Genomic DNA, 137,084 nt, shown 5'->3' with positions numbered 1-137,084 from the left:
CGTATACATACAGTTGTCAGATACTGACCTCTCATACACTTATAGATGTACACCTGCAACATTCTGTTGTTAACTATATACCATAAAACCAAGTTAAAATATAGATACTTCTAGTCATAGAAATCATACATAAACATACATTAATAAAAAGTGCCTTGAGCTATATTTTTCTGCGATAAAAATTCTCTATTTTTTTTCTTATATCAGTTATCTCAATTAATCATAATAGGTTGGTGTAAATCACATTTTACCTCTAACATCAAACCACATCGTGAAAAGAAAATTATTATGTGAAAAAACCCCATTAACATCAAGTTGACCAAGACTGTAAGTTAAACTTCAAGAGTAATTTTCTGTTTTCCACGCTTCTAATTACAATTCTCAAATGGAGCTTGGCTGTTCCAGTCGGTTCGACCTACTAATGGAACACCTAGATGGAATTTGAAATTGGATTCGGTTCCATTCTACGTATAGAAAACTCTCATTACCAAGCCACAAGGAGAGGTCTGCACGTGGGTAATTAGCGATTTCATTCCAGCTTCCGCTATCTCGTGGAATCAATTAAGAGAGTTCCAACGTGTGACATTTCAAAATATTGGTGATATTTTGCAATCAAATTAATGATGTCTGCCGACGAAGGAAGGTCTTTTTCCCGCGTGAAATAGATTACCTTTGGCTGTATGTCATTGCGCTGATATCGACTCCCAGCTAAATGTTTAATTAAGATGGGATACAAACCAAGCTTAGATCATTTCATGTTTTACTCTTTCTGTAAGCTGGTTTATCGCTTGTTTTTTAATTAAGACCACAATTTAACGAGTATCAAACTTTCGTATGTAGAACCAACCCACGGCATTGTTGTCAAGCTTCCAAATGAGCATTTTTGCGCCACGTTATTTTTAATTTTATTTAGGGGAAAAAAAGAAAACCCGATCAATTTCATTAAATTAACAAATTTGAAATAACGGACTTTTGTTTATATATAAATGGCCCTGCATTGAATGAGACACTAATATGAAAGAACTGAAAGAACAAGAACGACAGACAATTACGTTTTGATATATCAGTTCAAATATAGGTTCTGTTTCAATCCAAGCTGTTGCTACGACTTAGATTTGAAGATTTAAAAAGGTTTGAAATTCCAATACAGTTGTATAACGATTCCGTGGTATAAGCAGGAAGGAAGCCCTATTTCCCTGCTGGTGCTGAGCGTTAATACTGTGATTTAACAGCGGGGCTTCGGTGATACAAAATCCTGACATGAAACAAAAATCCATTCTACGTATAGAAAACTCTCATTACCAAGCCACAAGGAGAGGTCTGCACGTGGGTAATTAGCGATTTCATTCCAGCTTCCGCTATCTCGTGGAATCAATTAAGAGAGTTCCAACGTGTGACATTTCAAAATATTGGTGATATTTTGCAATCAAATTAATGATGTCTGCCGACGAAGGAAGGTCTTTTTCCCGCGTGAAATAGATTACCTTTGGCTGTATGTCATTGCGCTGATATCGACTCCCAGCTAAATGTTTAATTAAGATGGGATACAAACCAAGCTTAGATCATTTCATGTTTTACTCTTTCTGTAAGCTGGTTTATCGCTTGTTTTTTAATTAAGACCACAATTTAACGAGTATCAAACTTTCGTATGTAGAACCAACCCACGGCATTGTTGTCAAGCTTCCAAATGAGCATTTTTGCGCCACGTTATTTTTAATTTTATTTAGGGGAAAAAAAGAAAACCCGATCAATTTCATTAAATTAACAAATTTAAAATCAACGCAACTTTTGTTTATAATATCAACGGCCTGCATTGAATGAGACACTAACAAGATATATGTACAGATTACACAGAACGACAGACAATTACGTTTTTAGATATATCAGTCTTCACAATATAGCTTTCTGTTTCCTCACATCCAAGCTCGATCTGCCAGATTAGATTTGAAGATTTAAGAAAAGGTCTTTAGACAATCCAACATTCCGTTGTACCAATATCCCGTGTACGGGTACCCACAGTGGATATCCGAAGTCTGTATCCCAAACCTCTATTCCCTTCAACCTGAGAAATGCACTAGTCAGCGTCGTCGTGAAAGTTTTAAAGACAAGACCTGGCGGAATTCTTCATTTTTGGTAATTCATAAAAGACATATGTGACATATTTTTCAGTTTGAAAGTATCATATGAAAATCACTCATGCTTTCGAGGAAGTGTCAGTCGTCCATGTTCACAGATCTATACCTATAACTCTTTCACATGTTCATTTGTATATATTTATATTTTCACTGCACTTCCACTATGTAACCTTACCAAGAGCAGATGGCAGTCATACAGACTATGAACTTCAATCGCTTATCATGACGTCATTATCATTGTGACGTCACAATTGTCGTACCAGTGATCAAGGAAAACGGCTGTTTAAATGGATGTTCTATCTATTAGCTCGCTTCATGGAATTTACCTTTGTCCAGTTGGCATTTATATTTGGCTATGAATGCCAACTGAAAAATGTTCAATGCTTAAGTATATTTTATTTACTGGTAACAAGCCCGTCGGATTAAACAAAATAATGAAGAAAAAGTGATTGGAAGATATTAAAGCAATTTTGTTTATGTAGTCAACCGATTTTGTTAATGTTTCGGATGATAAGAATAATTTGATATCAGGGTGGTCAGGACTGAACGAACGATAACTTTTATAATTGTATATTTTCTTTCTGATAAAATAATTTGAACCTGGTTTAGCAATGCGAATAATAACGTGAATTTGTGAAATACAGTAGCCCACTGGTGTTTATTCACGGTACCTAACTTGATGTTATTTAGGCAACATATTGTTTTAAGAACCTACATTTCATTGCTTTTTATAAAACAGATGTTCATTTTATATTACCATGGTAACGCGTTATTTCGACACTTTACACCAAACACATGTCTATGGACGTGTGAAAATATTCTTCTTCTCACCCTGCGCGATACTTATGATCGTGGAAAGCAGGAGAGCCCAATCTTATCATGGCTATAGCAATGTTAACGCTACTATAATACACTCAAGTGTTCGTCCTGTTGTGTTTAATCAATTGATGTACAGCACCGCTACATGGGGCTGATCTCTCTATTTTCCGCACATTTAATCCGTTTTATTACGTTTTTAATAATGCAACTAAAAGCTAATTTAACAGAGATCCTGTTATGTAAAGATTTTTAGTGTAATTCCCGAGGTTCATTTCATTATTGATATCAAACCGTTGAGACATGGACATAATCGTAATTCATCATCTTTTCTTCAACAAAACATTTTTTTTTCAAATTGAAAAAATATTAAGCATATATTAAAACATTAACTTAATCGCCCCTGAAAGCAACCGTCCCGTCATGGTGGGTCGTTATATAGGACAGAAATACGGTTAGGTACCCGTCCCTGTCATGGTGTGACGTTATAGGACAGAATACGTTAGGTACCCGTCCCTGTCATGGTGTGACGTTATAGGACAGAATACGTTAGGTACCCGTCCCTGTCATGGTGTGACGTTATAGGACAGAATACGTTAGGTACCCGTCCCTGTCATGGTGTGTCGTTATAGGACAGAATACGTTAGGTACCCGTCCCTGTCATGGTGTGACGTTATAGGACAGAATACGTTAGGTACCCGTCCCTGTCATGGTGTGTCGTTATAGGACAGAATACGTTAGGTACCCGTCCCTGTCATGGTGTGTCGTTATAGGACAGAATACGTTAGGTACCCGTCCCTGTCATGGTGTGACGTTATAGGACAGAATACGTTAGGTACCCGTCCCTGTCATGGTGTGACGTTATAGGACAGAATACGTTAGGTACCCGTCCCTGTCATGGTGTGTCGTTATAGGACAGAATACGTTAGGTACCCATCCCTGTCATGGTGTGTCGTTATAGGACAGAATACGTTAGGTACCCGTCCCTGTCATGGTGTGTCGTTATAGGACAGAATACGTTAGGTACCCGTCCCTGTCATGGTGTGTGTCGTTATAGGACAGAATACGTTAGGTACCCGTCCCTGTCATGGTGTGTCGTTATAGGACAGAATACGTTAGGTACCCGTCCCTGTCATGGTGTGTCGTTATAGGACAGAATACGTTAGGTACCCGTCCCTGTCATGGTGTGTCGTTATAGGACAGAATACGTTAGGTACCCGTCCCTGTCATGGTGTGTGTCGTTATAGGACAGAATACGTTAGGTACCCGTCCCTGTCATGGTGTGTCGTTATAGGACAGAATACGTTAGGTACCCGTCCCTGTCATGGTGTGTCGTTATAGGACAGAACACGTTAGGTACCCGTCCCTGTCATGGTGTGACGTTATAGGACAGAATACGTTAGGTACCCGTCCCTGTCATGGTGTGTCGTTATAGGACAGAATACGTTAGGTACCCGTCCCTGTCATGGTGTGACGTTATAGGACAGAATACGTTAGGTACCCGTCCCTGTCATGGTGTGACGTTATAGGACAGAATACGTTAGGTACCCGTCCCTGTCATGGTGTGTCGTTATAGGACAGAATACGTTAGGTACCCGTCCCTGTCATGGTGTGACGTTATAGGACACAATACGTTAGGTACCCGTCCCTGTCATGGTGTGTCGTTATAGGACAGAATACGTTAGGTACCCGTCCCTGTCATGGTGTGTGTCGTTATAGGACAGAATACGTTAGGTACCCGTCCCTGTCATGGTGTGTCGTTATAGGACAGAATACGTTAGGTACCCGTCCCTGTCATGGTGTGTCGTTATAGGACAGAATACGTTAGGTACCCGTCCCTGTCATGGTGTGTCGTTATAGGACAGAATACGTTAGGTACCCGTCCCTGTCATGGTGTGACGTTATAGGACAGAATACGTTAGGTACCCGTCCCTGTCATGGTGTGTCGTTATAGGACAGAATACGTTAGGTACCCGTCCCTGTCATGGTTGTGGGGCGTCTATAGGACAGAATTACGTTAGGTACCCGTCCCGGTCATGGTGTGTTCGTTATAGGACAGAATACGTTAGGTACCCGTCCCCTGTCATGGTGTGACGTTATAGGACAGAATACGTTAGGTACCCGTCCCTGTCATGGGTGTGTCGTTATAGGACAGAATACGTTAGGTACCCGTCCCTGTCATGGTGTGACGTTATAGGACAGAATACGTTAGGTACCCGTCCCTGTCATGGTGTGTCGTTATAGGACAGAATACGTTAGGTACCCGTCCCTGTCATGGTGTGTCGTTATAGGACAGAATACGTTAGGTACCCGTCCCTGTCATGGTGTGTCGTTATAGGACAGAATACGTTAGGTACCCGTCCCTGTCATGGTGTGTCGTTATAGGACAGAATACGTTAGGTACCCGTCCCTGTCATGGTGTGTCGTTATAGGACAGAATACGTTAGGTACCCGTCCCTGTCATATAGCACAATACGTTTGGTGTCCCTGTCACGGTGTTCGTTATAGGACAGAATACGTTAGGTACCCGTCCCTGTCATGGTGTGTCGTTATAGGACAGAATACGTTAGGTACCCGTCCCTGTCATGGTGTGGGTGACGTTATAGGACAGAATACGTTAGGTACCCCCGTCCCTGTCATGGTGTGACGTTATCATAGGGTGTGTCAGAGAATACGTAGGTACCCGTCCCTGTCATGGTGTGTCTGTTATAGGACAGAATACGTTAGGTACCCGTCCCTGTCATGGTGTGACGTTATAGGACAGAATACGTTAGGTACCCGTCCCTGTCATGGTGTGTCGTTATAGGACAGAATACGTTAGGTACCCGTCCCTGTCATGGTGTGACGTTATAGGACAGAATAGTTAGGTACCCGTCCCTGTCCCATGGTGGGTGTACGTTAGGACAGATACGTTAGGTACCCGTCCCTGTCATGGTGTGACGTTATAGGACAGAATACGTTAGGTACCCGTTCCCTGTCATGGTGTGTCGTTATAGGACAGAATACGTTAGGTACCCGTCCCTGTCATGGTGTGACGTTATAGGACAGAATACGTTAGGTACCGTCCCTGTCATGGTGTGTCGTTATAGATGACAGAATACGTGTAGGTACGTTATAGGTGTGACGTTATAGAATACGTTAGGTACCCGTCCCTGTCATGGTGTGTCGTTATAGGACAGCAAATACGTTAGGTACCCGTCCCTGTCATGGTTGTGTCGTTATAGGACAGAATACTTTAGGTACCCGTTCCTGTCATGGTGTGTCGTATTGGACAAGAATTACCTTAGGTCCCGTGTCATGGTGTGTCGTTATAGGACAGAATACGTTAGGTACCCGTCCCTGTCATGGTGTGACGTTATAGGACAGAATACGTTAGGTACCCGTCCCTGTCATGGTGTGTGACGTGTATCGTGTACGTTAGTATAGGACAGAATACGTTAGGTACCCGTCCCCCTGTCATGGTGTGACGTTATAGGACCGAATACGTTAGGTACCCGTCCCTGTCATGGTGTGACGTTATAGGACAGAATACGTTAGGTACCCGTCCCTGTCATGGTGTGTCGTTATAGGACAGAATACGTTAGGTACCCGTCCCTGTCATGGTGTGTGACGTTATAGGACAGAATACGTTAGGTACCCGTCCCTGTCATGGTGTGACGTTATAGGACAGAATACGTTAGGTACCCGTCCCTGTCATGGTGTGTCGTTATAGGACAGAATACGTTAGGTACCCGTCCTGTCATGGTGTGACGTTATAGGACAGAATACGTTAGGTACCCCGTCCCTGTCATGGTGTGACGTTATAGGACAGAATACGTTAGGTACCCGTCCTGTTCATGGTGTGTCGTTATAACAGAATACGTTAGTTATGGTGTGAGTTATAGGACAGAATACGTTAGGTACCCGTCCCTGTCATGGTGTGACGTTATAGGACAGAATACGTTAGGTACCCGTCCCTGTCATGGTGTGACGTTATAGGACAGAATACGTTAGGTACCCGTCCCTGTCATGGTGTGTGTCGTTATAGGACAGAATACGTTAGGTACCCGTCCCTGTCATGGTGTGACGTTATAGGACAGAATACGTTAGGTACCCGTCCCTGTCATGGTGTGACGTTATAGGACAGAATACGTTAGGTACCCGTCCCTGTCATGGTGTGTCGTTATAGGACAGAATACGTTAGGTACCCGTCCCTGTCATGGTGTGACGTTATAGGACAGAATACGTTAGGTACCCGTCCCTGTCATGGTGTGTCGTTATAGGACAGAATACGTTAGGTACCCGTCCCTGTCATGGTGTGACGTTATAGGACAGAATACGTTAGGTACCCGTCCCTGTCATGGTGTGACGTTATAGGACAGAATACGTTAGGTACCCGTCCCTGTCATGGTGTGTCGTTATAGGACAGAATACGTTAGGTACCCGTCCCTGTCATGGTGTGGACGTTATAGGACAGAATACGTTAGGTACCCGTCCCTGTCATGGTGTGACGTTATAGGACAGGAATACGTTAGGTACCCGTCCATGTCATGGTGTGACGTTATAGGACAGAAATACGTTAGGTACCCGTCCCTGTCATGGTGTGTCGTTATAGGACAGAATACGTTAGGTACCCGTCCCTGTCATGGTGTGTCGTTATAGGACAGAATACGTTAGGTACCCGTCCCTGTCATGGTGTGTCGTTATTAGGGACAGAATACGTTAGGTACCCGTCCCTGTCATGGTGTGTCGTTTATAGGACAGAATACGTTAGGTACCCGTCCCTGTCATGGGTGTGTCGTTATAGGGACAGAATACGTTAGGTACCCGTCCCTGTCATGGTGTGTCGTTATAGGACAGAATACGTTAGGTACCCGTCCCTTCATGTCATAGGTGTGTCCCGTGTCATGTGTGACGTTACTAGGACAGAATACGTTAGGTACCCGTCCCTGTCATGGTGTGTCGTTATAGGACAGAATACGTTAGGTACCCGTCCCTGTCATGGTGTGTCGTTATAGGACAGAATACGTTAGGTACCCGTCCCTGTCATGGTGTGTCGTTATAGGACAGAATACGTTAGGTTACCCGTCCCTGTCATGGTGTGTCGTTATAGGAACCCGTCCCTGTCATGGGCGAGTGGTCAGACAGAATATCGTTAGGTACCCGTCCCTGTCATGGTGTGTTGTGGACGTTATAGGACAGAATACGTTAGGTACCCGTCCCTGTTCATGGTGTGTCGTTTATAGGTCCGTCCCTGTCATGGTGAGGTTATAGGACAGAATACGTTAGGTACCCGTCCCTGTCATGGTGTGTCGTTATAGGACAGAATACGTTAGGTACCCGTCCCTGTCATGGTGTGACGTTATAGGACAGAATACGTTAGGTACCCGTCCCTGTCATGGTGTGTCGTTATAGGACAGAATACGTTAGGTACCCGTCCCTGTCATGGTGTGTCGTTATAGGACAGAATACGTTAGGTACCCGTCCCTGTCATGGTGTGTCGTTATAGGACAGAATACGTTAGGTACCCGTCCCTGTCATGGTGTGTCGTTATAGGACAGAATACGTTAGGTACCCGTCCCTGTCATGGTGTGACGTTATAGGACAGAATACGTTAGGTACCCGTCCCTGTCATGGTGTGACGTTATAGGACAGAATACGTTAGGTACCCGTCCCTGTCATGGTGTGACGTTATAGGACAGAATACGTTAGGTACCCGTCCCTGTCATGGTGTGACGTTATAGGACAGAATACGTTAGGTACCCGTCCCTGTCATGGTGTGTCGTTATAGGACAGAATACGTTAGGTACCCGTCCCTGTCATGGTGTGTCGTTATAGGACAGAATACGTTAGGTACCCGTCCCTGTCATGGTGTGTCGTTATAGGACAGAATACGTTAGGTTACCCGTCCCTGTCATGGTGTGACGTTATAGGACAGAATACGTTAGGTACCCGTCCCTGTCATGGTGTGACGTTATAGGACAGAATACGTTAGGTACCCGTCCCTGTCATGGTGTGTCGTTATAGGACAGAATACGTTAGGTACCCGTCCCTGTCATGGTGTGACGTTATAGGACAGAATACGTTAGGTACCCGTCCCTGTCATGGTGTGTCGTTATAGGACAGAATACGTTAGGTACCCGTCCCTGTCATGTGTGTGACGTTATAGGACAGAATACGTTAGGTACCCGTCCCTGTCATGGTGTGACGTTATAGGACAGAATACGTTAGGTACCCGTCCCTGTCATGGTGTGACGTTATAGGACAGAATACGTTAGGTACCCGTCCCTGTCATGTGTGTCGTTATAGGACAGAATACGTTAGGTACCCGTCCCTGTCATGGTGTGACGTTATAGGACAGAATACGTTAGGTACCCGTCCCTGTCATGGTGTGACGTTATAGGACAGAATACGTTAGGTACCCGTCCCTGTCATGGTGTGACGTTATAGGACAGAATACGTTAGGTACCCGTCCCTGTCATGGTGTGACGTTATAGGACAGAATACGTTAGGTACCCGTCCCTGTCATGGTGTGTCGTTATAGGACAGAATACGTTAGGTACCCGTCCCTGTCATGGTGTGTCGTTATAGGACAGAATACGTTAGGTACCCGTCCCTGTCATGGTGTGTCGTTATAGGACAGAATACGTTAGGTACCCGTCCCTGTCCATGTCATGGTGTGTCGTTATAGGACAGAATACGTTAGGTACCCGTCCCTGTCATGGTGTGTCGTTATAGGACAGAATACGTTAGGTACCCGTCCCTGTCATGGTGTGTCGTTATAGGACAGAATACGTTAGGTACCCGTCCCTGTCATGGTGTGACGTTATAGGACAGAATACGTTAGGTACCCGTCCCTGTCATGGTGTGTCGTTATAGGACAGAATACGTTAGGTACCCGTCCCTGTCATGGTGTGTCGTTATAGGACAGAATACGTTAGGTACCCGTCCCTGTCATGGTGTGTCGTTATAGGACAGAATACGTTAGGTACCCGTCCCTGTCATGGTGTGACGTTATAGGACAGAATACGTTAGGTACCCGTCCCTGTCATGGTGTGTGACGTTATAGGACAGAATACGTTAGGTACCCGTCCCTGTCATGGTGTGACGTTATAGGACAGAATACGTTAGGTACCCGTCCCTGTCATGGTGTGTCGTTATAGGACAGAATACGTTAGGTACCCGTCCCTGTCATGGTGTGTCGTTATAGGACAGAATACGTTAGGTACCCGTCCCTGTCATGGTGTGTCGTTATAGGACAGAATACGTTAGGTACCCGTCCCTGTCATGGTGTGTCGTTATAGGACAAGAATACGTTAGGTACCCGTCCCTGTCATGGTGTGTCGTTATAGGACAGAATACGTTAGGTTACCCGTCCCTGTCATGGTGTGTCGTTATAGGACAGAATACGTTAGGTACCCGTCCCTGTCATGGTGTGTCGTTATAGGACAGAATACGTTAGGTACCCGTCCCTGTCATGGTGTGACGTTATAGGACAGAATACGTTAGGTACCCGTCCCTGTCATGGTGTGTCGTTATAGGACAGAATACGTTAGGTACCCGTCCCTGTCATGGTGTGTCGTTATAGGACAGAATACGTTAGGTACCCGTCCCTGTCATGGTGTGTCGTTATAGGACAGAATACGTTAGGTACCCGTCCCTGTCATGGTGTGTCGTTATAGGACAGAATACGTTAGGTACCCGTCCCTGTCATGGTGTGACGTTATAGGACACAATACGTTAGGTACCCGTCCCTGTCATGGTGTGACGTTATAGGAAGAATACGTTAGGTACCCGTCCTGTCATGGTGTGTCGTTATAGGACAGAATACGTTAGTACCCGTCCCTGTCATGGTGTGTCGTTATAGGACAGAATACGTTAGGTACCCGTCCCTGTCATGGTGTGTCGTTATAGGACAGAATACGTTAGGTACCCGTCCCTGTCATGGTGTGTCGTTATAGGACAGAATACGTTAGGTACCCGTCCCTGTCATGGTACGTTAGGTACCCGTCCCTGTCATGGTGGTGTCGTTATAGGACAGAATACGTTAGGTACCCGTCCCTGTCATGGTGTGTCGTTATAGGACAGAATACGTTAGGTACCCGTCCCTGTCATGGTGTGTCGTTATAGGACAGAATACGTTAGGTACCCGTCCCTGTCATGGTGTGTCGTTATAGGACAGAATACGTTAGGTACCCGTCCCTGTCATGGTGTGTCGTTATAGGACAGAATACGTTAGGTACCCGTCCCTGTCATGGTGTGTCGTTATAGGACAGAATACGTTAGGTACCCGTCCCTGTCATGGTGTGTCGTTATAGGACAGAATACGTTAGGTACCCGTCCCTGTCATGGTGTGTCGTTATAGGACAGAATACGTTAGGTACCCGTCCCTGTCATGGTGTGTCGTTATAGGACAGAATACGTTAGGTACCCGTCCCTGTCATGGTGTGTCGTTATAGGACAGAATACGTTAGGTACCCGTCCCTGTCATGGTGTGTCGTTATAGGACAGAATACGTTAGGTACCCGTCCCTGTCATGGTGTGTCGTTATAGGACAGAATACGTTAGGTACCCGTCCCTGTCATGGTGGTCGTTATAGTGTCGTTATAGGACAGAATACGTTAGGTACCCGTCCCTGTCATGGTGTGACGTTATAGGACAGAATACGTTAGGTACCCGTCCCTGTCATGGTGTGACGTTATAGGACAGAATACGTTAGGTACCCGTCCCTGTCATGGTGTGACGTTATAGGACAGAATACGTTAGGTACCCGTCCCTGTCATGGTGTGACGTTATAGGACAGAATACGTTAGGTACCCGTCCCTGTCATGGTGTGTCGTTATAGGACAGAATACGTTAGGTACCCGTCCCTGTCATGGTGTGTCGTTATAGGACAGAATACGTTAGGTACCCGTCCCTGTCATGGTGTGACGTTATAGGACAGAATACGTTAGGTACCCGTCCCTGTCATGGTGTGTCGTTATAGGACAGAATACGTTAGGTACCCGTCCCTGTCATGGTGTGTCGTTATAGGACAGAATACGTTAGGTACCCGTCCCTGTCATGGTGTGTCGTTATAGGACAGAATACGTTAGGTACCCGTCCCTGTCATGGTGTGTCGTTATAGGACAGAATACGTTAGGTACCCGTCCCTGTCATGGTGTGTCGTTATAGGACAGAATACGTTAGGTACCCGTCCCTGTCATGGTGTGTCGTTATAGGACAGAATACGTTAGGTACCCGTCCCTGTCATGGTGTGACGTTATAGGACAGAATACGTTAGGTACCCGTCCCTGTCATGGTGTGTCGTTATAGGACAGAATACGTTAGGTACCCGTCCCTGTCATGGTGTGTGTCGTTATAGGACAGAATACGTTAGGTACCCGTCCCTGTCATGGTGTGTCGTTATAGGACAGAATACGTTAGGTACCCGTCCTTGTCATGGTGTGTCGTTATAGGACAGAATACGTTAGGTACCCGTCCCTGTCATGGTGTGTCGTTATAGGACAGAATACGTTAGGTACCCGTCCCTGTCATGGTGTGACGTTATAGGACAGAATACGTTAGGTACCCGTCCCTGTCATGGTGTGACGTTATAGGACAGAATACGTTAGGTACCCGTCCCTGTCATGGTGTGACGTTATAGGACAGAATACGTTAGGTACCCGTCCCTGTCATGGTGTGTCGTTATAGGACAGAATACGTTAGGTACCCGTCCCTGTCATGGTGTGTCGTTATAGGACAGAATACGTTAGGTACCCGTCCCTGTCATGGTGTGTCGTTATAGGACAGAATACGTTAGGTACCCGTCCCTGTCATGGTGTGTCGTTATAGGACAGAATACGTTAGGTACCCGTCCCTGTCATGGTGTGTCGTTATAGGACAGAATACGTTAGGTACCCGTCCCTGTCATGGTGTGTGTCGTTATAGGACAGAATACGTTAGGTACCCGTCCATGTCATGGTGTGTCGTTATAGGACAGAATACGTTAGGTACCCGTCCCTGTCATGGTGTGTCGTTATAGGACAGAATACGTTAGGTACCCGTCCCTGTCATGGTGTGACGTTATAGGACAGAATACGTTAGGTACCCGTCCCTGTCATGGTGTGACGTTATAGGACAGAATACGTTAGGTACCCGTCCCTGTCATGGTGTGTCGTTATAGGACAGAATACGTTAGGTACCCGTCCCTGTCATGGTGTGTCGTTATAGGACAGAATACGTTAGGTACCCGTCCCTGTCATGGTGTGTCGTTATAGGACAGAATACGTTAGGTACCCGTCCCTGTCATGGTGTGACGTTATAGGACAGAATACGTTAGGTACCCGTCCCTGTCATGGTGTGTCGTTATAGGACAGAATACGTTAGGTACCCGTCCCTGTCATGGTGTGTCGTTATAGGACAGAATACGTTAGGTACCCGTCCCTGTCATGGTGTGACGTTATAGGACAGAATACGTTAGGTACCCGTCCCTGTCATGGTGTGACGTTATAGGACAGAATACGTTAGGTACCCGTCCCTGTCATGGTGTGTCGTTATAGGACAGAATACGTTAGGTACCCGTCCCTGTCATGGTGTGACGTTATAGGACAGAATACGTTAGGTACCCGTCCCTGTCATGGTGTGTCGTTATAGGACAGAATACGTTAGGTACCCGTCCCTGTCATGGTGTGTCGTTATAGGACAGAATACGTTAGGTACCCGTCCCTGTCATGGTGTGACGTTATAGGACAGAATACGTTAGGTACCCGTCCCTGTCATGGTGTGACGTTATAGGACAGAATACGTTAGGTACCCGTCCCTGTCATGGTGTGTCGTTATAGGACAGAATACGTTAGGTACCCGTCCCTGTCATGGTGTGACGTTATAGGACAGAATACGTTAGGTACCCGTCCCTGTCATGGTGTGACGTTATAGGACAGAATACGTTAGGTACCCGTCCCTGTCATGGTGTGTCGTTATAGGACAGAATACGTTAGGTACCCGTCCCTGTCATGGTGTGTCGTTATAGGACAGAATACGTTAGGTACCCGTCCCTGTCATGGTGTGTCGTTATAGGACAGAATACGTTAGGTACCCGTCCCTGTCATGGTGTGACGTTATAGGACAGAATACATTAGGTACCCGTCCCTGTCATGGTGTGACGTTATAGGACAGAATACGTTAGGTACCCGTCCCTGTCATGGTGTGTCGTTATAGGACAGAATACGTTAGGTACCCGTCCCTGTCATGGTGTGTCGTTATAGGACAGAATACGTTAGGTACCCGTCCCTGTCATGGTGTGTCGTTATAGGACAGAATACGTTAGGTACCCGTCCCTGTCATGGTGTGACGTTATAGGACAGAATACGTTAGGTACCCGTCCCTGTCATGGTGTGTCGTTATAGGACAGAATACGTTAGGTACCCGTCCCTGTCATGGTGTGTCGTTATAGGACAGAATACGTTAGGTACCCGTCCCTGTCATGGTGTGTCGTTATAGGACAGAATACGTTAGGTACCCGTCCCTGTCATGGTGTGTCGTTATAGGACAGAATACGTTAGGTACCCGTCCCTGTCATGGTGTGACGTTATAGGACAGAATACGTTAGGTACCCGTCCCTGTCATGGTGTGTCGTTATAGGACAGAATACGTTAGGTACCCGTCCCTGTCATGGTGTGACGTTATAGGACAGAATACGTTAGGTACCCGTCCCTGTCATGGTGTGTCGTTATAGGACAGAATACGTTAGGTACCCGTCCCTGTCATGGTGTGACGTTATAGGACAGAATACGTTAGGTACCCGTCCCTGTCATGGTGTGTCGTTATAGGACAGAATACGTTAGGTACCCGTCCCTGTCATGGTGTGTCGTTATAGGACAGAATACGTTAGGTACCCGTCCCTGTCATGGTGTGACGTTATAGGACAGAATACGTTAGGTACCCGTCCCTGTCATGGTGTGTCGTTATAGGACAGAATACGTTAGGTACCCGTCCCTGTCTGGTGTGTCGTTAGGACCAGAATACGTTAGGTACCCGTCCCTGTCATGGTGTGTCGTTATAGGACAGAATACGTTAGGTACCCGTCCCTGTCATGGTGTGTCGTTATAGGACAGAATACGTTAGGTACCCGTCCCTGTCATGGTGTGACGTTATAGGACAGAATACGTTAGGTACCCGTCCCTGTCATGGTGTGTGTTATAGGACGAATTTAGGTAGTCCCTGACATGGTGTGCGTTATAGGACAGAATACGTTAGGTACCCGTCCCTGTCATGGTGTGTCGTTATAGGACAGAATACGTTAGGTACCCGTCCCTGTCATGGTGTGTCGTTATAGGACAGAATACGTTAGGTACCCGTCCCTGTCATGGTGTGTCGTTTATAGGACAGAATACGTTAGGTACCCGTCCCTGTCATGGTGTGTCGTTATAGGACAGAATACGTTAGGTACCCGTCCCTGTCATGGTGTGTCGTTATAGGACAGAATACGTTAGGTACCCGTCCCTGTCATGGTGTGTCGTTATAGGACAGAATACGTTAGGTACCCGTCCCTGTCATGGTGTGACGTTATAGGACAGAATACGTTAGGTACCCGTCCCTGTCATGGTGTGTCGTTATAGGACAGAATACGTTAGGTACCCGTCCCTGTCATGGTGTGACGTTATAGGACAGAATACGTTAGGTACCCGTCCCTGTCATGGTGTGACGTTATAGGACAGAATACGTTAGGTACCCGTCCCTGTCATGGTGTGACGTTATAGGACAGAATACGTTAGGTACCCGTCCCTGTCATGGTGTGTCGTTATAGGACAGAATACGTTAGGTACCCGTCCCTGTCATGGTGTGACGTTATAGGACAGAATACGTTAGGTACCGTCCCTGTCATGGTGTGTGTCGTTATAGGACAGAATACGTTACGTCCCTAGGTACCCGTCCCGTCCCTGTCATGGTGTGACGTTATAGGACAGAATACGTTAGGTACCCGTCCCTGTCATGGTGTGTCGTTATAGGACAGAATACGTTAGGTACCCGTCCCTGTCATGGTGTGTCGTTATAGGACAGAATACGTTAGGTACCCGTCCCTGTCATGGTGTGTCGTTATAGGACAGAATACGTTAGGTACCCGTCCCTGTCATGGTGTGTCGTTATAGGACAGAATACGTTAGGTACCCGTCCCTGTCATGGTGTGACGTTATAGGACAGAATACGTTAGGTACCCGTCCCTGTCATGGTGTGTCGTTATAGGACAGAATACGTTAGGTACCCGTCCCTGTCATGGTGTGTCGTTATAGGACAGAATACGTTAGGTACCCGTCCCTGTCATGGTGTGTCGTTATAGGACAGAATACGTTAGGTACCCGTCCCTGTCATGGTGTGTCGTTATAGGACAGAATACGTTAGGTACCCGTCCCTGTCATGGTGTGTCGTTATAGGACAGAATACGTTAGGTACCCGTCCCTGTCATGGTGTGTCGTTATAGGACAGAATACGTTAGGTACCCGTCCCTGTCATGGTGTGACGTTATAGGACAGAATACGTTAGGTACCCGTCCCTGTCATGGTGTGTCGTTATAGGACAGAATACGTTAGGTACCCGTCCCTGTCATGGTGTGTCGTTATAGGACAGAATACGTTAGGTACCCGTCCCTGTCATGGTGTGTTGTCGTTATAGGACAGAATACGTTAGGTACCCGTCCCTGTCATGGTGTGTCGTTATAGGACAGAATACGTTAGGTACCCGTCCCTGTCATGGTGTGACGTTATAGGACAGAATACGTTAGGTACCCGTCCCTGTCATGGTGTGTCGTTATAGGACAGAATACGTTAGGTGTGACGTTACCCGTCCCGTCCCTGTCATGGTGTGTCGTTATAGGACAGAAATACGTTAGGTACCCGTCCCTGTCATGGTGTGTGTCGTTATAGGACAGAATACGTTAGGTACCCGTCCCTGTCATGGTGTGTCGTTATAGGACAGAATACGTTAGGTACCCGTCCCTGTCATGGTGTGTCGTTATAGGACAGAATACGTTAGGTACCCGTCCCTGTCATGGTGTGTCGTTATAGGACAGAATACGTTAGGTACCCGTCCCTGTCATGGTGTGTCGTTATAGGACAGAATACGTTAGGTACCCGTCCCTGTCATGGTGTGTCGTTATAGGACAGAATACGTTAGGTACCCGTCCCTGTCATGGTGTGACGTTATAGGACAGAATACGTTAGGTACCCGTCCCTGTCATGGTGTGTCGTTATAGGACAGAATACGTTAGGTACCCGTCCCTGTCATGGTGTGTCGTTATAGGACAGAATACGTTAGGTACCCGTCCCTGTCATGGTGTGTCGTTATAGGACAGAATACGTTAGGTACCTGTCCCTGTCATGGTGTGTCGTTATAGGACAGAATACGTTAGGTACCCGTCCCTGTCATGGTGTGACGTTATAGGACAGAATCACGTTATACCCGTTCCCTGTCACGTTAGGTACCCGTCCCTGTCATGGTGTGTGACGTTTATAGGACAGACAGAATACGTACGTTTTAGGTACAGAATACGTTAGGTACCAGTCCCTGTCATGGTGTGGTCGTTATAGGACAGAATACGTTATTATACCCAGTACGTTAGGTACCCCGTCCCTGTCATGGTGTGTCGTTATAGGACAGAATACGTTAGGTACCCGTCCCTGTCATGGTGTGACGTTATAGGACAGAATACGTTTAGTACCCGTCCCTGTCATGGTGTGTCGTTATAGGACAGAATACGTTAGGAGTACCCGTCCCCTGGTGTCATAGGTGGTGACGGTCCCGTTCCCTGTCATGGTGTTACGTTATAGGACAGAATACGTTAGGTACCCGTCCCCCTGTCATGGTGTGTTCCCCGTTATAAGGACAGAATACGTGAATATGGTGTGTCGTTTTATAGGACAGTATACCCGTCCCCCTGTCATGGTGTGACGTTATAGGACACGAATAAGTTAGGTACCCCGTCCCCTGTCCATGGTTGACTTTATAAGAACAGAACACGGTAGTTACCCTGTCCCGTGTCAATGTGTGACGTTATAGGACAGAATATCGTTATGTACCCGTCCCCAGTCATGTGTGACTTTAATTTAGATACAGTTGCGTCCCTTGTTTAAGAGCGATGAGGCCCTGACCTTTGTATCCTCGTTTACTTTCATTTAGTTTTCGTGAATTAATCCTGATTTCATTGGTTTTTTTTCGTAAAACAGCCCTTGCGTTTTATATTTCTGATATAGTTTTCCTCATCTGTACATGTATAACTCCAAACAGCTATTAATTCGGCAATACAAATATACACATGGATATGTTACACTCAGCGACTTTTTTATCAGAAGGTTACACAAGTATGTCTGTACCTATTTACATATATCATCTTGTAAGTCTTTTGTTACAGTGAAAACATGCTTTGTCATTTTTACATTGCGCATGTTCAAGTTCTAGGATGTCGGTCGCGTACTATTGAATTCTTAGCTCCAAGAAAAAACTACCTTTTTTGAACATATTACACGATGTTGTGCTTCTACAGTGAATATACTATTTATGTGTTATTTGTAAATAAAGTTTCTTGTTGTGTATGGCTTCTTTTTATCTTATTCAAATACACAATTTTAAAATTAAAACCCAACACGGGGTGGGCGTGTCGCCTTTGATCCTAAAACCATAAATGTTTCCGATTGGTCATTGATAGGTTTCGCATTTGAAATCAGATCCATCGTTAATTTCGACAACAGGTGTAAAGGATATCTGACTACAAATTGGACGTTTTTGAAAAAAAAGAGAATAATTTGTAGTAGCGCGATAAGCTTACAGAGCACGCGATAGACTGTATTCGTGGGTTAGTTTTATCACGACCAAACACACCTGGTCACATTCATATTATCGGCTGGGTCAATTAAAGGTATACATGATGTTGATATATCGCCACGTGCACCCGGTTACAAAACGTATTGCCGCAATTTAAGAATATTGAAGTGTTTCAGCTGACACAAACTTCATTACGGTTTCATAGCCTCCACATACATGCTCCGACTCGTTTAGTATTTTTTATTTTGTTTAATGACTTTTCTTTGAATTAATGCCTAATGTTTGTGTTCAATTTGGTAAAGGAATGGAATATATTTTAGCTGATTACTAAAGCCATGTTGTCTACACTCTTAACGTGTACATTGTAGTTTTCTTGTTGCTATGATATTATTTACAAAAAAATGTCAAGTCCTATAAAGCGAGCCGTAGCAATATTCATTCTAAAATATCTAGACATTTCTCGAGAAAAGTTGCGTCTGTCAAGTACTGCAAAAATTTTCAAAATTAATGTAAAAATCCGCTTGGCTATTCTACAAATTTGCATTGACAGTCCTGTACTTTTAATTGTAGTATATTTTTATGAACGCAAAAGTAAAAACACATTTCAAAGAGAAATAACACGGAGATCATAACCAATCGCACATTTTACTGATTTCAGGAGCTCTCAATATTTCCTTGGTGTATAACCAATTCTACTACTTTGATATAAGTGTTCTGTATCCAATATATTTCATTATCAATTCCATGAAAATGACAACATTATGTAAATTAATCGTCGGGGTAATACCATCATTACTAACCAGCACCATAGCTATATGAACATTAAAAACCAATTCACATATCTCAAATAGGTTTCTGCCAAGTCGAGCTCGCAATCTTGCATAATGTTCGGGTTCGCTGCAACTTCGACCGTTCATAAACTGTAAATTTGATATTTGATTCACGCGGATTAATCTTATTCCTTTTAAGACTGTAAATGGTGCTAAATAATATGCCAAAATGCTGAGTATTATATTTGTCTGTACCAGTCGCTACAACGAGTGATACAAATGTTTAAAAACTTGAGTGGTTTTGTATTAGGAGCCATTTGTATACACGAACGGGTAAAGCAACGGTAACATATTGGATGCAATGCTATTTTTCATCCCTTATCTTGTATTGATAGAATATTTACTGTTTTAATAAAAGATTGTTCTGACGCTTTTTCCATGAAGTCCATTCTACCTCCACAAGCATCAGACGAATTGCTAACAAGCGAGAATCGAAATTGAATATACATTAAACAGTCCGCGGTGAATGCAACACAAAGAGTTGATTGGTACCTTCATGTAAGCCTCGATTTCGCTTCAATTGGACTGACTATTCAGTAACACTGTCCTCAAAGTACTCAATTCTCACTTTCTTTACATTTTTTCTGAAATTAAACCCCTCCGTCGCGACACTCATGTTTTTATTCTCGCTGGAAGATACCTTACAAGGGCGGGGGGCGTGTCCCTAGTGCGCATAAAATTGGATTATATCAAAAGAGATAGCTTCGTATTTACTTTGAATATGTTAAGTGTGAATGTTACCAGGAATATACGTATTAATCCGCGGGTAGGCCCATAGTCCCACCGGCCACAGAATGGCCGTGAGTCGGTATTGAAACAGACCACTCCAAACTAATTGGATGTCACTGCCTTACATAAGTATTACTCAGCTTTCTCTACTCAAATAAATCACAATTTAATTTCATTTTTACCGTTTTAATGAATACATATTTGTTTCATCTCAATATCGTGTTTTAAATTATATAATAACAAAAGTGAAGAAATCTTTTATAAGCCAATGAAAGAATATACCTAGCGATATTTCATTTAAAATCAAAAGATGAAAAGAATTGCTCCTTAACAAATCAAGCAAAATATGTTTACAACCAAAGGAATTTAAATCTATTCTCAATAAGAAATTGTTTTCTTTCCTTGATAAATGCTACTCTGTTATACACAGGGGGTGAAGAGTGATATTGGTTTAAAATGTTCGCAAAGTCCCTGTGATTCCATCATTGTTATGGATGATGGAAAAGTTCCATGTTTTTAAGTGATATCATTGTCTATATTTTAAGTTGTTTTACAATCATTGAAGCGAAGATGATTTGATGTAGTCGCGGGTAACGATGAGGCTTGCACCCTTTATCCAACGGCCTCCTCTGTGTGCTATGTTAAGTATGTGTGATTGTCTATGTTTTGGGAGGCTGCGGTATATTGGTATTGTTTCTCCGTACCTGCAAAAGGGGCGGATTTTTTTGTTCCTTTTTTGTATCCAAAGTGGTCAGTGTGTTTTATTGTTTTGCTAAAAAAAGGGGCTCGTGTGTCTTAGTTCACTTTGGTGTCTCCTTTTCTACAACATCCGATAATGGTGTTACTTGACCTTTTGACCTGACCTTTACCCTTTCATATGGAGTGACACGTTTTCATGTGTCTATCTGGTGTGTTTGTCACGTGTAGGCGTCGGACGGAATATTTATGACAGATGTTCTTCGTCAGAGTTGATAGTATTACAAATCATCGGGCAATGAATATGATGCAATTAGTTAATATTATGTATAATTATGCAATTAAAATTGTCATAATTAAATATTTGTATATGCATTAGTAATATCCTTGCCAACCATAAAATCTAGATACAAATAATTACGTAAGTTTCATAGTGGCACTACTTGGACATGTCTCGATGGGTCACAAATCCCCGACATCAGAAATATGGACTGCCTGCCTGTATCATGATGAAAAGATTTCTGAGGTTTGATGAGCCCTTCAGTGATCCAATATGGACAATTTAACTTTGTGAAGAAATAATTTATCTAGTGATATATCGAGTGGAATCTTGATACGTTTTCCTTGAATAGGGATATATATATATATATATATAAGAAATAAAAACAATAACGACTGACTAGTGAGCGCTTTCGCCCCATTCAAGGGAGCTCTTCAGACTGTTTATTAACAGATCAATTTCTATTATAGATATCTATATTGATGTAAGTTTAAACTATTACTTTTGCCACCATTGGAGAGAATTTATATAGGCTTTGCCTGTTATTAATCCATTTGACTTGTAACATCTTTGTCAATAAAATTTGTTGAAATGAAATGAAAAAAAAATATTAACAGATCTTTCAGTAGGTTCGAATTTGTCTCTTGTAATTAGTGTTAAGGAAACATTTTCAGTAACAAGATGTCAAATAGACATTGAAGTGCCTTGTATCATTAAACAATATTTGTTTGTCCTGGTGGGTTTACAGTTTATAATTTGATTTGACGGAAGCCATCAGAGCCTTGCATTAAATATGTGTTATTGCAGACAAAGTATTACTGTACGTACTAGTAGATATATACCTATGAATCAATGAATCACGTCATCGACTGTTGACCTGTCATGTGGGTCTCGTTCTAAGAGTTATCAAAGCTGATTGGCCATATATAATTCAGTCACGTGACATAAACGTTTAATAGTGAAATCATTAGTGGTAACCTGTGATCCAATTGTTACATGCTGATGAACCGAGCTGTACAGACGATAACGCTCCCCCACTTTGTTTGATCGTTAGCCGATGCGCTATCTGCATCCTGGAATTAAAGACATCGGAAGATTCGCCGGAAATCGCGTCTTTTGCATCGCCTAGCAACTCGCTGTTTCTAAGGAAGTCTGCTGGTTGACGTGCGTGATTTTACGCGAAACTATACGAGATTTTCTCATGGTTCTACGATCACACGGGATCGACTGTCAGACTCGGGGCGAACAACTAGACAATTGAGATGACACCCACCGACTTTAGTTCCGTTAGATCATTAAATATTTAATGTTATGTTCTCAATATCACTCGAGTTCTGACACATTCACTAACTTACAGTGATGTATGAAGACATTGCCATGAAATCTCTGTGACAGATCTCCACTGAGGCCAGATTCTGTGTAATATGATATTATATAGACAATGAAACATTCCATCCAATAATGTTTTAAATATTATATGAATTTAGGAAACATGGCATCACGCTTTAATACTATTTGAAATGTAGCGTAATTTTTCTTTGAGTTTGTGTATTTCATAGTTCCATCGTGGGATATAGAATAAAGCTAAGCTTAAGCTGAACGTTTTAATTGAACATAATGGAGCATGTCAATGTTTCTTTCAATACACCAATTGCATATAAGTTTTCTGCCTTACAATGTAGCTTATGTCATCAAACACAGTCATTCAACATTGAAAACATACACCGAACCTTATTTGCACGTCAAAATTTCATACGATATATGTAGGAGAGTTCAACTGAGTTTGGAATTCCTATATTAAAACAACCCAGATATTCGCTAATCGTAAAGTATTTTCTCTGTTGCTATTGATTTCACTGCAATGAAAACACCTTAACTTCAAAAGAACCGCAATGTATTAATAAATCATTTCTGTGAGGAGAAAAACGAGCTCTAGTCATGCTCGGATGTCGTTAGAACAGCAGAGGATTTAACACAGAGTGATGATGAAGTGATCCTGGTACAGTATCATGTCACGAGAAAACGTCCTCATACCGGGTACTGCTGCTCGACATGCGATTTTGTACTGTATGTATCCAAAATTAAATGAAAGGGCTGAACAGATCGAAGAATTCAGATAAGTAACGTAGATCTACGATCTATCTTTGTAGTTACTTATACATTTAAGCGCTCTGTTAAATAACATATACGAAATGGCAGCATTAGTACGTGATTAGGGTATCTTGAGATATGTTTTTCCACTCTCTGGTCACAAGTTCGGGCCAAAGTCTTGGACAGTTGTGATGTGTTTGGTTGTAGATTCTTTTTGTGTGGAACTCTAGCTCTTCTTCACCATAACATAGAACACTTTCTTAAACTATTACATTAAATGTCAATACGATCAACTTTGTCCCAATTTTCAAAATTTCAAAAATGCAATGGTACAGAATAGGAAAATGCCAAATACGATTAAATGTTACCTTTTGGATGTATTCAAGAAAGGAAAGCAAAAACAGGATAGAAGGCCTATCGAATTCCAACACATATTGCATGGCAAAACCAAAGGGACGCTTTTTAATTTTGTTCAGGTGTCAGACGTATTCTTAGCTTCATCTTCAATATACAAAACAGGAACAATGGTTATCTAGGGTATTTTTTAACGTCCAAGAACAAACCATCAAAGATAAATAACATGCCATTTATATCATGAAACTATTAGTACTGGATGAAGTGTGAAAGGAAGGTTACCGTCTTTCAATTCTAGAAGGACCAGCGAACTCTGGGTATTTTGAGTTGTAAGCTAGCTTACAAAAATGTATAAACAAACGGATAATGATTTTAAAATAGTTGATTCGGCATGAATTTTGTATTTTGGTTTAAGAACAAAAGGACAAATTTTGGACGGATTGTCTTTTGCATCATGCACTGCATTTGTTTGTTCTTAGTTAAAGTAATATATGGCAAATCACTTCGAAATATTTGTGTGCAGAGAAAGTCTAAATCAGTTCGACAAAAAGAAATATCGCCGTGTTCTCACCTAAATGACCCGGGTGGCGTTCTAGTGATATCATGGCGAACATCTTCAATCGTCAGGATAAGGAAGGTTTGCATGATAACATGCGATGTAAGATATATACAGAGACACACCTGCATTACGTACCTACCTACCACACGTAAGGAAGGCCAACCACACACCGAACAATATCAGAACTATCAAATCCTCACACGGATAGACGCTCAACAAAGACACAGGAATTAGATAATTACAGTTTTTATTTGAACTTGTCTTGACACCTACAAGCCATTTTAGACGTTTGGGGTCCAAATGAAGATAGTGTTTTCTATTTATATCTCCACGTGTTTTTGCATTTGAATCTGGATGGCAAGGTCGCCCTGACGAAATATCTACTTCTAGGTTGTTTTGGTCGAGTCGTAAACATATTTAAGTCGATTCACAAGAGTATGGGTACACAAAACGTTAAAATGATACATTCAGGCGAACAGATGAATGTATCCATTGCCATAGATTCCTTTGATCCTGACAGCAAATTGTAACATTACATTTTGACAAATAGATATTAGGTTGCATTGTTCGGAACTCCTTTGTTCATGACACAATGTAAACAGTCCCAGTAGGAACAGTTACCTATCGGAAGGTCAAGGTCAAATGTAATTCAGACTACCAGACAATCTGAATAAAATTCAGATTTTTTTTCACAATACAAATATTTCATTAATCCATATTCTTATTCCATTCCGCTATACATGGATACTTAACCATAACTTAGATTTCTGATAACCTTGACCTTTGCACCTTCTGTACCTCACACATTTTGGTGATGTCACGACCCTTAATGACCGTTGTTGTCGATGGATCAAAACAATCAATCAAACAAACAAATAAGCTATGTAACATTAAGACGGGAAACTTATTGACTTTTCTGCAGACCCCAAAATTCACTCACAGGTAGTAATAATATTTGATTGGCCAGTCAAATGTCATTAACAAAAAATTGATCTTACTTCTTATTGGTGTACAACGTGTGTGAAAAAGGATATTAAGTTTAATCAGGATGAGATCCAAAGATTCCAATGTTGATTATAGCGAAAAGCAATATGATATTGACATCATGAAAATATGGAAAGTAAAATGAAAAATAAAGTCTTTTATGAGACAGATGAAACTGTACAACTTGTTCAGACATCAAATTTCTTTCCTGAAGGACTCTATAAAAAACATTCAACTGGAACATATCTGAGTCTAAGATCATATGGACATCTGAACAGAAATAATACACATATAATACTATTGTTATTTTTGAAACACACACATACATATCATAACAATACAATTATGTTATTAATTAATATCTAGCCGTAAAATTATGAAACTAACTTTTATCAATTCATTTTCTTAAAATTTACTAAAAATTGACAACACCGTTTTTATAGTATAAATTGACAACTAGGGATGGGGAGACAGGGACAGCAATGGTAGAACACACATTAGGTGTATTCAATGTCGAGTCATTCCTATTGAATAAAATAGGTGCTGGAAGAACAAATACCCTACCGATGGACAATAAACGGCAATAAATAAAACGTTATCACAACAAATGGCTACTTCTTATATTACAAACAACTGCAGCACCCGTCACGTGACTAGCCGTCGACTTGTTAGCTTAATTGTTCGAGTGTTGACTCTATTTTTGATGCCACCGTTTGGACAGGTATCTACATTGATTTGATAATGACTTATTATCGAATCGAGAACATGAAGATAAACTGCTATTATGTCAATAAATTATTATTAAAGGAACTTTTGCTTTTCTTTTTCCGAGAACGTTAAGATGACTGCTTTCAAATTATAATTACGGTGATATTTGAAATGAGTGTAACTATATGCACATAATTTTGTCGTAAACATGAAAACTGTCCAAACATTTGACAGTCGGGTAGGGAGTGTGTGGCTACATCACACATTGTCCTGTTTACGTATGCACATAAAAAATATCGCTAATTTGCTACAAAGCATATTAGTTTCTGTGTACAAAGCGGAGTCTAATGTTTGTCCGGTTTTTATTTTAGACTAATGTAGCCCAGCATTGCACATATCTGTAATATGGTGTCCATTTAGTTTGATGTATTTGCTTTATCAGTGGAAAAATCAAACATTTGAAAATTCGTTAAATGAATTTTTACATTTTAATTTCCGGGAACAGGTGATGTTGACACGCTGCTGTTTTAATTAAAATCGTGACGAAACTTAAAATACCAACACAATACACAACCACCTGATCACTCTGTTACATCCGGTAGCTTTATGATCATCCAATAAGAAGGCTTCAAAAGATTGTAAAAGATGATCCACCGCTGACAGAGCATAAATGATGTTCATTAGTTGAACAATAATTGGTGTTTGATCATGTATATATATATCTAATTAACACAAAAAATGATATAAAATACTTTATTTCGCCTTTGGTGCATGCGCAATCAGTTCTTCATTCCAAATAGGACCAATAGGAATTTTTTCGGGATGCAATTAATGATTTTTCATATTTTTAACTTGAAGTAAAATTAGAAGCTCTAACTTTTCAATGTTGGTAATGGTGTAAAGTAAGTATTTTTTGTAACTGAAGAAAAATACTAAAACGTCTGCTCCTGTTTTTGATAGTGAAAAAATACCATTTGTCGGCGGTAAAGCATCTTTAAAATGATTTTTTCTCAATAAACTTGTATATATGATTTTATCAGAGTTCATATTGATTTTGTAAATGCAAGATTTTACTGGAAAAAAAACCACGTTTGTTTCCGTTTTTACGAGTATTCTCTTCGGTTTGGCGGATTTTGCTTGGCGGTTAAAATAGTTTGACCATTGCTTTGTCGGTAATTTATTTCGCACATGATTTTATTTAGATCGCCAATCTATACTTTCAAATCTATACTTTTATTTTGTTCAGGTGTACCCTACAAACTATTATAAACAAATCATATCTGTTACATGCATTGAATTTTGGCACCTAAATAACGGCCAAAACAACGTCACCATTGTTCTGTGGCTATATGTCGACACTTTCACACACAAAATGAACACAAAATCGTTACATAACGAGAATCAACATCAGTTCATCGAGTATGATAAATGATAATGATATATCATAGAGTTTGGGTTTATGTTTGAAATAACGATACGGCCGCCACGTTTCCCAACATTCCGTGTATCTCGTGGCTTCGGGGCCAGCATCCGTGTACATTGCTACCATTGTTTCATATTGACGTAAAAACTATTCCGAGTCAAACAGATATTAACCTTTTCTCAGTCGTCCCACAGTCTAATTACAGACGCAATTAGTTCTAATTCACACGTCACCCATAATTACCATGTCTACAGCATGATAAGGTCGGGGTTCAAATTAAAAGCATTTTAAAACAGACATTATACACAAGCCGTTGTCAGGGAGAGCCGTAATAGTGAGGGTGAGAAAGAAATAATGACAGCTCCCAAACTGTGTGAAATGTTACACCGTTATCAGGCGTTTTAAATCGTTCTAATATCGTTATAATTTACTTAGATATGTATAACCTATATCAACAGTATTGTAAGTGCCTGTGAAATGATAGTTTCCATGTCAATAGCGAGTGCACCAAATAAACCGCTGTGGATTTCCAAGTGCACTAACATATTCCATGGAATTTATTGCTTTTTAAATGTGAAACATATTTTCATTAAACTGACATATTTCAACTCCGCCTGCCAAAATGACATAAAAATTTCAACCCGAGTTTCCTCTCATTCTGACACCAGATTTAAACATTTTATCGAAGTGGTGTGTATAGCAATAGCAAACCAAAACAACCCGATATACATACGTAGGTATGCCATCCTCGACACTCCAGGGACCACGTCAGTGATAGTAACCACTGGAGTATCGAGGATGAGTAAATGTACGATAGACAAATACGTGTCTAAGTAATACTAAAGTAGTTGGAAATCGAGACCAAAAATAATTTCAAACAAGCTTGATTCCAAAGTTGCATTATCTAAACAAGTCCCCTTATTCAGGGTAAAGTAAAAAGTTATCACAAACAGCAATGTGATCTGGGTTTGAGGTGCGAGAGACTCGTATAACACTGAAGTGGCGGACACTTGGAAGTCTCATACCTCCCAATGATATCTCGCCAGATCGTTATTTTAAAAACGGAACTCTTTTATATGTGTGGCGGTAATAAAACCGGGTGTCTTTCTTCTAATCATTAGCTGAAGTAACAAGGGCCTTTTACGATCTAACAGGTACTTATAGGACATAAATGAGAAGGCAATTCTCCTTTTAAAGAAGGGGTACTTATTGAAATCTGTCGACACTTAAAGGGAGAAAAATACAAAGTGATGCGGGACCCCAATTAAATATCAATCAAAGCGCCTAAACGACAAGGTTATGGGGTCGACGTCTCTGAGACGCAATAAAATGCAAACCACGTGACCACAACGTTGATATTTGAGAACACCTGCAAAAGGTAAGGTAATATAGTATATACCTGGGGAACCTTTAATTAGCTTTTACGTAAAATTCTTTGAGTATGATAGTTTTTGTCACTTTTTACGGTGTCATTTTTCAAATTGTATTGGTCTACAAAAAAACGAAAAAATTTGTGGTTATTGAATTCGATGATAAATGTTGCACATTTTTATTAAACGAAATTTGATTTGAGTTTGTCCATCCCGGTTGATGTTGTTTTATTTCTTTTACCACATTTACCGTTACATGTGCGATTGTGGAAAAAAAAAACAATGGTCTGTATCTTCACATGAAAGGAAGTATGATTGGCGAAACATGAAATACATATTAAAGTCTACTGTAGCTACATCATGTACAAACGTGTTTCCGCACCGTCGTAGATGAATACGGCCAACTTGTATCATTAAAAACGCTTCACCGCTGACCAGAAGTATTTTTCTCTACCAAAAACAGGAGCAGACGAATAAGCATTTTTCTTCAGTAACACATCTTACATCACTACGATCATCGAAAAGTTTGAGCTTCTCATTTTACTTAAGATAAAGATATTAAAAAGTATTAATTGCGTTTCGAAAAAGTCCACGGCACTATGTACTATATGGAATAAAGGACTGATTCCACATTCACCAAAAGCAAAATGAATAATATTATATAATTCTTTGAGTTAATGAGACATACATTTACGTGAGTAGACACCTATTATGCTCTGTCGACGGTGGAGCATCATGCAAGCCTCGCCCCGATTTTACATTTTCCTCATTACCGATCTTCACCGCCAGCCGTTACTACACGGATGTTACTTGTCCCTCTTTGTTTATGTTTACCACTTTTCTAATTCTCTTTGATGGGAGGAAGATTTTCAATTTCCCTGGGTCACACATACCGTGTGAAAAATATACCAACTGACACTTAGTTAAACATTTTTATAAGCTACAATTACATCGGAAGCAGTCTGAGAGGGAGCGAGAAGGCGTTTTACTAAGGTTTCATACAAGATGTAAAACTCGTCGGAATTTAAATTGAAACCTCACAAGCCTGGTAATTACATTGGAACGGGATAAGGTTTAGGTTTGTATGTTAAATTTGACATAAATCAAGAACTTGGAGTTGAATCACATGTCGCGGTCTTTAAGCCTTCCACCTGTCTGCTCTGCCTTGATCACCAACACGTTTGCTTTCTCTATATATATACATCCCTGGTATTCAAACAAAACAAAGATATTGATTTTCAAAAGTGAGTAATAGACCACCAATATATATACATGTATCCACGGGACGTATGGCGTAATTTTGGGTAAAAAAGTATTTTAAACAACTATAAGACGCCTGTCTACACTTTAGCGCTAGTTGTAATCCAGGAAGACGCTTTGATGCGCAGATGTGCAGACAAACGTCCGATGATTTCCAAACCGGAAGCGGAAGTTACTTTTTATCCATGACTGCATGATTAAAACGTAAATCAGTACTGAGACCCAAGTACAATATGTATAACGTACGAGTGCATAGCAACACGTAGGGTGTTTACCAAAGGGATATTTTATACGTAGGGGTATTCGGACTGTACTACGAATGAAACAGCAGAGCCGTCTTTTTAAGGGTCATACATATTTCATCTGCATCCATTGATAAAAACGGAGAAGAGATTCAAGGTGGCCAACAATAACAACCATTTTGAATTTTAGTTGACACGGACGCTTGAAATACATCTCGGAACAGAACCATTAGTAGCCGTAGCTATAATAGATCTAGAAGTGATGTAGTCAATGATTAATGTTGAATAATGACAATGGCAACATTAGAACAAGAAACAAGGGAACGTTCGTTATTTTGCTCAATTTCGCTTTTTCTTTGTTTAACTGAAAAAAAGAACGCGAGACAGCAAGAGATAGAAAGGAAATATCACATTTTCTTGACTCAGAAATATAAAATGTTAAAGTTTTTAAGTTACGTGCCCCTTACTTTATTATCTATACCACAGGTGTCGTTGTTTTACTCACTTCCGCCCTTGATTCAAGTGCTTTGACGTCACACACAGCATATAATGGCATTACCTTTAGATGATGGAAGTCATTAGACGATTTTTCTGCTTTTATTTCTTTAAAGATGAAAGATTTCCAAAGCGTTCACACTTTATTACATGTACATAACTTAACCAACACCGACAGGTGAGGAGGGCGGCGTGCGGTAACAGACGCTTCAGTTAAATCAAAACGATATGTAACTTGTACATTACATATGTCGGCATGAAGTAGAATCACTGTGCTTCCTTGTAAAACATGCCATACGACTTACATACGGTTCTCATATTTCCATTACTAACAGCGGTTAACAAGAATTAATTATCGCCTTCAAAAGACTACAGCTGACTTCACCAACAGCCAACATCTTGAGATGAAAATTAATGTATAAGTTTGAATTCTTACAATAATCGTAATGAAAAAATGAAAATTAGTATACTTATAGTGTGTATTGGTGAACAACTAACATGGTCCTCATATAGACGTTTTACCTTTTGCTTGAAAGTAATGCTTAAAACCAGTGTTAGATCTCCATTTAACATGAAATCAACGTCGAGTGTCACAAAGTCTGCCACGAAGGGCACATATATAGTAGATAGAAAACATTAGAATTTCTTTCGCAATGGCCATGTACGTCATGAATGTCTTGGAGCATACTCGATACTCCAGGAATTACTTTCACAGTCGTGCATATAACGACAGTGAAATTAGCCCCTGGAGTATCGAGGAAGGTTATGGGGCTGTGATTGCACAAGCTCTAGATCTTAAACCACGTGTGGCATTAACTTACTGTTCTCTTGTTTTCTTCGGATACTCTGACTTTCCCCTACCTAACATTATTTCAGTAAGAGACCGTTCTAGTTTATAGTCTCCTTCGATAATAATGGAAGATTGCCAAATCCAAAAGTCACAAACACAACAGCCTAGACCAGCACGTTGCTCAGTTAGTGCCAGTGTAAAACCGATACATAGAAATTAGCTCGGTCATCATACTTACAGAATATTATTGTGTGTATAATAGGTCGTTTTTTATAGTATAACGCGTCATTGTAATCGGTACGTTGTGTACAAGTGATAATGAATAATACTTGGCATGTCCGATTTTTAATTGTAACTTGGATGTACGTTTAAACCCCATATAACTAATTTATGGAACAATTTAGTGTTTATTGTTATATAGAAATGATATCAAAATTACTTTGTTGATCCGTCAACACTACCGCTTCCAAAGATAAAATCAACGTTACACCTTACAGTGAGAAAGTTGGCCGACCAATTAGTTTCTGCCGAGATATCATCAAGGCAACATTCAATATGGTGGTAGACTTGGCCTAACCCTTCTCACCTTTCTCGCGCATGACTGCGCATGCACTGTAAAGTCGTCAAATTTATACGACAAATAATTACAAAAACACGAAGAAGGTTCAGCGATTTTTATATCCCTCAACTTGATGTAAGAATCGAATTTCTTACCAGACGAGACCTTTGGAACATTGAAATTTGATATCAACTGCGAATTTGATCAGGTAGAATGCACGAAGCATTATATAACAACAAAAGACTTGATTCAAGTGGGGCTCCCTTCACACACTTCTCTATAATATATACGAGCGGGGGCCTCTTTGGAAATGATCGCGTCAATTGAAAAAATGGAAATCAGTTTGGAAGCAGAAAGCGTAAAATCATCAACCTTGTTTGTTACACAGCGTGATAGTGGCTGGCCGTCAAAGACACCTTAGAGGTATTCAGAATAACACGTCAATATATACAGTAAATGTCTATACCAAGGAAATGCTGTGACACATTGAGAAGTCTATGTATAACGACTATATATACAATTAATTAGAGAATGCAAATAAAAAAATCAACGCGGCAGTATTTTTATAAAACAATATATACGCTTAGTTTTTTTTAACCCATCTAAATATTAAAAGACTCTTTCATGTGTGGATATGAAGGATAGGGATATTCTACCCGAGGGTCACAAAATGTAGTAAAAGCCGAGGCTTGACGAGGGTTTTGAAACATTTTGTGATCCCGAGGGTAGAATATCCCTATCCTTTATATCCACTTATGAAAGAGTATTTTCTTTCATACCTACAACTATGATATCAAGCCATTATGATATAAATTCGAAGAAATACACGGCTAAAAGTAAAATTTTTCATTATGTGATATTTTCAACAAAAATTCCATTGTTTGCATCTTAATAGTAAAACCCAGTTTGTGAGAAAAAATGTTAAAATTCTACCGAGGAAATAGAAATTTTGTTGACGCCGTGACGTCACCTGGCTTTATTGCATGGTAGCCATGCAATACAGCCTCAGTATTACACCCATAGGTATGAAAGAATTTTTTTATGTCACAACACAGATTTATGCGCAGCTTGTAAAAATTATCACTTTTGGAAATTTTCTCTCGTAAGTCCTTAATGACTATGATAACAGGTCTATCAATTATCATAACCGATTTATATTTCAATATTTTAGAAATTTATCATGGTCGTGTCATTTTGAAAGCTTGAAAACAAAGGACTCTACTCGAACTCATGTTCAATAAATGGAAGACCAGCGGTGTAACATACTGACAGACAAATACGGTACCATCTCAGCTTTAACAAATCATTATCAATACAAGGGAGGCAACCTATACTCGCAAAAAATATCAGTAATTTTGTGAATAATAAAATGTAATATAAATGGAGAAAATTTTAAAAATAATCACATTCGGTTGTCTTTTGATATATAGTATAGGAAAGAGACGATTTGAAGCAGAACTTATCTTTAAAATATTGGAAATCGAATTCACTCTGACTGTAGCTATAGTCTGTCGGAGATGTATTCAACGGTATGCATGTTATTTGTGTCTCGCCTTTAACTTCCCGTATTACATAGTGTAAATATTTCAAGAGAAAAAGTCGGTAAAATATACGTTTTAGCCCTACTGTAGACATAGCAATGGCCGATTCTGCGTCCCCTAATACCCACGTGAGACATGACACAATCTGATTTGCTATTCTATCTCGCGTGTATTTCTCAGACCTATTCATCAGCTTGTTGCTATACAGCCTTGATCTCTCCTGCCACGATCTCTCCCACTGCTCCTTTGTCTCTGTCTACTGAAGACAAAAATCTATTTTCTTGTGAAATTTTTTTTCTCAAAATGTAAAATTGGCACCAGTTGATTTGACTGACAGCACAGTACCATCCCCTAAATTCGTTTGTCTAGAATGTTCCACTCCAAACAATAGATTGTCGTGTATAGAAACAGTTTCAGTAGCGACTTACTGTTCACTCATGGTAGGATTAGTGACTTTGTTATATAACCATGTATTACCATCAAACAGAATAAAAATGATGCATAACAAAATGTAATGAATGCAAAATGAATATATATTAATATTTTTATTTATCTACATATTTATTTTCATTGATTTTAATGATATTTAAAGTTAAATACACGAAGACAAAAATGGCCCGTGTCTGTGTAAGGAATTCAGACATAACAAACATACTCTGAAGATTGAAAGTAAACATACATAATCTGCACACAAATCAAAACCACAAAATATCCTAGAAAAAAATAGATCAGAAGATTTGTTTATGTTTAAATTACTCTAAAAAAGAGTCTAGAAAAGGGATATTAATGGGCTTCCGTCGTTTTCTGATAGCCCGTATATAGTTACGGAAATGTATTTCTGACATTTCGTTTGTTATTACTTCCATGTTTTGTTACATTATGATTTGGGCTGCTAGACTTCCATGTTTTGTTACATTATGATTTGGGCTGCTAGACTTCCATGTTTTGTTACATTATGATTTGGGCTGCTAGACTTCCATGTTTTGTTACATTATGATTTGGGCTGCTAGACTTCCATGTTTTGTTACATTATGATTTGGGCTGCTAGACTTCCATGTTTTGTTACATTATGATTTGGGCTGCTAGACTTCCATGTTTTGTTACATTATGATTTGGGCTGCTAGACTTCCATGTTTTGTTACATTATGATTTGGGCTGCTAGACTTCCATGTTTTGTTACATTATGATTTGGGCTGCTAGACTTCCATGTTTTGTTACATTATGATTTGGGCTGCTAGACTTCCATGTTTTGTTACATTATGATTTGCGCTGCTAGACTTCCAGTTTTGTTACATTATGATTGGGCTGCTAGACTTCCATGTTTTGTTACATTATGATTTGGGCTGCTAGACTTCCATGTTTTGTTACATTATGATTTGGGCTGCTAGACTTCCATGTTTTGTTACATTATGATTTGGGCTGCTAGACTTCCATGTTTTGTTACATTATGATTTGCGCTGCTAGACTTCCATGTTTTGTTCCATTATGATTTGGGCTGCTAGACTTCCATCGTTTTGTTTGGCCACAGTTGTTTCTTAACACAATTTTTGACGTTTTGATTGCTGTTGCCTATAGGTTCCATTATTTTTCTGACAATTTTGTAATATTTTGACTTTTTCTTGGCTTCCATTGTTTTGTGATAATATTGCTGTTATTTCTAGGCCTCCGTAGTTTTGTGAGGTTGTGGCTGCTATTGCTAGTCCTCCGTAGTTATGTGAGGTTGTGGCTGTTATTGCTAGTCCTCCGTAGTTTTGTGAGGTTGTGGCTGTTATTGCTAGTCCTCGTACCGTAGTTTTGTGAGGTTGTGGCTGCTATTGCTAGTCCTCCGTAGTTTTGTGAGGTTGTGGCTGCTATTGCTAGTCCTCCGTAGTTTTGTGAGGTTGTGGCTGTTATTGCAAGTCCTCCCTAGTTTTGTGAGTTTGTGGCTGTTATTGCTAGTCCTCCGTAGTTTTGTGAGTTTGTGGCTGTTATTGCAAGTCCTCCGTAGTTTTGTGAGTTTGTGGCTGTTATTGCTAGTCCTCCGTAGTTATGTGAGGTTGTGGCTGCTATTGCTAGTCCTCCGTAGTTTTGTGAGGTTGTGACTGTTATTGCTAGTCCTCCGTAGTATTGTGAGGTTGTGGCTGCTATTGCTAGTCCTCTGTAATTTTGTGAGGTTGTGGCTGCTGTTGCTAGTCCTCCGTAGTATTGTGAGGTTGTGGCTGCCATTGCTAGTCCTCCATAGTTTTTTAAGGTTGTGGCTGCTATTGCTAGTCCTCCGTAGTTTTGTGAGGTTGTGACTGCTATTGCCAGGCCTTCGTAGTTTTGGTGAGTTTGTGACTGTTATTGCCAGGCCTCCGTAGTTTTGTGTGGTTGTGACTGCTATTGTCAGGCCTCCGTAGTTTTGTGAGGTCGTGACTGTTATTGCCAGGCCTCCATAGTTTTGTGAGGTTGTGGCTGCTATTGCTAGTCCTCCGTAGTTTTGTGAGGTTGTGGCTGTTATTGCTAGGCCTCCGTAGTTTTGTGAGGTTGTGGCTGCTATTGCTAGACCTCCGTAGTTTTGTGAGGTTGTGGCTGCTATTGCTAGTCCTCCGTAGTTTTGTGAGGTTGTGGCTGCTATTGCTAGTCCTCCGTAGTTTTGTGAGGTTGTGACTGTTATTGCTAGTCCTCCGTAGTTTTGTGAGGTTGTGGCTGCTATTGCTAGTCCTCCGTAGTTTTGTGAGGTTGTGGCTGCTATTGCTAGTCCTCCGTAGTTTTGTGAGGTTGTGGCTGCTATTGCTAGTCCTCCGTAGTTTTGTGAGGTTGTGACTGTTATTGCTAGTCCTCCGTAGTTTTGTGTGGTTGTGGCTGCTATTGCTAGTCCTCCGTAGTTTTGTGTGGTTTTGGCTGCTATTGCCAGGCCTCCGTAGTTTTGTGAGGTTGTGGCTGCTATTGCTAGTCCTCCGTAGTTTTTTGAGGTTGTGGCTGCTATTGCAAGTCCTCCGTAGTTTTGTGAGATTGTGACTGTTATTGTTAGTCCTCGTTAGTTTTGTGTGGTTGTGGCTGCTATTGCCAGGCCTCCGTAGTTTTGTGAGGTTGTGGCTGCTATTGCTAGTCCTCCGTAGTTTTGTGATGTTGTGACTGTTATTGCTAGTCCTCCGTAGTTTTGTGTGGTTGTGGCTCCTATTGCCAGGCCTCCGTAGTTTTGTGAGGTTGTGGCTGCTATTGCTAGTCCTCCGTAGTTTTGTGAGGTTGTGGCTGCTATTGCTAGTCCTCCGTAGTTTTGTGTGGTTGTTGCTCTTATTGCCAGGCCTCCGTAGTTTTGTGTGGTTGTGGCCGTTATTGCTATTCCTCCGTTGTTTTGTGTGGTTGTTGCTCTTATTGCCAGGCCTCCGTAGTTTTGTGTGGTTGTGACTGTTATTGCTAGGCCTCCGTAGTTTTGTGTGGTTGTGACTCTTATGCTAGGTCTCCGTAGTTTTGTGTGGTTGTGACTGTTATTGCTATTCCTCCGTTGTTTTGTGTGGTGCTAGGTCTCCGTAGTTTTGTGTGGTTGTGACTGTTATTGCTAGGCCTCCGTAGTTTTGTGAGTTTGTGACTGTTATTACTAGGTCTCCGTAGTTTTGTGAGGTTGTGACTGTTATTGCTAGGTCTCCGTAGTTTTGTAAGTTTGTGGCTGTTAGTGCCAGGCCTCCGTAGTTTTGTGTGGTTGTTGCTCTTATTGCCAGGCCTCCGTAGTTTTGTGTGGTTGTGACTGTTATTGCTATTCCTCCGTAGTTTTGTGTGGTTGTTGCTCTTATTGCCAGGCCTCCGTAGTTTTGTGTGGTTGTGACTGTTATTGCTAGGTCTCCGTAGTTTTGTGAGTTTGTGACTGTTATTGCTATTCCTCCGTTGCTTTGTGTGGCGCTAGGCCTCCGTAGTTTTGTGAGGTTGTGACTGTTATTTCTTGGCCTCCGTAGTTTTGTGGCTGCCTTTGTTGCGTGTGTTGAGGGTTTTCCAGGACATGACAATCTGTGGATTCCCTGGAATATCATCAGTCCTGTAAATAACAATGTGTTCGGGACGGGAGAAGGGGCGATGGAAACACAGGCTAGATAATTTGCACTAGCGAGCGCAGCTCCATACGGCGCTTAGGACGAAATGGCGACGCCATGGCATTCGAAATTGCTAGGGCCAACATTTCAGGAATATTTTCTCCGACACCCTTCAAATGCAAAAACAATATTTTATGGATTTTTTGGTCCACATATAAAGCACAATCAGCAGATCACACGAGAAGTGTTTTAATGAACATATAACACATATTTGTATCACTCAAATAAAGGAAGATTACAATGAATTATCAAAAATGAACTACATTAATAATTTGTTTTCGAAATTTGAAAATGTGTCTTTTTCGATGAATAAATTATACCTGGTTCTCAGAATGTCTTAATATTCTCGTTTTCAGCCTTTTTTTATTTTTAATTTACAATGAACCTTAATCATCCCATCCAACCAAAGTGATTTTACACCAATGTGGTCAATGTTGTACTTGATGCTCGACTATGTCAATGTCATTGCTCGCGTGTCATTTCCTTTCTCTCTTAACGAAAAAGATAACTATGCATCTGCAGTCTTCGGTTTTCCTGAATTCAAACCGAGATTTACAAATAACTATTTGAATTTCGCATAGACTAGATACCTCAGTACTAATTCTCTCTGCTAGGCAACGATCATAAATATCTGAAGCCCAGCGTAGAGTACGGGGAAAACAGCAGACATTCCCGTACACATTTCGCAATTTGTCAATTTAAAAGTTGGGACTGAAGGAAATCTCAACCGAAAGTTGGGACTAAAGGAACTCTCTCCAAACAGTTTGGACAATTTCTCCCAGGGTTCATTGCAGTCCCTACGATTTCAATCTCTCCCAGGGTTCATTGCAGTCCCTAAAATTTCAAAGTGAAATTGTAGGGACTGCAATGAACACTGGGAGAGAGTGTCCAAACTGAGAGTTCCTTTAGTCCCAACTTTCGGTGATTGTGACGTCATACTTATAAAAATATGACATCGCCATGACCGGAGAATGTGATTAGTCATACCCAAAAGTCGTTATTTTACATTTTGTTTTACAATTGCTGTATTACGTCGTCGTGCCAGTCCTTGATAATCTGATGTCCATTTCCTTTTTATCATGCACCAAATAATGGGGAATCTGCAAAACCGGGGGAAAAGGCCTGGGCATACAGTCTAATCGATTGAATGAGGGTAAATGCCAACAAACGTATCCGCCATTATTCTTTGACAATTTAACATATATGACAAACTAGGACAAAATCGAATGGTTTTTTTTCCAAATTGACAGAGACAACACTTAACGTCAAGTATACATGATAGATATAAATACATCTTTTCATATGGTATATGTTGGGGCGGACATCACGCGCAGTGGAAACGCTTGCTTGATTGGCCGATTGTCGCTGGGACCCGTAATCAATTTCCCGGGTATCACTTGGTGACACGATTTGGCAGAACTTAAGACGCGAAAATATGTCACGGTATTTAATGACAAGATATAACCCGTCGGGCCATCCATCATGGCGACACCGAACCCGCGTAGGGGGAGTAACTTGGTGAACATCAGCCGATTTCGGGTCCGGTAAAATTACACATCTGTATGTTATTTATACTAGAGGGTTAGAAAAGTCTACACAAAAATGGCTGCCTGACGGTATTGTTTAAAGTGGTATCATTTCGGCGTCAAATAGCACTTCCGGTTCCGTTTCCAAACCATAGCAAAAGGCGAACGTATCGCAGAGGTTTCACAATATTACGTCACACCTTTTTTACTATACATGACGCCAAGCTACAATTTGATTCGTTGTAGAGAACGAGATGTATATAAATATTCAGTCATCGTGTTGATTTTAAAATTATCCACCTTTTCAGCAACAGCTCACTTTTTTGTACACTCATTACAATTTTTTTTAAATCGAAAAATAGGAAGAGAAATGTTTTCATCTTTCTATGATATAAAGCTAACTCAATGTAGAACTTATCTTTTTTACCTCATTTAAATCTAGACTCCATAGGCGTCCGAAAATGAACCAATGGCATTAGGATACGTCCCAATACAATACAAATGTGTTGGTAAACTGCAACTGTTTTCCGAAGTAGCGTATCTGACAATTGTTTTCAAATCAATTTTCTATCAATTTTATTTTGTACAACACGAGTTAGTTTGAACAGCGGCACCTAAACCTCAATTTTGGCTGATTCTAAGCTATAGCGCTTTACTTTGGTAACTCTACGTGTACAAGGAGGCCTGTGACTCACGTCCCTAGCATCAGCACCAATTCTGACACACAGAATGACAAATGAAGGATTAATGGCGGCCATGCTTTGACGTTCTCTCCATATTTGGAATGTAGATTGTGTAGGAGAGTGTCTCTTGTCTTTCAAACATACTATTAACCCGTTGTTTTCCCAGAAGCGCTTAATTTTTATTTCAAAGCTTTTCTGTCGACTAATGCCATGAGAAACGTTGTGTGATAAGCTAGTATGTGATATGCTGGTCGGTTACGACGGTAAGAGATTCTTGTTACCAATTGTGATAAGCGACTCTATATTTAGTCAAAATTCGATTATCTTTGTATATTATTTTCATGCACATAGAAGAGTCAGGATATTATGGAAATATCAAAGAAGTAAACATAATTTGTCGGTTCTATGCCGGGTATAGCTTTGAAATGCTCGACCATTCCACAAAGACCTTACATCTCTATTATTCTGTAGTGTGCGCCTAATCTTTCTCAGTTATTGTAGGACAAATATACATTTTTGAAAAATGGCCGCCACGGCCGTAAGCAGCAATATCTAGTTCTAAAATCTGCACGTTAGGTCATAATTGCAGTGTGCCAAATTGCATCTTTTTATACACGATTTTATGCTTTAAGCTTTCGGACTAAAAATCATGAACCGTAGCTTTTCATCAACCTTGGTCAACCAAGGTAAAGGATTTATAGGGATTTTGATTTCTTAGTTCATGTCATGATGTTCCCTTTCATGGATGTCACATTCGATATAGAGTACCATTGTTTATCTTAAGATCAACAACATACCCTGTACATTATATCTGTTCCATAGTTACAACGGTGATTATCTTTGAATATGTATACGTAATGCATCCTGTTATATAATGCGCACTATACATAGGATTCCATCAATTCACATTTTTCTGAGCACCGGTGGTCAATATTCTATGTCTTTTTATCAATTGTTTAGGTTTCCTAAACTGTATCGACACACACTGTAGATAAGAATGTCTTAGGCGGCTTTGAAACAATGCCAAATTTTAACATGCAAATTACACCATACGACATAATACTGAACCAAAGACTAGCCATGAGCATTGTAACGAGTACTTGTCTTACACTACCCCATCCTTACCGTTTTAGGGACCGTCTCGGAAACAAGATGCATTTCGAACGCACTGGGGGTTGTTTTGGAAACAAACTCATATAATGTATCGATTCACATCGAGTGATCATACTTGTGCATGCTCTGAGAGCCCATTCTCCTCAAGTTTCCGGCATTTCCAACCAACTTTTGATAAATCAAGTTCAAGTACGTTGTCTATTAAAGGCCCATTACCTTTCCGGAGCAAAATATAAAGGTTTCTTAAAAAAACATTAATAACATCAGAAAATGCGTACCGATGACCTAAAATAAGGTTACGACACCAAACATATGCAAGATTTCCTGCGTAATATATGAAAACAGTGGAGAGTCAATTCGCTGTTTTGCCGTCTGGCGCAGTGATAGTCAACTACCGCCCGGTATTTAGGACGACGGCGGAAAACATAATACGACCCGCGTTATGAAAATAAACATTTTATTTATTTTAATCAAATCGTTCAGAAGGTGATGATAAATATAGTATTAACGGTAAGTTAATAATTTTTGCGGCTCTACAAAATTATCTATCTTGTTTTACATTCCCATTTTAAAAATTTAAAGCCGTTTCGGAACGGTAGTGGGCCTTTAATATCTCACTAATTACTAATTGTCCAATAATTAGGTTTAAATTTAATCGTTAGCCGATTCTGTATACATCTGAATATTTCATATCATCTGCCATTACTGGTTGATTGTGACGACATGTGTTTGCAAGCGTAACGTCATACTTTTCAGAACAAGCGACGTGAGTTTCGCTCACAAATGAAACCAATCTCTCCCAGAATGCATTACGGTCCTCATAACAATGAATTCTGGGAGAGACTGAAATGAAACTTTCAAAACAATGACGTCACAATGAATACCTCATTATTCATAAGGGAGATACACTGTAATGTGCATTGACAATCGAATATATTTACATATCCCCTATATAGTCAATGGAGGGGAGTTGCGTCAAAACGCAACGACGTATGATGCAAACCCAGAGGATCGGAGTTCCGCTTCGGTAAGATTTGCGTCATATGATATTCTAAATAACTTTAATTACTTAATTTACATTTTACCTTTTCACAGATGACAGATTTGCTTTGAATTAATAATAAACTAAAAAAACGATTTCGGTCTTCTATTTGTCTCAAGGCTGATCCTTAGGCGGCACGGACTCGTCATTAGTCTACTCGGTTGGCCTACTGTATGAAGTGTAAACAAAGTTTCCTCGTTGTCGGATTCAAAACAATATTAAAGAGTTGTTATTAGATCCAATTAAAATGTATTTGACATCAAAACAGAATATGTGATCAAGCATTGTAACGGTAATAAACAACAAAAAGAATCGCTGGTCAAGGCTACAACCGGGGGCTTTCCTCAGGAATGTTCGAGGAATTCCATAGTTACGTCAGTCACACACCATGCAAACACTTGTCTATCATCCGTACAATAAAATAAAAGTCGTGACTATGAAGAATTTAGTCTATATCGCGTACATAGACCGATACATTTCAAACATTCAGCAGCTCAACAGTCATACCATTTAATCAACAGGCTATTTCACAGTTACTTTCCTCGGTTGAAAATCAAATATGGCGGCTCGCTCAACTTCGGACCGCATCACTACCCTGACAACGATACCGGTAGTCGTTCCGCCTCTGTTATCTCAATTTTTATTCGAAATGGACATTATTGATACATTATCAAATTGAAAAAAACATAATTTAAAAATAATTAAAGGTGTCATTGTTATATTTCAAATCAAACTGCAGCTATAACATTCAACAATCAGAACTATATCTCCGGTCATCCTGACTACCGTAATTACCCAACTTAGCAACCATCACCGTTTTAAATTTGACGTAAAAGTAGACTTATCTATGTAAATATAAAGATTGAACAGTGTTTTGATTGCGTTAAAGGTGGTATGAACGCAATGGGATACAGACATATTCTACATGTAGCGCTAACGCGCTACATTGAATATGTCTGTATCCCATTGCGTTCATATCACCTTTAACGCAATCAAAACACTGTTCAATCTCTATGTGAATTCGCTCGCAGTCACTAAACTACACTACACTAGACTACAAATACGTACACACACAGGGATCTGAGAATTAGTTACAGATTATATAATCATGGACCCACCAGAGTGTCCTAAGACCATTTAGAGGTCTAGATAAAAACACACGTTGAAAATCATACGATACATAGTACTATACACACGTATATAGTACCTCGTAGAATATGATTTTTACCGTTCTTTGTGCAGACCAGAGACACTGTCTTTCCAGACAAGCACAAAGCTAAGATTTGATTTTCTTTTGGATAATCAGCAACTTCCAATACTGCTACAGACGGACTTTGGATAATGTTGTAGTGGTGTAAAACCGATATGTATCTCCTTTCTAAGTTGCGTGCATAAATATGGCAAACAGCTGCTTGGCAAATTACGTTTGTAATGTACTTCCTGTTGTCACACCGCCAAGTCTCGCCGTGGACGAGGTTTCACGGAAGCCGATATTGACTATGCTTAATTCGTTTACAAAGAATAGGAATTTAATGAAAATGCCTCATGGTGTAAATTATTGTTGGTTTCCCGGGGGATAATATGTGTCAAGTTGGGGATCCAATCTCCTTACAGAAAAAAAAATCCTTTGAACTGAAGTTGTTCGTATAATATTGTAAGTTTATGCACACTTATTATGACAAATTAGGACACTCGAAATTTCGCTAAATTTAAGGACATCTTGCTTGCGTCTAATTTTGGAAATGTCTAAATGTTATTTTATTAAAAACATAAATCCTTCGGGAATTATATGCATAAATTTGCTTTGCGTGCTTAAGAATAATAGCGTGTGCACTGCTTATTGAAAAAAGACTCATGGCAATCTCCCGACTCGTAAAGAGATGGGATGACGCTCTCTGAAAGCGGTTATGAATATAAATAATGTCTCATATTAGTGACTTGTCAGAAGTGCCATTTCGGGAATCATTAGGTTCAGGCTTTTAAATAAATACTACATTTGTTCGGATTAGTTTGTGGATAAATAAGACATCAATGGACGAGTCATTGTTGTTACAGCCATAACAGGCCTAGTCGGTACACAGAGAGGCATACAACAGACCATGTTTGACTGTAGCGTTCGATTGTAGACATATCCCTGTTTGTAACGGATTCATTTGAGAAGATGTTTAAGGATGAATATTTACTATAAAATTCTGCAGACATTTTACTAGATTCGGACTGAACCGCATGTGGCGTATATATGATCACCAAAGATAATTATATACGTCTATTGTATTTTTTCGGGGGAGAAAATTTCTAGTGAATATTTTAAGTGTTCAGGGATATAGTCTTTCATAGTTACAGTTATGTACATTTATATTTAGCAATAGTTTTCCGTCGCGGAAGTATTGCGTGTTGTGGGTTTTAAGCAAAAATATTTAGGGGAGCGTTCCGTTCTATTCGTCTTCTTCGGGAGACATTTCCGTGTACGAGTTCAATGGCAGTAAACATATTCAAGGGAGATAATTTGTTCAAGGTATTCAAGGGAGATAACTTGTAGGTATTCAAGGAAGATACTTTTAAAGGCATCGAGGGTGAAATACGTAATATATTTAAGGGAATGTTTCGCCGTATTCAGTCTTTGTTGACAGCTGACATCTGTAAATCTTGAAGGTCTTACCAAAAAAAAAAAAAGAGAATTCCCACATTCCCATGAGCTTTGTCTGACACACTTTTAAACATTGCCAGATCACATCGTGGCCACATAGATACACTTATATTAGCTTTATGCAAAAAGGAAGATATCTTAAAAGTGAATATGTTAGGAAGGTTTGATGATTTAGTTTCATTGCTTCATCAACAGTCGCTTTATCATAATGATTATCGCATCCATGCCTATAATGCTGTCAGAATATTTTAAAGTCTACAATTTAAGGTGTGTGAGAACTTGGATGTTTTATCCGCGACAGACCTGAAGACCATTCTACAGGTAATTACAGGTGGCAGAGGGCAGAATAAAATTGATGTCTAAATAAATTGTCTATAGTGTCAGGTTTTCCTGATCACGGTCATAAAATTTGAACTTAAACATTAGTGTTACCAGCAATGTTAGTGGGTATGATAGCTAGGTACATTCACTAAGTCATTATTTGGATATATATTTAATGTTTTTTATGTCTTTTTATTCGATGAAATTTAAGGAAACTGTATACTGTGATTTAAGAACCATCTGTCTATAGTTTGATTCACTTTATATGTTCAAACAAAATTTAGTTGTTGAATCGACTTGGGTTTTTTCTCTCTGACCTAGTGTTTTTCTTACCTATAATTGTGTCCTGTTCGTCTGATATTTCGTTCCGTTTATCGTGATCTGATTCGTTCATTCAACCTACCCAATGGCGTTAGCTGTGGGTATACTTGATACAGTCGTTCTGGATCCAGTTTCCCGGGAGTCGGGACAGAAGAATCACATCTAATGTAACAAGGGAAGATGATCTGGAGAGGATGTCCCTTGTGACATTGGATTCTAATTAAAAGTGTGTCCTCTGTCATTAAAATATCTTCTAAGATATAATTAGGTAATTCCTAGGCTTATCGCTGGTGGTCTCTAGAAACTTGATTTACCTGTCCCGGAACAACAAACCCAGGTACACAATATAACTCATTAGTATTCAGATATAAGCACACCTGGGGATTTCGAATAGTATTGCATATCGGAGACATATAAGAAGCTCACAATTCTGTCTGGTGCCATATCAATCAGACAAATTATCAACATCTCGGGGCTAATCCATATGGCTCGCTTGGGACAAGGATATCATCACGCCCTCCATGAATATTTCAGCCCTCTATCTCAAACACAAACCCCGTCCATGTCTTTATCAACATGCTGTAAAAATGTTTTTTTTTTTCACCCATTATTTACCGGGAAACGATTCGAGGCGACTAAAAGCCTTTTGGAGTCTTTGCTGGTCTCTAGCGTTGAGTTTTTTGCAGAGATTAATTTCTGACTCCTTAAGTCTTGAAATGGCCCTTTTTATACGGATATAACCAAAAACGTATTTTCTTCAACAAGTTATATTTTATTTAAAACGACAGACAGACTTATAAAAAATGTCAAAGTCTTATCGCACGGCTACAGTCGTTTCGAACGAATTATACGTACCCGGCCAATACTACTATACCTTTCGGCCGACACCATTATCTGTCAAGAAGTCTTTTGAGCTACAATATTGCAGCTAATTAAATAGTCGTTATGCATAACAGGCATGGATAAAAATCAAATAAGGTTTATTTGAAACTAACGAGACCCTGTTCTATCTAAACTTTTTAAGATTGTAATCACAGGGATATGAAAATATATATATATTTGGACCAATCAGAATGTCCATAGACAAAATATTTTCGATGCTTGACAACGAATATCGGTAAAATTCATATATTCGAATTCTGGTACATCATTTGGTTTCTATTCCTTATTACCATCAAACCTGTATTAATACCACTCAAGGAACAGAGAAAAATGGCCTTATAGCCATGTGGTCTTTGTACACAGGTTGAAACCCTTATAGCCATGTGATCTTTGTACACAGGTTGAAACTGGTCATTCGTTACGACAGGTTTTACTGTACTATGAAATGTGCCACAATTCTCATACCTACAAATCAGAAAGAACATTTAATATGTCATTCAGCAATTAATGTATCACAACGAATTTTAGCATCATTGCCAAAAAATAACGATATGAACGTCTAGTGTGTAGTGCAGTGACAACCTGATTAAAATACAGATCCTTATTTTAAGAGGATCTGACAACATCCCATTAGGGGTCACGTTCTGGTGACCTTTGAAAATGACCAATTAAAATGCTGCCTCTAGAATCCTTAGTGAATTTCAGGGGACGAAATAGTTTGAAAAGTAGTTACCTCGCCCAAATTGCTCAACACAGCTAAATAAATATGTATACTGGGACGAAATGTCGATTTCAATTGATGAAGCAAGGCCTAGAATATGCATTTTATCTGAAATACAGGTTTATAAAGAAATCAAACGTTAGTCTACAACCTCGTTCCACACAGTAAAATGTTATCAATAATTCTAAAGCGACTTCTTTGTTGTTTAAAAACATTTTTATTCATCAATGTTTGTCTGTGACTGTTAAAGGGACATGAACCTAAATAAACCATGTAAAGGAACTTTTTCATGAACAATGGAAATTTGCCCACGAACCAATCTGATTAAAACTAAATGTTACATGTAGCAACATTAATGCAAACCCTTGAAATACGTTGGAAAAAATTCAAAAGGTCCCAGGGGCCTGTGCTGTGGCCAAATTAATGTTGTCTAGTATAGGTGTATGACAGGGTTCCCTTTTTGATCCAAAAAGTTATCAAAATAATGTTTTATGTCATAACACTGTATTATTTTCTGAAGAGTATAAATAATTACATATTATGATCACAAATATGTAGGCAAAATGGGACAAATAAAATTTTGGCTAAATTTTAAAGACAGAAAATATCGAAATTTTGGGTATTATTTTCGGCATGTCAATTATTAACAATGGTGATTCACCAACTCCCAGTTTGAGTGCACCAAAAATATTTTTCTAAAAAGTTGGCTCATTACCTGAAGTAAATATTGTGAAAATTTCAGAAAAATTGTGGACCGGTAAATTTGTCGTTTAAAGGTCTTAATGAGGCAAGGTCTATTTTTAGCAGTATTACACCGTGGTTGCACCACGGCCCTTTTCAATCATAAAATTGAGAAAACAAAGAAACTAATTTCTTAATCTTATTTAATACTCATTAGTTACATTAAATTTAAAGTAATATATGATTTTATAACCTATATATTGTAGAATAATCAAAATATTGAATCACAATAACAAAGTATTTCGGAATTTTTAGGGCATTATCATTCACTTTTCAAGCTAGATGATGATTGCAACTGCATTCTCAGAAATATTATTTTTATTTACAGCTGAAAGGCATATAAAGTAAAATAATAACAAAATCTAGAAAAAAAATGGGTGGGAGTAGATTATTATGTAAGAGAATCAAGTTTTTACCAATTTTCACACATCCCGTATATTAGTGCATATATGTATAATGTTGTTGTTTTTCAAAATATTGTGCTTTCAAAGTGTTGGCAATGGCATCAAATCACACCATTACAAGTTTTTGTTTAAAAAAACATAGACAAATTGATATATGATTTTTTTTCGTTCAAAAATGTATTAATTTTACTATATAAGTATTTCTTAGCAGTTTAATATTTAGATTGTTCAGAACATTTTGTGATCAATCAACTGAAGTTTGATTTCGAGGGTTTTTTTTTTAATTTTCTTTAGAATTTTCATGAATTCCATAAAAGTTAACTAAGATTTTTTTTTTTCAGTTAAAAAAATAACAGCATCTTTTATGGTTAATGAAACAGTCAAAAGTTTTTGAGGTCCACAGTTTTATTTTTCATAATTAGCTTTGTGTATCGTAAACACATCATACTATCAATCAAAATGGCATAAGGTTTATCATTTCAGGTAAAAAAATGATTTTATAAGAAATTTGGTTATCACAACATGAATTATACATGTCAGGGAGATCCAAATAAATAAATTTATACGTGACACAAAGCTAAGTAACATAAAGTACACTGCATTTAAATGATTTCCAGTTTGATCAGACACTCTCATTTCCTGTTTGACTGTTTCTCCATTATCTCTGTACGATTAATACCATATCCGCCAATTAAGATTTTTAGAGATGTTTTTGTCCATACGGATTACTTTACAATTACTTATAAAACTCATATAATTCTAAACTCAAAGTCAGTTTATATAGTATTGAATAAAACGGTTTCATCGCCACACACTCTTTACCACGGGGATATACACCATGTTCATGTACTGTGATCGAAGCCTTTCTTTTGTGTCTATTACTCAGTAAAGCTGTTTAATTTTCTAATTATATAATAATACTAACATGGAATTCAAATATGATTATTGACAATAAAGATAAATCAAGTTTTGATGATCTACTTACAGGTAACGTCTATTTTCATTATTAAAACTGCTACATTCAGTTAGTTATTTTGCAAGATTAAAGAAGTATTTGCCATTAATGTATCTAAATCTGAAATGATACATCAATGAGTTTCCCGAAAAAAATAAACTTAAAATCTAAAACGATATAATATGTTAAAGTGATGAGATTTACATTTTTAGCATGAATCAACATAAATGTTAATCTATCAGAAGTGTTAGCCCTGCAAATAATTGAACTACTGTAGGTTTGTAACATGACCCATGTAACCTGGTAACTCTTCCCTCTCAAAACCACACAGTTACAGAATCCCATTTTAATCACTCTCTTCACTGTAAATATGCTCTATAATTACAAAAAATAAATCATTAGAACAGGACATATTAGTGAAGCTACTTCAAATGCAAAACAGCTTATTGTGGTCATAAAACACCCAAATGTTTTGTAATTTTGATTATGTAAAACTTAATTTTTCTACAAAGTATCACTAAATAAATCAATTTGAAATCATATCAAGCGTTACAGATGAGTATTGGATTATACATTAATGTTGACACCGTTAGATTCGTGATAAATGATCCAAAATAAGCATATTCTTAACATTATGTAACGTTACTAAAAATAGACCATGCTATATTATAACCTTTAAACGACAAATTTACCGGTCCACAATTTTTCTGAAATTTTCATAATATTTACTTCAGGTAATGAGCCAACTTTTTAGAAAATATTTTTGGTGCACTCAAACTGGAAGTGGGTGAATCACCATTGTTAATAATTGACATGGCCGAAAATAACACCCAAAATTTCGATATTTTCTGTCTTTAAAATGTAGCCAAAATTTTATTTGTCACATTTTGCCTACATATTTGTGATCATAATATGTAATTATTTATACTCTTCAGAAAATAATACAGTTTTATGACATAAAACATTATTTTTATACCATTTTGGATCAAAAAGGGAACCCTGTCATACACCTCTACTGGGCAACATTAATTTGGCCATAGCACAGGCCCCTGGGACCTTTTGAATTTTTTAAACGTATTTCAAGGGTTTGCATTTATATTGCTACATATTACATTTAATTTCAATAAAATTGGTTCGTGGGCAAATTTCCATTGTTCGTGAAAGAGGTCCTTTGAGTAAAATACATATTTAAGACGTGTCAGATACCTTACTAAGTAATATATAACAGTTATTGTGTAAATGTGTCAAATAAAATAATTATAATGGAAATTCCATCTTTCTGTATTTTGAACCGGTCCGGTCGAATTTTGTAACGAGAGTATAGTAGTGTTGAACTTTAGTGACCTCCCACAATGCACTGCACAAATGTAAACAAAGTGGTGGGTCAAAAACGTGGGTGAAGCGAACACAACGAATTCTGATAGAAAACAGTGTACGTCAAGAGTCAGTTACGTGCGCGATTTGGAAAGTAGGTAAATACAAATGGATCGCTGAAATGCAAGAGACGGGAGCAACTCCCCACTTTATACTTGCGTGATGTACATGTGTGCAATAAGTCAGGAACCTCACTTCGCGGTACCCTGTCGAATGAAAAGTCTCGTTTGACTTTTGACTTATCATTCTTACGCTAAATACAAATTGTTTTATAACAAATATGGTTTAAACTTCATTTGTCAACCATCTTAAATTAGAAAATAATCTTAAAATGTGAAAAACGAATATTCCTTGTCATGTCTGCAAGTTTGTTGTTCATTATAACCTCGCTTTCGGCCAGCTTTCGTTTTGTGTTCCAAATATAAAATATGACGGTCTATTTTTATCATTTTTGAGGTAGGTATTCCCCACGTTTTCCTGTCGTTTTAGATAACCAATCATTGTAATAAAATATTTAATAAACATCTGAAAACCATACCTAAGCATACAGAACAACTTATTTAAGGTTCATGTCCCTTTAATGATTTCGACATTTAATGATTTTTGTCGTCTAAATGTGTGATATTCAATAAACTTCTGTGTTAAAAAAAAATACTTGTATTAATTAATTTTCACAACGTAAGGATGCCGGAAGCAAAGTATGGCACTATTAGTAATGTATACTGTTCTATGATTGTATTGCTGGTCCCTTGTTTGATGTAAGGAATATTCATATAAACTCGTTATGTGTGGGGAAAGCAAATTTCATCACGAATTGACAAGTTGTTCCTGTTTGATATCGATTGTTGGTTGTTTATTTCGATCTCTTTCCTATATCACTAGTGTGAGAAACTCTCATAACGCTCACATTGATAGAGCTACATTATGCTACATTGGGTTCATCATCTCATAAAGCAAACAAAATAAAAAGTCAAGGCTTCAAAATAGATGCAAAGCAGGCAACTAATACTATTTTGAATCCCACCGAAGCTTATAATCAAGTTTACAGTTCCCCGTACCCATGAGTTATCGGTCCTGTTCTTTGTGCCAGAATAATAGATTTGAATTATTAGCAATATTATATAGAAATGTAGAATGGCTATATATACAATGGGCGAAAAACGTTTCCATAAAATTTCATTTTCGCCATCTGGAAATATCGCAACGTTTGCAAGCCTATCATTACTCATAACGTTTCTATTATTTCACGCAAGTAACTCATATTTATTGAATAAAATTGGCGAAAAGTGTATTTTCATTGGTTGTGTACACGCATAATCGCTATGAAATATCACTTTCGTGAATTATTTTCTGTGAGGGGATTTTCAGATATTAAGTTAAAACATCCATTGCCGATCTCTTGATAGATGTATAATGTACGGTAGTGGACGCAGATACCAAAAGACAAATTTTACTGCAGTGTATTACACATGCCATCCCTATAATAAATAAGTCGAACCAATCGTTGAAAAACACCCAACAGTAAAAGAACAGTGTAAAGCAGATCTAGCTGTAGAAGTGCAATGCCACCTCTAAATATATTTAGTTAAAAAAAACAATAAAAATCAGCAATCTGTTTCGTCGTAAGCGTTTGATTGCTTCTTTACGTCGTTTTCCATCTAAAAACAGTATTTATAGCTTGCAAAAGTAAGTTTGAGTTTTACTCTCAAATCCAACAAAGATGGCGGGCGACAGGTGTTGGTGTGAAACTGCCAACTCTCTCCCTCGAAATCTTCAGTCTGCTGACGTGGAACACTCCCGTTAAATGGAGGCTGGATGTGTATTCCTAGCTGTTAGTGTTACTAATGAATTCAAACTTGGCGTTGAGACACAGATTTTTGTTATTTATTTTACTGTTTGATCGTCAGTAATCAGCTTGTTATCTCCCTTTGGCTTATCTTATAGCCTCAATGTTTACCACATTTCCGCTGGGGTAGAGAACTGGTATAATAAAAGTCAACACAACAACTGTTTTCGTTCAAAAAAGGCCACTAGACTTCTGTGAGGACATGATCGGGGTTTTTAGGTGCACAACTACTATATAAATGTTTTTATCATTTCGTTTTCACTTCGTTTCTTTAGATATCTTTTGGTTTCGTTTCATCTGATCACTGCGTTTCATTTGAAATCATTTCGTTTCGTTTGATTTCGGTTCTTTTCCTTTCATTTCGCTTCGCTTACGTTTTACATTTTACAGGTATCCTGGTGAGACCCGCCGCTCATGCCCCCTACCCACTCCACCCTCATCCACGTATCACATATCTGTATGTTAGCAAGGCTCTGTATTCTGCCCAATGGTTACACAAAAGTATTTAACAATAGTATTTCCAGATACCCCTTAAAGACATTCAAGAAAGGGCCACTGTTTTGCCTGTTGTCAATATACTGTGACTGGTCGTGGTGCGTTGTTCGAATCTTTGACAGTATGATTAAGCGAATAAGCGCTATTAAAATTTAATAGACAAAAGTCATATCACAAAGAAACACAATACAAGTATACTGTTGGATACCAAAACACGCTATCAAAATGAGACATAATGTTATTATACTGTAGTCCCCCAAAACACACAATCACAAAGGGACACAATGCAAGTATACTGCAGTCTTCAAAAACACGGTATCAAAACGAGACTCAATACGAGTAAACTACAGTCGCCCATACCACGCTATCACAATGAGACACACTATAAATATACTGTAGTCTCCCATTTGCACGCTATTACAATGGGACATAATACAAGTATATTACAGTCGTTCAAAACACGCTATCACAGTGAGACACAGTACGAACATATCGCAGTCTCCCAAAACACTTACACACAGATCAGATACAGTACATGCGTAATAACATTCACAAGTGGATTTTTTTACAACAAACCAGTGTTGCCTCATTAATTACAAAATATAATACAAAATATTCCACAATATGAAAAATAACGTAGGGTGTCTTGGAAGAACTTAATATAGGTATAATTATAAATCAGGGTTAAGGCACACGGTAAATCAATCAATAAGGAATGGTACGTAGTCTACTCAGGTGTTTTATCAGTAAAACTTGCTATGATAGCCTTACCGAGGTTTAAGGGTGTTTACAAGATGTGTCTTATCTCTTTAACACCTGCTAAACAGGCCTGTACCCAACTACGTCTCAACGGCATTCATCTGTCAATAAAACACACCTGTGTAGAATCTTATCAAGTTATATTCAATTAAACAAATGCTATCGCGCCTTCTCTATCTGCAAGTTACAGCTCCCGTGGTTATTCCTTTACAAGAAAGAAGAACCGTGAAATAATGAGTGAGCTGTAACATGTTCGGCTGTGGTTATAACAGTCATGCAAAGTCATGTGACCAAATATAATACGTCATACAAATAGGCTGATGACGTATTCGACAAAGGATTAGCAAATTTGCCATAGCTACATTATATTTTTTACAGGAGAAAAGCTGGAGGATCCGGAGAAAAACTGCCGACCAGCTAGCTGTCAGTACATGGCAAATGGCCCACATTGAATTCGAACTGACGACTCAGAGTTGGAGGAATTGTAGTATTAACCATCCTGCCACGACGATCTCTTCTTTTTGATAACAAATCACTGAATATGGGGAGCTAATGTTGTCACCCCGGCGTCGGCGTCGGCGTCGGCGTCAGCGTTGGCGTCCAATTTCACGTTAAAGTTTTTGAGCAAGTTTCTGTTTCGTCAATTGTTTAAGCTTAAGTCATCATAGATGTTTATGATTTTATTTTCCTAATGTGTATGGATACTGAACGTGATAATACAACCAATTTGGGGTCCTTTAGGTTTTTTTTGAGTCTGTTAATTTGTCATATTTCCATGTTAAAGTTTTTGAGCAAGTTAATACAACCAATTTGGGGCCCTTTAGGTTTTTTTTTGAGTCTGTTAATTTGTCATATTTCCATGTTTAAATAGTAAATACTTGAACATCAACTTCTTCTGAATAGGCGAGCTTTGCTGTTCTCCAACAGCTCTTCTTTTTGATAACAAATCACTGCCATAATCTTTTATCGGTGAGAGACGAGTATCAAAATGAAGAAAAAAAAACCACTATTACATGTTCTGACTACAAAATATCAAAACAAAAAACATAAATACATTTAATCGTGATTTGCATTGTATATACTGTAACTAATACTTTAGATGACAATTTTGTCGCCTATAGACAAATGCAGCAACCTTTTGCCAGCACCAGGCAGACAATTTGTTGTACAAATGGATCTGTCTCGTGTAGCCGACTACATCAATAAATCGGCTATAGGTCATGTGGAATGGAAATGGTGATTACAGTGGGACCTTATGTAATGTCATGATCTGCTTGTAACATGCCAAAGATAAATAGGTATTACAACAGATATTAAAGAAACCAGATACCACCAAACCAAATCTGTGTGCCAGACAGCAGCCTACAGCGGCTGGTCATTTATCACGCCTAATACACATTAGCGCCGTGTTCAGTGTCTAGCTGAGGTCGGTACGTCTGCTGGACAGCCACTGTGGTCATAAGTCTTGTCTACTGGATTTCTCTCCATCATTTTCTTGTCCCCGGACTTTCAGGGAGACTTAGTATCTCATTATACATGTTTTAATGGTGACCAAACAGTGACAGCCCAGTCAAGCAATAGCATATACGAGCATACAAAATGTTTATATTACTGGCCATAAATTGTTTGCTTTCACCTGATGTAAATAAAAAAGATATGAAAATGAAAGAATAAATTTTCCAAAAATGATGAACAGTTCGTGAATTGAAAGTTGTTGTGTAACAAAAAAGCTTTCCATTAAGATCACCAACATTCGTGCAATGTCAAGGCTACAATGTTTGAAGACAGTTTGAAGGCAACCAATGCTTGATTTAACAGTGATCAAAAATATTATATCTATTCATGAGTGCAGATATGAGTAGAAATCTACTGTAAATGGACAGATTCTAAATCTATTGCTTTTCTATAGAATGTTCATGTTTCATTACTGGGTCCATGGATGTTGGGTGGTTTAATGTATCTTACATTATATCGTGTATCGGTGATTTTACTCCGGATGCTCTGATCTACCTCTAGGCCGCTGCCAACAAAACATAGAACCCATGGAATAACCATTCAATGGGGCATAAAAATAGCGAAAAAGATCACCATTACGAAAATTCGTCAAAATACATTTACAAGGATATTGTTAAACTGCTGATATCAACCAATGATTGAGAAAAAAAAAAAAAAAAAAAAAAAACACTAATGTATCTGTTTAAGGTGACAACCATAATCATTTCCGAAAATAAAGTTCGTTTTATTGACCAAATGAACATCGTTTTATTGACCAAATGAACATAACACCTAAGGTCAGCGGAACAATCTACCAACGAGAATTGACCATCTCTGGTTTGGACATGGAAATCTAGAAATACATTTCAAACGCAAAACAAAATCTGTAGATAATAGTTTACGTACGCCATACCATACCACGTATCAAAATAATCTATCAAGCTACTCAATCTAGCTTCTGGACGACCTCCCCGTGAGTGCATTGTGAGTGATAGTCCGGGGGAGAGATTTAACACGCTAACACCCCGGGATACGGGCAGTCGCTCATCTATTCCGAGTGGCAATCGCAGAAGAGGGGGTCATTCCTGTGTCACCAAACTATGGGACATTTCTATCATTTATAGAAAATTTACGATTTCTTTAAGTACAATACCCGGTATTCTGTAGAACAACAAAGCGACTGCCGAATTTGTTTGATTTAAATTTCACTAAAATAACCCCCAAATTATCGTTGAGACCCATTTTGACAGTTCCTGGAGAACAGCTGTAGTACCGGGAGAAAACGTACCGACCTATGACAAATACCTAACCATTACTCCTCGTGAACCTTGAACTCGTTTATCGCGCCTAATTTCAAGGAGGGCTGAAGTTGGTTGCGAGTTCCTAGTTCCTAGTTCCGTTTAATAAACGGAACTAGGAACCAGACCCGAGTTCCGTTTAACTTAAACGGAACTAGGAACCAGACCCGAGTTTCCGTTTAACTTAAACGGAACTAGGAACCAGACCCGAGTTCCGTTTAAGCTTATACGGAACTAGGAACCAGACCCGAGTTCCGTTTAACAAACATACTGGCCAACGAGCGGAGTTCCGTTTATTAGGATTCCTATCTCTAACTGCATGTTCAATTACCTATTATATACAGGAATCGAACTTAGAGCTTCCATGAATAATATAGAACAGAATTAATATCTATAACACAGATTTCCTTAAACGGATCTGATACCTAGACCTCAGTTCCGTTTAACTTAAACGGAACTAGGAACCAGACCCGAGTTCCGTTTAAGCTTATACGGAACTCGGGTCTGGTTCCTAGTTCTGGAGTCTAGGTGTCAGATCCGTTTAAGGGAATTTGTGTTAATGAAATTAATTCTGTGCTGTATTATTCATGGAAGCTCTAAGTTCGATTCCTGTATATAATATGTAATTGAACATGCAGTTAGAGATAGGAATCCTAATAAACGGAACTCCGCTCGTTGGCCAGTATGTTTGTTAAACGGAACTCGGGTCTGGTTCCTAGTTCCGTATAAGCTTAAACGGAACTCGGGTCTGGTTCCTAGTTCCGTTTAAGTTAAACGGAACTGAGGTCTAGGTATCAGATCCGTTTAAGGAAATATGTGTTATAGATATTAATTCTGTTCTATATTATTCATGTAAGCTTTAAGTTCGATTCCTGTATATAATATGTAATTGAACATGCAGTTAGAGATAGAAATCCTAATAAACGGAACTCCGCTCGTTGGCCAGTATGTTTGTTAAACGGAACTCGGGTCTGGTTCCTTGTTCCGTATAAGCTTAAACGGAACTCGGGTCTGGTTCCTAGTTCCGTATAAGCTTAAACGGAACTCGGGTCTGGTTCCTAGTTCCGTTTAAGTTAAACGGAACTCGGGTCTGGTTCCTAGTTCCGTTTATTAAACGGAACTAGGAACTAGGAACTCGCAACCAACTTCAGCCCTCCTAATTTCAAAACTTTAGCTACCAAGTATGATGCTGTATCACAAAGCATTTTATATGGTTCATTATTCCATTCGTGGTTTTGCTCTAGAGGTTTGGAAGTTATTCATGTCGAATGCGGTGCCTCTAACTTCCCTTTCAGAGCTTAAAACTCAGAATAAGACCATTTTATGCTTTCGATATCAGACAAGTTTATGATTTTACGATTTTCCTGCAATTTTAAGACCAGACGCAGAACACATGTTAAAAGTTTTGCCAGAGTTATGACAAAAGAAAACAGGAAATGATTTTATTGAATGTTTCGTATGGTGGCATTTTCCTGCCACCACTTAATATTTAGCGAGATAATTATGATAAATTATCTCGCCAAAATTATCACAATCAGTCGACTTATCATGTTAATTACGTCGACTTATCGTGGTAATTAAGTCGACTTATCGTTATAATTATGTCGACTTATCGTGGTAATTAAGTCGACTTATCGTTATAATTATGTCGACTTGTCATGATGATTAAGACGACTTTAATGCAATACCATGTTAACAGTCTGGCGAGAAAACTGTTTATCAAAAACGAGACCGCGTTATAAGTAATGCAAAGCTAGCATTGGAAAAGTACGAAACTAAAGTAAAATTCAATTCAGCTACAAACACCAATGGTTCAGGTTATTGAAAAGATTTTGATTATTAACAGTTATCTACATGTCATCGTGTCCGAATGACGTAGGGGTGGATAAAATTCGGACAATAATAAGACGAGACAATTCCTTTAGGCAAATGAGACAACCGCTTTATTTTGTATCGAAGAAATTCGGATGATTTAAAACAAACGGATGACTTTGTGTATACTTAGGTCATGGCTCAAAATATCTTTATCTGTATTACCGACACGAAAAATGAGAAAACAATTTATATCCAGATCGGCGATGTGACAGGAGTGCGTGTTCTGGCGTTGTAAATTCCAAATCCACACCCAGGTAGCTCCGATATACTGGACCTCGCAGTTATAAATTCATACGAATCCATGCAATAAAAGTGTTTGAAAATCTCGGCTATTGGTTAATACGCGCTTTGATAAATATATTCTTTGATTAACAAGATTGATGATTTTAATCAGGCAGCAACCCGCTGGTGTAAACTGCTATTGTCACGGGAAAGAGGCGAAGCGGCTATGAATTTTATCAGCGGAAGCGTTTAAATGTATCTAAACTACAAAACGAAATGCAGCACTGCGGTTCCTCAATCTCTCTGGACCTCCGATCCTACCCTGTTCCCGATTGTTCTCAAAATAAAGGGGTTCATCTATTTCTGTTTTAGGACACGACATGGTTTCTAGAAGAAAAACGAAATAGCGTCAAGGGTAGAGGGAAACTTGGCTAAAAGACTTAACAAGTACCGTCCAATGAAAAAGGAAACGCAGACTGAATACATCTGCTGTTTAAGTCTACGTCATTGAGGAAGAACAAAAGAAAAAACTCAGCTCTTTACCATTTCAGTTTTACACTGTTCAAGTTTGTATTTAATGAATTAGATTACAGAAGTTGTCGTTGATTGCAAAACATACGATCAGTTCACCTACACACTTCTATACCTGCATCTCAAAGAATTTTAGAACTCGTCATATAGAACAATCTTCGATGTAGTTGATATTTCATGACTGGCTTAACATTTACATTGGGGTGAGTGCATATACCAGACTTCGAGTTGCAAAATTTCTTTTCCGGAATGAAAAGCAATGGCCGAGGATGGTCATAACATGGATCAAAACTTAACAAGAGTCCATTAGCCTTAACGGTCATCTCATACTGGCACAGTACAACACCTCAAAGACATTGTATCGGCAAACAATTAATAAATACAATTAAAGAACTCCTTAAATTGATGAATTTGACCTTGAATGAAGGTCAAAGTCATTCCTTTGTATAAACTTGTTAGCCCTTCATCCCAGCATATTACAAGCCCAGTATCAGGTATCTAGGTCTCTTACTTATTCACAAGAAGTCTAGTAAAGCTTTAAAATTATTCGACCCCTGTAACCTTGAATGAAGGCCAAGGTCATTCATTTGAACAAACTTGGTAGCCCTTCATCCCATCATGCCACATGCCCAATACAGGTCTCTTAAGACTAAGTTATTCAGAATATGTCATTTAAAGAGTTTAGCCTATATGACCCCTGTGACCATGATTGACGGTCAATGACATTCATTTGAACAAACTTGGTAGCCCTTCGTCTAAGCATACTGCAGGCCAAATACCAGTACCCTGGATCTTTCGGTTATTGAAACGATTCGGTTGTATGAAATTTAGGAGCGGATGGCGCATGACGACCATTCGGGTCAGATGACCGAACAATGTAAATTACTAATTAAACCTTGGTATATCCATCATAAACTTGTAACCACATGAGGTCGTCATCGAGACGTCATTCAACATTATATCAGTTAAAAAACACGATGGTAAAGCTGAAGTTATGCGCGCGCATTTTACGAACCCTTCCTCCGCCGGAAACCGACGAACCCGCAAATTTTCTAAGTTACAAGTAACATTGTAAACGCCGTTCGTAATGTCACATTTATGAAAATGTCTTTGATTTATTTAATCATGTACGCCACATATAATCCCTTTTAGCTTTGAGCTTGATAGTTTTCTTAGAATATTGAAATAAAGAAAATTGCAGTAAAATATTTGAGTTAATAAAATGTTGCCTACATCAGCTCTTTTACACCTAAACCACTAAGCTTGTTAACTCAAAGAATAATCTCACCGTATAGAAAGCCAGTGCTGATGGTGACATCAATAATTGAATGCTGGCATGATAGGGAAAAACAGCCGTACATAGAGTCCAAACACGCGATTCCTTATTTATAATTCAATATCCGCTACCGGTGTCAATGCGTGCACAAACAACAAGGAAAGAGAACTTTTGATATACATTTTTGAGTTAATATTTTATAAATTATGTTTGTGTGTTTTCTTCTCGCGCATAATTCATGTTTCTTTGGAAAGAAATATATGTTGCAGCTCTGAAGTAGTTTCTGGTTTTTTTGCGCAATTTTTACGACCGCTCGAGTGAAGTTGTCAAATTGGGGTACTGTGGTAATATACATGAATACGTGTTCTGGAGGTTTTTTGGGTTATTTTTCTTTGTGTATAAATTTGTTGTTGAGGAAGTGTAGCTATATACACTGATGCAAAGCTGTGTTTTCATCTAATGGTCAATGTTTTTGTGATTCCTTATCCAAGGCAGCGGTTTTGATTCCTGCATTCGTGAGTATCGACGCATCTCATTTCAAAGGATTCAAAAAAGGTGTGTACATGAATACAAAAAAGAAGTGAAGTTGTTTATGGGTATATTGTGTGTTGGATACATTTTAAGCCACCCGGAGTGGCTGTGAGCTTTTGACGAGCTGTAAGTGGTCTGTTGTTAAACTTCTCCTGGCGCCTGTATAAACCCAAATTCTGTTTAACTTGTCGAAAAGGTTGAACATGGTATTAAAGATGTTGTTTTATCTTGTGAAAAGTGACACTTCATCGATAATTTTGTATCCCCTATATAGGTTCGGTAGGGATTATTTTGTGGTCTCTGCACACACCGATCGTTGTAATCTCGGATACCGGGACTCAATGACGTATGTGTCATATATAATAACCGGATCAAAAGACGCGTATTGGATTCCGTGACAAAACGGGGTAATTAATTCACTCTGTACTAAATCCCCGGAAATATCTGCGCCATTAATCTCACTCGTAGATCTCTTTTTTGTCATATTCCTCTCAACCTTTATATCAAAATGAGCGCTCAGAAATATGACTATTAGCAAAGTAATTTGTTTGTATGTCAACCGTATAAACACTACAAAATGTTTCTTGAAATGTTAATATTTTGGTCCTGCCTTACTTTCCTCCTCTTATCGTACACATTCTGAATAGCAACATCTCAGCGAAAATTTTCGGCAATTTCCAAAGATTCCGAAGAAATTGGCTGTGGAGATGGCTGTGAAGAGGTCGAGAATGTTACATTGTACTTTGACTTCAATTACAAACCATGTTTTCTGAACATGACTGAGGATGGCATTCTACCATCATATACCCCTGTATTCCGTGTGGTTCTCTGAGTTTCACTGCCAAATAGAGCTTCTGATAAATCTATCACATGAAATCAAGTAAAATGAAGGGAGGTAACTCCGTTATTTATACTTCTGTTACTGGGTATCAAAGACAGCCAATAATATCATTTGTGTCAGTCCAGAATAAACCTCATTCCAAATATCCGCCTTGTTACGTCATCCTGACTACGACTGTAATGGATAAACGAAACAACCGTTTTCATAAGACAACAATATCTTGACAAGCACATTTACAAGTGTACTATAAATGAATCCAGACTGAAAGCAGCGATGTATTTACAATTAACCTAAGCTCAGTTTTACGAATATTCTACAAATATGCAATTCAGTCTAAGAGAACATTAAAAATTGCACATATTTAGGAAACAAACTAGTTGTGTCAGAAATTAGATTAGTTGGTTAAACTATGATATGCCTGAAAACCCCACTCTAGTGAAATGTATGTAAAATGTTCAAACTCGCTTACTGTCCGCCATTATATACATGTATAGTGGTTGGGGTATTGTATGCCAAACCCTGGCTCTCGCCTGTGAAGAAAATAATTTTAGTCTAGTACTCAAATAACTATTACGATAGTGTGTTTAGCTTATTATATGCATGTTCTTGTCTAAAAATAATTTCATCGACTCCTCAGTGGATATGTATTGTATTTGTTCAACGTGCGGGACTTTGGCTCGGGTATGGGTACAGCGTACATGTTTCCTTATTTTGAAAGCAATGGAGACTGGCTACATTATCAATTATAGGAAGTGAAATACAATAACATTAAAAGAACAAAAGGTGCTCATTTTGTTGAAAATATTGCCATGTATTTTTATATTATATTGTAATTATCAAATCACGTGCTTCATTTTCCGGTCACAACAGCAAAAGGACAATATCTGGTATTAACGTAACGAGTTGGAATTTCAATTTCAAAATACTTAACTGTCAATGTCGTAAAATTTGCCAATATCTCTTGTTATATGTTTCATAAGGAATGTAGAACAATATATTAATGTCATATTATGCTTCGTGGTTATGTAACAGAATTAGCCCCTTTGACGTAAAATTACCCATAAGAAAGCATTACAGATTTTAAGGAAGGCTTCTTTTAAAAATAAGATATTTCCTTTCGAAACGGCTTTTAATTGTCAAAAAGGGAATTTCAATGTAAAACGAGATAATTTCGTAGATACACAAAAGATGTACGGTTAATACAACATTTATTATCACCTTCTGGGCGATTTATTTAAAATAAATCAAATGTTAATTTTCATAACGTGGGTCGTTTTATTTTTCCCGCCGTCGTCCTACTTTTTATATATGCTAGGTTTACACTATGTTCCCGGCGGCCACGGCAGCCCCGTTTCAGACCACCGTGGACAAAACGTGGTGACCGCGAGACAACGTGAGACAACGCAGAAGGACGTGATAGACAAACGTGAGCGGTCGTGATTACCGTGGATGCCGTGTCAGATTTTTAAACTGTCAAAAAATTTGCCACGGCAGTCACGGTACAGATGGTGAACGCCACAGGACGTAATAAAACGGCATTGACGTAACAAAACGTAACATCGCGTACGAGGCCGTGACAAAACTTCCAGACGGTTCGTGGTGGAACGGGCAGCAAGCACGTTCCCGGGAATCTCACGGTGATTTCAAGTTTTGTGACGTTCTGTTGCGTTTTTTCCACGTTTTGCCAAGGTTTATGCAGATTGACTGCACGTTTTGTGCCGGTTTGTCAAGGTTTGTCAAGGTTTTAACGGCAAGCCAAGATGGATGATAGCCGTTTTGATGCGTTCTGTCAAGGCACATCACGGCTTGTAGCGGTGGAAAGCCCGACGTAATACGGCGTGTTACGTCCTATTACGTTGCAAGCATTGTATGATAGAGTATCATTGCCTTGCCTGGTGCATTTTGCTACTTTTTGGAATTATTTGTTTTAATAGATAGAAATAGTCATTTTCAAACACATTTAAACCATCAAATTATACGAAACCTATTATTGTAAAAGGCAGATTAAGTGATAACAATTACAGAAAAAAAATGCGTAGAAACACTTGGCTATAATAATTATATATTTCTTTTAACACATTTTGTAACTAAACTTGTTTGAAATGACATTTTCGGCAATAAATATTGTTTCATTTGCTCCAAAAAAGCCCGTAATCAAGCTTTCATCCTTAGTAAGCCTTGGCGGACCGTGAAAAACGTATCGGAGCTTGATCAAAACGTGTAAAACGTAGCAGACCTCATCAGATCGTAACAGGACTAGAGAGAACGTAGTGTTATCCTTGATAGACCGTGCTAAAGCCGTAGTGTACCTTTAACCTCCGGGAACAGCACTTTCCCCTGTATCCACGGTCCACCACGTAATCCGTAAAAGACCGTGGCAAAACTTCACAAGACCTAGCTCAACTTGAATACAGAAACAAAAATAGCCAAAATTCCACGGCGCACCACGTTTCGGGAAAACGGGGCTACCGTGGTCGCCGGGAACATAGTGTAAACCTACTTACCGAGCGTTAGTTGACCACCACAGCCAGACGGCAAAACAGCAACGTGAATCTTCTTTGTTACATAGACAACACAGAATCCTGCATCTTAGGTCATCTATGTAAATTTTCTGATGTTATCAATCTTTTCAAAATTTGGTTTTTTTTTAGATTTTTTGTATCGGAAAGCTAGTGGTATTTAACTTCTGTAATGCTTTCCTTGAATGTTCTTGAAACTGGGTCCAGATAGTTGAAGGGAATATTTCCAGAGGTAGTACAGTTGCGCAGTGACGTTCACTGGTACAAGGGAGGTAACTCGTAAAGCAAAACGTAATTTTCAATACCACATTAAAAGCTATGGTCAGTCCGCGATTTTGCTTTCTGGTATACGTCAATGTGAATAGCAGGTAGGGGTTTGATCTTTACGGGATTTCATTATTGTCTAGACCTCCTTTACGTCTGAAAATAATCATCTACTCAATACTGTTTTGTATAGATACTAGCAAAATACGAACATGGCGTTATTTAGAAATATAAATCAGTGGTAATTTAGTTTTCCCGATCGAGGAAAATGTAAGATGCATAATGAAGTATTTAGGGAACGTTTTAAAAGATCATTTCGGTTTTTCAAACTTCCTCTTTTCCTTTGTCCTCGTTATGTTAAATCACTAGAACTAAGAATACCCGATAGGCTATATTGGTCATCCATTAAACGGTTTTATTGACGAACAGAATCTATGTTGGATGTCTTCGCTGGATATGCCGAGCTAAAATGATTCTCAAAGACAAAAGAGAAGTTGCCATAAAACAAATAAAGAACATTATTCGCAATTGTGACTTATAGTTATCAGTTCGAACAATATGCTAGCTAGTCCTCTATACAAACATTGCCAAATATCTGGTAACTAGTATTTTAAGTTAATTCAATCGATTTTTACATAACGGACGTAACTTGGAATGAAGGCCAATGACATTCATTTGCGTAAACCCTTCGTTATTCAGGAATGGAATCAGTGAAAGGAAAAGGTGATTTTTGAAGGATGGAAGCAACACTACATCACAAGCTAGCCTGCCTCTCTGAACTTTAAACAACATTTCAACAAAAACAAGAAACATTTAATCAAATTAAATACAGTTTATTCATAGCTACACTTGCTAATATGTGGTGTATCTACCCAAAACGTCAATTTCTGGCAAATAAAAAAGAACAAATATGACGTATTATACATGCGAGATTTAGATATATCTGACTGACCCTGGGATCATTTTATCAAATTACAAATTTGATTTTTAAATTCTTTGTTTAGAATATTCTGAAATTGTTTGTAAAAATATATCGATCCAGGTAAATCTGATGTTTTATTAATTACCAGAATTTTAGTTTCCTTCCTTCACTTCTTTCCAAATGCATGAACATCATGAACCAGATATATCTAAATTATATTATAGTAATAGAATGTAGACAAGCACCTTGATTAAGTCTAACATAAGGTAAGCTATTTCAGGTTTTATTTCTTGTCAATATGTAACAAAGCCATAGCAGTACAAACTGCTGGTCTTATCTCTTAAACTGTTGTCATAGTATTTTTATAACACTTATATTTTGCATGTCTTCAAATCAATATATTTATAGGATTTTCACAAACTGGAATAGATGACAATGCACATAAGCATTTACTAATATATTAACACTGATAATTCACTATAATCACAATACATTTATATAGAAGTATAAGTAAAAATAAAACAAAATAAAAAAGTATTCATTGTATAAACAAAGGAATTGCACCAGAGTTTTAGTGTTAATTTACATTTGGTGCATTTAAATGGTGTAAATGACATTTAACACCAAAAAGTTGTTATGTGGTAAATATATGTATGTGGGTGTGGACTAGAGTTTAAATTAGTATTCAATGTTTAAATTATTATATTCTCATATAAACATTTAATATATATATTTTTAACATCTAGAAAATTATTAAAAAATATTTCAGATTTTTTTTTCATAACCAAAGACATTTTACAGGTAATTCTTTATGAATTGTAATTTTTACTTATCATGGTGAAGGTTTTTATCTTCATATTTTATAGTAGGTTTTTATCTTCATATTTTGTAGTAGGTTTTTATCTTCATATTTTATAGTAAGTTTTTATCTTCATATTTTGTAGTAGGTTTTTATCTTCATATTTTATAGTAAGTTTTTATCTTCATATATTATATCTTAACACAAGGACTTTGTATGTAAGAAAATATTGCTTGTTGGATCTGAGAATCAATCCAATCATAGCTATTGTTACTTTAATACAACATAATTATCAATGTACATGTGTTGTATAAGTGTTAATTGTATGTGTGATGTATATGTGTGTGGTTGTGTGTCACATGCTTTGTAGTTGTGTAGAATATGTACTGTGATGTGACTGCAGTATGTGGTTTGCTCAAATGTTGTAGATACAACAAATAAATAAACCCTAGGAGCATCATACTATTTGGATGTTAAAACTCTTCATTTAAAAGTGTCACTTTTTAAATTAAAATCCATTTTGTCTTTGTCAATTTTACATTTTTTCCAAAGCTCCTTATCCATTAAGTTTAACAAGTATGTTTTAAACTCTTTTACAAAACACAAAATATAGTAATACATACAAATAATAATTTCCTTGTGGATTAAGTTGAAATATTATCTATCCACAATTCTGGTTCCACTTAATATTTTGCCATTTTTGATAACACCAGCAAAGGATCTTAATTCTGGCTTTGAATTTTCTCAACACAAGGGAGATAACTCCTACACTTCCATCTGATAATTTATAAAACGGTCAGTATAGGGTTTCTTAAGCCCAATATTTCGGCCAAAAAAACATTACAACACTTGTAAAATCTCATCAACTCCCTTGCCTATTGATGAGAGAAATAGTTAACAAGCGGCCACTAAAAAGATATGCCAATAAAAAGTCAGGATTCAAAATTGTTTAAAACATTAAAGATAAGTTTATGTATAAAATAGTACAGGAAGTTCTTTTATGTGTCACAACTGAAGGATTTGCGATCGTGAACAAAATCGTTTTTATTGGCATAAATTTTACCTTATATTCCTCAATCGCCAACACCATACAATATTTCAAACAATAGAATGATCAATCTGATATGACCAATTAATACATCTATTATTTAAAACCAGGTATGAGGAGTTAATAATCAAAATAAGTTTAATACACAAAGAATAAAAAAGATGATCCATTGAGTATTAATCTCACAAATATAATCAAAGTTGCCAATTTTTTTTTCACACTAGAGGCAAGTACCACTCAACACTTCTTTTTGAACCTCATAGTCACTTAAATCAATTATATCCTTTCATAATCTCTGAAAATTGTACCAAAATCTTAACAAAATACAATATTATTGTTGTTTCAACATGAAACTTACTTTTAAATTTTAGTGAATTTTCCTAGGACAGTCATATACTTATTAAATTTAATGTAATTCATGCATATAATCTTTTTAGAGAGAGGGCTTATATAGGCATAGCCTGCTACCCAATCCCTATTAAATCTGATGATTTAATAAAAATATTTTGAAATGAAAATATAATCTTTCGCTCCAGACTTAATGTATATCAGTTGTCATTTTTCTCTCTCTTATTATCAGTTTATCAACAAGCTCAAAGACACTACCTCACACTGTTAGTACAATACATAAATGTTTCAATATGAATGTCTCTATAGAAGCTCAATTCAATGTTTAAACGTGATTAACCAATTTCAATTTCAGTTTGCATAGACATGAACTAGAAAGGAGTTATCCCCCTTTTTGTATTAAACAGACTCTTACTGAAGTACATTTTGTGGACAACTGTTTTGCCAGAATAAACATAAGATATATTTTTGACTAATAAAAATATGCATATGTATGTACATCAAAGTTCTCATCCTATATTCGTAAATATTGCCCTCTTTTTCCCCCCTTATAAGCCAAGAACAATTTTGAGATTTGTCTTTAAAATGTCCATGCTTTGTAAGTATGAATTCAAATGGAACTTTGTCCTACATAGCCTTTAGAATGTTTTCTTCAATGTGCTCTAGGCTGGAATCTCATGTAGAAAAGAAAACTAGGCATATGTTCTTCAGCTTAAGTTCATACCACCATTTCACATGCAAGAAAAAGTTGACAACGTCACTTATTGGAACACAACTTGATCAATTTGTATACAGACACTTTCATCAAATTTTGCAATTATTAAAGTCATTCAGACAGCATTCAATCTCATAACTCACATGATTATTTTGAAAATATTGAAAATAAAAATAACAAACTGTAACAGCAGATCATTTTCTGAAGCGAGACTACCATACCACAAAATTATTCATTTTTTCCAGATTCAACAACTTGGCCATGGTTAATATATCTGATTCTAAATTTCATACCTAAACTTCTGGATGTGTATTCAATACTATTCATTTTTTTATCAGTACTGTATTAGTATTGGTACATATATCAAGATTATAGCACAAATGTGGCGTTTAACAAAAGTAAATAAGGAATGTTTGATAAAATAAACATTTAGGCTGTATAAAACAATACTTCAATCAGTATAATGGTAAATTTGTAATTTTAGAATGCCTTGCACAAAACCAAATTATCTAGACAAACTTGTAAAATAATTACATACCTATAACTGTATCATCCTACACAAAAGCACTTCTTTGGACTCACTCAGTAAAATAAAGTCTCGTTAAATGCTTCACACAAGAAGATCTCAACTTTAGGTAACATGATGTGATGGATTTTTGATCATACAATTTCAAATATTCTAGGTCTACAGATGGTAACTGATATATACTGTCTGTAGCAAAATGAGAAAACATGTAATGTTACATAAATAATTATACATTATTTCAATGTATTCGATAATGGAAAAAACAACAACATGTATTTTAACAAAACAAACTGTTTGATGACATGATACAACACTTTTATCAACAAAAAGGCACATCAATATCACTCTGTCAAACTAAAAATCTCAAATCCTTTTTTTTGTGACACAAAATATCAAAGCTAGATAAAACTAGTCATAAATAAAATCTATTGTAATAAAAACTTTTCATATTAAAAAGAAATAAAACTTTTTTATCTATCGATATCACTTTTTGTATACCCAATCTATGGATTTTCACTTAGATATTTTTTGATAAAATAATTATAATGAACTTTTTAATAAGGTAAACCTTTTGTTTCCTTGATTTAAACTACCTGGTACCGTACTTCTCATTTATATGCATATTTTTTTTTTTAATCTTAAAAAAAATCATAACAGATCTTTGATCATACCACATACTGTTGGATTGTGTCACTGAATGTCATGACAAGCATTTCTATATCAGAAACTTATATGTAGTAAAATCTAATTACAGTGGATGTAAAAACTATATAGACCTTATACTACATAGTCACATATATTATATTTAGGATATCTAATAAACTTTCACACAAGCCCAGCAATTTCAAGAGCATGGATTTGAATAAATCTTATATAGGGGCAAGCAATTATGCATAGTTTGCAAAAATGCAAATATAAAGAAATATCTCTTTATTTAGTTGTTTTTTCCTCAATTTCAAGTTTATGATTAAAGAGATTTATTGTGTCCTTGCAGACTGTTACTAGACATATCCATCCCAATCACAAATCATTGCTAGAGCCTGTGATTTGAGTATCATACATACACATATAGAAGTCCTGGCATCGACATACCATCTGTTAGCCTATAGCTACACATCAACATATACACTTGTGTCACATGTGTGATTCTTAGAGGCCACAGACAGGAGAATGTGGTTTGTACCTTCGTTAGAGACCGATTAATTAAGCATTATTATTCATCTATACAATTTCCGTTTCCATAATGCCCATACAATACATAAAGAACATTCAGTCAAGCACACTTATTATTTTCCTCTTAACAAACTTAAAAATATCAACACATCTTAAAACATTTATCACAGATGGCAAGCCCTTATTTAAAATTGTGGATTCGTTTTTTATGGTAAAATCAATAAGTAAGATGACCAACATTAAAATAATGGAATAACTTTTGTGTAATCTCGTGATAGAATCGACTGTATTGAAATACAGCCTGGCTCTATATTCCAACAAATAAGCTTAACAATCCATCTGGCGTTCTTTACTTTGGTTATTTTATCAGCCAGATACTTCTCTGATAAACTACACGTATTGCTAATTGAAATGCAAATCTATGATAATTGGTACTTGACATTAAACATTTTGTACTTGAAAGGGAAAATGGAAGGCTTCTCAAGATCAGTCTGCCTCATTGAATTATATTGGACATGTAATATCTGACTAAATTATCCACAAACACCTGTTGTAACTGAAAGTTGCTATTACATATTGCATCATACCCCAATACTAACTGACACACAGTTCTTACATATCTAACCAATAGCTGGGTCTTTTGTCTATAACAATGAAATGAATCTTCTATATGCATGACATGGATTTTAATGTGAAAAGTTTACAATTTCTATCAAAAATATCAGTAACATACATTGAGTGATAGTTATCCTGCATACAGAAATGTGAAGGCGTGTATGCACATTGTTCTCTGATACAATGTTTGAACAGTTCATTTTTGATAGATCTGTTTGCATGGTTTATACCTCAAGTAGCAGGTTACTTTAACACTGTAAGTACCGTATGTAATATGTAACAGAGACATTCAATGCTAGAGGTGTAATTTGTAGTCTTCCATGTAATTTGAAAACAAATTGTAGTCAACTAGGATTGAGGTCTTAATTTCTAATGATTGATTGTAGTTAGGTTTGAGGAAATGATTCAAATATAAACCCATTACATCGTTGTACCTCCTCAGGTCAAAGTCAAGTTAAAATTATTCATCTCCTGGATACATGATCAGTATTGTAGGAGCGCCCTCACCTCCCCCCCCCTCCCTGAAACATAGTCAGCTTTGCAGTGACACCTGAATCCTCTTTTTTCTTTGATCCCGTTCTTCAGATACCACCAATCCCCCACCCCCATCCCCATATGAACTTGTAAAACCCAGAATTCCACTATCAACTCTACAAACAGCTCTCCCTTTAACCCCCTCCCCCATCCCCACTAAAGTTTAGATGTTCCTGAAGGACTGTACTCGACATTTGAACATCAGCTTTGATTTAATGGAACCCCCTCCCCCCACCAAATCCCCATCCCCGTCCTTGCCCCAAACCCAACCCCACAACAGATGTAAATATATCAACACATTACTTATATGTCATTAGAAGGTATACATCATAATATAACAGTTAATATAACAAAAACAATATACATGGACACCTAACCAGACATTCTCACTTAGGCACAAACTTAGTGGTATAATGGCTCATAACACATACATCTTCATCTATATAATCAACAAGAACTTGGCTGAAAACCTGAATTCAACAATTTCTCATAGCAATTATATAGCAAGTCATTTAATCAGAAGAATGGAAAGGTCAATCAAGAACACTTCATATGTTTCTTGTTGATCATCAACTTAGAATCTGTATCACTGATATGGCATAAGGTCATTCTAAACTGAAGCAAGACAATGTATGATTATAAAACGATTGAGCAGGTTAAATTCGATAGATTGTCACAAGGATTGTGGATAGGTCAAGATGGCACATACATCCTATGAAACAATAAAGCAAGAGATTCCTTATGATTAATACACTGGGTTAAGATTCAGAGATATAAATATACCACAGCATTGACATGGACGTGACAAAATTAGGAGAGTTGTTACAAATTTAAGATTACTGTATACGTTAATTGATTTAGGGGTTTTTCTTTGCCCTCTTTTAAATGATTTCTACATTGAAGTAAGCCACAAGCTGCCATAGTTTCAAACTCGGCTAAATGGTAACATATAACAACCATATTGATAAGACTAGAAATGGCCAAGTTAAGCTCCATATAGCTAGCTAGGAAATAAGTTTATATTGGCAGGCCTATGTAAAATCTAGAACAATATGTCTTTGTGAAATAAAAGAGTATGCTATTACATATGACCAACAAAATATCAATACATATCATAGAAAGACCAATATACAATCAAAACAACCATTCATAATACACAGCGCAGTCAACCAAACAGTAAAGGACAAAGCACATGGACTTATCAGCCAATCAGACATTATAGGACAAAGCACATGGACTAATCAACCAATCAGACATTATAGGACAAAGCACATGGACTTATCAGCCAATCAGACATTATAGGACAAAGGACATGGACTAATTAATCAACCAATCAGACAGCAGGACACACATATATATATATGACATCAATTCTTGGCCAATCAAACAGCAGGGTACAGATATATGAAATGGACTCTTCAATCCATCAAACAACATGACATATATACAACAAAGACTTATAAGGCATTAATCAAAGCAAAACTCTAGACTGTGATATCATCAATATAGCCTAAGCCAATCAGACGACATGTAACATCAGCTTCAAGGCTTACTTATATAAATGCAGCCAGTCAGATGACAGGTAATATCATAATCAGCTTGAAAGCCAATCAGACGACATTTGATATAAGCTTGAAGGCCAACTTATCACATTACGGTAGCACTCTTTGGTTTTGCTTGATTAAATTGATTTATTGATAAGATATGGAATGCAATTTTCTTTTATAATTGAGAATATGCTAAGATTTTCATGTAGGACTTAAAATATATACACAACCAGATTGTCATACAATTATTTCTATTTGCAATATCATTTGACCTATTTTAATCTATCACCAATGTTATACAATTACAGAAAAGTGAAATTACATCCCGAAATAATAGTGCAAATATTAATGTGTTTGAGCAGTGCATATACGAAATATGTTTTCTTTTACTTAACCAGGAAAATTATCAAAATGAAGTTATTGTACCCATTAGTATCTTCACTGTACACAATGTAGTGGAGTTTAGAGCTTATTACAATGTTTTGTTTACTTTCTTTGACCAGGGAATTAAGAAAAATTAAAAATAATATTATAATATGTAATTTAGCTTGAGCAGTTCTATGAAATTCAAAATGTATATCATATTATCATATTTTCTAGACAAAAGATAAATATACATATTTTTTTTGTCATTTTCTGTGGTTTAATTAAATGAAAAAATATTTGGCACAAAACGGTTGATTTCCTTGCCCTACATATGGTTTATAGATTGCTATGGATGTATGGGGCTGACAGTGGAGGACATTGCATGTAGTTCATATACCAAGGAGCACCAATGTATGCACAACTATATATTACATACAAGTTATAACCAACACAAAGGTAAGTCAATTGACAGTGAAACTTTCGTGAAAATCTCACCTTCAGTACACACACTTATACACATAACAGCTTTGTTTAAAGTCAAAATATACACAGATTAACAAAATCTTTAACCGTTAATACATATGTAGATTTCATAATTGAACATGAAAATTGAGGGAACTTGTGTAATATGAAAAGCGTTTTAAGATATAACCATATATGGAGTTAAAGTTCAGATTGAAGATATTATGAACTTTTGATATTATGATGAAAATGATGATTACATACAGATGTATTGTTAAACACTGGCCGTGGTCTGAGAAAACAATACTGTACTATGTTTCAATGCTAGGGTAGACAAATCATTAAATTACATTGTTAACTTCTACATCTAGACACTACAAGGGTTGTATATTAACCATTTTGTCAAGAGAGGAACTACACACTTTGATTTGCACCAGTAATGAAAACATGGCCATTCATACATATGCATTATAATTGTGAAACAGATTGACTAGACGATATATTTCATAGTTCACTTTCTAGACATTGGCATTCATTCTCACTTGATATGCAGTATTGCTGATGACGGTTTTAGCTTTAGAACAAATACACAAACTTACACAAGAATCTCACCAATCACAATAAGGCAAAAGCCATGTCATAAAAGTGCAACAATATCTGAAGAAGGATTCTGGAAACCAGACTATGTAGATTTAGCATTTGAAAGAAAGCTTCCACATTTTTTTTTTATATAATTCTATTTGATTTTTAAAGCTACATACAAATAAAGTGTAATAATCTTTGATAACAAAATAACAGTCCAATAAATCCAAATTCCAATTTGTATTCACGCTCATATTATGGTTAATTGTTAATATCTTTGATTTTTTTGGGGGGGGGTCAAAATAAATGTTTTAGCTATGATGTCGTTTAAAGCATACCATTTTTGTTGACTAATAAATTTGATTTTAAGATTACTTTACAACACAAGTTATCATCAAATCTTCACCAGCAAAAAAATAATAATTTATTATACTGAGAAATATTATTTATTATTATGATAAAAAAAGTCCTATACATTCAGATGCAAAGATAACCATAGCAAGTTTGAAAAAGCATGTTATAGGAACTTAATCTGGATTACGAGTCTAAGAAAACATACCCTGATTTAAAACTTGTCATTTAAGTCACTGGAGATAAAACTTTGCCACAATCATACATATACAATAGCAGCAGCTTGACAAGCTTATTTGAACCTCAGTAATACTGTCAATCCTTTAATGTCAATGCCGAAATCCTTTCCTGGTGTTCTTTCAACTGATAAGGAAACTTTCGGATAAGCAATAATGTCAATATTTCATTTTGGATCATATGATCATGTCAAGCTGCCATACATATTAGACACAATTAGTTCTCTTTCAATTCTATCACACATGTATATAAGCTTCTATATTTTACATGCCAGCTCTGCATGGTTCACATCACAGTAAATACACCGATAAATTGTACCAGTAAAATAATTATCGTGATTTTTGTTGATTTTTAACTCCTGATTTCTAATAAATTAAAAAAGGATTTCACATTTTTTAATATCTATTAATAGCAATAAACTTTTACACTAAATAATAATATATCAAGTCTTTTTAATACTGTTCCCGATTAACCTTGAACTACTTTTACAATTCTTTTAAATAATGATATTTTTAGACCTAGATCATTATAAAACATAAACTGAGTCAGTTAAAACTAACAAATTAGATGTTGATTTTTCATCAGCATGTCCCCGTCAATCCTAGCACAACATATGATAGGCTGCATGATTTTGATACATGTATAACAATTGTAGCAGTTCTCTACCCTGAGACAGTCCTTCATAATGCATTCTCATAGTAAAACAACATCCAAAGAACTAAACTGCCAATTCACAATGTTTTACACCACAACAGCCAGATCGACCCAATCCTTATCATGAAAATCAGGAATATATTAAACAATTAAACAAATAAATAGCATTTAACAATACTGGAGACAAACTCAATCCACATCCAATAGAGTTTTAAACACTGAAATCATGGGAGACAAAAGAAAATGGAACTTATTAAATCGCTGATAGAACCTCAAACAAGCCCTCGCTAGAGCAATGGAGATTCTGGTGCGTGACCAAAGTACAAACATTATAAGATGACATCTCACAATCAAATCAACGTCAAAGTGAAGAAAAAAGTACCTTCAGAGCTTTCCGAACTGGACAAAAACCAAGGAGGTTAATTCCTAACAGTTCACATCTTCATCGTCTAAAACAGTTTCCATACTCTTATCAATAGAATCCTGAATTGACTATACATAACACAAATTAACCAATATTCTAAACATGGTATTATAATACAAGTGATCCTGGTACCTCATCTCTCTCTATTATACAAAATACCTGGTCATCTCCATAAAATATCTGGCTTAAGTTGATTCACTTAAGATGAAACCAAAATGCTTAAAGACATACCTTAATCTAGGAATTTATATACAAACAAAATACCTTACTATGTACAATATTGGTATGGCCCTATACCATTCGGAAAACTACCATAGGAATTCACACAGAAGAAACTACAAAATTCTGCTTACCATTTTCCACAAAATCACTTAGTCTCCAAACTTTTGGAAAGCATATTCTTTCTCCAAACCTGAAACAAAATTTTCCCAACTAATATGATAAACTTTTTAAATGAAAATTTGCATTCTAACAAATGAAATTCGAGATAATTTTGCCCTGAATTAAATTCATAAGTAAATGCTGTTGAAATTAAGAAACATCAGTTTATATTACGAATCACAAGTTCCATATTATTACTGCCAAAATTTCCTCATAAATTACTAAATGTATTATTTACCACCTACATAAGTTTTTTTATAAAGAGTGCAATCACAGTGGAAAATTCTTGCTTACATCAGATCAAATTATTTTGTAAGACATTTGATCAAACTGTACTATCATACCAACTGATTTTGATAAATTTTAACTTTTTGTAATCTGAAAAGCCTTTTAAAAAGTTGATTTAAAAAGAATGTGAAAAATAGTGATGTTACAATGACTGATTAACAAACGATGGACAGTAACAAGTAAGTAACTCATCTGATTGAAGTCAATCAATTACAAAAATTCATAATCAATTAATCGCTTGGCTGTTCAGCAATAAATCCAGAATAAGATTTTTATCACTTTTAGCTATTTCGCATGGTTTTGCTTCTAATATCATATCATATCCTCAAAATTAAAGCCTTTTCCATTTATTTTTCTGGTTTAATCAATATGTTTGTTACCATGATAAATGTTACAAATTAAAGTAAGCAAGTTTAATACTGTAGCATTTAATTTTACCATTGTAATCTATAATTAAAGTAAGGTAATAAAGAAGAAAATCTGATGTGATTATTGACCAATCATCAGATGATTATGTACTACCAATTTTTTCGATAAATCAATAATGGTTTTCAGCTGATAATACATCACTAGTGTGAAATAAATGGTCACTAATTGTATGATTACTCCTGCGACGTAACATAAACAGAAAACTATGTACATGTACAATATTTTAGCAACATCTGTGCAAATAGATTTGTTATAATTATATTTTGACATGACATGAATATTTACAGAAAAATTCAAAAGAAAATATTAATAAAGTACTTCAAACTAAATGGGACATTATTTACAAAACATTTGCCCTCCTCATTATATCATCAGCGACAGGAATTAAATGGATGATATATGTATCAACAACAATATTCTGTACACACATCACGAGACATGATGTAACGTTACTTCCATCCAGGTTTGACCTCCAGGGGGCGTCTACATACAGCCGAAAGTCGAGGCTATAGGGTAAATAGGAATTTCTGGATGAAAGAACTTTAAGATATTTGGCAGTTTTTTCGCGATTTATGAAGCACTTCCCTTAGCAATGGCATATCATTCAAATGGTACGTACATATTGGAACACACTTTATATAAATTCACAAAGCATCAAAGTCAATATTATCACAGAACACACGTAACATTAAAATCCTATATTCATTTCAATACTATTTTGTGTCCATATAATCCAGTTGATAAAAATTCATCTAATGGAGTCTGTCTTTGTAATAGCTTATACATCCCAATGAATTCAATATTAACATCCCAATGAATTCAATATTAGTGAAGTGACGATATAACCATCTTGGTTTCAATTATTAACGGAACTTCCATCAAGCATCTATTGATGATTCTAACATTGTTATTGTGAATTTCGTATTTTTCTGAGACAGAAGTGGAACGGAAATCTAATAAGTAATACCTGAGCAATTGTTTTAACATTTCAAGTTGATAAAATTTGACTTCAAAAAATTATAATATTCACTCAACATGAAGCCCTATCATTCAAGTTAAAATTATGACATAAAATGAATGTATTGGACCATCGATGTGACAGCACTACAGATGTGAATAGATATGTTTATAAATCAATATTCAAAAATAAGCTAGCTGATATTTTTACAGGCTGACAACAGAACAAGGTTAAAAACTGTGGAACTTTGAATCACAAATTTCACAAATAACAGAGAGAAATAATTATCAACACTTGTACTAGATATTAAACAGGTTTCCCGGAATATGTTTTCAAGTCTAGGGCAAATGTCATAAAATAAAATCTTGTCAATGTCAAATGAAATCCCATCACAGAAACGAAGAAATATGTGCAACAGCACCTGCTCGTTCACTCATCTAGATATATGATAAGTATATGTAACAATTGTTTGTGAAAGTCTGAATTTTGTATTTTCTATCCATTCATTAGGGGAGTGTCAAATAAAAAACATCCACAATTAAAATGACTTCAATAGGTATGGCTATTTAACAAATGAAATTCAGGTCATGATATGATATAGGTGAATGTTATTATCTGCATTACGGACCAGTACCGGTCACTTCGTTATTGGAAGCTGCCTATTGCTCAGTACACATGTACTGGGCTGCAATTGTTCTCACTCCGAGATAAAACAACATGTTGTATTGCACATTCTCCAATGAAATCAGCGAGATCAATTCATTGTCTTACCAAACAAGGAACAAAAACAAACCACCGTCATTACCAAACTGACCATAAGAAGGCTCTACTATCATTTTAATTCGAGCCCAACCTTAACGGCTTGTTATGGAAATCGGGTAAAAAAAAAAGAAGTTAAAAACATTTCCTTATCCCTAATATTGAGTCAGGGATAGCAGGTTTACAACATCACATACATGTACACACCCTTTATCCTTAACTTAGCGATTATACTTCATTTGAGTTCAGCAGATTATTACGCTATGCAGGGATAAAATCTTTCGGATGCTAATATCAAACTATACCATTTGAGAACTTTTGATATGTTCCAGCTCACCATTCGTGATCTACACGATACACGCATTAGTGATCCAAGTCTATACAGTTTCTTGGTAAAATTATCACATCATCTTTTGCACCATGTCATCCTATTCTGAAGCTACCTCTCTATGTATGAGGCAGCATCACACATCTCCTTGACATAGCTAATACACAATCCAAGCATATATTCATAATTACATCATCAAAGATCAGTTTCAAAAAAACAAAAGTAAGAATTAATTCTTTTGTTTTTTATAAATTAAGATTATTAAAATAACTATTTTTGTCAAATTCTTGTCTTTGATTTTTACATAAAAGTTATTCAAATATCTATTTTTGTTTTGAAAAATTGTATTTTTAAAAAAAAATTAATAATTCAAAGAGTGAAATTCAACTTTTTAACATAAAATTAAAGATAATATTCCATACAAGTGGTTCTAATTTGAAGACATTAATTTTAGTCACTTGATGGGCTTTATACCTGAACATTGTCACTTGCACTGTAATGCTTGTATGTCCTACCATCTAATATACAAATTTTAGTGATATCTGACAACATCACTGAATCACTGAACTGCCTAAACCTTACAATCCAACAACACGTTAAACCTTTACGCCCTGAGGTGAAGAGGAACAACAAACTTGTGACTGAATGGCGAGATGTAGCGAATTCCAACTTCATTGAAGACTTTCTTTGGAAATCCGAGGTCGCAGAGGTAGACCTGAGCACAGTTTCCGAGCAGTGGGAGTGGAAGGGAGATGCTGAGGCACCACTTAAAAGGGACGGTACCACAGTTGACAGGCGGGTCCAGTGCCAGCACTGGCGCCCTGTTCTGTCCTACCCAACATTCCAATAACTTGTACCAGGCCTGATCCCGCAGGCTGGTCTGTTCATGGCTGTCCATGGCGTTGATAATCATATCCACAGAACCAACTGGAAGATCTGAAGAAAAGAATTAGAATGCCGCTAATCAAGCTACAAGGGAGATCAGCTCTGGGCATCTAAGAAGTCATAGAAAGTGCACTTGACCATCCATCGTGGAGATCTCACTTACAGGGCTGAAGGGAAGCCCCTCGATACTCAAGGTGTTACTATCACTGTCGCTATATCCACACCTTGAATATATCAAAGCAAAACTGAAGGTTCAGTTTGAAACCATGAATGAGACAGGTGTTTGGTCTTTTGATGTATATCAAAAGACTTGAATAACGGTACGCTGTGGTTGACTGTGGCTTTGATCATGGGTTCACTGTCTCGGTTATTTTAAAGGACATGTCTGCAAGCCTATGACTGGTCAATTTTTTCCCCTGAACTGCCTTCAGTTTTTGTATGATGAATTATTCCAGAGGTGGATATAGCAACAGCAGGGGTTTCATTATCAGGTGGTACCCAGTACTTTTTGCCGGTTGAACCTGGCTGTGGTACCGCCTAATTTGGGCTAAATTACATTGGATAGCATACAGATGGTATAGAAAGTACCCCCTGAAATTGCAATTGTACTGCCTCTCCTGAGAGATAATGAAACCCTTGCAACAGTGATAGTAACCCCTGGAGTATCAAGAATGGGTATACTGCAACAATACGCCATACTCAAATAGATTGGAATCACAATATAAACAGGATACTTAATAATCACAATACACTCTTAATGATTAAACTTAAATATTCGAGATAATTTATACATGTTTTATCTCTATCAATATTGTAGATTTGGATTCTTTAAAGAGTGTTGTTCTTGCGTTGTATTAATCTTATTGACATGTCTAAACTAAACAAACATGGTTCTATTTGATTTTTCCCCCATTTATATTATGTGTGCATGTGTAAATGACTTGCTGAAGTTACTTATTCTATGATTACCAATTATGATACTAAGAAAATACATCCAGGATCCAACAAAAATTACCTGATGGACTCGAAGTCCGTTTAGCATCGCACAAGGCGAACAGCGACAACTCATCCTCCATGGCACGGATCATTTGAACGCAGCTCGGTACAAATAGATGTACCTTAACATTGTGGTTGGACAACTGGCGGGCACAGCTGACTCCCTGGGCGCCCTGGATGTGGGGCCCACACAGCACTACTACCGTGGGTAACTGGTGGCCATTTTTAGGGTTTAACCTAGCAACCAGACGACTTACAACATCAGATTTAAATCAATATTAGGGTCTTAATTAATCACTAAACACTTCTGTTGTGTATATTGATCGGACTATGTGATCAATCTTCATACAGCTACCAACCAAATAATCATAGAATAAAATTACATTGAGCTCTGTAGATCAAGTTTCCAAAATGAACTTTACACCTCTTTATTTTTTATTAGTACAATTACTAGAGATACCAATACAAGAGGCTGTGGGCCTTAACGGTCACCTGATATTTGATACAAATTAAATTCTTTTAGTTATTTCATTTTCTAGCCGACGGAGATCTAGGTCTTTTGTTCACGAATCAGGAACATAGATCTAATAGGTCTACATACAAAGTTTCATTAAGCTCTTTATATTCACTCAAGTTATTGCGTTCACAAGTAAATGTTAACGCACGACGGTCAACACACGACGACAAACAAAAGACTATTGCAATAGGTCACCATGACCTATGGTCAGGTGACTTAAAAAGTAATTAATCATTTTCATATATATACTTCTCATTTCACTGGTGACAAAAAAGAATAAATCAAAAAGCAACGAATTCATAACTGGGTTTGGTAATCCCAGAAATTCTTATTTAATATATTATTAATATTTACCTGGTTGATCCACCAAGCAACTGTAGTACCATCTCACTAGCAGAGCGTCCTACCATCTCTACTTGACGGTCTGTCTTAAATCCATACTTTTCCGCTGTCGCAAAAAGACGGCTTCTCAGCTCGTAGGAGACACTAGGCACCACCAAGCCTTCATCTGAACAAAACATTAGCCATAGTACACACAAGAATCAACACTTTGACATACTCAACTATTAAAGATTGCAAAAGTTAACACTGTAGATAATTTATATAAAAATCTAAAAAATACAACTTGAAATATAATCTTAATTAATGCTTAAATTTTATAATTAATCATCTTTGGATTCTAGGAGTATATCCTTTTGTAAGTCTCAATGAAAATTTTTCTCTGAAAAAGTATCATACATAAACTTAATTATAAGTATGTATAGTATAATCCAATTTTGTACGCAAAAATAGCAGTGATGTGACCATATCATCTTTATACCAGTAATTCCACTATTTTTTACCAGTTATCACACTACTGGTAATTCTAATCAGTAATTAACTGCACTTCATTTTTTTCCGATAGCCATAACATATTCTTAATACCAGCAACTACACTGCATTGGATTCTTACCAGTAGTTATAACAATTCTCACCAGCTCCTACCAGTAAACACACTACATCTTACCAGTTAACACACTTCATCTTGAATTACCACTAAACACACTACATCTTACCAGTAAACACACTACATCTTACCAGTAAACACACTTCATCTTACCAGTAAACACACTTCATCTTACCAGTAAACACACTTCATCTTACCAGTAAACACACTACATCTTACCACTAAACACACTACATCTTACCAGTAAACACACTACATCTTACCAGTAAACACACTACATCTTACCACTAAACACACTACATCTTACCAGTAAACACACTTCATCTTACCAGTAAACACACTTCATCTTACCAGTAAACACACTTCATCTTACCAGTAAACACACTACATCTTACCACTAAACACACTACATCTTACCAGTAAACACACTACATCTTACTAGTAAATACACTACATCTTACCAGTAACAAACTGCTTGGTGTTGCTGTGACCCATGGGCACTTTAATCTGTTGTAGCACTACCGGTTCTGAAGCCAGAACATTCTCATCACATCTATATTTAGTTGGCTTCTTTGGTTCAGATGGGTTGACAGACTTTGGCTGTGTATTCTCGATCTCCTCAAACACAGCCTTCTTATCAAACAGAGCCAGGTTAGACTCAAAGTCAAACTCCTGTAGCACTGAGTCACTAGGACAACTGAAGCAGTCCTCCCTAGACATTCCCTGTTTTCTGTTGTTACGGCTCTCTATTTTCTTCGGTGTTGTGGACTTTTTGCGAACATCTGAGGCTGTGATTGAAACCAAACAGTTGTAGTTTATTATGTATAAAGGAGTTTCAAGATATCAAAATGATGTGGGTAAATTACTTTTTATCGTTGATTAGTCCCACCTTCTGTTGATTGTGATGTCATAAACTAAACATCAAAATATGACGTCACAACCACCAGAAGGTGGGACTATTCAACAATTTAATTGTTTGGTGTCTCCAAATCGATGTATTACAATTTTAACTCTATCCTAAATTATACAAGTAGAATAATCATTTTACAAACTTAATTTTAATATCCTTTTCAAATATAGTATATATTCTATTTATCAATTCTTCCATTTAAGAAAAAGGCTATTTAAATTGATATTACACTAAAATGATATAAAATGTAGAAATGGTGTACCCGAGTTTCTTCTAGGCCTCATCTGTGACTCTTCCTTGGTGGGAGTGAACCGTACATTTCTTACTTCACCTGGCGGTGTGTGTCTGTGTCCCCCAGCTTGTCCGTTAGTGTAACCATTAGTCAACACATTGGGCGAGTGTCTCTGACTAGTTCCATTGTTTGCCTGCTGGCTGTACCTTGGACTGTATCTATCACCACTGCCATAGTTTTTATAACAATTGCTATTAACGTCTCTGGCTGAGCCAGGACGTTGTTGAGTGTAGCCGTTTTGGCCACTGTGTCCATTGGTATAAGGAAGCTCACACACCTTTACAGGGGATGGACAACCTTCACCATCACTATTTTCTGGGGAAAGTTTAGAGGGCGTAGCCTCTTTAGATACAATAGCTACAGCCTCTGTGGGTGACTGCAGAATCTTTAGTTCTTTGATGTCTGAAGCACTAGAAAAAGAAACAATAATAGATATTTCAATTTTTAATCTGAATGGAGTTTGATGTCTTAACTAAATTTTAATTTTTACACAAATAATTAATACATTACTTATGGTATGTATTTATTTAGGTTTGAAAAGAATCATGAAATATGAAAAAGAAAGTATTAAGAATAGAATTGAGATTTTCAGTTATGATATTTATCCCATCAGCAAAAAGTTTTGAGAGTGTTGCACACACTAAATACTTTTGCCTTTATATATAGCACTACTTACTTCAGAGTGATATTCTGTACTTCACACTTCAGTCCATTCCTATAAGCTTTAAATATAGTAAGTGTTTGTGCTCTGTTATTGACAGACTTCAATTGACCTTGGTAAGTCCCAAGGCTATCACCGCAGTCTAGAGACACAATACTTCCAATGAAATCTGATCCCATTTTCAATCTTTTTCCTGTAAAACCAAAATAGCCATTATCATTTTAAATTTTATTGGATATTTTTCTCATATGCAATATCAATAAAGCATGCATTTGAATATGCTACACCACTGACAAATATGGCATTTCTTTATCAAAAAAGGAGCAGACAAACTAGTAGTACATATATATTCTTACCAACCTTTTTTTCACGAGACAGTCTGAATGCGATTAATCACATGTTATCATTAAAGCCACACTATACGTAACTATCAACAAAACATCAAGTGATATTCAAGCCCGATATTGTAAGTATTTGTAGATGAAGTTAAAATTAAGTTATATCAAAGAATATCAATAATGATTTCTTAATAACTTTAGTACAGCAAATGTTGAAAATTGATACTTGTAAACATGCCTTCATATCAAACTGGTCGCCATAGAAGTTACGATTATTGCCGAACGGAAGACGGAAAGTTCATGACGTCCCATACATCCTCGGAAAAGTTTGGACAGACCTTAGTAAGGGTAGTCACATGAAGTTCTCGGAACAACGTTACAATGTCGGTGAACTTCGGTTGGTTTGACTAACTGGGACCCAGCTATAGCTTGTGATGTTCAAATATTTATTTAATTATTTGACTTTTATTAAAAGTTTCTGAATCATTATCGCTCATCTTGACTTTGATTAAGTCCAGTCTCTGCATGATTTACAACAGGTTTTTTTTTCAACATTCTTCTAAATCATGAAAAAACTAAGACAGATACGCATATTGGGACTTTAAGAAGATATTTGGATTTAATTATGTTTTCATAAATATGTAATACGCCGATTCCGGGATACAAGGAACTCTTCTGGGTGGGAGGTAGAAAACGTTGATTTGGTCATGTGACCGCGAAAAATTTAGGGCACATTTTTCTGTCATGGCGGTGACACTTATAGGCAGTGAATACCAATGTCCGGGTAAAGGTCATAGTCGGTAATACTTGCTCGATAACGGAACTAAGATAAACTGTTATGTTTTGTGTTTCTTATTTGTTATTGATTTTTGGGAAAATGCACCAAGGTAAGTTATGAATTATTAGTGAGTGAGACGTCAGATACCGCTGATTTCCAACTGCTAGGCGACAGCTCCATTTGATGCCGTAATTTACATGTCATTTCCTTATGAAGTGTCTAAATTCAATTTTCGTGCATATTTAGATTAAATTTAATACAATATGTTCCGATAATTAATGTTAATTGTTCTATCATGATATGTAATTTTCCACCCGTGTTCAATCATTACATATGCCGCCATTTTGTTTCAAATGTGCCCTAAATTAAGTCACGTGGTGATGAAAGTCACATGACTAAACTGACTGAATGTTGTATCCCGGAATCGGCGTATTAATTCAAACACTTGCTTGATAGTGAAAATCTTCATCCACATTTCAGTTTGGAAGAACCAAACTGAAAATAACTAATTTGAAAGGCCATAATCAAAATACTCTAGATCAAACTGAAATTATGGTTAATCGTTGCAGCCCAAGTTTTCAAGACTAATTTCACAACATTGCAAAGAAATCTATCATTAGTCACCTTAATATAGGTTGTGCAATAACTAAAAGTCTTAAAATTAAAAATTCATGTACAGATATATTGTAACACATTGTCAGATAAATAGTATTATCAAATACTTTCATGAACGCAAGAAACTGAACCAAGAATCTATTTCAAAGTGATTTTTTTTTCAAAACAAAAACATCAACTAATGTAACTAGTGTATTTATAAACAAACTTTAAATAAAATCTACAAATACAGTGAACACGAAAAGCAAATGTAATTACATTTTAATAAAACATTATCATAACAATTATAAGAAGTTCTTTAGTGTTTTCTGTGTGAACTGAGGTATAAATAGATTAGCCTAAATTATAAATAACAACAACGCAACGAATGACCTACTTTTAAATTAGCAACTGTCTGGTACAAAATACGAGGCAACTTCAAAGTTTCACATCCAGAAAATAACCACATTCCATGAAGCAAGGTCTTTAATAGACCAAAAAGTTGTTCTTAATAATTTGGTAAACGAATATGTCGGAAATTTCGCTAATTTTCGAAACATATTGGACTTTGTTTTGGTGTCTTTGTCCTAGCAATGGCCGCGGTTGTTTATCAAGCAGAAAAATTCCAACGAAAGAAAATGTAATAAAGAGAAGTTGTTTAAAAGACATGTACATATTTTAAAAAATATGGATCAAAATACTTACCAAACCACAAAATAATTTTCTAAATCAACTTCTTTTCATACCCAAACCAAAAGAAAAAAATCCTTCGCTTTTTCAATCTTTCTCTCAAATTTTCAACATGGCCTCCAATAGAAATGTCAGGTCCGCTTACATCCTACACAAATAGGTAAAAATGTTAATACAACTAATTTTTGGTCAGCACCACAAATGAAAGAATAACAATACAAACCAAAACAATTGAATACGTTGTGATGTGAAAATAAAATGTTAGTGTTAAAACAGCGAAATTTAGGGTTGATCTTAATATATTTTTAACATCATAAGCGGCACATTTCATTTTTCAGAAGGTTATCTAACTGCATGAAAATGTTGTCGAGATGCACCAGCAAATCACGGTTTTTGTACCAAGCGGTAAGATAAAAACATTGAGCTAAAGTGAAGTCCGGTAAAAATGTTAAATTTTATTCATGGTGAATTTTAGAAATATATATATATCACACAATTATACTCTTTGACTTTACATTCTACGTCCAGGGATCACAGTCCAATCTCAAAGTACTTAAATAACTTGTTGTTTTATTTTGTGCAACAGGCCAGATTACGCACATACACGAAAACTGGAAACTTGTTTGTAACAGATAGCGTTACAGTTTCCAAATTGTTATTTTTTCGTGAAAAGTAATTATAACTTTATTAATTACTTTGTCATGATAAATATATAAAATATGCGCAGCCAGGCGTTTTCAAACAGATTTGCATTTCTTTTCTTCTCACTGATATGCTGCTAGGCTCTATATCTGTTTTTATTGATCATTTATATATTGAAAGAAAATATTTATAACCTCAATCTGCAGTTGATTACCACATACATGAGAGTATATCCTCCAGCTCTGGATGCAGGGTTGAAATATGTTGTATAACTAAGGAACAGGCCATTGTGCCCTGTATATATAATTGTTACCACAGCTTAGTTCTTTGTCAACTGGAATGTTAAGGTTATAATATGCATGTACAGTGAACAGTACATAGTCGGCTAAACCTGTCTTAGACTTTTTTATAAATTTTTTTTTTGCCTAATATATATTAGGCAAAAAAAAATTAAAAAGCCTAATTGTATAAGCAGGTTTAGCGGACTATGTACATGCATATTATAAAAATTCCAGTTGACAAAGAACTAAACTGGTAACACTTATATTTACATGCCACATATAATATATAGTAGGCAAAAAAAGAAAAGATTAAAAAGCCTAATATTATAGGCAGGTTTAGCGGACTAGCATGAACAAAAAATTATATATGAATAAACAGTCAATCACTTTCTATATATATATATTTTGTTTTAACAGAACTGTTTATTCCAAAGAAATGGCAGCACATTGGTGATTGCTGAGCATGACAATGAAAAACTGACACCAGTTACCCTCAACACCATCACAGCAGCCAAGAAGTTAGGTGATGTGTCCTGTCTGGTGGCTGGCACACAGTGTGCTAAGGTAGGCTTTGTATCTTTATACTGTTGTCTGCAGTGATCTGCTTAATCAATAATAAGAGTCAAGGTCATTCATTTCAATGAACATTACAGTAAGTAACCAAGCCCTTTATAAAAGAACTTTATTTGCTTTCCTAAATAAACGTCTGCTGAAATTTTGTTTATTATCTAGCTTAAATAGGGCCAAGATTTCATTCTACATCAGAGAAGTGAAAACCTATAGTTAGTATAGTACAATAATCACTGTGTCAGTTAGTTCACTAAACCTACCTACCAAGGTATTTTGTTTTGGTGAAAATTGGTATATAGAGGAGAATAGGGTCACTAAGTATTATGTCAATGGTTTCCATTGGGAGCAAAAACCAATCAGTAGCTGCCAGTACATCACAGAGTCTGTGTAGCCAATGATCAGCTTAGTGTACAAAAATGAAGTTGGGGTGGGGAATCCAGCCCTTTTAAATGTCAGTTTTAATTTATCAACCCAGTTGTTAAACAAATAAAAAAAAAACAGTGTTTCTTGAAAAAGTGTGGGTTTGCAATATCCCCGATTCAAGGTAATTATAACAGTATTTTAAATATTTGTTTACTAATTATTACAGGTAGCTGAAGAAGTGAGTAAAGTGAACGGTGTACAGAAGGTACTGCTGGCTGACAGTGATGCATTCAAGGGTTTTCTGCCAGGTATGTGGTACATGTTCTGCTGAGTTTTCAGATTGTTTCATTTAGCATAGCTACAAAATAGAACAAAACAAAACTCACCAAAATTGACACAAATTTATATACAGTTCATATAAAACATATCTTTATTATTTAAGAAAATATTTGTAGCCTTTTTTGAAGAAAAAATCTAGATTTTTTGAAGAAAAAAACATTTCTGTGCTGAAATAAAATTTGAAATTTTGGGTGCAAAATTACAAATATCATTTCAAGAAAAATTCTGAAGGGCAATTGCAATCAAACTTTGAATTTAAAAGTTCTGTGCTAATATCAAGGTAGTTTTTTCATATATACATGTATATCAAAGAGTATTAATGAATTGGTAAAAAATGCTTCACCTGTTATGGAGGATTATTTGCAACCATTTCAGACAGTGCATTAACAGATTTCCAAGTTCTATAAAACCTGTGTGATTAATAGTAATTTGTTGTTTACAGAGTCATTGACTCCACTTCTGATGGCCACACAAGAACAGTTTAAATTCTCACACATATTAGCTGGAGCAACAGCTTTCGGAAAGGTTGGTATCTTCTGATATTTTCATTACCTTATAATTACTGGAAGCATGCATAGAGTTCTTGTTCTTACAGTACTGCAATATTGTGTAGTGTTCTTGTTATTAGATGGGATTCATGTGTGTTCGGTGGTGAACAATCCATTTCTATTATATTATCAATAATCTATTAGTAGATACCAAAAGATATTGATGAAAGAGTAACCAGGGCTTAATTCTATATCAGAAGTAAAAGGGATCTCACAGTACTGGTACATCAAAGGATCAAATTACCTGTATGTGTCTTCTGTTACCTTAGGTTTCTATGATTTGGTTTGGTTTGATTAGTTTAACGTCCTATTAACAGCCAGGGTCATTTAAGGACATACCAGGTTTGTTGGTGGAGGGAAGCCGGAGTACCCGGAGAAAAACCACTGACCAGCGGTCAGTACCTGGCAACTGCCCCACATGGGATTCAAACTCGCGACCCAGAGGTGGAGGGCATGTGGTAATATGTCGGTACATCTTAACCACTCGGCCACCGGGCCCCATGGTTTCTATGAGATAGTCCAGGGGTCGATATAAAAGAAGTTACATATTATTGCATAAAATACATATTTCTATATAAATTGTATTTTGTCAATGCTGTATAACAGTTAAAGTCTTCAATTAAATTTATCATTTAATTATTTTCCTTGTAGAGTTTAATTCCAAGAGTTGCAGCAAAAATGGATGTCTCCCCAATATCTGATATTATTGGAATCAAAAGTGAAGATACATTTATTAGGACTATCTATGCAGGTAAATAAGTTACAACATTTTTTCAATCTCTTACCATTAGATTAAGTTTACATTACACAATTTAACTGGTAATAACCCAGACATGTTGTTTAAAAAACAATCTTGCTTGTAAATAACAATTTAACACAATTATTCTCAAACCACAAAACAATAATCTGAATGTATTTTGATAGATCATTATAGCTATAATCCTTATCTAGGTCATTATTCATACTAAAAATACAATTGTTATATTTGTTGATATACCAACTTCCTTCATTGTTATAAAAGCATGTTTTGTTTTTCTCAACTCTTACAATTACCAGTGGTTTAGATGTCCTGACATAATTGTTATCTTAAGCTTTTCACCTCTGAGTCTCAAGTTTGAATCTCACATGGAGTAGTTGTTAGGTAGTGACTGTAGGCCAGTTGTTTTCCTCTTGGTACTCTGACTTTTTCTGTCTCCTAAATTTGGCATACCTTAAATGACAGGATGTTAAACAAACCAAACCAATTATATATATATATAAAATGACTTGTTGGGCTACTGTCCGTTGTCACTGGGTAGCTGCGAGTTACTGAACATAATAATGTATTATGTGTTGAAGACCTGACCGGTTTCGTTTTCTTATGAAAACTCCTCAGAGGTAACAAGTTGAGTGTGAGCTCCCCCTTATATATCCCAAGGATAGCTGGTAGCCGGTAGCCTAAAGCCTGTAACCTGTAGCTTGTAGCTGTAGCCGGTAGCCGGATTCCTGTTTTGGGTAACCAAACCAATTACAATTACCTTTATTTGCAACAAATTGTGTCCAGCGTTGTTTATGTAAAAATAGTTGCTGTCATATCATTATGACAAATTTATATATTAACTAGCAAGGGAATAATATGGAGGGAATAATGATATTTTTGTGTTGTTGTATTTAGGAAATGCAGTACAGACTGTGAAATCCAACGATAAGGTGAAACTTGTGTCTGTGAGGGGGACAGCATTTGAAGCTGCAGAGACAGAAGGAGGAAGTGCTGCTTCAGAAAGTGGTACATATTTTGTCTATGTTTTGTTTTAACATTGTAAAACTTCATTCAATTACAAATATTAAAATATCAATGTTTTCAAGTTTCCTGTTATAAGTAAGTAAACACTTGTATCATTTTATGAAAACAAATCCTTGGATTATTGGTTGATTGATGTATTGATTTAGATCTTTGTTGAATTTTGATATTTCTAAAGAAAGTCTTTTAAACAATTTGTTTTCTTACAGCTCCATCAGTTGACCCTAATAATGCTATCTCTGAGTTTGTTGGTCAAGAATTAAGTAAAAGTGATCGGCCAGAATTGACAAGTGCAGGAACAGTCATCTCAGGAGGTACAGTAACATTATTACTGAATTGTCTCCTTGGTTATGTCTTATTTCAAAATTTCAAAAGTGCTTTGAATATTTGAATTATCTCCCTTTATCTGTGAGGTGGCATGATACACACACACCACAAAGCCGTCCTCATTATCCAAAGTTGTCTCCCCTTGATAGATTAATTACAGTATACATGTTGATCATCTTTGCCAATTTAGATTACACTACCACATCAAATGTGTTGTATCTTTAAGTATTTAACATGCTTATCCAAAAGTACATTTATCATCAAGTTTCATATTATTTCCAAACTCTGTACAGGTAGAGGAATGAAAAATGGTGACAATTTCAAACTTTTGTATGACCTTGCCGACAACATGAATGCCGCAGTTGGAGCTTCCCGAGCTGCTGTTGATGCTGGGTTCGTTCCTAATGACATGCAGATTGGACAGACTGGGAAAATCGTAGCTCCAGTAAGGATTATTCAGTTTTGTGTTTCGTAATGTATCACAAGCCTAGCTATGGTGGCGGTGAGAACTCAATAAATATTTCGTGCAAATGTAATACTACTGCGTGCGAATGCGATAATCATTGCATGTGAACGCAATAATATATCACTGAGTAATTGACAGTTAATTGTCAGTTTTACTATTCGTGGGAACACATACCAGCCGCCGTACAAGCCCGGTTTCACCTGTCATAAGTTAGAAATTAAAATGGACTGGATGTTAGCCATAGATCAGAGGTTTTCCTCTAATAACTCAAGTGATGTTATTTCTATCAATACCAGCTCTATCATTAAATGACCATGATTTTTTTTAATAGGATGTGAATTATACACGACAGGCCATTATTTTTCTACTTGGGCAATATTCAACTGTATCAACTATATCTACTAACATGTTCTTGAAAATATTATCCCTAGTCATACTATGACCGACTAAAGTCGGTTCTTCGGTGTCATGCGGATTTTGGGTGTTAAATCTGGTTTATAAAAATTTCTTTTGTACTGGATACTTTTTAGGAAGTGAAGATAGATAGTTGGAAAATGAAAAAATATTACTACTATCAGCTTATCAACATAATTTTAAAGTTCATGATTGTTAGGTTGAAGTGATTTTCATACTGAGATTGAATGACTAGAGCCAAATTGTATACAAGGGTTAATATTGGGGTACCCATGTCCATTATATCCCTTGGTAGTAAAATATTGATTGTGACTACGGGGTACATTATTTTTGTGAGTGAAATTAATGTTATTCTCTCTGAAAAATATGATGTTACGCTCACAAACACATGAAATCAAACACACAGTCAATATCTACATGCTATGGCAGATCATTCATCTATATGCAATGACGGATTGACATTTATTCGCACACACGGTCAATTTCTACCCACTATGGCAGATAATAAATAATTCATTTACATGCAATGATGGAATGACATTTATTCTCAAAGAAATTTTCTATTCTGGCATACTTTCAAACAGTCACTTATAAGTTGTGAAACTTATCCATAGTGTAAACTTATGACTTGCAAGGCAATACGCTTTTGCCATATATAATATAACATTTTTTGTGCACGCCAGTAGTAAACATCTTTGTCTACCTTTAGATTAATGTACTGGCATATTTTAAAGAAACCAATTCATATCCATTGGAAAGGTGCAAGAAGCAAAGGTAACTATGGACATTGAAAATAATTTGAAATTTCTAAGTGATGACTCTGTTTTATTTATATTGTAGAATTTGTACATCGCTGTCGGTATCTCTGGAGCTATTCAACATTTGGCAGGGATGAAAGACAGCAAAGTGATTGTTGCCATCAATAAAGACCCTGATGCTCCAATATTCCAGGTCGCTGATTATGGCCTTGTCCAGGATTTGTTCAAGGTATGCTTACTTTCACATATTTTTGTTATTAAATGTTTTCAAAAAGTCACACGTTTTAATTACTAAAAATTCAGAAAGAAAGGGCAACACATCTGGCAGAATAGACAACTATCGAGATTAGACAATGGCCAGTTTCGATAGGTTACACACTATATGCTTTTATATTTATATACCTGATATTTAGTGTTGGTCAGATTGTGAATATATGTATCTTAAGTACTTTCTGAGAAGTTATTTCATATAAAAGTTGCTTGAAATCTGTGGAATTATTGTAACTTTCAGAGTAAACAGATTTCTTTTTGAAGATTTAATTTGAATAGTGAAGCATCTGATGATGATGTAGTAAATATGTATATATTATAGAAATCGTAAATAGGGCTGTTGTTGATACATAATGTATGTTTCAGCAATCTATAATTTCCACCTTTGTTAATGCAGGCATGCATACTTGAACTCCATTTCCATTTATAGTTCCTTAATACTTTAGCAAATGCAAAAAATAATGTATTGGGATATTTGCCAATAAAGTTTTTAAAAATACCTCTGATAATACTGATCAATGCTTTTGTTCAATAGGCTGTTCCAGAAATGACGGAGATGACAAAGAAGTGATGGAAATTTACTTGAAGAAATATGAACAGTGGATGGTATTAGATGTGAAGATATGAACTTGGGAACAAAAGACGGTGATTTGAAAACATGTGATGTGGAAAATAATTGATGGTTTTGGAGTTCTATAACCTTGGTATTAAAATGTTGATGACTGTATGTTTGTAATTTATAATAAATAAGATGTTTAACAATCCAATATAAGCTTAAAAGTTTTATTTATAGACGAAATGTGATAACTATATTCTGGTTGTATTATAATTGACAGATTGTTATTCATCTTCTGCTTGACGCAACATTTCTAACAACATCAAATTTAAACATAACATTTACAGTAATGATAGGGGCATACACATTCATTACCACTGTGTAGAATTTAACATTAAAATAAAACACCAGCACATATTTTCAATTATTAAACAAAATATTTTCATTAACAACAATTCAGCTGTTGAACTATTTTAAAGTTACAGAAAGACATAAAAAGTAAGCAGGTATTCATCAATATTCATATAATAATGCACATATGTATATTTCTAATTCTACAACAAAAAACAATATAATTGCACATAATAAAACACTAGATTATATATGCTACATTTATATTATCACAGACCTGTAAATTCTCTATAAAATATTATTTTTAAAATGTATCACAGTACAGCTCAATGGAAATAACATTTTCTTAGAATAGTAAATAAAGTATGAGTGTGTTTTACAATGCTGAAATAGTTCATGCTGCAGTTTTCTACAATATTCAAAATAACATTTTGCTTCAAACAATAGTACTGTTTACACAAACTTCTTTTGAGTAATGAGTAAACTAGCTACTATGTATATAGACAGATTTTAGGCTAGCAGGCACCTTTTTCAGTTGGTATTTCTCATCAACTCTAGACTCTATCATGAATAGGGAAAAGAGTATGGAAGATGTTGCTGTTGTATGCAAATAAAGTTCTACATTAGTTAAAAATTAGATTTGTGGAGAAACAGTTTGCTCACAACAAATTTTCTTTCCTTTATTTCACTCGTTTATTATTAACGGAGTGAAATGAGCGGAAGTATCATTATATATAAGAATGAAAAAAATTATTAATAGTATGCTTATTCTATATTTGCAAACTACAGAGTTATCTGCCCTTGCAGGTAGGTACTGATTGTGACATCGTGTGTTTTTGAGCATAACATCATACTTTTGGGAGAAATCGACGTGAAGTGTGCTCACAAAATAATGAAGTTACAATCGCTACCTACCCGCAAGGGAGCTAACTCTGTAATATGTAAAGACAGAATACTATAGATAAATTGTAATGGTTGAATAAACATGTATATTGTTAACAATAATATCAATATTGCAGGACTGGGTAGCAGATTGTAATTACAGCTTATGTAAACTATATACTTATACATTTATTACAATATGTAAATATCACAACTAATATTTGAAACAATAAACATTGAAAATAACAGATCTCAGACTTAACAGTAGACAAAAATTAAATATACAGGGTGTTTTATATAACTTCACTGTTGGGTGAAACAATTTTAGATCAAACTTGATTAAGAATAAGAGTATTAAACAAACATTTTACACATCAACCTATATGTTCCTTGATAGAGAAATATTTGACAATAAATTAAACCTAAATTCTGTGGATGGTGTTTGCCTTGATAAGTTGTTATAAAAATAATTTATTTCTCCATTTAAAATTAATCATTTCACTTCATTCGAATGGTGCAATAGTTTTAACAACAAAAGAACAATTTTTTCCAAACCTTAATATTACTCCCACAGATTTTGGAATTCTCATACATAAGTTTCATATCCTTCTGTTTTTGACCCTCCTGATGGATTGTAATAATCAGCATTTCCCCCTTGACGTGTTGCCTGGTCTCTAGATGCTGACATCTCTCTGGGATGATTACTTACTGACCTGGAAATGTGACCTTGGTGAAAGAGCTCGATTGACCTTGAACTTGAACCAGCTAGTGAGGGCAGAGTCTGAATTACTGAACTTCCACCTGATGATGCATTGCTCCTTATACTTGAAATTCGATCAAATGACTCTTGTTTCATTATAAAATTTGGAGACATTGAATCTGTGCATTGGTTGAGCACACTGTTCTTGTTGCCTGATGGTGACCTTGACCTTTGGCCCTGAGCGATTTGTTCTTCCATCATGTATTTGGGTCTTGGACTAAAGCACTTTCTTCTGTTCCCTTCATTGTCCAGACACTTTGGATCATTACATGGTGTTGAGCTACAACAGCCTGGTGAAATTGAGCTTCGACCAACAGCAGTGTCTATTCTCATTCCAGCAAAGTTCTCTTGGTTCACAGTATGATTTTTAACAACTATTGAATCTGGAAATGACCTTATACTGGAGCCTGACTTTGGACTTGCTGAACACTGATTCCTTGACCTCTCACCTTTGACCTCATTTTGCATTTGAGGTAAGGTTGTGTCTTTATCTCTAACCTGCAGGTTTTCTGCAGATAACAGTGACCTTTGACCATGTGGATGTTGACGTCTGTATATTGGGATTTCCACAGATGTCAACTGTGTATGACCCCTGACTCTTGACCTTTGACCTGTCTGCTGAGAAGCTGGTGGAGGTTGACATGTCAGCTTTACATCCTGATTAAACTGACTCCAATCTTTCCATAAGTTGTAATTTTGTCTGAAGCAAATCTATAAATAGAAAACCAGATTGAATGAACTTATCTAAGAATTTTTGCGCATTAATCTAAGTCACAGAGTTACCAAATAATGATTGCAAAAATAAATACTTTTGTGTTTGGTTTCATAATATCCATGGAATCACTTTGGCTAAAATACAAAATGTATCGATCATTTTTAAGGTTTTTAGGGGCAATTAATGCTAATTATTCAATATTCTTACAGCTATATGTCATTTTTGAAAAAGAATGGCCTATGATTCCCCTCTATGATAATTTCTTAATTAAAATAATAATAGACCTGAATGAATACACCTTTGATTGGTGTTACTGTGGGGGTATAAACTTACAGTTGTCCAGACAAAGAAGATGATGAGGAGACATGCGGCCAGAGAGAAGAGGCCAGCACATTCCCATACACTGAGATTCAGGCGGACAGCATTGGACATGCAGAGCCAGGCGGTGATGATGGTGAGAGGAGTGAGCAGGGAGACGCATACTATATCACACAAGATGTTTCTCTTGTCACGGGCAGATCCAGGGTTAGCTATAAACTAGGGGAAAACAACAAAGATACTGAATTTGAATTTATGTGATATGTAGATAACCAAAATGGAATTACAAAAAAAACAAAAAAAAAAAAAAAAACTGAAATTTGATTTTCAAGATATTAAATGTAGTAATTAATGATTGAACTTGCATGCTCTTGTCCATTTTCTTCAACTCAAACATATCCTATATTAATTTCTATTATTTTATCACTAGAAGAAAATTACTTAGGTAAGAAACATAGGAAAGAAGTCATCAAATTTGCAATGGGTACATACAGATGTGATTCTATAATGATAAATTGGATATACTACAAATGAACAGTACAGAGTTTGTATTTATTACTTAAACTTAGAGTACATGTACTTAATTATCCCCTACAACCTTGAGAATCTTAGATATTTATTATATACAATTACCTGTTTGAATGGTTTAGGTTTCCTTTCCAGTGTAAACTGGAAGTCACATATCTCACATTTAGTTTTGTTAGAGCTGCCCAGCCATCGCTGTAGACAGGACAGATGGATTTTACCCACAGACCCTGTACAATAACAGGGGGATAACAACATCTCACAGCTATTGCCTCCATGGCAAATACGACAGACATCATGCTCACTGTAGGAACTGAAATTAAAAAGTTTTGAAACAAATTCATGAAGAAATTGGTATTTTAAACCAAGAAACCATTGAAGTGCCAGGTACATTGAACAGAAAAAAAAAATATTGAAAATAGACATATGTGTGGAAAGTAATTCACAATTGTTTGTTCAATAATTTATTAAATTTTATTTATCACATTTTCCTAACAAAGTCAGTTTTTCAGGGACCAAAATGTCTGACAAAAACCAACATTGAAAAATGTAAGGACCATGCTTACAGCGAATTCTCGCTATGAAATAGTTATAACGCAAGGATCCTATAAGATTTCTGCAACGTGTGTTTTTTAACAAACTATGCATATACACGTACGTAACAAAGTGATTCCATTGATCTCAAAAGGTTTGTTATAAAGATGTTTTACTGTAATATTATTAGATTAATTTTTTAAAGAAATGTAGTCAATAAACTGACTTTTATTAAATAGTGCAGTGATTTTCTTACTCATTAATTTCAGGGGCCTTTACCTTTTCAACTGGGAAAACACTACAACACTACTGGCAAGCGACCATTTCTCGCCAGGTACCAATTCTCGCCATCACATATGTACATGTATGATCACAGACGAATTTTGTGACATTTCTTTTGTGGAAATCTATCAGAAGAAGGCTTTATTGACTAAATTTGCATGGAAATCATACAGATACAGATATGATGGCAGAATTGGTACTCGGGGAGAACTGGTCGCCTGCCAGTACTACATTGCATTTTTCTTGAAACCTGTACAAAGGTTATTTCAGGCATAGATCTCATTTATTTAAATAAAAGATTTAAAATGACTGTTATGCTATGACATAACAAACAAATGGATGATTAGACCTGCTGTACCTATTAAAACTTGAAGGGTATCTTTCAGTTTGTGGTGAGGAAGATGCCCTGCTGGTGATGGGTGAAAAGTTTGGAAGTGTATTTGGCACATTGTCAAATTCAGATGAATTCCTTCTCCCTCTTGTGGTTGATGATTGTACACTATGTCTTGTGGATGTTGATGGTGCCCTCCTACCAACTTCAAGCTGTAATTAAACCCAACAATGCCTTATTTTTAATTTTAACAATAGCTTAAGCCAAATAACTCAAATCGTTTGTGTCAAGAAAAAATGTTATCTTTTATTGTCTTTGTACACGATCTTCTCTTCCGCTTTAGTTTATCTCTATCCGTCAATAGTGACGATTATAGGCGAGGTGATACGGCTCAGTGGCGTGGCGGAGGGAGTTATATATACAGTGTTTTTTTTTTTATTTTTATTTATTTATTTTTTTTATTCTCGGGTGCTGGAATAGATAAAATAGATAAAAAAAAGTGTTTATTTGTGGGTGGGGGCATCCTCCATACCCCAGTGGTTCCGATTACTTATGATCTCTACACCCCTGGACTATTTCATAGTAAAACTGGAGGCAACAGAACAGAACAGGTAATTTAGTCCTTTGATGTACATCAAAAGAGCCGTATAAAGGTACACTGTGGTTGACTGTGTGGCTTTGAAGTTGAGCGTCGCTCTCTCTGTAGTCTTCAAAGGAAATCTTTGCTGGTCTGTGATTGGTCAAATGTTTTCCGCTGAGCTGCCTTCAATTTCACTATGATATATAGTCCAGAGGTGTAGAGATCGTAAGTGATCGGAACCCCTGGAGTATCGAGGATGGGGTGGGGGCTTCAAGGACTGTACGTTGTTTATGTTTGCCTTGAAGCCCTCCGGTGTAGTGTTTTGTACTGTTGCCACAGGTAGGAATATCATTTGTATCATTCTTGCTATTTCAGGGATTCCTATCACTGTCATTTTATCTCCGTGTATATTGAAAGTGATAGATGATAGGAAATAATCTACACCAGCATGTCAGAGAGTACCAATACACACCGACGACTAGGAGGGACGTAGATTTCTGAAGTTGTGATTTTCAGCGTTTCCCATCATGTTGCCAACTTATGAAATATCTCCTTTTCTCCGATAACAGAAAATATGTAAGACTCACCTGAACGTCAGCCATGCTGTATCTTTGGGGCTTAATACACTGTGTGGGTATAATTGCCTCTCAATGTTCGCATATCAGTATTATCTTGGAAATATTTTACGCATAAGACTCCGTTTCGAAACTTTCCGCCATTAAAAGTTTTTTTTCTCGCCAGGTGGCGTGCTGTAACAAGCTTGGTCGCTTTCCCTTTTACCGACAACCCTCGCGTAGCCGTCGTCGCTAAATGGATCAAAATTACCGGCGAAGGCAAAGGAAGAGGGTTTACGTAGTCCTCTGATTTGTCATGATTTGTTTAAATACCGGTCATATAAGAAGGTCTACTGCTGTTAGCAATGCTTTTGATTATTAAGAATGTAGTCTCATGGTAAGGGAGACAGGTCATGATTTTTTCATACACACGCTTGAATTATGACAGTGCCCCAAGCTCTTCAAGCATTTGAATGACCGCGATTTGATTAATACCCCCTTTACTGAAGTTTGAATTTATGAATAAATTATTTTATTAGTTTTAAAAATAACAACTCAAATAATCCTATCAATCTTAAATTGCTATTTTATGGTAAATATATATTGATTAAACATTGTTAATCATTTTAAAACTAAAACTATTGACATCTAGGCTATATTGTAACAGAAAATTCTGCAGTGAATGTATAAAAAGTATATATAATAGGGGAGATAACTCTATTGTGAATCCCATCTTTTTCAATGAAAAATGAAGGTTTTTTGGTGCTAAAAATGCTCTATCTTGACAAATTGTGGTTCAATTTTCTTGAAAATTGACTAATTAAAAGCAACTTTGTCACTTTTTAGTCTGTTATTTTTCTATAAAAATTGAACTTCACAATTTTGATTTATTTTCATTTTGGTGAGAATGTTTTGGGTAATTTACTTGCGTCTTTTTTTACCTAATTTCCTCCAAAAATGATCACTAGAAATTAATTATGATGAGAAGTAAAGCATTTTTATTAAAAAAAGGATTGATATATATCACGTCAATTAAACAATATATATATCGTAGAACATTTTGTTAATTATTTTCATTTACAGGGCGGATTTAGTACAGACTAATGCTGTTTTTTCATGTGCAGAATCTACTCAAAAATGGCAAATTTGAATATTTATTTAGAAAAAATAGATGGTTCAATTTCTTCGAAATTTTGACAGAAGATGCATAACAACATATTTACTTCATAAATCAAATATGAAAAATATTGAACTACAGGAAAATTTTGGGGAATGTGATACTACCACCTTAAAAGAAATATATCTTTTAGGTCTAATCTGACCCCACATGAAAGGTCAATGTCAAGTAGGCATTCTTAACGTTAGAAAAAGCATCTTTCGGTGCTCTTACAAAGGAATATGAAGGAGCCAATTTAGTTTGCATCATCATTTAATAACTACTGCAGCACATGTTGGAAAAGGACGTATCAGTGCAATGTCAAAGCCATACCACGAGAAGCCTATAAAAATCGTTGTCGTTTCATGAGTTCGCCAGACCAAGAATCAAAAACAGACAACAGATAATAAAATTAGCCATCTTGGTGGACGTATGTAATGACCATTAAATAATAAACATTGTACAACAATATTTAGTATATAAATGCGAAGATTGACTTGCTTCCTAAAATAGATTATAAATATTGCATCCATTGCGGTAGGCCTACTTTACATATAACATATTACTAGTAATCATCATGAAATATATCAGCATTATATATATATATGCTTTTGTAACTTGTATTTCATCTGTGACGCCCTCTCACTATTATATATACAGAAAATGTATTTCAAACACAACAAGTTATACGTATAAATATTAATGAAGGTCTAGATCGACGTACATGTCAGGTGTTTCAGTGGCGTAGGAAGATGAAACGTAATGGGGGGGGGGGGGGGGGGGGGGAGGGGGCCGCAATATTTTGTACACCCCCCCCCCCCCCCAGCCGCCGCATCTACAGGAGGAGATTCATTCAACTCCCAACCATATATGCTTTATGTACATTTTTCATATATCATTAAATTTAATCCTTGTTCACATTTATAAACAGTGGGGTCACTAAAAGGAAATTAACGCATACGCAAATTGGCTAAATTAGCGTGTGAGCGTCGAAGGCGAGATTTTGGTGTTTTAGGGGTCTGAGGGTGACCTCCGGGAAAAAATATTGTAAATAAGAATGGCTGAGATGAGTTTTACAATGTATTTTGATGAATTTGCGAGCGCCCAAAAGCGCGATATTTTGGTGTTTGAGGGGTCCGGGGGTCTCCCACGGAAAAAAATTACGATTTAGAATGGCTTAGATGAGTTTTTACGATGCATTTCGATGAATTTGCGACCGCTCAAAGGCGCGAGAATTTGGTGTAAGGGGGGTCCGGGGGTCTTCCCCGGGAAAAAAATTACGATTTAAAATGGCTGAGATGAGTTTTACGAGGTATTTTAATAATCATAAAGCGTTTTTAACATGGTAATTTTCGATTTAAAGCTACCTGCATTTAGAAATGATAATTGTGTCGCCATAACATTATGCAACCCTACTCGATCTGAATATACCGGCTTCACACCATCGGCACATTGTTGTGTAACATAAAAAATGAATTAATTGTCTCGCTAAGACATATAAACAAATTGGTCTTTTAAGAGACATTTTTTTAAATAGTACATAGAATCCCTTGATGAACATTTAAGTCTAGTTCGTGTGTATTGAATTTTCACTATTTAAGGTTTGACATTATGTGCTTGAACGTTTTATGAAATGCGCAGCGGAAAATTTTCTAGAATGAAGTACGAAAAATGTACAGGAGAACCCTTTTTTCTTTCAAATAAGCATTTTTAGAAAATTTCAGTAGGCGAAAATGGGCCAGACATGTTTGCCCCCCGTCCAGGGGAACGGAGGGGGGGCCCCCTCTGCCCCCCCCCCCCCCCGCTTCCTACGCCCCTGTGTTTATTTATCTGCGCAATGCCATGTATTATGGTGGCTGATTTGTGCCATTTTCGCTTTTTCGTATTAAAAAAACCGCGAAAAAGCGAAAATGGCACAAATCAGCCACCATTATATATAAATATAATTAAATGTACCTATAGCCTGAAATACAGTAGAGGTTTTCTAATACCGTAATATTCATTATCTGAATTGTAATTAGATTTTTTTTTCATCATTATTAATTTCTATCACATTTCCATATATGAAGGCCTATTTGATTTCTGTTTCAGAAGTATTCGATTTTGGTTTTATCAGTGTGGAAAGAATTGCGAGGCCAATAAATCATACGGAGTCAAAAAGCGAGAAAGCCATCGATATATTTTCAACTTTAGTGGAAAGGCCATCGTCGGAGACCCACGGGTGATCGCATTACACTACGCTACACTTATCAACCCGTGGATATTAACGTTAGTGTATATATTGCCTGGGTTACCGATGATGTGGAAAGGCGAAAAGCACGTTTCTTATTGGTTGTCAAGTTTAAGGCGTTAAATATGAACAAGATAAAATAATTATTGACGTGATAATTTATTACATTTATTACGTGACTGTAAAACGAGATTAAACATCATTCAAATTCAACGTGCAACGTCAAGATAGCAATTGTGGAAAAAGTCATTTTTTGCACTGCTTTTTATTTTTTCAAATTGGCAATCGTGATATATGGATTCAAAGATTGATTTTGCGCTAGAATTGATTGTGTCAAAATATTAACAGTATGTAAAATAAGAAAAAAAAACCAAACCAACATGTATGAACCTTGTATGAAGTATCACCAACTGTAATTCTTGTCATTCACACACGTACGTTTTGAAGAGTAAACACTTGAAGTAGAAATGAATTTCCTCATTTTGTTTGTTTGTTTGTTTGTTTGAGTTTTACGGCCCATCGACAACTAAGGTCATTTAGGGCCAAACTATAAGTCAGGCATTAATATCAGGATAAAAGATCAGGGTAAGAAAAAGGCAAGTAAGGACTAAAACACAGATTGTAAACGTTTATTTGAAAAAAAAGGTTTGCATGGGATAAAATAGTTTTGGCTAAAACACATGAGAAAACTCATGCACAATGTTGATGAAACGATGAAATGTTGAGTTGATCCGATGTATGATGAGAAAACGTTCATATTTACCGATCTCTTTGAGATAATTAAAAATACGATTTTGTCTCACGGCATGAAACAAAGTGTACATGTCGGAGACATCATAGTATTTATCTCGTATGAGTTTAAAATCAATACAATGCAATAAAACATGCTCCACTGTGAGAGGAGAATCACATGCATGGCATGTAGGAGGATCCTCCCCTCTCAGTAGATAGGAATGTGTAAAATATGTGTGTCCAGTTCGGAGCCGAGAGAGAACAACTTCCTCTCTGCGGTCTCTCCGACTGGACAGTTTAGGATTAAGTGTAGGTTGAATTTTAAACAGTTTATTGTTTGTTTCGGTAGACCACCTTTGTTGCCAATGGTGTTTGATGGCTGACTGTATTGAAGGTTTGATGTCGGTGTATGGTAGTTTCAAATATGTTTGTGCTAGGCGAAGAGCATCCTCGATACTCCAGGGGTTCCGATCACTTTCGATCTCTACACCCCTGGACTATATCATAGTGAAATTTAAGGCAGTTCAGCGGAAAACATTTGACCAATCACAGACCAGCAAAGATTACAGAGAGAGCGACGTCCAACTACAAAGCCACACAGTCGACCACAGTGTACCGTTATACGGCTCTTTTGATGTACACCAAAGGACTAAATTACCAGTTCTGTTCTGTTGCCTCCAGTTTTGCTATGAGATAGTCCAGGGGTGTAGAGATCGTAAGTGATCGGAACCCCTGGAGTATCGAGGATGGGCGAAGAGCAGTCTTAGCTGCTTTATCAGCCTGTTCATTCCCCTTGATACCCACATGACTGGGAATCCAGAGATAAGTAATTTGAGTTTTAGAAGATAATCGAAATGTTCGGATTAAAAGATTTTGGATAAGAGTATTTCTAGGGCTTCTTGATTTCAAAGCCTGAAGAACCGATAGAGAGTCTGAACAGATGACTGCCTCTTCAATGCGGTGTTCTTCGATGTGGTCAAGAGCCAGACCGATAGCACAAGCTTCCGCAGAGAAAATGGAGGCAACATCTGGAAGTCGGAAAGAGGAACAGTGATTAGATGTACAGCATGCTGCCGCAACTTTATCACCATCTTTTGAGCCGTCAGTGTAGATCTCAACATGATCAGGGAAAGCCCTGATGCATTCCCGAAAGGAGGATTTGTGTTCTTCGGGTAATGCACTGGACTTTGCCCTCTCATGCAAAGATAAATTGATATCAGGTCCTCATAACTGTGTGTTTGTATCTAACAATTTCCATAATATTATATATATCACCAAGGAAATATTTTCTTACAACACTAGTAACTAGTCTTCGTTTAATTTGACATATTGACCTTTACGACATGATACAGAGATACATGTATCATCCTACGGTTTTAAACTCCATACAGAGATCAGTATTTGAAATGATAACACAGCTTTTCTGTCAACAATGAAAATGGACTAAACTAGCACAGTTACTACCATCCTCGATACTCCAGGGGTTCCGATCACATACAATCTCTACACCCCTGGACTATCTCATAGTAAAACTGAAGGCAGTTCAGAAGAAAATATCTGACCAATCACAGGCCTGCAAAGATTTCCTTTGAAGACTACAGAGAGAGCGACGCCCAACTTCAAAGCCACACAGTCAACCACAGTGTGCCGTTATACGGTTCTTTTGATGTACATCAAAGGACTAAATTACCTGTTCTTTCCAGTTGCCTCCAGTTTTACTATGAGATAGTCCAGGGGTGTAGAGATTGTATGTGATCGGAACCCCTGGAGTATCGAGGATGAGTTACTACCTATCTTAGTTTTCTACAATTGCTAATTTAGCATTAACTTAGGATGGTTAGTCTAACCGCAAGTTGGAACAGATGACCAAGTCTATAGCAGAGTAAAGTATCTATAACGTAGCCAGATGAGTGTTTTCGTTGGATGTTTTAAAAAATATACATCAATTTACATTTTATATTTGCATATTCCAACGAAAACCTGTACAATAAAATAATAGCTCTACGGATTTATTAGCTGTCATATATTGTCTTAGACCGAATCACCTGTCTCTTAAAATGAGTGCTGCTTTTCTTTTGGTTGTCGTTTTTTGATACGCTCATTTTTGACACAGAACGGACTCCTTCAACTCAACTAACCTTGTCCCAGGTTGTAATTCGCTATAGCTTAGCCATTTCAATCTTGAAATGGCGGTCGAGTTGGAAACCGAGGCGAAGAGAGTGACAGGATGAATTACAACACGGGACAAGATTAGTTGAATGTATTTTTTAATTCAACAATGAAATAAATTCAAAATGTTGGCGATGCATGCAAAACAAACGTGAAAAGCCATCACGACCAATATGGCTGCATTTCTACCACATTTATGAAGAGTCCGTTCTGTTTCTAAAATGAGTGTATCAATAAACTACAACTCAAAATAATGCAGTTCATTTTAGGAAACAGATATTGATTCGGTCTATCATTGTCCTGTTGAAAAAACATATTAACTAAACCTTTTAACAAACATCTTGACTTAACGAAATGAAGGATAGAGATTTTTACACTTTTTATTACAAAATGTTGTAAACCCCGAGGCAAGCCATAGGGAAGAGTATTTTTATCTTTCATATGAATGAGTTTTACAATCATCACCTACATGTGCGTAACTTAAATCCAACAATGTTGGTGAGAGGGACAGGCTCAGCTTACGTATATATAATTTACCTCTCCACTGGGTAAATTGCATATTAATTAATGTACATTTATAAAATGAATAGCTATTTCCTGTATATCAACTTATCGACTTAATTTTGATTTTCTATCTCATCCAAGATCGTGCTGATGTTAAGCTGAATTTAAGATCAGTAAATATTTACTCAAGTTATCTTTCACAAGGAAATGTTAATTAAGACGTGATGAACAAACTTCGGGTCCATCTATCTACCTATTTATGTAGGTCAAATTGATACCCGTGAAAATAATTGACTGTACAGTGTCAGCTTTAGAAACAGTTATAAATCTTTTAGTGGGTGGTGACATGGTTAGATTACTTTTAATAATTTAATCAATTATTTTACAGATCATTTATACCAGGAACCATGATGAACTCCGTAAAAAGTGAACAAGTCTCTTCTCCTGTCTAAATACCTGGAGAGGAAGTTTGTTGGCACAGCAGAGAGCCTTCACATCAAGAAAAGGATAGTAGTCTTACAAGACAACATACGGAGTTCTGATAACGTTGATCGAATTATGACTGGAAGTCGTGGTGAGGGGCTCAGACATAGATGAAATGATCGTGGTCAAGCCTGTGGTAGTAATGTACCCTGCTCAAAGTATTCCTCCACACCTTGCAAACAAAACCATTCTGTACATTCAAGAGGCTGTCAACTGTCGCCATGACTTTGTTCATTTAGTTTTGGGTCAACCGAAAGGCGAATTCCACCAATGTCTTTATGATTCACTTATCAGAAAAGGAAATTCAGTGTTTATTTCCAGTGATATATACAGAGATCAAGTTACCAAATTACGTTCTGTGTATTTTGGTGAATTTAATTCTAATGGACCAAGTGCAACACAACATTCACATGGATTAGGTGTTGACCTGGTTACTTGTTTTCCATGTTACACTTGGCCAATAGAAGCAAGGGATTGGATTCAGCGTGCACGTCTTTGTGGTTGGCCTCATCCAAATTTGATAGACAAGATTGTAAACCGTGGATGCCATCTTGTACCAGTTGGAGACAAGTGTTCAGAGGATACATTGTTACAAAGGCGGATCTCATTTGCAGCAGCAGAAAGGTGCTTAGTTCACTGTTTTACCCACGTCCAGGTCAAAGTGTACACACTGCTAAAATAGTTCCTAAAACATATAAAGCAGACATTGAAAGACGCCATAGGTGATGACGACATTTTGTGCTCCTACTTTCTGAAAACAACCATGTTCTTTGCAATAGAGGACACAAGTGAAATGTTCTGGCAAGACAAAAACTTGTTTTATTGTTTTTGGTTTTGCTTCACCATAATTATTGCATGGGTCAGAGCAGGATTTTGTCCAAATTACTTCATCCCTACGAACATGTTCCAGAGGAAAGTACACGGACAGCATCAATTAATGTTGCTGGATATTTTGGACAGCTACCGTCAGATGAAATGGCTGTGTCTCTCAGTAGGGAATGTCTACAGACCCACAATATGGGAAGATCTTAATGACACACTGGCGATGAGTTTTTCTGCACGCCCATTTACTTAACAAGAAAAACGTATGTATCAGGATGTTGAAACTGTTACCGCTTTAATAGTAAATAGACATTTCAAAGACAAAGGAAACCTCAAAGGAAAGTTGCTTAACTTGTTGTTATCTTTCAAGTCAGAGTTTGAAGAAGTTTACTTATATTTTTTATCATTGATTGTCTCAGATCTCTTGCCTCAGAACTGATGCTTGACAATGGGTGTTATAATCAAGGGGTGGTTCCAGGCAACAAGGCGGGCTACAGGAAACTGAGGAAATGTAAATATTGGATGTCTCCCAATGCTCTAACGGGAACAAACATTTTGCATTTGGCAGCATTTCATTTTATGACTGGAAATTTCCATAAATGCCTGGAGATCAGTAGATCCACAAAGAAACTAGCTTCGTGCTTCACTCAATTAAACATTACAATTGTAAATGTGCGCCGATCTCTTTTTATATGTAATTTATTAAGCAGGCTCCAAAAAGTATTCACAGCCTCCATTAGATTGGATCAAATTGGTATACAATTTTCTCATCTTTTTCTAGAGCTGTCCAAAGAGTACAGAGGAGTAAAACATTCAATATACATTCCACCTCTTCCATTCATCATATTCTTGATTTTTCTGTGCTGCAATGAGCTTAAAGACACCAGAGGGCGTGATGAAGCGTTAAACCAATTGATACAGGTGCAGTTTGATGAGCACCAGGGAGGGCAGGTGTACCGGATTGTCCACACACTCCTCGGGATCTGTTACCAAACACTCGGCGACTTTCACAATGCCATCAAGGCTTACTGGGCATCTGCACAATCAAACAGTTAACAGTCAAACAATTCTGCCATTGACAGAATGGTTGTTGTGTATTTATGTATGTATCATGGTGGGCATAGGCCTTCATAAGTCCTTGAATTTATGTGTATACCTTGAAGGGTCCTTAAATAAAAAGTTTGGCCTTGAAAGGTCCTTGAAATTCACCAAACAACATTGAAAAGTCCTTGAAAAATACATTTGTTCTAAAATGACATTTATAGTGTAAAATGAACATGAACTTTGATCAAACCTGTGGGCGAATACGACTCGTTCTGATTCAGACATATCCCAGAACTTCATTTAATGAACTATTTCTTCATTCATAATCATCAGTGATGGTAAATGATCAATTCAGCTATTGTTTCAGAAGTTGTAGCCGATACAACATTTGATTTTTGTATAGATTGAATCTAAATTTGATTTCAATGTGGCCTTGAAATGACAAAAAAGTTCTTGAAAAGTCCTTAAAAAGTCCTTAAAAAGTCCTTGCCTTTTCTCTCTCCAATTTTTGTACGAACCATGTGTGTGCACCGTAGGTGAATCAAAATGGAAAATAAACTGACAATATTTATCATAGACTTTGCATCATACTGAGTGACTGGTCTCATATTATGTTTTTTCACCATAATGGTATTTTGACCCTGGGCTCATTTTACCATTCACTAATTTGCATTAAATATGATTTGAGAAATGGTCAAAGTCCTGGTAATATACCAACTTTTTATTCTTCCTTAAACTAAACTAATTATTGTACATATGCAAGTACCAAAACTATTTAAGGGAATATTCTCCATAGTAAGCTGTTAACATCTTCCAAGACATCAGCATTTTCTTCATCGTCGGAGACCCACGGGTGATCGCACTACACTACGCTACACTTATCAACGTTAGTGTATATATCGCCTGGGTTACCGAGGATGCATTTTCTTATGCATTTGACTTAGTAGTCAGATTAAAATATGTCAAACATACTGAAGACATAAAAATGCAAATAAAACCTTTATTTCAAAACGAAACAAACTTAACATTTTCATAACAACAAAAAGATTTTACTATGTTTTTTTTTATTTGTTTCGCTTTACCAGAATCACTATAAACTATAATCAAACACATGTAATAAATTTATCATTGATTTATATGTGTATATATATGAATGTATAAGTGATTGTTCAAAGATGAATTTTCACAAACGTAACTTCCGTGTTGATGTATATACAAATAGAAACATAGTCTTGAGGAAATACCACAGGGCCTGGCACGGATTTCTAACCAACAGTATTTATAAATATATATATATATATATATATATATATATAAATGTATTATATTAGATACTATTAAATAATATTCTACTATAATATATATAAGCCGATATAAATACTGTTGATTAGAAATTTGTGTCATGTAAATAATACTTTCAATCAACTGATCCAAAACACAGGGGTCTGAGAATTAGTTACAGTTTAACTATAAGTATGGACTGACCAGAGTGTGCTAAGACTATTTTAGGCGTTTTAGGGGTCTAGATAAAAAATCGGTAAAAACCATACTCTACATAGTATAATATACAGTTCAAAGTAGAATATGATTTTTACCAAATTTGATCTAGACCCCTTAAACATCTAAAAATGGTCTATGGGCACTCTACATAAACTGCATGGAACTAATTCTCAGATTCCTGTGTTCACTGTAAAGTTAATCATCACATTTACAGAGTGTCTATGCACAGGTACTCTAACATCAAATTTTAATTACCGTTCAACTCAATAAGAGTCTAGGGTACTACATGTGTAAAGATTTGAGAAAATTAAGCTGTTGCTTAATGGGAACCAAAATTAGACTGTAACTTTCACAAAAGTTTGCATAATTTACAAAACAACGATTAAAGAAGCCATAAAAAATTCATATTTTCAGTTAGCATTCAATTCAAGATTTACTTGTGAAAACACAGAAATCATCTCAACAATTACCAAGGCCAAATCTATGTATAACACACTAAAATTAATATACCGGTATATCATATGATCTAGCAACATTTTAATATACAACATATACATTATATAGCTACATTTTAATATACAATGTACATATGTATATCATCTAACTAAACTCTAATATGAATATCAGAAGAACTAAATGAGAGATTTTAGAATATTAAAACTATGCGACATCTACAGTATACATGCACCAAACCTCTTGGTTTTTTTAAGGAAATAGCAACAGTGAACTGCAAGATGTCGTAACTAAAATCTCCACAAAGCACTTCAATGATTCAACATTCACAAATAATACAATGAAAAGAATTTTATACATTACAAAGTTATCTGCCCTTGTGGGTAGGTATCAACGGGACATCATTATTTCATTTAAGAATGAAAATGACATCAGTTTCGCTGATATGAGGTGCAGGTCACAAAATAATAATATAAAAATCAAGACCTATCCACAAGGTTAGATAACTTCTCACAACTCAATGTAAATTACGGCTATGTATGACAAATAAACTGACCTGCATGAATCGTGCACACACAAATATCAGGTTTGGTATACATGTATATCAATTTAAATCTGAGGCACTCTAAATAATACCTGAACCATATACCGGTATGTGTATAATCATATGTCATAAAATTGAGCAAATGGTACATACAACTATTATTACACATGTATATCTGATTAAAAAAGGATATAACAGTCACAGAGGGCAATTGTCCGTGTATAATTGTACATGTATATCAGTGTCCTTTTAACTGCCAGTTTTCTTTAAGTTATGATAGGCGAGGTTTAAGAGGTGGAGAAAGCCAGAAAAAATCAACTGACCAGTGGTTAGTACCTGGCACCGGGTCATCTTCCTTCTACCCTCAGTTTAAATGGATTTTGAACTTATCATTTTGGTTTAATTTGTTTTTAAATTCCTATTAACAACTATGTCATTTAAAGATATGGCAGGTATATAGGTGGAGGAAAACCGGAGTACCTGGAGAAAAACCATCGACCATGGATAGCAGTCAGTACCTGATAACTGCCACATGGGATTCAAACTCATGACCCAGAGGTAATGGGCTTTTGGTAATATTTTGGGACTTCTCAACCACTTGCCCACCGAGAACTTGTTAAGACACTTTAACCACTGGATCACCCTGCCCCTAAATGTATCTGTGATTAAAATGTACTTATGAATGATAAGGACATCATCCCAGGCTATTTTGATAATCTGTACATGGATTCAACACATTCTGCAAGGATGTTCACATTGATCTGTAAAGTGTTTAACATATTATGTTTATATGTGATCAACACATTCTGTGGGTTTTGTAATCCACCAATATATGTAATCTTAACATTTCAGCACCTTATATGTCTTCAAGATTATTCTTGGGGATTTTCATACCAAATTGAATCAGCATCTCCCATGGACATTTTCGTACTCTGTAAGTTTACGTTCGAAATCTTTGAGGTTGACTCGGTGTTTCATCAAATACTTCCCATTAAAATGAAATACTGGTATATCATAGCAATACTTCAGCCACTCCTTATTGCTGGGCGCTGTGATATCCACTTCTTCTAACTGAAACTAGAAAATGGAAAAAAAATAGTTTAAGATTTGTTAAAAACTAAATTTTGAACATTATACATTTTACTTGATGAAAAATAATAAAATGTACAGCATGTGTCATGAATTTTTTGTTTTCAATTAAAGTCAATTTTAGATCTGGTGAGTGAACAAGTATCCAAGGGGAATAACTGCATTTGAATAGATCAGAAAACTATTAGTTCTAAACAAAACATTACCTGGTATATGTACTAAATATTTTAAGAAATTTATAACATATGTTCTAATTTTAATGCCTCTACTTAACCAATATTGTCAGCTTAAAGTTTTAGTTTCTTTTTCTGTAATAATAGAGATACTTCTTTAATGAATATGAGCACTCTAATTAAAGATGTTAAGAAACATGTACCTCTAAAATATGTATATTTCAGTATATCGTGGTACCGTAATACACATGTACATAGCTAAAACATGACTTATATTGCACATATTTTTGATATAAACTTATTTAACTAATGAAGATCTACAATCCACGAAGTCGAGACTAACCCTGTGACTGAGAGGTATGAGAGTATCTTTGGCTTCCTCACAGAGCTGACAGTCATCTTTAGTGTACAGAGTAAGTACGGGGAGCCTCGGGATATCATTAGATCGCTGGGACATGGAGATTCTCTGGTGACCACTCACTCCACTATTGGCAAGGGACATTACAACTCTGTGGATTCTCAACATGATGCTGGGAACTTGTTTCAGGTCAGACCTAAAAACAATAAAGTCTGCAGATAGAACAGTCTGATATTAACAAATGTTAAATCAAAGGAAGGATCATAAAAAAACGAGCATGTAATTTGTATCAAAATCAAATATGTGTTGTGTGTCTGGTTCATATATCTACATGTACTATCTGGCAAAATTGACTAAAATTTTACATTTTAATATTACACAAGACAATTGCTTTGTTATTTACATCTTAGGCAAGTGATGAAATTACCTAAATGCATTTTAAAAGGACTAGGGATGAGAAGAAAATTCCATTCAATACCATTTCAGTCTGTTAATCAAAAGCAGAAAATTATTTTCATTATCAAATTGACAGTTAAACATTGTATCAGTTTTTAGTCAGTTACTCTTGCTATGATTGTCAGGACCAGCGTGTAGTAGTGTAGTAGGATTGTAGTGCGCCGATCACCATCTGTCTAGTGTTCGAAGGTCCAAGTTTCGAGCCTCGGGATGGCTGTATACATTTTCTCCTAGCTCTCGTGTTACAGAATTGGCGCCCAACTAACTACCCACAGTGGTGGTATTAGGGTCTCATATATTGTATGTCTTTGAGTGTGAAGACTTTGAAAAGGGACTCATGAACTGTTTAAACCTATAAGGACGGAGCTTGGTCGATTATCGACAACCGCATGCAGGTACAATGTAAATACATTGTAGGTACATGTAGCTCCATTGGTAGAGCATCCAGTTAGTGTTTGGAGGACCTAAGTTCGAGCCCCTATCCACAAGGCCATGTATAGTTTCTATATGAAAAAATAGCCAGAAATACATATAAAATTTTATATGTATTTCTGGCTATTTTTTCATATAGAAACTATACATGGCCCTGTGCCCTATCTGGCCCCTACATTTCCTAACTGCTGTTATAATATTGTAGTGCACTATATATAAGCACAGTAATGTATCGGTAGTCCTAATCAGAATATTATCAAAATAAGGTTTCTGTTTGACTTGCCTAAGAAATGTTAGGTAAATCACAGGGCCGTGTATAGTTTCTATATGAAAAAATAGCCAGAAATACATATACAAATTTTATATGTATTTCTGGCTATTTTTTCATATAGAAACTATACATGGCCCTGTGGGTAAATTAAGGGTTGGGGAAATTTGGTTCAAAAATGAAATTTGGATCATGTGCTTTTGAGATTGACACACACACACATGTATATATATGCATGTATCCGTCCCATATCATACGGCGTATGAGCCTACTTATTACTGAAAGTTGTCATGATGTCATGATAATGTCAGACATTACGAGAACGTCCTTCAAAATATTGTCAGTGGTCATTTACTTGTGCAAAACATAATATAACGCGGAATAACGTAGAGTTATAATTATGTAGACCAACAACTAGTTCAAATATATAATAAAACAGAGGAAAACAAAAGATCATTACCAGCAAGTCAGCATCAAAACAAACACACGTGTTGGCCAGCTTCCGGAAATGGAGGATGGAGCGTTGCGCAGGCGCATTACTCCTGAATCGTGTTCAAAACCGCGCGAACATTCAAATGTTATAAATTACCACGTTTCCCCTTTATTTTCATTTTGATAAAACATTTCGAAAGATGGCGTCTTTCTCCATTTCATTCACGTACATGCATTCAAATTAGATATCAATTTATATAAAGACCCCGAACATAACCTCTAATTTATATCATGTACACGTATTCCATAATCAGTGATAATGTGCATACATATATTCTTGTTCTGAACAGCTGGAGAAACATTTAATAATTTATCTTCTCTACAGACTAGCATATATACTCTACAGACAAGCAAAAGTAGAAAGTTCCTTTCTAAATAAGTTTTTTGGCATGATGAAAAGAAACATACGCTGACTGGGTAGCGGACATGAAATAAATAACCATTTGAACGCAATAACATTTCGTTCGAACGCTCAATTCGCAGAAACACCTCGTTATCAAATATTTTTTTATGCAAATTAATTATGCAAATGGTATACTATGCTGATAATACTGTATATGTGAAGACAACATGTTCATTTGTACAGGCATTAGTCCGCTGAATCTGCCTTTAGAAATGATTAGGGTTTTTGGCCTTATTTAAAGGTGGATTATAGATATTTGGCAAAAAAAAAAAAAAAAAAAAAAAAAAAAAAAACATATACATATAGGTAGGTTTAGAGGACGATACAGGCATTAGGCTCGTCTTTTCATTATAATTACACCAACAGAATATTCTGATACCTATGGTCAACTGTAAGATAATTGAAGATATTAAAATAAAGTAATACAGGTACAAATAGTTTTAGGGCGTTGTTTTGTTTATTTACTTGATTTCTTTTCATTATTCACTTTAAATGACTTTAGAACAATCTTACTCTAGCGGTGTTGTGAGATAAGGTCGACCATACAAGGATTTTCATGTCAAGTATAAACCGACACCTCACAACTTACCTATGTGTGTAAGCAGGAAGGACATTTTCAAGTGAACTTATAACATTTTTGGTCTAAAAGAAGGTCATGTTTGTGGAAATTTGAGATTGCAAAGAAGGCGAGACAAGTATATATGCAGAGGTCTTGGTTGCTAACGTTTAAAAGGGACCACATCTGCCATGGAGTTGCCTAGATACCTCAGAAGTATGAATAACGACCGCACCTGAACCTGAGACATGTTCATTAAATTAGAATCGAGTCAAGGGCATTCTGAAATATATTCTCTGGAAACCAATCCCAGGAACTGTATTCCAACGGTTCCTCATGATGACAAAGTTCGGTGAAAGAGTGACCTCCGACTTTTCTTTGGAGGGATTGATTTACCTACCTTCAGCAAGAAGTTGAGGACCGCGCGAGTATGCTGCACCAAGGATTTTCTGATCATGAGAACATGATGAGGGAATCGTATATATCTATATCCCGTCAGAGGAACTTCGCAGATCCCACCTTTGCGGAACATGGTCCTGTCACCCTCCTTCAAGACAAGAACTTTTTCTTTGTACCCGAGAAAATTGGATCGGTGAAAAGGGGAGGGGACACGGGACAGTTTCATGAACATTCCTTAATTCTAAGAATTTTCTCAACGTAACAATTACCATACGAAAGCATTAGAGGAGTTAAAGGAAACTTTTAAGGTAAGGAGCCTTCCTTACAAGAAACTGGGACCAGGAGATGTTGTACACCCCAGAGCGTCCAGATCTGAAGAGACAATTGTAAGTGCCACGGAAGGAAGAAAGGAGACAGAAACTCAACTTCCTCTTAGAAAAATAGTTTCTATTCGTCATTCTTTTCGACATTTTTCCCTTGGCCTAGAAGGTAGGTTAGTCTGCAAAGATAGGGTTGCAAAATCCGCCCACGCTCCGTTTTTTTCTTCAAAATTTGCAGTGTTAAAGGTCTAGGTAAATAACTTTTTATCTATTTTGTATTTTTTCAAAAAGGCATAAAGGGCCTAAAAGGATGTTTTCTAATAATACTTTGGGTATGTGGCAAGGGGACCCCTTGTGTCCACCTTTTGAACATATTTTTCATTTTTTAATTATATTTTGTTAATAAAAGATATTTCGTTCCTTTTTATACCGTTTATAATGATACTTACTTATAATTTTTACTACAAATTGATTTTTTCAAGCAGAAAAATTCAAATTTGCAGTGTTAAACCCCAAATTTTGAAGGAAATCCACATAAGAGAAGGAAGAAATTTTCATTTCCGTAACAGATATTCCGTTCTTGGTTAGTTGATTATATTGGAAGCTAGTCTGTCACTTGAACGCTTGCAAATAAAGAGCAATAGCACTGAGCTTCTGCCTGATGAAGATTACATTCGTCGGATCATGAAAGCGTTTGAACCGCTTGATTAAATAATGAGCTGTCTTCAAAGCATCGCATTCACGCTGATGTGATTTTTTACAGTGGGTAAACAATGGCGGCCGCAAACTGAAGCTGTCAGTGTGTAGGATTGAAATTTGAAGATTGAGTTTTTTCTTATATTTCATGTGTGTGTTACTTTAGAAGTGCTTCGCACTTCGTTTCGGGCACGAAGGGGTGCGCCCTTACAATTACTTAAAGATACAGACACTTAAAAAAAAAAAAAAATGAAATCCAAGAAAAAAACATTTAATAGGCTGAAATGTAGCCAGGAGAATTAAAAAAAAATCAATATTTTCCCCAGATGGCTGTTAATTCAAAATCTGTCATAGAACCCATAATTTAAAACAACAATTAGTGATAGAATTTAATTTGTAAACTAACATACATCTGTTATAAAATTAGTGCATTTTTATTCTTGCTTTTTCCATATCAGTACAAAAAGCCTTACAACTAGATATGCTCTTGGGTGAAACAAATAGTTTCTTTTTTTTAATATCAGAAATCAAATAATTATTGGAAAGAAATATATTTCCGTCAGCAACTCAAAGTAAACTCAAAAGATACAAATTCAGATTATCCATCCCTCTTATCTAGACCGAAACTATTTTAAATTTAGACATCTAATTGAAAATGATTGGGTTAAACAATATTTTATTCAATTCAATAACGATACAGTACAATATACATGTCAATAATACAAGTAATACAAGTACAGTGTACTTATGTTAATCCGTCTCCATATATATATAACTTATAAGCAATAGGACAGTACTGATTTCTAAGAATGTTCAGTGCTGTTTATACAGTGCTTTGATAAGAAAAAGGAAGGGTGCATGGATTGAGTAGAGAAAAATGGTGTTTATTTTTCAACAATATATAACCAGAGATTTGTTGATAAATCGGCCATAGTTTGATCATCAGTAAAACTAACACGGGTCATGAGTATATAATCAATATACGAAAAAGACCAGATTGGTTTTAAGATGGACATTAAAGTAGTACTTATGGATACATATGTATTTATATCTACTTGAAACGGTTTGAGCGACTGATAAAATCTTGAACCGTATCAAAAATGTTTACATTGTACTGATATGTTGTGCATATTAGGGTTACCATAGAGTAAAGTGTTAAAATCATAGACATGGGATAGGTCTCTAAAACATACCATTTTTGTTTGTTGGTAGTTTAGACAATGGAGAAGGAAATGTTCAGAAGTTTCGTCAGATTGGTTACACGAGCAGCGAGGACTAACTACAAGATTACGATGATATGGATGAGAGTTTAGAGAACTGCAATGCATTCTAAGACGTGAGTGGTGAATCTGGCCATGCCTTGTTTTACAATAATAAAAGTAGAGAGGGTCAGCTGGGATATCAGTATTAAGGAAGTTTTTGAGACAGGTAATAGATGGATTAAATTGTATAATGTCCGGAAGCGAGTTCCATAGGTTCACAGAAGAAGATAGAAAGGAGAATTAGTACAGGTTAGTGGGGCATGGAAGTTTATAGAAAGAATCGACTCCCCTTGTGTTGTATGAGTGAACGAGCTGGGAGCATGTTAGTTAGGTAAGGGGGGCACTGACCATGAACAATCTAATGGAATTTAATGATATTGTGTTTTCGCCTTCTGTTCATAAGTGTATCTAATCCAGATTCTGTATATAAACGACCATGACTAGTGAGTTTGGTGGCACGGGTAATGATCCTTGCTGCTTCAAGTTGAATGTTTTCTAAAAGATTACTTTGTCCAACTGTTATATTATACCAGACAATGTCTCCATATTCTATCAATGGTCTTATAGAAGAACAGTATAAAGTTTGAAGAGATTTTCTATCAATGCTGAACTTGAGATTTCGGAGAACATTTAGTTTTTTTGGAAGGTTTACTAATAATCTGTTGTAGATGGTCGGACCATGTTCCGTTAGCTGAAAGGGTGATGCCAAGATGTTTGTGACAAGTGACTTCTGTTAGTGTGATATTATTCATAAATAGGGAGGGGTGAATCGGTTTGCTATTTTTTTTTTGCTTACGGTCATTGTTACAGTGTTAGAAGGATTAAATTTACAAGCCGTGTATTAGACCAATCGTTAAGGTTATTATTTAGTAGATTTGCACTCAGATCAGTAACAGACAATGATGTTTTGTCTGCAAACAGTTTGATGGAACAGCTGATACTACTTATGATATCGGTAATGAAAATTAGGAATAGCAATGGATCTAGGATGGATCCTTAAGGAACACCCGCTGTTATATAAGCTAAATGAGATCGTTTACCATTAATTAATACACATTGACAACGATTAAGCAGATAATTAGAGAACCAAGAGAAAATATTTCCTGAGATACCGATAGATTTTAATTTTGATAGACGACCCCGATGCCAAACCCGGTCAAACGCTTTCCTTATGTTACAGAAAACAAATCTTACTTCGCTACCCTTATCGAGATTGGAAAAAAATCATGAGAAATGGATAAAAGTTGATTGATCACCTGATCTGAAGCCAGTTTGATGGGGAGTTAGCAGAGATTTATCAACAAGAAAATTGTAGACGTATTTATATACACACCGTCACATTAACTTGGCTAAAATGGACAATAGTGATATTCGGGACGGTAATTTTGAATAATAGATGGATCATCTTTTTTAAACTCTGGTGTTCCATTTGCCTTTTTCAAGGAAGATGGTAATATAAAAGAGTTAAGAAAGAGATTGAATAGATTTTGTAATGGATAACTAACTCGGCCGCTTCCTTGATAAGACGACGGCTTATTATGTCAGGACCAGATGCCTTTTTGAAGTTAAGTGATTGTATCGCATCGAGAACGTCTTGTCGAGATATCAAAATGTTTGAAAGTTTGTGAGGAGATTCGGGAAGTTCGGGTGGAAGAATATTAATATCATTAATAGTAGATTGAGAGGAGAAGAATGTGTTAAAAGCTTCAGCTTTATCGAGATCATTGTCCAAAATCTTATTATCGACAGCGATAGGAGGGATTGAACATTTTTTGGAAGAGTTTGACATTAGTTTCCACCATTCTCTAGCATTATTATTAATATTATCGTTTAACCTATTGCAAAGTTTATTAAAATAACATTTCGATTTTCGAATGACAGTAACACACATATTTCTTAAACGACTAAATTTGGACCAGTCGCCTGCATTTCCAGATTGTTTAGCCTTGCGTTAAAAATATTTTCTCTTGCGTATCAGTTTTCTTATATTGTTAGTTAGCCATGCATGAGAATTGTTTCTAACGTTATCATCTGAAATAGTGTCCCAAGAACTGCAAGAAGTCTATAGTCATCGTAATAAACGTGATTATAGAGCCAAATGTTACGTTTGAAGCTTTATATAGATTTATACTACCATAAATGCGACGATGATATCTCAAAGGTTGATCAAGAAAGCTCTCACCGACATGACAGATATTGATTAATGACGGATCACTGGCGCAAACTATATCAAGGAGAGAGGAAGAAGTTTCAGTAAAAAAGGTAGGATAGGATATACACTGTGTCAGGTTGTAAGTAGTTAACATGTTTTTTAGATGTAATGAATGATTATCATATTTAATATTCCAGTGTTGAAAGCGAGTTCGATGGAGTGTGCAATGTGGTATCAGTTAGACAGGTGTGTTAGGAGGTCTGTAAAAGGTTCCATATAAGATAGATTTTCCAGATATATATAGCTGTAGCCTAATGCACTCGAATAAAGGTTATTCGAGGTCAGATCTACGTTTACATGATAAGTACAGACACTCCTCCTCCTTGGCTATCTGGTCTACAGAAACGAAAAGGGGGAGAAAAACCAGGAAAATCAACATCAGAAGTAGTATCATCAGGACTAAGCCATGTCAAGTAAATGATAAAATATCTAGATTGTATAACTCACTGTAGAGGATATCGTATTTCTGCTTTATACTTTGTACGTTAAGGTGAACAAATGTGTATTTGGCTTCGTTAAATAATGTTGAGAAATTGGAAGAACATGAAGAAACAGATGAAAGGTCAGATTCAGACTCTGGAAGTCCAGGATTACATTCAATATCACCACTAAGAAGGAGCAATAGTTGAACAAGTAATAGAGATATAGCTGATGTACATAGTATAGGGGATATAGAAAATATGGCAAGTGCTGATGTAAAATGAAAAACTGAAAACAAAATCGGCACACGTGGACCAAAATTAATTTAGAAGTTTTCATGAAAAATGAACAGTAATTGGAAGAGTAGTATAAATAAGCTCGTGGTAATACAAGGGGCTACGACACTTTTTGCTTTATATGATATATTCTTCATTTGCGTGACAAGGTCATGTTTGTATTTAGCTGAGACTTTTAACGTACGTGTATTCGATAAAATATGCAATATATATAATACAGTTAGTACGTATAGAATTTCAACAAGAATAGACCCGGTCATGTATGTAAAAGTGCATGACCGATAGTAGTTACTATAAAACAGACCTATCCGAACACAATAAAGATTAGGACATATAGGCATTCAAGTTACGGAGGTTAACCTTCGTAGGGATGACATTCGTGACCGGATAGGGTATCGAATAGATTGACCAATAAAATCAACAGCTATGTGGTACGGTTTGTATGGTACATTTCTTTTGTATACAAAAACAGTGAGAAATGGGAGGTAATTGTGCAGGGAAAGTAAAGGTGATGCGGAAAGGGAAATTAGCAGGGTATAGAGAAAGTTTTATATTTTGGCTATTAAAACCATCGTGGGTTTGGGAACGGGGTAGGTAGATACCATTGATAATAAAATGCTTAAAGTATAGATTATTTAGGTCCTAAAACGCTAGTGAATAAAGCTGAAGAACGTGAACAAATGTACATTCGTTGCTGGCATAGGATGGATGGCCATTACTGCTGTTAAAACTAATTAAAGAGGGAAACAGTTACATTTGATTTTCAATTAAAATATGTTAAGTCTAAAAAAGAATACCAACGCCACAAAGGCTACAATCTTAATTTTGACCAATTAGGGGGCCTTTATTTAGTTATAATGACAACAAAATATTTGAACTGTTCCCATCTCATTCGGCATACCCAATAACCCATACGTACAAATTTCCACTTATATCCAAAAATATCTAAATTTCAACCAATCAGGGGCCTTCATTTTGTTTCCATGCCAACCAATCTTTTTAAATACCATGATGCCATGTTATTTAGCATATGCTTTAATCTGACAATACCCTAAAAACTTGGAATTAGACGCGGCTTATTTTCTTTAATAGTAAGTGATTACAGGCCTATTTTCAAGTAACCGCTTATTTTCGAATGGGCTAACTTTCGAGAGTATTTTAGCGGTAGTCAAATATGGGAATGCTTAGGTTTTTTACTTATTTTTTTATTTGAGTTAACGCCCTTACTTTTCCTTTTTCAATTGAGTTGTTACAGTAAACTGCATTTTTTATATTAAAGGGACAATTCAGTCTAAGAGAACATTGAAATTTGTACATATATCGGAAAAAAACCCAGTTCTTATGGAAATTAGATCAGTCGGTTTTACTGTGATATGCCTGAAAAGCCCATGGTTGTGACATGTGTGTAGATGTTCAAACTCGCTCGCTGTCCGCCATTACACATTGTGGTCAAACTTCTTGTATGCCGAACCCTGTCCCTTGCTCGTAGAGTAATGCAACTTTTGTCTAGAACTGCTCAAATCATTATGACAGTAGTGTGTTTACCTTTTTAGGTGAATTGTCTTGCCTAAAAATCATTTATCACCTTGTCAGTGGTTATGTAGTTTATTTGTTTAACGTGCGTGACTTTGGCTCGGGTATGGGTACAGCGTCTGTATTGTACCTGCTTAATCGTATTGATCAACGATTTGATATTTCAACGATATTAATTAAAATACTTAACAATGTCGTGGAATTTGTCAATGTTTTATGTTATATGTTTGATAAGAAATGTAGAACAATACAATAATGCTATATTTTGCTTCTTAGTTATATAAAAGAATTAGCCTGAGTGAATTGTCCCTTTAACAATGGCAAAGATAATGCAAGCAACCGAACATATTCTATCCGGATGCATTTCCAAATATTACTTACAAGTAACAGATAACATTATTTATGGAATTCGACTACATGTATACCATTTTCGTCGGTTACTTTAAAAAGGCTTATTTTCGAATCAGGCTTATTTTCAAGGTGGTTTTCCAGTAGGTAGTTACAGGCTTTTTTCCGAGTACGGCTTATTTTTGAAGCCGGCTTATTATCAAGTTTTTAGGAGGGTTTCACTAATTTTCACTTACATCGGACTCTGGAATCATAAACTGGAAATGTATAACTAGGTATACTAACAAAGAAGTGGTCCGTTGCTACATGCACTCTCTATTTTCAAGTCTCTAAAAACTGTTTTCCCGGATTTTAATTTCCAAACTAATTTACACATAGATAGAAAATGTCATGAGAGTGTTTTTAATAAATGATTACGAAGAATTCCCAGTAGCACACAACTAGTCCGGATTTGAACCGTATTGTTTTACCAAGTGACAAAAATATGTTATTTCTACGCTAGACCATGTTCCCTATGTAAGATATTTGGGACATTTATTTATTCCTCATATTCATACCTATGCAAATTTCATTTCTGTTTTTTTTTCAAGGTGAGGAATATATTGATCGCCATGCAGGAGCATCATCTACCACGATAAAGACAGGTAGCAGACGTCAAATAGAAGGATTCATAGTTACTGCCAGAATAAAACGTGGTCATAAACTGCTACAGCTACAACAATAGACACCAAAATGTCGATAACAAATTATGAATGTTAAGACTTATTGCTGCCCAATTGTTTTGTATAAATAAACGCAGATATTGGTGTTTACATTGGTGTCCTGAAAGTGATTCCTTGTTTGGATTTGGAATTGAACAAGTCCCCATGAGGAAACTCTACCATGGAATGACTGACATTTTTATCGACCTGGTAGGTTTTCTATAGTATCTACTGAACGCATTATTAGAATACCATTATAAACAGAGGAATTTGAGATGAACATTAGAAACATTGAATACCGACATAACATAATTGACTTTGAACGAATTCAAACACCAACAAAAGAGGACCAACGAGAACAAGGCGATAGGTTTCGGACGACTAAACGGTTTCAGTCTCATTACTTCACTTATAATAACACGAATTGAAGTACCCGTACTGTAGAAGATCAAAATTAGGTCATGCTGCCGTCTCCTGAGATTCTGTCTTTGACAACGAAATCCTTTGCCATATCAGAAACAACAAACAGAACCTTCTTTCACATAGTTTATCAGTGTATTACTGGGGTTATCCTACTGTCGATCGTACAACATAATTATATTCTCCAATACTTCACAGGGATATCCCGTGGTTGCTAAGGAAAAGATAGCTCTTACATAGGGGGTGTAAGACAGCTCACACGCGCTAGACAATCACGTGTCGTCATCAATACATGCGGCGTAACTGCGGCGCGCATTGTAGATGACGTTTTTGACGCATAACGACGTTCCTGCGATAATGGCGCGATGAAAAAGCTGGAAACCAAGTGGAATTTCATCATTTTTATACGAAGTATGGGAGAAAAAGAATCAAACATGGATCTGTGAAGTGGACAGGGATATCTCAACCCTCGTTAAAGATTTTGGCCGTCAACCCTAGGGTTGATCGGCCAAAATCTTTCACTCGGGTTGAGATATCCCTGTCCACTTCACAAACCCATGCAAGATTCTATTTGTCTTCATCTGCTAATACAACATACATATAGTCTTCATCTGCATACAACTCAACGAAATAAACCTTAAGAACGTGCATTAATGGTGAGACAAGTAAACTATAGGAGTAAGAATAAAATTGGTCCGGTTATCTGAAAAATGTACAGAAAAATACACATCCCCCGCTCACAAAAAGGTGAAATCTACACTGGTAATACATATATTTGAAAGGATTTTCACAGGTGAATAATTAAATTATATTGTTTTAATCTACAAGGAACTTCTTTGCGAAACAATAGATTACTCACAATTCAGCATCAAATAGCAGTGTTCAGTATGAACTATCACCCTACATAACACGCCTTGGCAGTAAATTAGAAGCTAAGTTTTAAAAGTGTCAGATGACATGAATGTTAAAATCACCACACTTCCTCACAGAGAAAAGGGTAAATACTGGAACAGTTAGTGCTATAGAACACGGAACTGTGATAGGTCAGACATGACCCTATGACCCCTGTGTGATCCTCGAGAACTTCATGCCAGTGATTTTGATACGGATTCAGGACCTCGCCATTGGGAAATTGCCAGCTCCCATTCGTCAGCAGTCCTCCGACCCACAGACGGTCGCCTACAAGAAATACATAATCACAACTGCATTATTCCTGAAGTAAGAGGCAAGTACATTTTGTCGTTTGGTATTGCATGTATATGGTTGAAAGGATGCGTCTAAAAGGATTTATTTGTTAAGCGGTATTATCGAGCGCAAACTGGTGACGCATGATGAAGTTAGTAAGAGTGTTAACATAAATGACTTCTTAATCCATGTTTTGCCTTACCAAAACATATAAACGTCTAATGAATTTAATTCATAGCATCCTCGATACTCCAGGGGTTATTATCACTGACGTTGTATCCACCTATAGACTATCTCAAGTAAAATTGAAGGCAGAAAACAAATGACCAACCACAGGCCTGCAAAGACTTTCTTTGATGATTACAGAGAGAGCGACACCCTACTTCAAATTCACATAGTCAACTACAGTGTGCCGTTATTTGATTCTTTTTTGTACATCAAATGACCACATTACCTGTGTGTTCTGGTCGCCTTCAGTTTTACTATGAATTAGTCCAGGGGTATGTATAACGTCAGTGATAGTAACCCCTAGAGTATCGAGGATGAAACCCAGTAGTACTCTTTATCATTATGACATCTTGATAATACGTGTTAGATTTTTTTATTACTGTATATAATTTTGTCCTACATTGGTGATAAACATGCAATACGTACTGAAGTAGATGCTGGAGTAATTGACATTCACATAAGTGAATTTATCAAATGTATCCAGAGAAGCCAATCGTCCCCCGATGTCCTTACAGACGCCATGGGCAGCTGACCGATCTCTCCAAGAACTGACCACAAGCTGGAGACACCAGTTCAAATGGGATACATATGTATAGTTTTTGCCAGCACAAACTCCTGGAAGAGGAAATGAACACTTATTGGGAATATTCTTCTGAATCGCAAAATGTTGAACACATGTTTTACTATATTTTGTACGGATTATCGAGGATGGCCTCAGATCACGGGCATTTGACGCCTAAAAGGTAATCTAACAGCATGTCTTAGAGAATATTACCAAGACATCTATTATAATGTCTGTGTGAAAACAAAATATGTGCGCCTGTGCTCAGATAGAATATATATCATTCCACTTCTATATATGAAAGAGTTTTACTATACTCACGTTTCATGAAGGTGGTGGTGTTAGTTGTAAATGTCTGTGTTGTAGGGGTCGTCGATCCAGAGGGATCCAGGAGATATAGCTCTGTTCTAGTGGCGGTTTCCAACGTTGACTGGACAGACGCGTACCCCAAACAATGATTGGAGGCTTTTGTGTAAGCTATGACGTCACACCTCTTAGCCTCCATACATTTTGACGCGCATTCCAGTTTTGACGATGATTGGATGTTTACTAGGGCGGGTGTTTCTACCTGACTTTCATATTGTGGACTTGTTACCCATGCACTGCGTTTGATTGAAACATCTGAAAATAAAAATAGTAACCATACTGGTGTCGCTTTTATTGCACATCACTTGAAAATTTTGGTATCAAACAAATATCTTAGTATATTTACATTTCCGTTTTCTCTTTGCTATATAACCTTACCAACTGCGATATCGTTTACACTTGCGTAAACGCAGTGGTTGCCGCGCTAAAATACACCCACCGGAACACTGACTTCCGCAAGTAGAGTGAATACGCATCCGATTAGGACTATTGTATCTGTATGACAAATTTTCAATATACTGCATGTATGAATGTAAATGTTTAATATGTATCAGAAAAATAGAATTCTTAATAAATATTGTAAAAATGGGATGAAAAAAGATAAAGTAAATGAGGAACTATATTTTGTGTACTCTCTGAATTTGACAACATTTCCGGCTAAATTGAAGCCAGCTGTTCCGGGATTCCATCAATTGACCAGCTGTTCCAACAATCGTATAACATTGAAAAAAACAGAGTTTTATTTTATTTGAACACTTAATTTTTAATGAAATGGTCGGTCAAAATGTAAATATAAGAAATGATTGTTATTGTTTGTTGTTTACTGGTGTGTAAACTGAAAAATGCAGTTTACACACCAGTAATCAACAAACAATAAAAATAATTCCTGAAGAAAATGTTTGTGTTGGTGTTGAATTTAAGCTATCAAATAAAGTACACAAACTGGGTATACAGTTTTGACTTTTTTTTACATCGTTTCATTGGTTCGCATTGATAGTGTCATTAGCGAAAGTTCTTTCAAAAGCACCTTACTATCCAATAAATTATCGTTGCATGAACTCGCTTTCAACGCTCAAAATCATTGTAACATTAGATATTTTAACCCATTTTTTTCAGTTTCTTTCTTTCTTTCTTTCTTTCTTTCTTATTTTAGTGAAAATTAACTTATGAATTTGATCCTCTTGATATTGTGTCATACGATGTTCTAATTCAAAATTTAGCCTGCTATATAGCCAACACCCTTCGAACATCCATACGACAGTGTATTACCATTCAATATTCAAAACGAATCATCGTTAAGCTAAGTTATAGTCATTGACAGAATGTAGCAATCGAAACCACTGGCACTATAGTCATAGGACAATTCCTTACCTTTTGCAGTGAGTAAGTGTTCAAAGACGAATATCAGGGCAACCGCAAACCAACGAAACATATTTCACTGCTATAGTAGGAGTACCAATGGTAACTGTCTATCCTACTTTGTATCCTAGAATTAAGACAGGACGTTTCACTATGAACGCCCGGTAAGACAAATAGTTGTGTTAACAATCTGATATCTGATATTGTCTCTTGAAAATTGGAAATGATTGTTTGTTCTTTTCAATACAGGGCACATCATGTGGTGCACGAGATTTTATCTGAATGATAGATTGATATCTATACAAAATAGATTGGTTCTGCTTTCAACCGTGTTCAACAGTCAAACGTACCATTCCATTGCCACAATGACAAACATCCAATATTCCTTTGAGATCTCCCCTTCCTCAAGGTAACATGGCAGATTATTAGAACGTGCTGAACGATGATAAAGAAGATACATAGATCAATATACAATGACATAAAAATGTATTCCTTTACAAAATATAAACAAATGTCATATTCTAAATGTATAAAGATATACTTTTACTCAATGGGTTAACTGCCATAGTAGTTATTTATTATTTTAATTTTCATAACAATAGTGAAAATAACCCCTTGATTATCGATCATGCCCTTATCCCGTCTTTGCGTATTACAGATTTACCTTCTTTTTGGGTAGGTAGTAATCATAACGTCATTGTTTTGTTTGATAAATTCACGTCATTTTTGCCAATAAGAATAACGTTACGCTCTCAAACACGTAACGAAGCAATCAATACCTAACCGCAAGGGTAGATAACTCTTTAATAAGCAAATACGGAATGACGAGCTCAAGGATGTTTTTCATGTTTTAAAAGTAGGACATGTTTTGGTACACAGCCAATATTTCCTAACCTGAAATTGAACTGAAATTGACCAGAATTTCAGGTCAAGATATCTTGACCTGAATTTCACCTGAAATTAACCAGAATTTCTGGTCAATTTCAGGTGAATTTCAGGTCAAGATTTCTTGACCTGAAATTCAGGTTAGGAAATATTGGCTGTGTACGCTACATAATTCTGTACCACGAAATTCTGGAATTAAATGCAGTGAGTAATACAATTAAATTCCTATCCATCCCCAATATTCCAGGGTTTACTATCACTAGTAATATCCACACCGGACCGAGACATAGTACAACTAAAGACATGTCAGTGGAAAATTGGGCCAACCACAGGTCTACAGAGACTTGGATATTCATGAGAGCGACTCCCAACTTCGAAGTCATACGTTGTACCGTTATTCTATTCTTTTGATGTACACCAAAAAGGACAAAACTGCCCGTGTCAATATTGTCACAAATATTGTCTCCAGTTATGCTTAGATATGGTCCAGTGGTGTATATAACGACAGTGACAATAACCCTTTGAATATGGAGGATGATTGTTATCAAGCTTTGTGCTAGGGAAATATGTGAATTATAAGTCTTTAACAATTTGAAAAAAATGCCTAAATAAGAAGGGGAGACCTGTTGAAGCTTACTGAAATGCAATCTTTAAATTACATTTTAATTTCTCAGAATATTTTTAAACGATATTAGTATTTGAAGCCAAACTAGTAAGTTGTTACTTTTCTACCGTTAACATGCTATTATTAATTTATCATTTAAACAAGCATATATTATAGCATTTACAAGCAACATGTAATGCATTACTCTCTTATCTAGCCCATGTGTAATTCACCGCGAATGATCATCCTGGATGACGAGAAATCGAGTAAAAACTGACTGAGCTATTTAACTTCAAAAGAAAGGATGAATCGAATGAAACTCATCTTTCCATTCCTATGCCCGATTATTGATTTGTTTCTAATTTCATGTACCTGTTCCTGGTTAGTTTAAGTACCATGTTTACGAGGCTTAATGGTGTTTTATTTAATTTTATTTTTTTTATACTTAAGAGATATTTTATTTCACAAAAACAGCTGACATTTTGTAAATATTTTCTTCACCGAATTAATACATTAAAAAATTGAGTTCATCTTTCCCAAGTCTATAGCCATGTCAAAAATAAAGATGTATATTTTCATATGCACTGTTTGTTAGTAGTCGATTGTTAGCTATGTTTTTATCAAAACAAAATTTTACTTTGTAAATATAGAACAGTTTGTCGCTGCCTATCGTGATGATCAGATTTTACACATATGCTTAAAATTAGCAGACGAAGACTAAGTAAGAGCCTATTAGTCAGCAAATAAACTACTGTAAATGTTTATGAAGCATCATACATGTTTGCACATGATTTTTACAGCTTAATTCATCAAAACGTATCATTTTCAATGGATTATTGAAGAAACAACATTTAAGATGTGTAGCTTAGTTGTGGCGCATATACTTTAGGTTTGGAAAATTGAAAACAATTAACGATGTTTCCAGATATATTAATGCTCATAATATACATGTATATTATTAGAGTCTCGTAAATATATCATATTTAATTGACTTTTTTGTCAGTAGCCGATATCACCAGTACAATAAGCTGAAGTAGCGATTGTTTCTTTTTCTTGCACCATTTCCACCGCACCCATGGCCAGTCCTTATCGTGGCCATGTAATCCTGATTGGCAGTAAAAAGGATGATGAATAATTTTTTTTTCGATTATCGGCTCACCAAAGTAGGAGTTACTCTACATGTACATACAGTAGGTGCAGTGTGTATCTCCGATCATCGGCTCACCAAAGTGGTGAGTAGGAGTTACCTTACATGTACATTGTACATACAGTAGGTGCAGTGTGTACTCTGCATTTACGTAATATGTAATATATATCTACACTAAATAGACCATTACCTTTCCGAAACGGTTTTCAAAATTGTAATGTAAAACGAGATTGATAATTTGTAGAGTCGCCATAGTTATCAGCTTACCCTTAGTAATACACGTATCATCGCCATTACCTCAGAATGTAATCCTGCATGGTTCCTTACAGTTGGGAAAATCCATGTCAGTGTTTTCTAATGGGGCTCGTTCTCTTGTATTTCATTTAAATTTCAAAGATGTAAAGGAAAGATGACGTTTTCGAACTTTTCTTATATAGTTTAGCTTAGTATATACCATCAGTGAAGTTTTGATTTGCCGTGAAAATAATATTTCCCTCCTAATAACTAGTACTAGCAGAACTCTATGTCTATATGTTATTATTTAAAAAGTAACTGTGATGTTGAAAATTATTAACATAATTCAGATGATAAAGACAAGATCATTCTTTGTACATTCCCTACAATCAACCATTTACTGTTGAATCAAGTTTACGATACCAGATTGATTTATCCAAAGAAAATGTTCACATTGCAATAGTCAACAGATCATTAGTGATGAATTTCAATATTCAACTAAGTAGCGAACAAAGATAGGTATTTTTGGTTACATTCAAATGTTATTAAATCTAATGAATTCGGCTGATATAAAACACTTAATGAAGGATTGCACTTTCCAATTATCTGCCTCCTCATCTTAAACCATGGTATATAAACACTCCTCTCATTATTGTTGTTGACATCTTGTTTCGTTAAAAAGTTTCATGTCGCATTTAGACCATAAATAATCTGTAGCATTATTGTAACTGTATTGAGTGCTGAAATTGATGTACACTTATTAAAGTAATTAACATTATCTGCCCTATATTTTAACACAGGTGACTTGACTTACGATCGAACCTACCATAGAGAGGTTACAGTGTATATATCAAACACTCCAGAGTGCTCATAGAGGTCTAGATAAATACAGGAATATCAGTCTACATAGTACTATATACTGTAGAACCCTATTAAATTGAAATTGGTTATATTGAAATACTGTTTGATTTAAAAAGAATTATAATTCTGTTATATCGAAATCTGGATATTTTGAAGAGATTTTCCATTTCCTTGGGACTTTATACTAATATTGGTATTTACCTATTTTGTTAATTATACCCATTAGGTGTATTCGTAAATGTATGTGTAACAACTTTAAACATTAATGATTGGTCAACAAAGGAACAAAGACGATACTAGTTCAGAAGGTACGTGAGTTTCTGCCACTGATTTCTAGATGGTTTTTTTTAGGCCCACTACCTTTTCGAAACAAAAAATGAAAAGTTTCTTAAAATGATTAATAACTTAAGAAGGAGTTATCGATTCGCTAAGATGAGGCAACGAAACCAATCAAAGTAAGATTACCTGTGTAATCTATGATTACCATGAAGATTCATTTTGCTGTTTTATTGTTAGTTTAGTGCAGTGATAGTCCACTATCGCGCGATAATTAGGACGGCGACGGGAAATATAAGACTACCCAAATTTGATTTTTTTTAAATTAAATTGCTCAGAAGGTGATGAAAAGTGTAGCATTAAAAGTAAGCTATTAAATTTTAGGACTCTATCAATTATTAATCTCGTTTTACATTCACATAAAAAACAAAAACCGTTTCGGAAAGGTAGTTGACCTTAAGTTGTGATGTTTTCAAATAAGCCTGAGCCTATTACTCACTCATCGTTGCAGTTGATCCATCACGTACGCAGGTAGGTAAATGTTTGTTTGTTTGAGTTTCACGGCCCATGTGGACAACTATGGTCATTTAGGGCCATGGTAGGTCGATGACTTGTAATATTCTCATCTAGGCTATATAGCCGGATAGGTGTTATATCCATATATGGAGGCAGTGACTCGGACAGTAAACTCCAAGTTGAAATATCCAGGGCATATTGAAACTACTAAAAGTAAGTATTTGTAGTAAGTTGCCATATAGGAAATGTGACAAAACATTAGACGTCTACTGTTTGCAGAATTTTTATACACTAATACACCTTAGTATTGAAGTCACTTTTTTTTAATTCCATCGGGGTATGATAGAAAATTTTGTTTGCAAACTGTGTGAATTCGCGTAGCTTATAAGCTTTCAATGCTTATAATTAATTTTCTAGGCTATCGTATAAAATGAAATACGTTTTCACGAGCAATTCTATTGATTTTTCCAAGGGATTATTTTTGCCAATTCAATACGCAACGTAAATGTTTCTATTGTGACGTCAAGATAACGTCGGATTTCCATGCAATGCCCATATTTTTTTTTTCATCGTGGTATGTAAAAAATGAATAGACCAATCAGAAAGGCCGAAACAAAGAAAATTGATTATTAAGAAATGACCAAACTGGCAATGAATAGTGATAAAAAGTGTAGTATTAATGGTAAGCTAGTAAATTTTAGGACTCTTTCAATTATTAATCTAGTTTTACATTAAAAATAAAAAATCAAAAGCCGTTTTATGAAAATAGTGGGCCTTAAATTGTGAGGGTTTCAAATAAGACTAAGCCTATTAATCACTCATCGTTGCAATTCACAGGTAGATCGATGCTTGTTTGTTTGAGTTTCACGGCCCATGGACAATTAAGGTCATTTAGGGCCATGATAGGTCGATGACTTGTGATACATGTATTATCATCTAGGATATATAGCCGGATAGGTGTTGTATTCAAATGGAGGCAGTGACTCGGACAGAAAACTCCAAGTTGAAATATCCAGAGCATATTGAAACTACTAAAAGTAAGTATTTGTAGCAAGCTGCCATATAGGAAATGAGACAAAACATTAGACGTCTACTGTTTGCAGACTTTTTATACACTAATACACTTATGTATTGAAGTCACTATTTTTTAATTTCATTTTTATTTTTTATTTTTATTTCATAATCCGATGAAATTGAAAGATGGTGACTTCAATGCTTATAATTAATCTTTTTAGGATATCTTAGAAAATGAAATACGTTTACATGTACAATTCAATTGATTTTTCCAAGGTCTATTTCAAATCCGATGAAATGGAAAGATAGTGACTTCAATGCTTATAATTAATTTTCTAGGCTACTTTAAAAAATGAAATACATTTACATTTACGATTCTATTGATTTTCCAAGGGATTATTTTTGCTAAATCAATACGCAACGTAAATGTTTCTATTGTGATGTCACGATAACGTCGGATTACCGCGCCTTGCACGGACTTTTTTTCATTATGGAATGCCAAAAAAAGAATAGGGCAATCAGAGAGTCCGAAATAAAGAAAAAAATAATTATTAAGAAATGATCAAACTGGTGGTCATTTTTTGAGAAAAAAATCGTGTTTCTTACGCTTTGTAAAGAGCTGAAATTTTCACATAAATTGCCCATGGGACGACATTTTTAGCTATACCAAGTTCACTATTGCTAAAATTCTTTTCAATGTTGCCTGTGATAAAAATTTTAGCATTTAAAGGTACAGTGCTCAGATTAACGCCTATATCTTCCAATTAACATAACAACTTTAGACTATACTAGCCTGAATGTTATCGTTAAGAAGGCCAACGACACGCTAAACCTAGCCAAACAAAATGATGATAATTCGAAATTAAAAAGTAAAGAAAACTGTTGTGTATACATCTCCGTATGTATTGCAAAGTAATCAATCAAACATACCCGCATGGGATGGTTAGAAGATAGATAATATAGACAAACATTTGTAGTATAATATAAATACACATGTAGTATCGATACTATAATTTCTCTCATACGGGGGAAATACTTGTTTATCCGATGGGATACCCACGTAATGGCTACCCACGTAATGGCTACCCATGTAATTCCGTATTTGCATATTACAAAATTATCTGCCCTTGTGGGTAGGTATTGATTGACGTCATACATTTCGAAGAAAGCGACGTGAATTACACTCACAAAATAATGACGTAATAATCGATACCTACCCGCAAGGGAGTTGATACGTAATAAGACGGAAACAAATTTGTGACGTCAATGCATGTGTGCTCAAAATTATTACCTTATTATCATTATGACTTCGCCTATTCCGAATTTGCATATTACAGAGTTATCTCCACTTGCGGGTAGTTATTGCTTGTGACGTCATGTGTTTGCGAGCGTAAGGTCATACTTTTAAGAGAAAACGACGTGAATTGCGCTCACAAAACAATGACGTAACTATCGATACCTACCCGCGAGGGAGCTAACTATGTAATATACAAAGACGGAATATAGTCAGACATATACGCAGTAGTACACTTATATACATGTCGTCGAGGTCTATTGTTCACAGGCGTTAGTTGCCTCTCTGAAGTTCAGAAGCCTAACCCATGGTTATCAGAGATTGTGCAAATCTCTGGTTACAAGAATATTAAATGTACATGTGTATGCATCCACACGTACATTTATTTTTCACATGGCTTCAGTGTTTTTCTATTCAATACAGTCTTTCATAAATATTATTTATTAGACACGTCTTATATATACAGATCGAACAGTTTTCTATGCAAAGTAAACGACATTCTTTTTACTACGAATTTCACACCGAAACCAAAACAATATCTTTGAACGAAAGATGAACAATACAAAATGGACAGCGAACAAAAAAAAAAACAAAAAAAAAGCAAATTTGATTTTTAGCATTATAAGCTACTTTCAATACTAAAAAAGAAGAATTTTCGGCAGTAGATTACCAGTAATATTTCAAAAAAAATATTAAACACGTAAAATCAGCACGAACGGCTTGCTAAAATTGATAAAATCTAAACTTGTGTTATAATTCAAATATGTAGGGAAACTCATGACAGATGCTTTATGTACTACAGACGCTAGTGTGCCGAGAAGCGATATTGCGGCCTCCTGATAGCAATATTCCTTTAGCATGCATCAAGGACTTACAAAGGATGGACGCAGTTTGTTAAAAAGGTTAAAACTAACAGAACCATTATTGCTTTCGTTTTTGTGAAAAGTCACAGACATTTCGAAGTTCCCATTTATTAAAACATCTCTCAAGCTTTTAAAGTTGTATGGTCTATCACTGTCGCTCTTTTTGTCATAGTAAAAACTGTATAGGTGTTATACACATTTTTCTCCATCTGTCCGAAGTTGAAACTTTCTAATTTTAACCCTTTTTATAAAGCTGCAGCACTGGAAGTATTTTAATTATAAAAGTAAAAAAAAAAAAATTAAAAAAAAAAAACATTTCCAACGTGTACACGTAAAAAATAGGCTCGAAAGATGCCGAATCATTCCGAACTTTACCGAACATCGTCGCGACAATCTCTAAGTAACACGAGAGTTATGAAACCAAGAGAAATGTCAACAATTTTTCGTAAACAAAACACGTGGTCAACCTCAGCAGAATGGATCTATAAAGAAAATAATGCTCGCACATTACAATTTTTGATACGCAAAAATATTGAATTACGGCATTGTATGAATTAGATGTTTCAAATACTCGCTCTGTGGACATAAACCAGCACGATTTGCTCATATTACCCAGAAGGAAAACGTAAACAAGCACATGTGCGATATCGCTAGTTACCTGGATCACCACGTGCAGGACGTGTGGACGTCAGTCACGTGATACGATTCGGAGTATGGCGGAGATTTAAGGCGTTTTATTCAAAACCAGGAAAATATTATCACTATATTTCGGCTCTCTGATAGACTGACATATGGTTTTGGGGAGCACATATGGTTTTGGGGAGCTTAATCATCAAGTTACATGTCCATGTTCAAATCGTTACAGTGAAAATTACAAGAAATACAACTTTAAATACACAGTTATCATATTTAGTTTATGTATTAATAAACATACATATAAATCATAAAACGTTTGAAGTTCTATGTTTACATCTTTTAATTAAAATATACTAAAAGCCGTTCATGTTATTTTTAGCTTGAAAGGTTGTCTAAACTTAACTATTAAGTGAAATTATAACATATTGGATTTTATTTTTGCATTTTTGTGTAGTTAAAGTAATTTTAGTAAGAAATGTTGAAAAATAGCTTATTATTTTTGAAACGTGTGTTAATATTATTTTCTTAAAGTAACACTGGTTTTGTCAATAATGTAACTATTCTCGCTTATCAGAAAGGACAATATGACAATTTTGACTACTTATCAGGGAAGAGAACTTAATATAAACAAAAACTCTACAAAATGTTACTAAAGTAGAAGAAAGTCTTGTATTCGGTGACCTGTATGAAGAGCCCATCGAGAACACCGAAGCTAAACTTCGCGTTTCTTTCATGAATAAAAAGGTCATAGACAATATCCAAATATCTGCTTGACTCTCATCGTGTTAGTAAGCACATGCATGGTAGGCCTTGACCTTTCATCGCAAAGTTCGATTTTCATCATGGGAGGACCTGCACTCTCGCCTGAGTGACACACTTACTATATATTTACAATTTGCACTGAGACTGACTCAATAACCATGCTTACTATCATTATCAGTGCATAATGATAGTACAACACGCGCGGCGATTCTATTGTTACGGGAATAGTCGCTGGCGTAGCAACGTTGGGTCATGACCC

General features: G+C 36.4%; 6 protein-coding genes and 1 pseudogene across 6 annotated transcripts; 3 read left to right on the top strand and 4 right to left on the bottom strand.

Annotated features, from left to right (window-relative positions):
• Positions 1–35,662: 35,662 nt before the first annotated feature.
• On the bottom strand, positions 35,663–37,622 carry LOC138332632 (nuclear pore complex protein Nup98-Nup96-like). The gene is made up of 3 exons (XM_069280634.1): positions 37,197–37,622; positions 36,670–37,117; positions 35,663–36,615 (listed from the first exon to the last, which is right to left on the bottom strand). Exons 1-3 carry the CDS (start codon positions 37,620–37,622, stop codon positions 35,663–35,665), a joined length of 1,827 nt encoding a protein of 608 aa, XP_069136735.1.
• Positions 37,623–65,175: 27,553 nt separating this feature from the next.
• Positions 65,176–86,552, bottom strand: LOC138333500 (enhancer of mRNA-decapping protein 3-like). The gene is made up of 7 exons (XM_069281922.1): positions 86,432–86,552; positions 84,032–84,209; positions 83,326–83,765; positions 82,615–82,941; positions 81,562–81,715; positions 80,710–80,927; positions 65,176–79,745 (listed from the first exon to the last, which is right to left on the bottom strand). Exons 2-7 carry the CDS (start codon positions 84,193–84,195, stop codon positions 79,414–79,416), a joined length of 1,635 nt encoding a protein of 544 aa, XP_069138023.1. The 5' UTR covers positions 84,196–84,209; positions 86,432–86,552; the 3' UTR covers positions 65,176–79,413.
• A 183-nt stretch (positions 86,553–86,735) lies between these two features.
• LOC138333499 (electron transfer flavoprotein subunit alpha, mitochondrial-like) lies at positions 86,736–93,899 on the top strand. Its single transcript, XM_069281921.1, has 10 exons — positions 86,736–86,821; positions 87,757–87,903; positions 88,499–88,580; positions 89,054–89,136; positions 89,811–89,910; positions 90,814–90,924; positions 91,149–91,253; positions 91,560–91,711; positions 92,987–93,133; positions 93,710–93,899. The coding sequence occupies exons 1-10, from the start codon at positions 86,771–86,773 to the stop codon at positions 93,743–93,745; spliced, it is 1,014 nt and encodes a 337-aa protein (XP_069138022.1). The 5' UTR covers positions 86,736–86,770; the 3' UTR covers positions 93,746–93,899.
• Positions 93,900–93,971: 72 nt separating this feature from the next.
• On the bottom strand, positions 93,972–99,740 carry LOC138333498 (uncharacterized). The gene is made up of 5 exons (XM_069281920.1): positions 99,596–99,740; positions 98,456–98,640; positions 97,390–97,594; positions 96,772–96,975; positions 93,972–96,434 (listed from the first exon to the last, which is right to left on the bottom strand). Exons 1-5 carry the CDS (start codon positions 99,608–99,610, stop codon positions 95,550–95,552), a joined length of 1,494 nt encoding a protein of 497 aa, XP_069138021.1. The 5' UTR covers positions 99,611–99,740; the 3' UTR covers positions 93,972–95,549.
• A 7,020-nt stretch (positions 99,741–106,760) lies between these two features.
• LOC138332780 (uncharacterized) lies at positions 106,761–107,911 on the top strand (annotated as a pseudogene).
• Positions 107,912–108,078: 167 nt separating this feature from the next.
• On the top strand, positions 108,079–108,951 carry LOC138332781 (uncharacterized). The gene has a single exon (XM_069280745.1). It carries the CDS (start codon positions 108,097–108,099, stop codon positions 108,712–108,714), a length of 618 nt encoding a protein of 205 aa, XP_069136846.1. The 5' UTR covers positions 108,079–108,096; the 3' UTR covers positions 108,715–108,951.
• A 489-nt stretch (positions 108,952–109,440) lies between these two features.
• On the bottom strand, positions 109,441–114,512 carry LOC138332631 (glutaredoxin-like protein C5orf63 homolog). Its single transcript, XM_069280633.1, has 3 exons — positions 114,436–114,512; positions 112,805–113,015; positions 109,441–112,276 (listed from the first exon to the last, which is right to left on the bottom strand). Exons 1-3 carry the CDS (start codon positions 114,510–114,512, stop codon positions 112,103–112,105), a joined length of 462 nt encoding a protein of 153 aa, XP_069136734.1. The 3' UTR covers positions 109,441–112,102.
• Positions 114,513–137,084: the final 22,572 nt, after the last annotated feature.

This window comes from Argopecten irradians, chromosome 10, assembly GCF_041381155.1.
Source record: "Argopecten irradians isolate NY chromosome 10, Ai_NY, whole genome shotgun sequence".
Lineage (NCBI taxonomy): Eukaryota > Metazoa > Mollusca > Bivalvia > Pectinida > Pectinidae > Argopecten > Argopecten irradians.
Note: the sequence above shows the minus strand (reverse complement) of the source record. Positions and strands in the feature narration are given on the sequence as shown.

Excerpts from the sequence above, each read along its gene's own strand:
- LOC138332632 (XM_069280634.1), bottom strand. The coding sequence starts at position 37,622 with ATGATATTCCAGGGAATCCACAGATTGTCATGTCCTGGAAAACCCTCA. Across the intron at positions 37,118-37,196 it reads CACAAAACTACGGAGACCTA|CACCACACAAAACAACGGAG; the intron begins GTAATAACAGTC and ends ACGGAGACCTAG. Across the intron at positions 36,616-36,669 it reads AACCTCACAAAACTACGGAG|TCACAATCTCACAAAACTAC; the intron begins GCCTGGCAATAG and ends TAACAATAACAG.
- LOC138333500 (XM_069281922.1), bottom strand. The coding sequence starts at position 84,195 with ATGGGATCAGATTTCATTGGAAGTATTGTGTCTCTAGACTGCGGTGAT. Across the intron at positions 83,766-84,031 it reads GTACAGAATATCACTCTGAA|TGCTTCAGACATCAAAGAAC; the intron begins GTAAGTAGTGCT and ends TTCTTTTTCTAG. Across the intron at positions 80,928-81,561 it reads TTGCTTGGTGGATCAACCAG|GTTAAACCCTAAAAATGGCC; the intron begins GTAAATATTAAT and ends TCTGGTTGCTAG.
- LOC138333499 (XM_069281921.1), top strand. The coding sequence starts at position 86,771 with ATGAAAATGTTGTCGAGATGCACCAGCAAATCACGGTTTTTGTACCAA. Across the intron at positions 89,911-90,813 it reads TATTAGGACTATCTATGCAG|GAAATGCAGTACAGACTGTG; the intron begins GTAAATAAGTTA and ends TGTTGTATTTAG. Across the intron at positions 91,254-91,559 it reads AGGAACAGTCATCTCAGGAG|GTAGAGGAATGAAAAATGGT; the intron begins GTACAGTAACAT and ends AACTCTGTACAG.
- LOC138333498 (XM_069281920.1), bottom strand. Across the intron at positions 96,976-97,389 it reads AACCTAAACCATTCAAACAG|TTTATAGCTAACCCTGGATC; the intron begins GTAATTGTATAT and ends GTTTTCCCCTAG. Across the intron at positions 96,435-96,771 it reads TCTTCTTTGTCTGGACAACT|ATTTGCTTCAGACAAAATTA; the intron begins GTAAGTTTATAC and ends TTCTATTTATAG.
- LOC138332781 (XM_069280745.1), top strand. The coding sequence starts at position 108,097 with ATGCTTGACAATGGGTGTTATAATCAAGGGGTGGTTCCAGGCAACAAG.
- LOC138332631 (XM_069280633.1), bottom strand. The coding sequence starts at position 114,512 with ATGCGCCTGCGCAACGCTCCATCCTCCATTTCCGGAAGCTGGCCAACA. Across the intron at positions 113,016-114,435 it reads GTTTTGATGCTGACTTGCTG|GTCTGACCTGAAACAAGTTC; the intron begins GTAATGATCTTT and ends TATTGTTTTTAG. Across the intron at positions 112,277-112,804 it reads TCATACCTCTCAGTCACAGG|TTTCAGTTAGAAGAAGTGGA; the intron begins GTTAGTCTCGAC and ends TCCATTTTCTAG.